The sequence below is a fragment of the Amia ocellicauda genome, chromosome 22, assembly GCF_036373705.1.
Source record: "Amia ocellicauda isolate fAmiCal2 chromosome 22, fAmiCal2.hap1, whole genome shotgun sequence".
In the NCBI taxonomy this organism is placed as follows: Eukaryota; Metazoa; Chordata; class Actinopteri; order Amiiformes; family Amiidae; genus Amia; species Amia ocellicauda.
The window spans coordinates 12,865,604-12,982,110 of record NC_089871.1 but is presented as its reverse complement, the minus strand read 5'-3'; the positions used below and the strand labels follow the sequence as shown (position 1 = coordinate 12,982,110).

Here is a 116,507-nt window from a genome sequence, read left to right as displayed (position 1 = left end):
GTACAGCTCATCGAAGGACACAACACAAGAAGATACCTCGGCGGAAACTTGCTCAGTGTATGTGAATTTGGTGGTAAGACCTTAGCAATCTCTGCAGCAAAAGAGCTGCAGGCATTCCTAAATACGCCATCCATCCATCAATATTCACTAACCACTTCGTCCAGTGCAGGGTCACTGTGGAGCCCAAGCCCAGACTGGCAGACACAGAGCACAAGGAAGGGTACACCCTGGATGGGACGCCTGGAAGTACGGTTGGCATGGGTGCTTGTGTCTGAGAAGCTTTTGGGACAGGAGCAAGAGGTTTGGGCTCTATCAGTCATTCAGTAATAAAACAGTCACACAAATTCAGGATGTTGTGAGGGTAGGAGGCAATGTGCTGAACAAAGCTTTATGGTCACTTCAGTCGACTGTTGCCACAGAGTTTCATGTCCTTTAATGACAGAGAGCCTCTTACTGGAAGCAACTCCTCTGGTCAGCTCTCTCAGTTCGTCTTTGCTACCAGGAGGCCTACTTTGTCAGCGCTCTGGGCCAATGGTCTGACAGCAAGACAGAATTTATAATTCCCAATCGTGCTTTGCCTGCAAGCCAATAAGGAAACAATGTCAGATTGCACGGGATGACAGGCTGAAATGTGTTTGCACGCTCTGCATCTTACAAATCTTGTTTTAAACCCAACCCACTCCCCCAACCCAACCCACTCACCCAACCCCTCCCTCGGAAATAAAAAGAGTAAAAATGGTCCCAAGGGACCCAAAAGTTACACTTGGTTCTATTTTAATGTTACCATAACCACAAATATTACTGCATTCTTGCCGTTTTTATTTGTTATTGTTTCTGTTATTTCTTGTAATTTATTGTGAATGTATCATTGTTACATCTTTGTATGTTTATTGGGATTTGTTTTTGTATTGGTCTGTATCCCCATTCATTCTGTCTCAATGTTCAAAGCTTTGGCAATACCACTAATGTAAGTCATGCCAATAAAGCATTTTTGAATTAGAATTTGAATTTAAATATTTTTTAAAAAAACCTGTCTGGATTCATTAGCTGATGAAGGGGTAACGCCCAGTGCAAGTGTGCTTGTGCATATTTTAAAATCCTGTTACAGCACTACAGCAGAGAGCTAAGCTGAGCTGACTGCTCCAGAAAATGTTGAGAAGAGTCAAAAAGGACTTTCCACATTCAGCCCCGGACACGCAACCACAGAGGAAATTAACTGTAACTGGATTTTAAAAGCATTTGAAATAGTGTTCTTCATTATTCATGTTCAGTAACTTTTGATTGATTGATTGATTGATTGATGTCTGTTTTTCTATCAATCTCCCAACAGAAGGTGCTTTTTGGTTGTTGTCCTTGCTGAAACTTATTTTAAGGCACTCACATGACATGATACAGATTATATATATATATATATATATATATACACTCACCTAAAGGATTATTAGGAACACCTGTTTAATTTCTCATTAATGCAATTATCTAACCAACCAATCACATGGCAGTTGCTTCAATGCATTTAGGGGTGTGGTCCTGGTCAAGACAATCTCCTGAACTCCAAACTGAATGTCTGAATGGGAAAGAAAGGTGATTTAAGCAATTTTGAGCGTGGCATGGTTGTTGGTGCCAGACGGGCCGGTCTGAGTATTTCACAATCTGCTCAGTTACTGGGATTTTCACGCACAACCATTTCTAGGGTTTACAAAGAATGGTGTGAAAAGGGAAAAACATCCAGTATGCGGCAGTCCTGTGGGCGAAAATGCCTTGTTGATGCTAGAGGTCAGAGGAGAATGGGCCGACTGATTCAAGCTGATAGAAGAGCAACTTTGACTGAAATAACCACTCGTTACAACCGAGGTATGCAGCAAAGCGTTTGTGAAGCCACAACACGTACAACCTTGAGGCGGATGGGCTACAACAGCAGAGGACCCCACCGGGTACCACTCATCTCCACTACAAATAGGAAAAAGAGGCTACAATTTGCACAAGCTCACCAAAATTGGACAGCTGAAGACTGGAAAAATGTTGCCTGGTCTGATGAGTCTCGATTTCTGTTGAGACATTCAGATGGTAGAGTCAGAATTTGGCGTAAACAGAATGAGAACATGGATCCATCATGCCTTGTTACCACTGTGCAGGCTGGTGGTGGTGGTGTAATGGTGTGGGGGATGTTTTCTTGGCACACTTTAGGCCCTTTAGTGCCAATTGGGCATCGTTTAAATGCCACGGCCTACCTGAGCATTGTTTCTGACCATGTCCATCCCTTTATGACCACCATGTACCCATCCTCTGATGGCTACTTCCAGCAGGATAATGCACCATGTCACAAAGGTCGAATCATTTCAAATTGGTTTCTTGAACATGACAATGAGTTCACTGTACTAAACTGGCCCCCACAGTCACCAGATCTCAACCCAATAGAGCATCTTTGGGATGTGGTGGAACAGGAGCTTCGTGCCCTGGATGTGCATCCCACAAATCTCCATCAACTGCAAGATGCTATCCTATCAATATGGGCCAACATTTCTAAAGAATGCTTTCAGCACCTTGTTGAATCAATGCCACGTAGAATGAAGGCAGTTCTGAAGGCGAAAGGGTGTCAAACACAGTATTAGTATGGTGTTCCTAATAATCCTTTAGGTGAGTGTATATATATATATATATATATATATATATATATATATATGGAAAAAATTAAGAGACCACTTGACATTGATTTCTTGATTTGGAGTGGTCTCTTAATTTTTTCCAGAGCTGTATATATACATATATATAGTGCACATATACACTATTTTTAGTTTGCTGCACAATTTTTCTTCTGTCCTTTTTCAAGAACGCTTCCATCCATCATGGTTCCAGACTTCCACTCCATCACAGCAGGATCTGCGCTGGCTCAGGAGTTGAGCCAGAGTGGGTTTTATGTGAATAATGTTTTTGAAAACAGCTCTCTGTAATCCAGCTTCAGTTGCTGGCCCTCCGATCTGCATGTTGTTCACGGCATGAGAGCTCCTGCAATTGACAGTCTTCCCCCTGTTCCTAAACAAAACCACATTTTGTTTCTACCGAATGAGGAGCGTACCAATGTTAACATGCTGTTTGGTTCCGCGGGGACTGGCCCAGTGTTCGGAATCTGCCCCCGCTCTCTCTCTCTCTCTCTCTCTCTCTCTCTCTCTGCTTGTCGTTTTGCTTTTTTAAGAACCAACTAGTTATTGAATTTAAGTTCCCATGGACATTTAAGGCCACTTCTGTGTCCCAAAGGGCAACACACAGCTCTCTCTTTCATATGATTACTACATACTTGAGTCTAACCCATAGATTACATCATTTTCATTGTTTTGAAATACACACACACACACACACACACACATACATACATATTTATATATAATATTACACCAGTAAATAACTGCATGGCTGCATTAAATGGGGGAAAGACAAAGGGTATTCATTGAAATTTTTCACCCTCCTGGAAACTGTAAGGAATTTATAAAGATGCTTTTCACTTTCTATGCAGTGTTAGAAGCATGCGTCTGATGCTTTGATCAATCCTGGGTTTGCATGCCCCAGCTTAAGAGCAAAAAACCATGAATCCGGAGGCAGCCTAGCAGTGAAGCTGTGGTCTTTCCTGGTAGTTATCGTGTATGAGGAATGACATCTATACAGAAACCAGATGAAGATACAGTTGGTGCCCATATGTATTGAGCACCCACCCCCCTGCCCCTCCAATTAATTCCAGTACAATTTCCTTGAGCAGCATGCAATAAGTGTCACAATTGATCCTATTGTCTTCACATAGGGGGCTCAGATTCTTGGTCCCCAGCCCGATTCATTTCCAGTCCTGGCTGAATCCAAAGCGGCTCCGTTGGGCCTCCTGAGAAGCGGGGAGCAACCAAAACCAGGTCCTGTCCATCTGAGCTGAGACAGACAGACTACTGCAATGCCATGGTCGGTGGGCACAGTGAGGTATGGCCACGTTCCTAGATCAGAGCTTTGAAACCAAAGTACATTCATCAGTCACGTTGTTGGAGTCTGTGTGACATCGTCGCATATTGCATCATTAGCAGGTTATGTTCTCTAATTTGGAAAATGTTCGGCATAAACTTGGAGGGGAAAACAGCGCTTTGTTTGGGATTGTGGCTTTCAGTCATGAGGCACCAATCTAAACGACCCCCTCCCTCCCTCCCCGTACTATGCCTTTTGCTCCAGAGGAATGCAGGGAGGTAAGACAAGGAGAGTTATACAAATTCAGGCCTCAACGCAGCCAGATCGAGTCTCCCTCACGGCACTGACCTCATCGAGAGTGTTTGTGTGTGTGTGTATGTGTGTGTATTTGTGTGTTTGTGGCGCGAGCGGGAGGGAGAATGGCAACTCCAGGAATAGACAGAAATCCCTTTGTCTAGGAACGATATGGAAACCCACGAGAGGCAGTAGGGGGTGGATGGTGCAGGGTGTGGGGGGCGTCCACGGGGCAGAGGGAGGTGTAGGCACATGCTGGGTGGCCAGGAAGAGGGGGTCCATCGTACACATGCTTGTGTTCAGATGAGCAAGTCTGGTTTTGCAACAAGCAGTGTCTGGCTTTGAAGTGGCAACTTAACTCCCTAACTGTGCATTTCTTTGTATCATAGTGACTTCACGTTCAAGGTCCATATGGTTGATCTGAGCCGTTTGCAAACTCCAAACCCAGTGGCTGGAAGGCTTTCCATTGGGACACCAGAGACTTGTGGGAAACAGAAACAGAGTGACCCATTTAGGATTTGTAATTGAAAAAGTTTTGATTTAATCCAGGCCCTGGTTTTTGTTCCGCCCTGATAGAATTAATTGGACCAACTTTTTGTAATCATTAGAGGACATTTAACCTGTTTGTCTGGCCTCGGCTTATTGAAAGCTGCGTATGTACTACTATCAGGAACAGGACCTGGGTTCTAGAGACTTCCCTTTTGGATAAACAGCGACTAAAAGAACAGAAAAAGTGGTGCTTTTGAAACCATTAAGTATGCATAAACCACAAAGACCAGAACACCATGTCACGTTTATTGAACTAGGTGTACCTGCCAGATGAGACTAAAAATCTAAGGATGAATGGCAGTTTGGAGAAACGTAAGGCACAGTGAGTAGGCAGTGTGGCGTTGTGGTTAGGCCTCATGGGCTGTGAGGCAGTGTGGCTGGGCCATGAGGGATTTAGAAGGAGGAGGTAGTGTGGTGAAGTGGTTAGTGCTACGGAAGTAATTTTTTTTTCCATAGTAAAATAAGAAAAAAGTGTAATAAAAACAAACAACAATAAAAGAAACATGTTGAATGGAGGCATTTCCCTGAGTCACTGTAAGTGTGGTATTCGCAATCCCAATGCGGTGCCAGGACCGAAAATTGATTAGTCAGAGACTTCAGATGCCCTTGGGTGGGGTGGGGTGGAAGTGGTAACTGCATCAGATTTCCTCATAAAAACCCTTTGAAGGGATTCCAAGCTCAAAGTGGAGTTTTCTTTCTTTGTCTTCTCTTTGTTTTTGTTTTAATGGCTTCAATCGCATCACCCATGTGGCAGGTGTATTTAGCTCTTGCACCTTTACATAAACTCAGGTTTCAATCCTGACTGCATATCTTCCTGTGTCTAGACTCAAGCCCCATTCATAATATAAGCGTTCCAGTCAGCTCGTGAGCCCCAGTGCGCTCTCGGGCTCAAGATGGAGTCCCATTCCTCTCATTCCATTGCAGTCGAGTCCAAATTCTTTGATTAAGTCAGGTTCAGCTGCAGGGTGTATCAAGTCGTTAAAATACTAGTGGGATCAAAGTCTTGCAATGGTATTGACTGTAGGAGCCAAGCTTGTCTTCCCCTACCCCTAGATCATCTCCAGATCTCCAGTATTTTGTCTGTGCTGCCTCCTCTCCTCTCCTCCTTCCTTCGAACCCAGCAATACTCGCTCCCTGTGCTGGTCGTATAGGTGACTTGGAATCCACAAAGGCTAAACGCTTGGCAAAAGTAGTCCCTGAGACCAATTGGTTCAATTAAGTAATTAGGAGTTCAGATGGAATAAAAACCAGAAGGTGATGCCAGGATGAGGAGTTTGTATCACTACCCTTAACGATTATAAACAGGAAGCTGAAATATGAGAGGTTAAAAAACAACAACAATGGAATTAATGTGCTCTGGGATTGACCGTTGATTTGCTCATGGACTCCCTTAGAGAATAAAATTGTTGTTTTAGAGGGACAAATTCATATCTCGGTTACACTATAAATGTTCATTGTGAAACGCACAAATTAGATTTGAAAAACAGGCACAACACACGCCCCCTGCATATAAGAAAATACTTTTGTTCTCTCTGTGTCTGTATTTCCTCTTAAATAAAATCCAGGACATGGAGGGAAAAAAAATAAAAATCATATACGTGCGCATACCATTGAGTGAAGTTCAGTGGAAGACTTCTGCCAATAGCACTGTAGTCTACTGCTCAGCTATGCGTATCTGACTGAATTTTACAGACAGACAGGAGACAATAAAGGATGGCTAAACTCTCTATATAAGCAATGTTTGGAAGTATTTGAGAAAGCACTGGGCCATGCAATAGGACTTAATGGCTTCCTTGAAAAAGATTCAGGAATTCCAGAATCCTTGTAACTGTTAAAAAAAAAAGGAAAAGAAGAAGTAATGTAATCGGATTCCAAGAAAGCTGAAAGAATGCTCCACTCGCTAACAGCTCTCTCGGCTAATGGTTTTCAGATGTGCTACGTCTTTCATTTTCAAAAGTACATCAAACATTCTGTCCCCAGGGATCCTAGAAACGGTTGGAATTTATTGCATACAGTCACACTGGAGTAAAACAAAAGATGTAACTGAAACCCTATTGAGATTCCCCCTTATTTTAGGAATGAACCTCCAAACATTTGATTTGATTAAAAAAAAAAATTGGTATTATTGTGCAGTCCAAAAAGATGTTTTTCATAACGCGTTTTGGTGTGAAATTTGTTCCATTGTTTCCTTCGGCTATTTATTTCTTGGGAAGTTCGGTGTACAATGAAACAAGGAATGACGTCTTTGTGTGTTTGTGTTTCTGTGAAGCAGGGCGTTCATGAATGTGATGGTTTTTAAGGTACACTGAGAGAACGCGTCTGGCCGTCCGAGAGCTGTACAACTTGGGATCATCCTTTTCAGAAGGTGCTTGTTTTTGTTTTTGTGTTGTTTTTTCTTGTTTTTAATCAGGCTTTCTTTTAAAAGATTCTTAAAATATCAAATAAAACCCTTAAATGGGAAAAATTTGCTCTCAATTCCCCAAAACTGTTATAAATGTAAATAAATAAATAAAACAATATAAACATTTTCAGACACTCATATATATATATATATAAAATCTATAATGTATATTTAGTTTGTCTTATTCATATTTACATCCCTCCATCCTAGCTGTTCACACTGTTTCATTTCTTTCACTCGATTTCAAGGTGAATGTCTCTACATTCCTGTAATGCTTTTTATTTTATTTTTTATTAAATCTCATTGGATATGGCCAGGTAGCACTGCTGTATACATCACTGAACAGAGCAATACATCAGTCTCTGGGCCTCAGCAAAGAGAGACGGGAAAGAACACAACTTTTTTTTTCTTTTTTTAAGGTTTTGATTTCATGTCTAATTGCCCCACTCAAATATGGATCCTTTTCAAGGTCAACCAGCATCTGTGGTCAGCTTGAATGATGGGAAGAGAAGCCAAGGAAAATATGCTGCACTTTTATAACCCCCCAAAGCAAAATGTATGTTACTCAGTGTTCCTTTACAGAGGACTATATTTTCACCAGTTCCACCTATTCAAAAGCACTCCTTGTTTATCCAAAAGGAGCCACAGACCTCCTGTAGCACTAATTCAGTAAATATGCCGCACGCAAGCTTTCCTCATAGAAATGACATCTGTGCCAGATTTGGAGAGGCTCTTGACTCGCACAGCAGCTCCCCTGTATGCTACAGAGAATGACTCATATCTGCGCGCCGTCACTCCCCAAAAATGAATCAATAAATATAACCCGATGCCTTTTACCACATTTCCACTGATACGAATCCATACGGGGCAACACGCAGACGTTCACACCATATAAAGCTGCAGCCGTAAAGAGAGGACTACTAGAAAGACTGAATTACATGTCCTTGAAATGTTTAAGATCCCTCGAAGCCGTAAATATGTCGCTCCGGTTAGTTCAGGTAATATTTCAGAAACACTGCCATGGCTGTTTGGCAACACTGTTTTTCACTGTGTTTAACCGCTTTGCTGCCGACACTTGCCGTTTCCTTCCGCATGTGTATCGGGACCTAGTGGAGAAGCGGTGCATAAATGGGTCTCTAGGCCACTCTTTGGCTTCTGATTTTCAGGTTCGTTTCAGAAAGGGAAGTGGAAGTGTTTGCATGCACAGCTAAATCGGAGGCGGAGCGATCTGATTGGGCCTCGCAGCACTGAGTGTAAGCTGATGCAATACCAAGACAGGCGAGGAATCATTCTAGGTGGAGGCGAGAAGCTGACAACCGTGGAGAAGCAATGGCAGCTTAGGCAAGCCAGCGAGACTTGCAAGAGTGCAGCTCATATTTCACTGCCCAGACTGGGAGTAAAGCTGCAGTCTCACCAGGACGTGTGAATTCATGAATTGAGTTCGGTCTCTGTAGTGGGAACGAGTCAGGGTTACGGGATGTTTACCGACGCTGGCAAGAGATGTTTTTACATGTTGTTAGTCTTTTTCTTTTTTGGGAGGGGGTTGCGTCCATGTTTTTAACAAAGGTTAGCGATTTTCAGATAAGGCTGAGGGTTAAGGTCAAGGGTCTAGCTAGGTTAGGGGTCTGGTCAGAGTTTGACTTATGTGGTGTTATGTTTAGGGCGGTTGTGTTGTGTTAGGGTCAGTGTTGGGGCTGGGGCCCTTAGCCAGCTTGGGTTGTGGTTTTGTAGCAGTTAGGATGAGGGCCAGATGACAAGAAATGTAAGGAAGTTGTTCTTTTAACTAATGAAAAGCCGCCAACAGTTGATTCAGGAAGAGTATGAAGATGGCAGATGGACTTGGCCCAGAGTGTTGAACTGGCTATGGGTGGCAAGGAGTCAGTGTGAAAAAAGACTAATACAAAAATATTTCACTTCCCTAGGACCAGGATGAGGAGTGCAGAGACTGGTCTCAATGATGTCTGCATTTATTTGCAGTCCATGTCTTAATGAATAACAAAATTATTTTCTTAACAGAGCAAAGTGAATAACATTTTCCCTTCGTAACCTTTTGTTACTTAAAATATCCCTCAAAATTTTACACGAGAGGGTTTATCGGCCTTGATCTTCCTTCTGCATCCCAGCTTTTCCATCTTACATCATCTGTTTTTGGATCATTCCACCCTTTGTCACATCCTAGCAACCCCAGCCTCAAACTGAGCCATTTTTTTCATCCTGTCCGCAAGCAAAAGTGGTCCCCCTCCCTGAATCTCCCCTGACACCAGCCTGTCAACACCCGAGAAGGAAAAAAAGACCACATAGGTAATAAATCTAGTCAGGGGGATAAATAAGGGGAAACGCTAATTCCCTTTATGTCATACCCAGACGCTCCAATTCCCAACACCCACCTTTCACATGAGAGAACTGGGAAACAGGATGTTGCCTCTCAGTGGATCTATCTTGGAGAAACACTGACTCCTTCAGTAATAATAAACCTCTCTCTGGTAGGACTCCTTGAGTAACAATGATCGCGGCCCACTGCGTTGCTTATTTAGACAGCTAGCCGTAGCGCAGTTTTAATTCCCTGTGATTTCCCTCGAAATTGCAAAGTTAATGCTGGACTTCGAGAGCCCAGAAATTAGATCTAATATGTATGGGGCAAGGATAACATCAGTAAACATTTGGAGATATTTCCAAAGCTAATAAACGGATATTTCGATAAAAAAGAAACACGCACGCATTAACAACCTGTGAAGCAAGGACGGCGTGGCAGGGAAGCCATACTCTCAGATAAATGCTGAGCTTATCTTCAGTGGCTGCCGTGCAGGAAATTAAAAAGCATTTTCTGTGGTGCTCATGGGTCCTATACTGTACATAGCTCGTCTGGGATGTGCGTTGACGGCATCTCATCTTATCCCAGGTCGGCACTGCCATGTGATTGCACAGAACACTGAGCTGTTTGCAACCATGTTTCCTTAAAAGCATCTGGAACACAATGGACACCAGATGAAGGCAGGCCTGCAGGACCAAATAAAGATGATATCAGTCTGAAAGAGCTACGGAAGCAGTTTACGAGCTTTGAATTGTAGCACAGCAGGAGTTTCATGGGCAAAAAAGGAATAACAAAAAGGCATGGACATCATTAGGGCAAAAGCCAGAATGTCTGTCTATCAAAACATCTTACCCGGACGCTTGTGAACTAACCGACCAGCAGAGCTCCCTCCTCCAGTTGTTTTGGTTGGCCTGACCAAGCGGGAACAAATGAATCCCCCTACGAGGAAAGAGATGCCAACCAACAGCTTCATTAGACAATGGGATGGGATGACAAAGACACTCATAAAGGCCAGGGGAACTGCAGTCCTTCCACAATCTGCTTCAGAGCAGCTAGTTTGACACCCCTCTTTGTTCCATAAAATGCAAGCTGGCTGCTTTATGTGCGCTGTAGTGGATGCAGGGGTTGTTTGCACTGAAGAGGATTTGGGTAATCTCCCATTGTTTGTTGTTCTTGAGATGAAGGACCACCCAGGACTTTCTCAATGAACCACAGTGTGGAGAGTAAGGCAGGTTGCTAGCAATGACACTGACACACTTTGGCTTTGGAGATAGCTGTTGGATAGAAACTTTCCTAGAGTTTATCGGGACTATTATCACACTCCTACCCCCCCAGCCCCACCCTGAACTCACAGAAAACTGCATCTCATTTCCATTCTTCAGAAAGCAGCGGTTGTGTGTGTGGTCACCAGACTTCAGAAGGTCATACTGAGCAGTTTGCAGCAGGCAGCCAGCTGTGTTTGTGTGAAGTGACCAGGCCAACACACTCACATATGTATAGGAATTGTGCATCATATACAGCAACACACCGGCCTAAATTCTACTATCGTACTGTAGTCAATGCATTGCCTTTTGCATTGGGTTGAAGAGGTATGAAGAAAGGCAAAAATATCTCCCGTATGCAGATGTTTACGAAATAAAATGAAAAAAGAGGGTTGTCCTTATACTATCCCATCTTTCCCACACAATCCAAACTCTCTCTCTCTTTCTCTCTCTCACACACACACAGCACTGTTTACCTTGCATTAACAAGTGTGATCTTGTCAGGTTCGAGGCTGCAGCTGGGTGTCACCTCAGTATAACTCCCAGGCTGCACCTTTGAAGTGGCTGCTGGGATGAGACACTGCCGGACAGGGGGCAGGGTTAGGGGAGGTGTGTGTGCAGGGGGTTAGCGGTCGGTGGTGAAGTCAGTGTCAGGGGTGGCCAGGTGCCCCAGCTGTTACCCAGCAAGACCTGGGGCTGGTGTGAACAGGATGCACTTGAGTCAATATTTGTCGCTGCTCGTGGTCAACAGCACTGCCCTTCCGTCACCCTGCTAGCCGAGACACCACCGTGTTGAACAGAATAACACCGATCAACCATGTGATTGTGATAATCCCGGACCACAATGATAGTAGATAGTAGAATCTGAAAGTATTACACTCTGGACATATATGTGATTCTGTATGAAATTGTATTGAAGAGCGACTTCTCAAAGAATCATCCAGAAGAGTAACAGATACAGTATAATATCGCAACCCAGATTTCCTTATTCTGGCGTGGATTTATAGAGGCTCAAGTGGACTGCTTTCCTTTTCAATTTGCAAGATGATTGTAGCAGTTGAAACTACAGTGCTTGAACACATTTCCTTTTTCATTCTCGCTCTAATTGTCCAAGGGAATCTAGTTGTATCGTCTACAGAACAGATTTGCTATTTTACTAGTAATGCAATAAAGCAGTATATTAACTAGTGACAAAGTGAACTTATCTGTATAAACCAAATAGCACTTTCATCCATAAAAACAATATACTAATTGAGTAGAATAATTTTATAATTAGGTGTCTCAAGTTTCCTCTCTCGGAAAATAAATGTTCTCATTCCTTAACTTTAAGCACTTTAAATAGAAATGCCAAAATATTAATGTAGAGAGATTATCTATGGTAACAAGAACTGGATGCTAATTTCTCAAAAAGATTTCTGCCATAACTTGAGTTCATTGAAATCATTTCTATAGAGTCTGAAGGGGTTCTGCATGACAACAGCATTGCCTTCCAGAGTTTAGCTTCTGCAGCTCCATCTAACTCTAATAAAGACGTTTTAAAATGTAATTTAAGGACACATTTCCAGCCAGATGTTCAAGGATTCTTTTATGCTAGGAAAAATAAACATGGACCCACGTGAAGCTAGTATGGGAGGATGTGTAATGCAAACCTGTGCTGTAAAACCCTGGGGCCCACGCACTGTTCTTTCTCTACCTTTGCGAGCCGATCGAAATATCACAGCTGAGGAAATCCTGTCTCAGCCGGGGAATTCATCGATCAGTTCAAAGCAAGATCAAAATCCAGGAGGGCAGCCACCCAATTCCTACCTCGGCTGGACCGGTCCACTCTGTCTGAATTTCTTTGTGTGCAGAACGTCTGTCTATATTACAGGGTTTTGTAGCAGACAGAACTGGGCGTTTGATTTACAACCCGTACGTTCTCAGCCCAGACTATAAACTCTTTATTGAGACCATTCAAGTTCCAAAAATAATGCTCCGGCAGGGGGTGAGCTGGCCCTGTGGATTAGCTGAAATAAAGAAGGGCTTTAGATTTTCAGATGAAGAATTTCCATGCGTCTCAGCGGTGTGCTGCCCCGGGAACAGTGTCAGACCCTCGCCCGTACACGGTCTGGGTGGGACTGTAACTTGAGGGGTGCCAGGGCTAAGTCTCTGATGGTGCTTTCCCCCAAAGGGTTCATTCAGTGTTAAATCCTGGACTGGATACCATCTGTGCTTTGGTCAAACAACAGGTCTGAAAACATTAGAGCAGCAGACAATGATTCCATGGCTTTGCAAGGTCCGAAAAGAGTCTTGCCAGTGTAGGCACACTCCGCTCTTGAAACAGCAACTTGAAAAATAAATAAATAAATAAATGGCTGGTCAAGCCTAATTTGCGTGGTATGTATTTTCTGGAACATGTAATGAGAACATGTCTTCTTCATGGGCAATCTGTACAAGCGTGACAGGAAATCACATGCTCATTCATGCTTAATCGCATTGGGATAACAGATATTTTTGTATAAAGTGTTAACACAAAGATAAGAATAACAAGGCTTCTTTCAGTACAAACTCAGATGGGAACACTGGAGAGAAAAAAAAAAAAAAACACACGCAAAAAAAACAACAGAAAACTGTTATTATTTCTGGCGCCAGACGACAAGTTCTCCAAAATGATGACGCTACGCAAAGCGAATGGCCAAATCCCAAAATGTGTTTCCACTTTGGACTCATCGCAATGCCATGACTTTCATCCTTCGGCTTTCCGCTTGTTTTAGCAGGCACCAGGCAACTGGTCAAATGTGAGGCAGCCAGAGGAGAATTTACAATCTTTTACAATGAAAGAAAGAAAGAATGGAAGAAAGGAAAAGAAAGTAAGAAGCGAGTGAGGGAATGCAAGGTTGTCCAACAGGAGCAAGATGGGCAGCAGGGGGGTGACACCTCTACACGGCAGCAAACGGACATGTTACAGCCAGTATGAGAGAGTCAAACATTTAATCAGAGTGGCTCAACCCCGCGCCTGGACAGCTGCAGGGTCCCCGGCTTTTCATTCCATCTGAGCTCGTAATAATTCAACCTAATTCAACTTAATGTAGCTTAATTGGACCGATTTAAGATTTCCTGTTTCTTAAGGTGTTGGTCAGTTTAAAGAGACCAATAAATGTCGGTGGATTACAGCTCCCTTCAGGCCCGTAACTGAGCACTCCTGTGGAGCAAAGACAGACAGACGACCAGATAGAGGGGGCGAGCGGCTCTTAGAAAAGCTCCTAACTGTGTTGAGTGTTTTCACTCTCCTTCCTTGTGAAAGTCAAACTGGGTTAGTTTAATTTGCCCAATAACTCTTTGTGCTTGTGTTTACCAGTTTCTGGGTAGTTCTGGGTTAATTTCTCCTTTCGCGAATGGCTTCAAGTTTGTATGTGCTATGAGTTCTCTTCCACAGGGGAAACTAACTGAGACTTAATTGACAACTGTGTCTGTCTGTAAGAGACACTACTACTATTATTACTACTACTACTACTACCGTGCTATCATATTACCCAAAAGACACTGATTTTGGCAGAATTCTACAAAGTCTTCCTAAGACCAAAACCAGCTGACTCATTTGAGTTTTTTTCCTTTTAAGAGGACCTGTTATCTACAGTTAGTATTTAAGCTGTCCACAATCCACACAATCCCACTGTCTTTGATTTAGGGCTGCTACCACCGCCCCCCACCCCCCTCCCCCAAGGCCCACTGTGAAACACTTTCTCGATTATATTTCAAAGCTTTTCCTCCCTCTCTCCCCTTATGCTAAGGATGTCATGCTATAAACTGAGGCTATAAATTGATATGGGCCTCAAACTGACTACATTCTAGTCTCTGCATTAGTAAATAAAAGACCTAGACAGGTAAATATTTTTAGATCACAGATTTCCCCTCCCTTTCTTTCCTTTTTACTCTTGAGTTTTGCTACACATCAGAGTGATGTAGTGTAAACCATGATCGACTTAATTTGCCTTGAGATTCCCATGCCAGTTGTACGCTTGGTCCCAGATCTAAAGAACGGTTTTATTAACACCCCAATGGGTTTAATACAGGGTTCACAGGAGCAATCGCCCACCACTTACAAGTCTGCATTGGCAACTGACCCGTAGTACTATAGTGAAGAAAAGAGACAGACAAATACAATTAACTTCATCAGGAGATAGGTCTGGTTTCCAAGACCTTTAGAGAAAGGAGCAACTACCTTTATCCCATTCTCCACTCCTGTAGTCTGAGATGACTTAATGATGCATTTGGCTTGACATGGGCCTGTTAATTCACGCCGTGAGCTGGACAGTGAGAGAAGGGTTACCCATTTCAGCTGTTCTTTCAGCTTTGAAACTTCCACTAATTCCTCAATCATTGAGGACTGGTCACACTGTTTCCTGTAAATGGGTCTCTGGGCAGTGAGATGCCACCCAGCATTTCCCACCCCCAGCACCAGCACATGGTAGGGGGGCGACAGCTGGATTGATGGTGGGGGGTGGCTTGGGGGGTGCCTTTTTAGATGAGACCTGTGAATCCAAATTGGTACATTGTATCACTGGCAACATGGACCCTACCAGCCCAATTTATTCACATTTTCTTCACTTGCATCTCCTCAACCAACCCTCCCTGCCTTCTCAAGTTGACCTGATGCAAATAAACAGAGATAAATCCCATGGTAATCCATTTTGAGAGATCCCACGATCAGACGCTTGACAGAACCAGAGCAACAGTTGAGAGATTACACTGCAGCTGTTTCTCGATGTGCGAGTTTGGTGTTGTGCAATTGGTGTTTGTTTCGGGGCCCTGCCCTCGCACTGCGGTGAAAGGAAGACAGAGACAACAACAAGAGGAACGACACCCAGGATGCCGTCAACACGTGTCTTGAATCAGGGAGGAAGGAAGAATGTCTGGGAGAGAGGATCCACCCCACCAGAAAATAAACTAAGAGAACACAACAAAAAATAAATACAAAAATGTTGATGAAAAAACAACAAAAACAACACCAACAAAACAAAACAAAAAGATCAGACGAGGAGATGGAAAGAACAGACATAACAAAAGAAAGCTAATGCGATGCCGTTTATTTTGAGGAGACCAAAATAGAATCCAGACTTGAATTGTTTTGATCAAAAGGCGGTAATGAATCACAGTTGAGTGCCAGTTTACCTTGTCTTAAGTTACACGTTCAATTGCCAAAACGAGGCAGTGCCCCCTATTGGCCTTTCTGGAGAACTGCGTCTACTGCCTGACCCCACTGGAGCGTTTGCTTGACTTGAGCGGCCTGTTCTCGGCAGGGTCTCCTAAACCGTCTCGACAGCGCATATCTCACAGACATTCCAGAGAAACGTGAACATCTGGCTGCATGTTTGTGAGAGAAGTGTTTTGGATCGGGGATCAATCGCTCCCTTCGGCATTCGCACTGCGGGTTGCATTTGGTTTGCGTTAAGGGACCAGCGTCCTCCTCCTGCCAAGGACTAACTCGCATCTTCTGTCTGAAAGCGCAGCTCCCGGCCTGCACCGCCCTGGCTGTAATCTCATGGCGTGAAAAGGTTGCACTAGCTCACTGTCTGTGATTGCACTGTAATTAGGCTTTAATTACCCTTAATTGGAACACGCATCCATTGTACACGCAATTAGACAATTCCCCTCATGGATATAACTGATACTCTGGCATTTTTTAACTAAAACCACTGCTGGATCTAGTACATGTGTGTTTGTGGTTGTTGTTTTTTAAAGAAATTAACAGTTCTGTCTGCAATGATTAAAAAAACTATTGCACAGCAGACATTGTAACTTGGTTCAGCTTCCCTGACACCTTGTATCGACTTCTCTGTAAAATACGTACAGGATAGAGGTTATGAACAAGAGGCAGTTCCACCAATATAGCCCCATATTTGGAGAGTCAGTTAACTGGTCAGTTTAGCACAGAGAGGGACTGCTATGCTCATGAGAATTCAGGGAGAGGGGGCTGCGGAGAGAAGATATGGAATATGGAAAATAATTTAACATACTTTCTATTCTGGGTATCCAGTTAATGTACTGCTATCAACGAAACGCGAGGCTTAACATGTGGCGCCCCCTCTGGTGGAATTTAAAGGTATTGCAAAAAAGGTGACCTCAATGGTTATGTTCTCACACATTCACAGGCAGTTTGTCTTCGCAGTTCAAGCTGTCATACCGTCAGTGTTAGTGTGTGTGTCTGTCTGTGTTTGTGTTTATGTGTGCAGGCTGGGGCTGAGTCGGGGGCTGCCAGGAGGAAGGCAATTATTTGGAGAATGGGACAAAAGAAAACAAGCGTCTAGGGCGTGGTGGACCCGGCCAGTACAATGAAGGACTTTACTGGGTGAAACGGCTTCTCCCCCTCCTAGGTTTTATGTTCAAAGAGGCAAACGTTTGCCGGGCTGAGGTCATCTAGCTTGGGAGTGCTGGATAAACAAAAGACCTCAAGAGACCGCTTTGTAGCCTTTCGGCGAGAGGCTTAGTGGAGTGGCTTGACACTGGTCTTAACCCTGCTCTCTCTCTCTCTCTCTCCCTCTTCCTCGTGCTGTGGTGCAGTTTGGGGGGTGGCTGAGGGTTGTGAGGGGCTCAGAGGGCCCTGGGGGGATCCCGTGGGAAAGCAGTGCGAGTTTCCGGAGAGCCTCGCCGCAAAACGTGCCTGGGCCCTGTCCGGAGCCGGAGTGATGTGAAATATTGGTTTCCTGTCCACATTCCCTACCTCCCCGGCTGTGTTGTTGTTGGCCCTGAGCGCAGTACCAGGCTGTGAGACTGCAGTCAGACAGGCTCCCCGAGGAGCCAGCAGACAGGCTGGGATATAGGTTAGCCTATAGACACTTGGCAGACTTAGGGAAACTAGTTTATATCATCTGCTCCCTCCCTCACCCATTTCCCCCATTACATATCCCATTTCTTACTCGTCTTGTATCCTATTGTGTACACTGTCTGTTTGGTTGCTGTTTTTTATTATCTTGTAATTTGACACTGGAGCAAAATGAAGAAAAAGAATGTGAGTTTCAGGTTTGATGTGCTTTAAGTCAGGGTTTCTGGGAGATTTCGAGAATATACACATCCAACTAAATCACTGGATCATGTTTTTCCAATACTGGGTTCTCCTCTCGCTTCCTACAAAGATGGGCCAGTGTGGAGTGAGTGTCTCCTGCTTTTAATTTCTCTCCCTCTGAGTCACCTAGCTGCTTCTGCCCCAGCAGAGGGCACTCTAAGCACATTTCTGCCCTTCTGAATCAGTCACAGCAGTGCCACACCCCTGCTGACCATCCCTACAAAACACTTCCATCCAAAACTGCTTCGGGAAATGTTTACTTGAGGAACTATGAAAGGGAGCACATTTACACTCTTTTACACTATCAGGCCTTGGATATTAGCAGTTGAATATCGTTATGGAAAATCGATTCTACTAATTCGCACCCTCACACTGAAGTGTAGGTCGGGTTCTTCAAGGGGCAGATTGTGACAAGAGGACAGCATTTCACCTGCTTGTTTACACACTCAGACACTAACAGACGCTACTGACGCAGCCCTTTGACCACAGCAGCGTCAATAATGTAGCGAATCTTATCACAGCTAGGATGAAATTGCACCTTATCTCCTCTAGAGTACTTTATTGTCTGTTCATTTACCTGCTTGATACTGTAACCATTTATTTTAAATACTCAAGGCCTTCATATCTTGCCTAGTGTTCCCATATACTTATCGATGGAAAAATAGAAGAGAAATCCGTTCACGCAATCCTCTCTCTCTGTCTCACTCTTTCTCTCCCCGTTTATTTTATTGGACCCATATGTCAATATAAACCGATGATCCATTACTCAGCTGAAATTCCAACGCTAACAGGTATTCTGAGTTGCACTGCGAGTGACATATTGTTCCAATAAAAGAGAATCTACACTGCTTCACTTTTTTTTTCCGTGAGAAACTCAACCTCACACCGAGAAATACGATCTGGCACTGGGGCAAGACAAACACTGGAGAGATTTTTGTTCCAGTAATTCTTGCTTAAAGAGATCGCTGCTAACAATGTCAAAGAAAAGACAGAATAGAGGTAAATCTTTCCCATGTACTTTGCCATTGTTCCTCCGCTCACGGGTCCCATTATCTGTTTAACAAGACACAGGCATGGTTGTGAAAGACAATTTGATTATGCTGGCCATTATGCTCATCGTTATCTTCCAGAACTCAGAGTGCTTGGCCGGCATGCCATCTTGTACTCGGTAATTTAATTTCCTTCGTTCCAGAGCTGTGATATACAAAACGAATACGCCTGTGGCCGGTGACTCGCACCTCTTCAGGCGATGACGAATCAAAAAGGAGACTGGGAAAATACATTTTACATCAGGAAGGGGAGAACACTTGGTGCTTTGAAATATGCCAGAAACATGAAACTCTACTGCTATTGCAAAGACATACATGCATCTTTATCAAGGTTTAATTTCACACCTCGGCATTTCTGAACATGACATTACTTTCCTCTTACTGAAGTTAATGCAAAGGAAGGATTGAACTTTCATTTAAATCAAGGTTATGTAAATCTGAAACTAATGATCTCAGGTAACAATGGAGGGGATTTCTAATGGGCAAAATAAGGCTCCTAAGAGAGCAGTCCAAAGGCATCTCGGGGGCGATGCTAAAATCTCCGACATTGATTCTGAGAGAGCGCTGACTTTGCGCCAATGTCAGGCACCCTGGGGCGCACCGCAGACGCCCCTCCCTTGAGAGTGCTGCCTACTCGCCTTGGCAGGCATCCACTTGGCAATGAACCCTGGAATAAGTTTCACAGACACCCAGCCAAGCCCACAATGAACTACTTCTCGTAGGATTTTTGCTGGGCTCATCTGTGTAGCTCCTCGAGGCCTCCAGGAGGAACGAGCACATTTGCAAACATGGTACCGTTTCTGTTGACCCACGGACCATCCGTCTGCGTCTTTGGCGACAATAACAAAATGGCCGTGCATTGATGTGTATATGTATATGTATATGTCAGAGAGCTATCAGGGGAATACAACTCCAGTCCAAGGGAGAGCAGAGGCAAAAGAATGGGGAACAGAAAACAAATGGTGAGATTGAAAATCATTGCATGAATAACCAGAGCTTTTTGCTCTAAGCTTACCTCTCTGTGGCGGATCGGTGCTGGCCCCTAGAAACATTGTTTATCTGAGGCGGGGATAATAGTCGTGCCATGCAACGTATATCAACAGCAAGGGTGCGACTTCACAACTTTACAGCATGAGGCAGTAACTTTAGTTTCTAACAGTGCTGTGACCTCTGAAACACACACACACACACACACACACACAGAAAATAAAAGTAAATGGAGCTCATGAATTTTGAAGCAAAGGCCAAGGTCCCCAGGAACTTTTGAAGTGTACTGATAGCAGCTCATTGGCTGGTGGGATTAAGAGCTGGGCAAAGGAAGGGTAGGGTGTTTCTGGTAACTGAAACCAACAGACACAAACCCAAAGCCAAAACTCCATTGAATAAACTTAAGCATTAGGTTTTGCAAGTTAGATGGTGTTTCCTTTCTTTTTTTATGTGTTACTTACACCACTTCTCCGCCTACAATTCCTCTCACTTTTTCTTATATTGTTTTTTAACTAGGCCATCCGTTCCGGGCCAACAGCAAAAGTCGGCACCAAAAAGAACCAAAAAAAGTGTAACAGATATGTTTGCTAGTTGGAAGAACATATGTTTTAAATCTTTCTGCAATGCAAATACCTTCCGTAAAACTCTTTCTGACACAAGACTCTGGTGTACCCCGACTGTAAAGTGCCCTTCGCCGTCCACTGATTAAAAGTTCGGATGCATCTTTTCTTTCTGATGAAGCTGTGTGAAAGCAGGGGGCGCAGTTTTAACATAATGGACAATCGTGACAGAAATGGGTCTTGCCAGAACAAAGTGAGATGAGACAAACAGTGAAACAGATCCACAGTTTGTTACTCACGGAGGGGGCAGAATGGTAACGGAACAAGGCCAAGTTGGTGCTGCAGCAGCTGTCCACCAGGGCCCGCTCTCTCCCACAGTTAATTAACATCTAGCAACTGTGGCACATGCCCTGGGTAAGGCGAAAGAAGTTGGAAAATAGTTGGATGTGGTAATACTAATATACTAAATACTAAACTAAAAAAAAAAAAAAATCTGAGATAGAGGCACAAAGATGGGCCTTCTCTAATAATAGAACACGTCATCACTACCTGTGATTTTAAAGGCCAATAACACCCCAGAAACAATAGATGGGAAACTGAACAGGCTCAGGACTGGTGTGTGTCAGTGAGAGCAGGGCGGAGGGGCTCGCTTTCCTTTTCCCGTTTGGAGAAACAGGTCGCGTTCGTGCTGCGCAGATTTCCGCACGTCTGCGCGGCTCCGCCAATGACATCGGCGGATTCTGCAGGCCTGCGCAGAACTGCGGATATCTGCGCTACACGGACGCCAACCAGCGACGGCGGCACAGACCCGGCTGTAGCGGCGCCTCCTCCTCAGAGTCGGAGCTCCACCGCGGCCGGAGCGGGACGGCAGTGCAGCCAGAGCCGGGTGAGTGATGCCTTCGCCGCCGCAGAGCCCAGAGACCGTTTTTATCGGTTGGTGTGCGTGTTTATTGCAGCCTGCGTACGCAAAGAAAGGCCCGTTTATTGGGGCTCAGTCGGGCGCAGGACGCAGGCTGGCATGGATGGAGCTGTTTATCTCCCATCCTCCAGATAACGCGTCTATATCGGGGCATTATCTGAAGAGACCAAGGTTAGGCACAATGTCTGATAAGAGGAAATAAAAACGCCATCGTCTGCTCTGGTGTAGGAGTTGGGAAGCAGGTGTGCGGCAGGTAATGGTCTGTTTTTAATAGTTATGCTACATTTTAAAAACGGGTTACTTACACTACAGTGCTTTGCTTTGCTCCCAAGTCCGAGTTGTCTTTTGTCGCGTCCCTATCTTCTCTTGTTATATTAAGGACATGTTTCGATAGACATGGCGGTGTGAGCTCCAGTGTTGGTCAGGCCTGGGGCAGATGGACACTGGACGTGCTTACAGGGTTACTGTTAGTTTCGGGGATGACAGGTGCTCTGTAATAAGGGTGACAAGGTCAGCCTATTGCACTAGCAAACATATACCCGTGTTACTGACTTTTAGCAGGTACTACCAAAAGTGACTGCCTGCACCTTGCTCCATCACGGATGCTGCCACGTACTGAAGTCTTCATTTTGAATGAAACGGTTATAACTGTTATAATCCGTGTAGTGTCTTTTTGCGCTCTTCTCCTGCTTGGTGCCCAGGATAGACAATGCAACTGTATATTGCAGATTCACTCAATGCTTGGCACTATAGATGTAGTCGTGTGCATTGTTTTTTTTTTTTTGCCTTGTAAGGAACAGGTTGCAGCACACCTGTAAGAGTACAGGTGCCTCAGCTCTGGACAAGAATCTTGTTATTTTTATCTATTTATTTATTTGTAATGTTGCACATGCACTTTGGCAGCAGATCGTGTGTGCAAGCCCAGCCTGTAGGTGGTGGTGTCACACTCTGAGTGGCGTGTGCTCTGCTAATGTTGATGGTCCATTTGAGACCACCTGGTCACTTGTCACCTGGCCGGCATGTACTGCACTGGACTGGTTTTCCCCAACTAATCAGGGTTGTTTTAATGCCTTGGCTCCTGGGGAATGGAGGAATCGTGCTTGGCAACCGTGCACAGCGCCTTTCTTTTCCCGCACTGCCAAGGGACACTGGCAGTGCGGATATGACGTACAGCGGGGAATGTAAGTCATGGAATGGGTAGCTAGTCGTTCTAGCGGAAGGCAGTCCCGCCCGCTGTAGGCCAGGAAATGGGAACTGAAGTGCTCTGCGCTCTCTTTGCAGGATGGAGGCGCTGTTGGATCAGTGGCTATGGCGGCAGGAGTACTGGCTGCCCCCTGGCATCACCTGGAAGGACATGGAGGCGAGGGAGGGCACGCGCTACCCGCTGCCCCGTGACCTCTTCCTGACCCTGCCTCTGGCTCTGGGCTTCATCGCTCTGCGCTTGGTGTTCGAGAGGTAAGATGGTGCTGCCGGCCTCCTCTACCAGGCACCTGCAATTCATTGTGGGATGTATTCAGAAAACCTTCACCACCACGTGGAGTCTGCAAATAAGAAAACAACACCAGAAGTTGTCAATTGTCATGTAAATCTCTTAGGATACTAACCCAGTGCCCTTAGTCAATTTACATTGGATAGTGTAATCTCAGTATTTATTTACATTTCTTGACCAATGCATGATCATTTAATATGTATAGATACAATACAGAGGGGTTTCAAAATACATGCAGGGTGATATGTTAGAGAGTGAAGTGTAGTATAAGATACTGCAGAGCACAGGAAAGAAGGGGAAAGACTTGAACAAGATCCCCCTGAACACAGTGTGTGTTGCACAATCGAGGGGTTTGATATGAACTGGGGCCTCTCAGAGATTGTCTGTCCTCGGCTTTAATAGGGAGGCCCAGGCTAGAGGGTTTAGAAAGAGAAAAACACACTGAGTAAGTGTGGACAGAGGTCAGAGCATTGGGGGTGCTGCTACACCTAATTCTAATGCGTTTCAATTGATTTTAATATCTGACAAAGTACTCATGTACATTTGACTCGCAGGTAGCCAATAAGAGACATTTTACACCCTGCTGTTAAGTCTCTGAACTGTTAGTTTTCTCTATTTGTTCAGATTCACTCTTTAGCTTCTGACCACTCTGCTCAGCAAAACATGGTATTGCCCTTGACTGGCTGAAAGCAAGGGCAATCGAATGAAAAAAAGATCAAAATAGAAAAAGAAACACAAGGTTAATTGAAAGCTATCCGCTGTGGATATCTGTTGTGCATTTGCATGTTTGTCTACTCATGAAAATTTTGAAGCATAAAGGTGTCAGGCACAGAGACTGCTTTTTACAAACAAGTGGCATTCAGTATGGGGTTTAGGAAGACCCAACAAGGAGGTTTCCATGTCAAGACACCACTTCATGACTTTATGTAAAACTTGCCATTGACATAAACGCAATGTCCTGTTTGTACTCGAAAAGACAGCTCCCAGCTGTTCCAGGGTGTGATGTGGGGACCCATGGGGGAAAGGAGCTATCTGTGCACACAAACAGCAGGCTGGCTGGCTGTCGGGCTGGCAGGGGCAGAATAGGTGGTGGCAGCTGTGTGTCTCTCAGTGTCGCCTGTAACTGGAAACCTGGAGCCACCTGAACCCACTCTGATCTTTCCGCCACACACCCCACCGGCCATTAACACGCACTGCACCCCATGTGGATTGAATTACACTCACAGAGAGACGGACTCCCATACTGCAGCTGTGCCACTGCTGCCATGTCCCCTTTGGTTGGCATCACAGGCTGGTGTGACACAGCTCAGCTCGGCACCAGCGGCTCCCCGTCACTCCACACTCCGAGATGAAGGAGACAACCACGCTGAGCAAACAGGCCTGGTGCTGTCTGATGTGCTCTCTCCTCTCTGTAGGCTAGTGGCGCTGCCTCTGAGCAGAGTGCTGGGAGTGCAGGACAAGGCCAGGGCTCAAGTGCCGCCCATCCCCGTGCTGGAGGCCTTTTTCATGCGGCGGAGTCAGCAGCCAGCGCAGGTCAGTACTGTGCCACAGACACGGGGGGAAGGGGCTGTCAAATAAGTAGCTCGTTATTAAAGTGATTTAAACTTTTTACAGTTATCTCATAATGACATTCTAGTTTTTTTACATAATGCATTCTACACAACTTTAAATGCCATTGATCCCTTTCAATGATTCTTGTGTGTCAGTAAATGGCCCCCCAAACAGGCTGTACAAGGACTGTTTGTGTTGTTGTGTGTATGTCTTTCAAATATCTTTTGATTTAAAAAAGTTGTTCCAGCTCTCCTCATTTTTGTGTCATATTTACACAGGATTTCCCCCCAAACTTCCACAAAAACCTATTCCTTTGCTTTCACATAGTCACAAAATCTGTTGTTACTGAATAAAAGTTTTTTTATTTTATTTTATAGTCTGTTGCAGTCTCGGAAACAGTGTTATTCTTGGCAGCTTCAAAATAGGAAAGGTGACATTGTTGGTTTAATGGCACGAGCCAATATTGCTTCTAGGACATTCATTGTTCAGGATTCATTGTTGAAATATGCAGTTATTTCCAACAGGCGAAAATGTGTTGGGTTTCCTGTATTGATTGTCCAGAGCTAAAATCTCACATGACATTCAGGTAACCAAAACAAACGCCTGGAGCAGCGAGAGGCCGGGTTTTAGTAAACGGATAGAACACGTGCTCCACACATGCTTTGCTGTGTATAATTGTCTCCCCCCCGGAGAGGAAATGTGAGGAACAGTGACATTTGTTGGGAACCAGTTAATTATAGGCTTCATCTGAAGAGTGTTTAAATAACCCCACAGAGCAGGAGGCAGCACCAGGAAGTGAAATATTTGAAATCAGGAGAGGGTGACACTTCGTTGACCTCGTTTGTGTTAGGACAATAGCCAGGGATATATTATAAATGCCTATTTAATTAAAGGTAGGCCTGGCTAACCTTTTCATGCAGGAAAGGTCAGTTAACATTTTCAGTTAGGAAGAAAGGTTGCTCTGGGGAAAAGAACAAGTTATTATTATTACATCACAATTTATGTGGCATCAGGACAGATTGTTTTAACAAAAAAAAACAAGTAACATAACTGAAGTCTGCATGCCTTTATAGTCTGAAGGGGAATTGTAATTCAACAGCCTAACCCTTATCTTGCAATTTCCAAAAATGCATATGGCGAGTAACTTTCCCCCTTGACAAAGTGAAAAGGATGGCCCACTCTGGCCTAGAGGATAAGCCCAGCATCCTCTCTGAACAGGATAAAGTAAAGAACCTCCCATCTCTCCTCTCACCATCCATTCTTCCTTTCTTAGAAGAGCTACCATATTATGACTATTAAGTGGGAGAATGAGTATCTGTATATTTATTTTAATTCATTGCACGGTATAGTGACAATGTTAAACCTGAATTCGAGGGTGGTGGGCTAGAAGTTCGTCTTTCGTGGCCTACAGTCCTTGGCTGTGCGCACTGAGGTTGTTGTTTTAATTTTGAATGGCAGTATGGTTTTGCCCTGAGAGTAACTGACAGCAGGTGTGGTGCATTGTGGGTAAAAGGTGAGAGCATGCAAGTGTGGACATGACTGTGACTTTGTGCGTGTGTGTATGTGTCGATGATCACTCCAGTGTGTGTGTGTGTGCGCCTGGCTGGCCGGGGAATGCGCCACCACATGCAAGCTCTTCCTCAATTCAGCTCATTTGCATACCTCACATTTTCATGAGAGGTTGAGAATAGAGAGGAAGACCGTGGTGTGTTTGTATTGTTGGTGGTTGGTGGTATTTATTCACCTTCAAAGATTTTAATCCCTGTGACTACTTATGCTCCTGTTAGTTTTGATAGTGTTTTTATGGTGACGTCTCCTCACACATCTAAAACATATCACAAATCCGAAGGGGAATCAGTTTGCTCAGCGTTGATGGGGGCATGGCCTCACTCTCATAGAATACAGACGTGTCAGCAAATGGAATGACAAATCAGGAAGAGACCAATTTCCCCTTGAGTCACAAAGAGGTTTCTGGAAGCCTGGCACAGGGACCCCTCCACCTCCCAGTCAAAATGGCCCCAGCTGTCTCCCAAAAGTCTGATCTCTCGACTGCTTAACTCATCTTTTCCAGGCCCTGGGAACATACACAGTAATTAGGTGTCGCAAAAACGGCCCGGGTAACTGGAGAAGCTCTTTTGTAAACGAGCCACAGGGTCTCAGACAGTTAGGGCCAGTGTGCATTACAGTGGGATCAGGGAATCGAAGGTGAATGTCAAGTGCAAGCGGTGAGATAAGTGCTGGATTAAGCCATTCTAGTAAGGGTAGATGGATGGGTTTTGTGATTAAGCAAGATTGTGAAGGTATAGGTGGCGATAACTTAAAATGCAAAGGAGCCCTGGCGGTTATATGACTCTAACTGCATATGTACTAGCTTGACTTTAGGCCTTTATTTTTTGTCAGGGGTAAACCGATACTGTGAGGTTGTTTTACACTTAAGTGGACTGTCGTTTGTCATGTTTGTTACTTGTTTTTTATTTTTTTCCTCTTGGTGTTTGATCTAATTTGCACAAGATGGTGTCATCATTACCCTTCGAGTGTAATGGATTTACCAGGCAGCCACAGTGTATTTAAAACAAACAAGGAGTAATGGCTTCATCCAATTCCTGGCTGTCGATGATAACCCCTCGGTAGACTTTCATTTGACGTTTTGGGGGAGATTTGCTAACCTCCTGCCCCCTGCATCCCTGTCACACCTGGTAATTCTTCAACCCCGGTCTCTCTATCTCCCACAGAGTGATCTTGTCAGCCTGGCTAAGCAGTGCGACCTCACTCAGCGGCAGGTCGAAGTCTGGTTCCGTCGCCGGAGAAACCAGAACAGGCCCAGCAGCACCAAGAAGTTCTGTGAGGCCTGGTGAGTGATCTTTCCCAGAATGCATTATTAATATGCTTTTAAACTCGGGCGGAGGGTCGGGCTCTGATCAATTAGGGTCTGCTACAGATGAGCCCCAGCTTTAACATTAATGACAGTTAAGGCCTAAATGACAGTGTAACAGCACCTTCCTTCAGATAGGTCAAAAATATAAAACATATGTATCTGTATATTCCACAGAAACTGATCCACTCCATGAAAAATACACCGATATATATAGTTACATGGTGTATATATAGATGGTGTATATATACCATGTAACTTTTTTACATTTATTTTTTTTATGTAATTTCCAGCTGGAGATTTGCCTTTTACCTCACTGCATTTGTGGCGGGCCTGGCTGTTCTGATCGATGTGAGTTTTTGGTTTTGGTTTTAATCTTTTCAGTCAGTCGTGTGTCTCGATTCCTTTCGCCAGTATGAGGACTGGGTGTTGATCATAGTAAAGTTGCAGGGGGTTGTCATTTTGGCATCTTTCTTCTCCTAATGGTGCTGGCACTTTCCGTGAATTAAGTTTTCAGACATGTAGTATAATATAATTAAATATATTTCATTTACACTGACATATTCTGCTTTGCGCAGTGGTTTATTCAGTTTATTCAGACATTTACAGGACCAGTCTCACTTTCCCCACCTAGTCGTTGTGCACAGGGAAACCGGATGTGGCCCAAACCCCTGTCTCTTGTCTTTCTTATAGAAATCCTGGTTTTGGGACCAGAGGGAATGTTGGATTGGGTATCCTCAGCAAGTGAGTTGTCTTTTCCTTGTATTATTTTTTCTTTGCTTTTGGAAGAACCTTATAACTACTTTATATACTAAGCACCTTGGAAAGAGTAAGGTGAATCTGTTTACCTGAAGATCCAGACTTGAAAAAAACAGGATTATATATAGATATATTCTAGGAAGGGTCTCATCATCCAGAGTTTTTCAATTCTGAATTCTGATACTTGTGTTTTTCAAGTATCAAAGACAAAGTTGTACAGGAAAAACACTTCCTAGGGACCAAGGAACAATGAGAGGAAATCCACAAAATTGTTTACTTTGTGCTTTTAACAACTAGACTGCTGAAGCTGAGAAAATACCCATCAAGGAAATGTAACAGACTTAAATACTGCATCTCCAGCCTGTCACATACAAATACAAATAAAATAGTGAGGAAATAAATACTCTCCGTGCAATCTCTCTGTCTAGGGCTTTGCTTGCTGGGAGTTCCCTTTTGAATTATTTTACTCTTTAATAAAGGTACAGGGTCATTTTGGTGTAAGTGGGTCTGGGAACTTGATTGAGTTTGAATACAGTTGATGTATTTTTCAGATTAGCCTTATTGATTTTTGCCTTTTTAATACACAGCCCTTATTCTTGAAATGTCGACAGAGGACCTCCAGGACAGGCTATGCTATAGAGACTATTCTATTCATGGCTTGGTGTGTTTGCTCTTGTGATTAATTAAATCGGCAGTTCCTCTGAGGCTGCTCCAAACAGGGGGATTATGTGTGGATTAGACTAACTATGTTGCACTGTAGATATCTCCTGTTTTGCTCGTGCTCTCTGAGGGAAACAGGGCATTTAGTCAGCAGAGGTGCTGATTTCAGGTCCGTGAGCGCAAGGGGCTCAAGTGATAGGTCAGTCCCAGGTTGGAAGCAGCCAATAAGAGCTTGCAGACCCAGAGACACGCTGTACCATTCACCAAGCTCAATTCCCTGCATGGGTTTATTTACAAACAGCACACAGGGTGGGGAATGGCAAGTGCAAGACAAACTGCACGAGAGTTTCTCCTGAGCAGGTTTTATTAGAGCCTCTGAGTGCCAATCTCCAATGACGATTCTCAAATAAAGACCCCATGTCTGCCGATATGAAAACCGGTTGGACAAAAGAATTGTGTGGATCCGCTGATGTGAAATGATTGCGCCCGTTTTGTTTTACGAGTGTGAAATTGATCTCGGGCAGCTATTGAATTCACAGCCCTGCCTGTAAAACTGTTCTCCTGAAATGAATTGGCAACAACTGGCATGGAATTTGGCATCACACTTGTGGTGAATTTGTTTCCTGTGAAGACCCTGTCACCACAAACAGTATATCCATAATCCCCAAATAACAATTAACAAATAAACAAAATGTACCTTTCTCTTTCTACAGCCCCTCCTGAATTGCCACTACTGGTACTACATGGCCGAGCTGGGATTCTACTGGTCTTTGCTCCTCTGCATCTCTGTGGATGTGAAACGCAAGGTGAGTCGTCTTCTCTATGGTCCTGGCCTTGTGCCTCGTATATGTGTGCCACAATATGCCAAAGCTGCCACATCCCCCTCCTGTGACTATGACTTTGTTTTAACTTCGACATACTTTTAAATATATAGTTTATAGCCACACTGAGACCAGGGTTGGACCCATAAAGACATACTGAAAAGCAAGACAATGGCAGAGAGAGATCATGTACACTGCTGGGCCTTTATTAATGTATATTTAAAACAGGTTGACAAATCACAGAGGTTTACAAAGACAGATTGCTTTAATGTGTAGTCCCCCTTAATAATTAACTTGAATTTATGGGGACGTCTCAGCTGAGTGACCTGACACATCACTCACAAGTTGCCTTATAAGGGGCATAATGGGAGTAAGATTAGATCTGCAGGAAGTCAGTGTTTTCTGGTGCCTTCCGTGTGAATGTGTCAGCCATTCTGCTCGAGTGTGTTATTTATTTTTGTCCACAACACAAAATGGGAGTCTTGTAAACAAACGCAGAGATATCATCAGTGGTCCGCAGAGGAGAGCAGAAGTGTCAGAAGGACATTTCCCTGTGATTTGAGAGGACCTATGGCAGGCAAATGCGCTCCCATTCACATTTGGCTATGAAAACTCACACCTGTGAGTAAAGCAAATGAGGCTCAGCCCAAATAAACAGCTTGGTCAGAGCTCCCTTTATGTGCGAATTTGTGATTTTTTTCATCCCATATATCCCCTCTTTAATGCAGCTCGTTGAGTGAGGAGGTTAGACTACTAAAACTGTACCTGTTTTCTGGCATTTCCTTCTGGCATGTCACCTTACTTGGGCATTGGCTTGGATGGGGGGTGCACCAACTGTTGGCCAAATGAACTCCACGTCCCACCCAAGTACTGCTACCCAGACCCAGCCCTGCTCACACGCTGAAATCTGGCCCAGGTCTGGCCCTCAGGGTGCTACAGGCTTCCAAAAACAACTGGAGCCACTCTGACAGGATTAATTGGTTTATCTCCCTTTGACTTTGGCGTCCTGCAGGGATCTGTAGTAATAAGACGCAGTGGGAGCCCTCGACAACACCAGCGATGGTTTGATTCCCCAGGGAAGCCCGCCCTGGTCCTGATCTCTCACACGGAAAATGTGCAGGTTCCCCGCAGAGCCCAGCTCACGAATGTGTTCAGTGTCTTGAGAACAGAGCCCCCCTTAACTGCTATTCTGTCTGTCTGCTCTGTGTTCCAGGATTTCAAAGAGCAGATCGTCCACCACATCGCCACCATCTTCCTGATGGGCTTCTCGTACTGCGCCAACTATGTCCGTGTGGGTGCGCTGGTCATGCTGGTCCATGACTCCTCCGACTTTCTGCTGGAGGTACAGCAACTGTCTGGTCTCCTCTGTCCCAGACCAAAGGGACGCATGTGACGTTCGTCCGGAACATTGAAGGCCGAGAATCTGTCCTTTTCTGAACTCCACCCTTTTTTGTAACGTAGTGACCAAACATTGCGCACACTTTTCTAAATGGTCTTACTTGTGCATTTGCATAACATTAATTAAGCTTTTGACTCCTGATACACATTGCTGTCCAGGTTTGTGTGCATCTGCTGTCCTCACCCCTGTTGTGTGGTTTCACTTTGCACCGATTGCTACATTAACTGAAGTAAAAAATACAATTTAACAAAGGCTGACAATCCCGCTGTACTCTCCTACATAGAAAAGAGCCCCTCTGGGACCATTTAGCAAATGTTTCTGTGTAAATCAGATCCAAAAGATAAGCATTTATGTGCAGATGTGAGAGGTTCCAGTTTTTGTTGTTGTTTTTTTTGGTTTTGGTTTCAAAGAGTAAACAAGCATGAAAGCCACATGACCCTGAAACGTGTAGAAGTTCAAAGCTGCTCTGATTTGATTAGCTTTGTCCTTGTGACCAGCTGGCAACTGAAATATGTGTGGTAAGAGGTGTGACTTTTCCAGAGGCTAATCGGGTCCCTGCCTTTGGGGAGCCTTTACCTGTAGGAACTGCCTGTGATAGCACACACACTCTCTCTCTCTCTCTCTCTCTCTCTCTCTCCAGTCAGCCAAAATGTTCAACTACGCTGGCTGGAGGAAGACCTGCGACGCCCTGTTTGTGTTTTTTTCTGTGGTCTTCCTGGTCACCCGGCTCATGGTGTTCCCCAGCAAGTGAGTATGTGTCTCCCCTTCACAATCCGTAACGCAGCGCCATCTTTTTTATTCAATGGCTGAGGTGAACGTACCCTCTCTTTTAAGAGCGGCTGTGAAGTGTGCCGTCATTTAGTTCTGATTTCTGAGAGAGGTTCGCCAAGCTTGGTCTCTGGGCTGTTTACTCCCACAACCTCAACTCTGACTTCCTATCTCCCAGAGTGATCCACACCACCCTCTTCCTGTCCATGGAGATCTTCCAGCCCTTCTTTGGCTATTACTTCTTCAACATCCTCCTGATGGTCCTGCAAGCGCTGCACATCTTCTGGGCCTGGCTCATCCTGCGCATGGTCTACAAGTTCATCTTCCTGGGCAAGGTGGGTAGCGACTTCAGTACTCTTGCTGCAGTGCAACATAATGGCTGATCTTCGTGTGGAGTGATGGGGAAACTCTCCGGTTGTGTGCGGTCAGGTGGAGCGAGACGAGCGCAGTGACGAGGAGGAGAGCGACTGCGCTGACGAAGGGGAGGATCAGGGGTCCGTGGGAGAACCTCAGTGGGAGAAGCGGAAGGACGTGCTCAACTCCCGGCTGACCGCACTGGCCAACAACTGTGTCCTGAACAACCTGACCAATCAGAGGAGCAGCCCTGCCAGCAGGATGCCCAAAGCCAGATAGCACTGGCGCCCTCAAGTGGTGGGAAGTCAGAATGCTTTAAGGAAATAAAAAGGGGATTTATCCATTTCAATTATTATTATTACTTAACCTATTAATATGTAGCCAAGAGGTGGTCAAATCATAATTTCAAAGCTAATATTTCCTTTTACTGATATAAAAATAAGTTTCTTTAAGTTGTGATGACAGCAAGATGTTAAAAGCAGGTGTTTTTGCCGCAGCACATCTCTAGGGTTGTATAAAGGAGAATCAAAAGGGAATCCTTGCTAAATATTTGTCTACATTTTCCCACCACAAACATTTTACTTTATAAAAGCACCATTTTCGTGTTTTAGTGGATATCTCTTACGGTTCTCAGTTTAGTGAAAAGTATGTGAAATTGAAAAGGCTCTATATGATGACAGCGTGGACACAGCCAGGTCTGCGAGAGTCTAAAGCAGTGCTTTCGTTAAATTGCATCCTTCAATCACAATGTAAGAATATTCTATGCAGTCAAAATATGTCGACCAAATCTCTAACAATGTTTTAAATTATAATTTCTTATTTTTAATAATCTATATATGCAAAATTAGCATAAGAAAAACTCAAGGCAGAACATGAGACAATTCAGTTGGAAAGTGAATTATTGTTGCACAGGTTGCAGTGCATTGTGCAGAACGTAAATGTTTCCCCAACTTTACAGCCTTTTTAATGAAAATATTGGACCAAACAAAAGTAGAATTACACAAAATAAACACGATACGATACTATTACAATGACAATCCTGCTTTTTCCAGCTCATCTAGATCTCTGGCCTTCATTATAAAATTTTTAATAGCAGGTCAATTAATAATGTAGGAATTGTATAAATTATTGAAAGTATTGCAGTGCAAATCCATTTCCAGGATAAATGAAGTTCAGTGACGAATGCCAAAAAAGAATGACAATGGTAGCTTAGTGCCTTTTCATTTTAATTGGACATTTAACACCTATTCTTTGCCTCGATGATTATTATAAGCAAAAACCTCAGAATCTAACAGGCCAGGTTACAAACAATTGTATCTAGTTTTTTACTTTTTTATAACCATTTAGAAAGTGGCATTTCAATTGATTTCTGAAACAAAAGTCATGCCACTGTACCTCAGCATTCAATGTAATTTAGTAATCATTATTCTGTGATCTTGCCTCAAGGTTGAGAGAGCTATTCCTGTATTAACTGCAGCTTAGAAGAGGGACAGTTTTGTTGGACCTACATTCTCCTCAAATGCACATATTGAACAATGTGTTTAAAAGCAAATAATGGCCTACTTGTATTCTTATGGGTTGTTTCATTGGCTAATACAAGACCTGTGGTGTATATAGTGCTTCCAGTAGGTATAGGATTTATTCATGACCTAGTTAGGAAATCTACCTTTTTCCAATTATAAATAAATATATAATTTATTTAAATTGGAGTACATTCATGTTTTTTAGCATCTGTACCCATCGATTAACTATAATTGTATAAGCTTTTGGATTCAGTTCTTTAATTGGTATTTGTACTATGGTTTATTCATGATACACTGGGTACCAGCTTTAGGAAAGCCAGTCCTTGTATTTCCCCTAGTGGAGATTCACCTGTGTGCGGCTGATGAAACACGGGTGCAAGATCAGAGCTCCCCCTAGTGGGAAGTCTAGGGAATTGTAATTGTGAGCTGTAAAGATGGATGGCGATTTTGCAGACTTTTCATTATTTTGAGATTTTGTTTGCAGTAGTGAATTGTGGGTAAACATGCCCTCCGTCTGAGATTTCAACCTCCATTTTCAGGAAAGAGTTGCAGTGCTGTGTGAGCTTTGCAGGCAAATGGGGAATCTAATCTCACAGCAAACCTGCTCTGGAAGAGAACACACTAATTTTACATTTAAAAAAAAGGTAAATGAAAATTCAAACGTAGATGGTTATTCCTGGTATTATTACATTGTTTGTTTTGGGAATGTATTTTCTTTATTTTGTATGTTTGTTTGTTTGTTGGGATAGACTCAAATTCTATTAATTTGCCTTGTCAGTATGTTCTAAATTAGCAATTGTAAAGGCGGGGTCAGGATTTGACCCTACTATCAGTGATGCATGGCATCAGCCAAGCATGGGTAGGGGGGGGGAATGATTGGCTCCCACTCCCTGTCTGCTGCTGGGGATCTTATGCAACCCAGAAGCAGAATATTTACGGAAGTGAATTATTCGATTTTATTGCACAGAGCTACATATGTATTTGGAGACTGAATGACTGTGTTAGAGTCAGGTTTGTGCTGATGATGTCACTGGATTTCAACCCTATTTCTTCAGTGGATCTTTGAGACTTGTGCCTGTTTATATGGGTAGACAAAAATCTAAAAACTCCACGGAATAAATATTTTTTCATTCATCTTACTTTTACATGAGAGTGGGGTGATGCACAGAACTAAAAATAATTATTATTTAGTAGAAATAAACCATTTCTATAGCTTTTAAATTTCACTAAAATAACTAAAAATGGCTAGATTTTTCCCCCATTAGTATTAAGACTGATAAAAGCATGGTCCTGACAATAGCACACGATTAGTCTACCTGTCTGCTGTGTAGCTGTGTCCAGTGTACACAGTCGAAAGCATGGATAACACATTCTGTTTATGCTTATTTCCTCATTATTATGAATAAATACATTTTATGTTTGTTTTGTTTTCTGTGGTGTTGTTATTTCGTGGGCAATATAACCGGCAAAAAACGTTTTTTTCGTTACAATCCCATGATAACTGTGTCCTTCAGTCCCTCTTATGTTCCGAATGGCTGGGCTTTTAAGAGCAGGTGACAGTTTGTCTGTTTTTTTTTTTCGCATATACTCAGCAAAAAAAGAAACATCCTCTCACTTTCAACTGCTTTTATTTTCAGCAAACTTAACATGTAAATATTTGTATGAACATAAAAAGATTCAACAACTAAGACTAAGTTTCACAGACATGTGACTAACAGAAATTGAATAATGTGTCCCTGAACAAAGGGGGGGGGTCAAAATCAAAAGTCACAGTCAGTATCTGATGTGGCCACCAGCTGCATTAAGTCTTGCAGTGCATCTCCTCCTCATGGACTGCACCAGATTGACCAGTTCTTGCTGAGAGATGTTACCCCACTCTTCCACCAAGGGACTTGCAAGTTCCCAGATATTTCTGGGGGGAATGACCCTAGCCCTCACCCTCCGATCCAACAGGTCCCAGACGTGCTCAATGGGATAAAGATCCGGGCTCTTCGCTGGCCATGGCAGAACACTGATATTCCTGTCTTGCAGGAAATCACGTCCAGCGAAGGTGGGTTTGTGCCCAGAGGCGACGTTGTTGCCGGTGATGTCTGGTAAGGACCTGCCAAGCCTACAAGGAGGCCTACAAGCCCTCAGTCCAGCCTCTCTCAGCCTATTGCGGACAGTCTGATTGCGGAGTACTGATGGAGGGATTGTGCGTTCCTGGTGTCACTCGGGCAGTTATTGTTTCTGTCCTGTACCTGTCCCGCAGGTGTGATATTCTGATGTACTGATCCTGTGCAGGTGTTGTTACACGTGGTCTGCCACTGCGAGGACGATCAGCTGTCCTTTTGCTGTCTCCCTGTAGCGCTGTCTTAGGCGTCTCACAGTACGCACATTGCAATTTATTGCCCTGGCCACATCTGCAGTCCTCATGCCTCCTGTCAGCAAGCCTAAGGCACGCTCATGCAGATGAGCAGGGACCCTGGGCATCTTTCTTTTGGTGTTTTTCAGAGTCAGTAGTCTCTTTAGTGTCCTAAGTTTTTAAAACTGCAACCTTAATTGCCTACTGTCTGTAAGCTGTCTTAACGACCGTTCCAGAGGCGCATGTTCATTAATTGTTTATGGTTCATTGAACAAGCATGGAAAATATTATTTAAACCCTTTGCAATAAAGATCTGTAAAGTTATTTGGATTTTTACAAAATTATCTTTAAAATACAGTGTCCTGAAAATATTTTTTTGCTGAGTATATATACATGGATAGGAACTGAAGATCCCTGAGTTGCAGATGTAGTACCCTCACCGCCTGATGAGGGTGAAAATAATTATATTAAATAATGACAGTACACAGGAATGCTGCTGCTTCATCAGAGTCTCTGTAATGTCTATGCAGCGCGGCCCCTCCCCCTTCAGGTGAACGATCAGAAAACAAAAAAAGGAAACGCAATCGAGTCATCAGCTGCTCCAATAAACTAGGCCAGAAACATCGATCATCACACATTAACAAGTGTAATGCCTACTATAAAGTACAATCAAATACGCTCACTTTTAGTCACAGAAAGTTAATACTCTCTGGTCTGTTCACGCATATTTCATATTAGTTTAAAATACTTTGTTCACGCTTCTGTACCCACCACACTCTCCCCTTCAACAATAAATGTTGTCCCGACATTACTCTTCTTACAATTTTTCCACTCTATTTCAGGGTCTTTTCAGCATGCATATAAATATACTGGCTGATACTGTGAAACTGGGTGAGCCCATGGTGTAAAGTTCTGCATTTCATGTGGTGTCGGGTGAAATGATATTGTGTTTGGATTCTCTACACTATAGCATGCTGGGGTACCTAGGTAGTCATATGTGAATGTTTTCGGTGATCTCCTTTCTCTCCTAGGCAATCTGTACCCCTGTTCTCCTTCACTGTTACTCTCATTTGGGGCTGCATGAGCATCTGACACGTCATCAGGTTGCCTTACAGGTTGTTCCTCGTCCATTGTATCTACTCCCTGTTGAGGTAAGCCTTCACTTTCCGATTGTACTGTTGTTTCGTAATCATTCGTCCTTACCTCTGGGTCAATTTCTTTTCTCTCTTGTCCAGGTTTGCTGGGCTGGTCAACAGGTAAGTATGTGTTATCTAACTCGCTGTTTTTTTCCACAGGTTGCTGATGCTGAACAGCAGGTAAGTAGTAGTAATCATAGCCTTCATCCTCCCCTTCTTCTGGACTGGACTCATCTCCGCCTGCTAGCCTTGGTTCGTTCACTGTTCTCTTTGTCAATAAGGCAATAAGAGATTACGGTGAAGAACACGGGATCTTCCCTTTCCGGTTTCACTTCATAAATCGGACCCTCTTCTCCTACTTGACGTACTACCGTGTGTACAACATCTTCCCAGTGGTTGCGGAGCTTCCCAGTCCCACCTCTTGGTGTCAAGTTTCGCACTAGGACACGATCTCCAGGACACAAAATGGAACTCCTCACCTTCCCATCATAATTCTTCTTATTCCTCTCTGCTGACTTCTTCGCTGTCTGTTTGGCAATTTTAAAAGCTTCTTGCATTTCTTGTTTCCATCTCTTTACATACTCTTTATGGTCCGTAGTTCCGGTTTCGGAGGTCAAGTCAAACAGCAGATCCACAGGTAACCTTGGGGACCTTCCAAACTAAGTAAAATGGTGAAAATCCTGTTACTTCACAACGTGTGCTGTTGTATGCAAAGGTACGTTTATTTAGTGATTCTTTCCAGTTGCTTTTCTGCTTTTCAGTCAACGTCTTCAACATCTGAAGCAACGTTCGGTTGAAATGTTCAATGTGCCCATTCCCTTGGGGGTGATACGGCATTGTCCTTGATCCAACAACTCCACAACTCTTCTTCAACTGAGCAACCAGCTGGTTTTCAAATCCGCTCCTTGGTCATGATGAATTCTTTGCGGGAACCCAAACTTCGGAGTGTAGTCATTAAATAACTTGTCAACCACCGTTTTAGCTGATTTTGAGCTAGTTGCGTAGGCTTGTGCAAATCGTGTGAAATGGTCTACTACGATTAAGATATAATCATACCCTCCTTTACATTTATCCAGGTGTAAGAAGTCAATGTAGACCAGCTCGAACGGGTGAGTAGTGACAATATTTTGGAGTGGTGCTCTGGTCTCCTTACATGGTTTCTTTTGTTTCAGGCAAGCATAACTTTTGGTCACATAATTATCAACTTCATAGTGCATTCGTGGCCAATAGAATCTTTCTCTGATCAAGGACATTGTCCGATCTATGCCTTGATGCCCCATGTGGTCATGTAATTCTCTCAACACATGTTGCTTGTACTTCGCTGGTAAGATCAGCTGTGTTCGGGTGTTCGTCTGTCTATGGAGGATGCCATCGTCTCACAAGAAATGTTTGTCCCAACTGTGCAGTAAGCATTTACTTTGTGCACTCAAGGTCTTAAACAGATGTCCCGTTGACTTTTTGTCGTACAGCTTAAACTGTAAAACGGGTCCAATGTGGTCATCATTTCGCTGTGCTTGTCTGATCTCATCCACAGGCAATGGCTCACATAAATGCTCGGATATAAGGGTATCATCAAGAGAAATCATTGCAGTCCAGGAGAGGTTAGAATGTGGTGCCTCTACCGATTGGATGGTCGCTTTCACACAGTCAGATGGTAATTCTTCGGTGCATCTTTTCATTATTGTCTCAATGTTTAAGGGCATTCTGGATAGGCTGTCTGCATCCACATTTTCTTTGCCTGGCCTGTATTTGATGTCAAAATGTCTCCGTTTATCTCAGCAGGTCGTACAAGGGACTCGCGATTCTGGAGAAATCTTTTATATACTGTCGATAGTAACTCAACAGGCCCATGGGCTGGGTCCATCTTATTCCCTTCCGCAGACACAATCCTCCCAAGGTACCGCACCTCACGCTGGAATAGTTCACATTTACTAGGCTTTAGCTTTATTCCATACTGCCTCAATCTTTGCAAAACTTTTCTCACATCCTCCACGTGATTTTCAAAGGTTTTGCTGAAAACTAATGTGTCATCCAAATAGGGAAGGCAGATATTGTCTCTTAGATCGTCCAGACACTCCTCCATGCAGCGTTGAAAAGCTGAAGGAGCATTCATCAGGCCGAAGGGTATTCTGATCCACTCGTATAAACCCCACGGTGTCACAAAGGCTGTTAATGATCTGCTCTCCTTGGCCATGAAGCCCTGATGATATGCTTTTCCTTGGTCAAGAAGTGAAAACCAGGAGTTCCCTCCCAAACTATCCATTATGTCTTGTATACGGGGGATGGCCTGTCGATCAGGATGAGTTTTACGATTCAATTCCCTGTAATCGATACACAGGCGTAAGCTCCCATCTTTTTACAGGTGAGGCATATGGTGAGTTTGATTTCTGCACCCATCCTTGAGATCATGCAGGTAGTTTTTCATTTCTTGGTAGAGGGGTTTAGGCACTGACCGGTAAGTGCGTGCAACAGGAGTAGCGTCTTTCAATGAAATGGCTAGTTGTAGTCTCTCTATGCAACCTATGTCACTTTCAGATTCAGAAAATGAAGCTGCTTCCTCTTTTAACATCTTCTGGGCCATTTGCTTTTCAGACTCGCTGAGATGGCTCAAGTCAACTGGCGGAACCCATGCGATGTCGGAGGTATGGCTGATTTCACTTTTTATTTGATTGAAACCTTACAGAGGATAAGCTAGGATCCACAAACGCAGCAGTTGGGTACACGGCCTGTAATGGTTGCACTGTTCCTATGACCGTCTTGCCCGCTAACATCAGGTCATGATCTGTAAGGTTCTGTACACTGACAATTATGTGTGGAGAAGTATGTTTCCGCAAGGTCACAATCGTCTCACAGAACTCCAACCCCTCCGTCCACTGTGGATTAACGTCAGGCTCAAAGATAAGCACCATCTCTTCCTTTGGTCGGTGAGACTGCACTCTGCATTCTATTTGTACTGATGTGTGATTGGGCACGATAACATTTTCCTTTGTTGTTTTGACTGTATATTCACATGGTGCCTCAGCATGGATTTGTTTGATGAAAGCTTGAACTGTTCCTGTTGCTACACTAGGACAGGCTGTTCTTAGGAATCCACTTGTGATTGGCTGCGTTATTCCCTTGTTGTTCACCATTTGCTCGATCACATTATATCCGATGATAGGATGACGAAGCTGACTACCCCTCATCACCAACACAGGAATGACAAGTTCATCGGTTTCCACTTCATTTGATGCCAAACCAAAAGCCACTTCCAACCACCCTGTATAAGGTATGTCCTGTCCATCAGGCGCATCAATTACCTCTGCAACATCTCTCAGTCTGATATTCGGTAAGTGCTCATTTTTCCACAGTTCATCCACTATACACACTTGAGATCCTGTATCCCATAATGCATCAACAAGCTGGCCTTGGATGTAACACTGTACCAGACACTGTTTTCCTACAAAGGCGGCACGTGTCGACTTGTCGGTTTCCCATTTCTTTCTGTGCATTGCAGAATTTGTGTGTACTCTTGGTGTCTGGTTACATTGGTTCATATGGACTGTCCAGTGATTAGCTTGACATGCTTTGGAACAATACAGTGTTTGTTTACAGGCAGCGCATTGTCGCAGTCTAAGATCAGAACCTGTGATACCACACTGTGCGCAGCTTTGTGGGGACATCGTTGCATAACTGGTCACTCCTCGTCCCGCAGTCGTGACCCTGTCCCGTTTAACGACTGGTCTCTGTACATCGTTGGCCCTCTTGCTCTACAACCAGCCAGAAAATGATCACTACTGCCACACCTATAGCAGTGAGTACAGTACACATCCAACCCACTCTGCTGACATACCAGACATTTCCTCACACGAGTTGAGGGAAGATGGTAGCGTTGGAACCATTGTTGCCATTGGAACACTTCCCCTCTCCTGTCATACGGCTGCACATAACCTTGAGGTGGGTATGCAGACTGGAGCGGTGGCCTGAGAGTTTGATCTCTCACAAGGGTAGAGCACTGTGTGGGCATGACCTGAGGTTGTCGAATAGACTCTTTAATTTGAGAAACCTCTGTACTGAGGTCCTTTAGAAACGCCATCTCTGATCACATTTCCTTTAACTCACAAAAAATATCAGGCTCACGTTTCTCTGTACTTTTCTGACATGGCATCTTTTTCTTTTCGACAGCAACTTCACTGACCTGTACTGTATGCAGCTTGGGGTGCTGCTGTTGAGCTTGAAGCTTCTTTTTGCTTTGACGCTCTGTTTCATTGGCACAAGCAATATTGAGTTTATCAAAGAGAGTTTCATCACTCACATCAATTGTAGTCAAGTAGGGTTGCAGGTCACTCCTGATACTGTCATTTTGCAGGCCAGTAAGGACAGTGTGAAGAAACATGCTCTGAACTAAATTCGGGTCATATTTCAAACTGGATTCCGCTTCCTGAGATGCGAACAGGATCTTTTGTCTCAAATCAAAACACCTAACGAGGAAACTTTGTGGGGTCTCTTTATTACTTTGCGCTTCGGAGGTAAGCAGTTTGTACAATTCAGTCGCACCTCTTTCTTGAAAATGCGCTCTCAGAATACGTCTCAGCACAGGTAGGGTCAAATTTAGTTTTCCCTCCAGGTAACTGCGCAGCTGCATGCCTTTGTTCACGCTTCTGTACCCACCACACAGACACTTAACATGCAGACTGAAAGAAATACTACAGTAGACAACATGCAGTTTATTTACACCTTTTAGCTTGAAGAGCAGTGACAAATGGAAGACAAGGGAGGAGAGAGTTTGGCGGGGGAAACTTTCTCCTCCTTTTTAATTTAAAAAAAAAAAATTCAAATTCCCCAAACACAGAAATTAAAGTTGTTCTGTTCATCACAATTAGCCTTCATCTCCAGCCAGGAGAGACGGGGTATCCACAGCTGCTGATGCAAAAGAGAACAGGACCTGTTGTGTGTCTGTACTAAAGCACACAAGGAGGTTCGGTCATTCACTCAGAGTAACCCAGAGGCAGTCAGGGCTTCGACAAGAAATCTGCTGCATATCTGGAACCCTGACCACTATAGACCACCTGGCCCTTCCCCCTCAAGTGGACTTAAATGCCGTCATGTGATTCTCATGGAGCCCCCAGTCAGACGGAGACTCGGATGGTCACACAGCCCCTTATGGGCAGGGGGCAGGGCAGGGCGTCTTCGATCTCCATGCAGGTGTCGGTGTAGGGGTCCAGCAGCACCATGTTGGGCAGGGCCTGGTTGCCCCTCCTCTCCGCCAGCAGGTAGACTTGCCCGTTGACGGCCGCGCAGCCCGTGTAGAACTTCCTCTCCAGACACACCTCGTCCAGCACCGTCCACTCGTCCGTCTCCACGTCCAGCCGCAGCGCCTGGCCTCCGAACAGGTAGAGGGCGCCATTGAGCACAGCGGCCAGGAGGTCATACCTGTAGGGGAGAGAGGAGAGGGTGAGCGAAAGATAGACACTTGGAACAGTTCGACCTAAAAACTGGTCTGGTAAGTGCCGTCTGAATGTGTTCGTTTGCCAGGTTTGTGGTTTCTTAGGTTCCCTGCACTCTGCAGCTGCTGTCAATGTCTATAACCCAAGACCCTTGCAGGACTTACTTCAGTGAGGTCTTCAAAAAGGCCCTTATTCCACCTTATTTTCTGAAAAAGTTGTGAATATTAATAGGCTAGGCCCTGTTATGGGGAAATAAACCTGGCTGAAATGTTTAAGCCGGGCCATCAACTGCAATCACATCATAGCTGGTGCTGTTTCTGGCCTCATGATTGCTACAATGGTATTTTATATTTTTTTATTTATAATTTTTCCTCTGTTTTGTATTCCTCGCCAGGGTCTTGACATTAAGGATGTTATGAAAATGTCTTTTTACACAACAGCCCTTTTCTATGCCAATATGAATCTTCTGTATCTGAAATAAAATGCCTGCCCTTCCCTCCCAAGCACAGAAACAGACTAGCATGCATCTGGAAGTGACTGAACCTGAGGGTTTGTGGGTGTGGGTGGCGTACCGTGGCAGGGGGGAGTAGGAGACCACGTCCCACTGGTCTCTGTGTGCGCTGTACCTCTGGATGCCGCTGTACACGTCTCCGTTTTCATCCAGGCCACAGGCCACGTAGATGCAGGCACCCGTGCTGACTGCCGCTGCCCGCTCCACCGCCCTCACCATCGGGCTGGCGCTCTCCCAGTTCTCTGCGCCCATCACCAGCCTCTCCACATCGGCCACGGGCCCCGTGTCCATGCTGCCTCCCAGGACGAAAAGCTCCCCCTCCAGGCCCACCGCGCAGTGACTGTGCCGGGATTTCAGCATGGGGGGCCCGTCCAGCCAGCGGCTCTCTGCGCACCGGAACACACGCACCCAGTCCACACTGTACCACACCCACTCGTCCAGGAAATACCCCCCTGTCACCACCACGCTTCCCCCTGCAGGACGGGAGGAACAAACGCAGTTTAGTTACAATCCCTGTGTACTAGAACTGTGCTATAGGATAATATGAATCAGTTCCGAGCATATTTAATAATAGACTTATATTAAAAGACGTAAATTGTATCAAACAAAAAGACTGGAAGGGCCCAGGTTACCTAACCATGGTTCAGACTGATCTAGATGCCATTACCTACAGCGCCCACAGCGTACTGGGTGAGGTTCTTGCGCTGCAGGGGGGCGCAGGGCTGCCACACGCCACTGCGGGGATGAAACTGGTACAGGACCTGCTTGTTGCAGTCATGGGGCCCACCCAGCACAAACAATGTCTCTCGAGCCCTGGTTCGAGGCTGGGGCCTTGGCACAGTCCAGCTAGGAGGGGGCTTGGTGTCCAGTTTGCAGATGAGCCGGGCCCGGGGGTCGGAGCCCTTGAGGGTGCTGAGCAGCTCAGTGATGTAGGTCAGAGTCAGGCACTCGAGCCGCACCAGCCCAGCCAACTCCAGGAAGTCAGCCTCACGGTCGGGGTCGAAGGTCGCCCAGCGCAGGAGCACCTCTAGTGCCAGGTCCTCCCGTGGCAGGAAAAGGTCGTCGCTGGACAGCAGCTCGGTGAGGCTCTCTTTGGACAGATACAGGAAGTCCTCCTCGCAGGCCAAGGCGGGCAGATGGGTGAGAACTACCCCGCGGGCTGCCCGGTACAGCTCCAGACACCCCCGCTGCCAGGCGTAGGCCATCATGCCCAGACAGTTGCTCAGGTGGAGCTCCCTCTCCAGGAACTTGCAGCACAGCAGCCTGACTCGCTCCAGCTGCAGGAAGTCGGCCGCCTCCAGGATCCTCAGCACATTCTGCCTGTTCAAGGCCAGCTTGGAGGTCTGCACGAATGCCATCAGCGTGCGGAACTCTTCCAGAACCACCCCCTGGATCTCAATGTGGCGCTCCGTGCTCTCTCGGCCTCCCCCGTAGAAAAGGGCCCGGAAATAGGGGCTCAGGCCGGCCAGCTGCTGACGGTTCACGTGGAAGTCCTCAGAGCCCACCCGCAGCACTGCATCAGGCGCTGCGTCTCTGTCCTGCTCTTCCGCGGCACGCAAACCTGTGGAGCTCATATCCCGTGTGCAACTCATGTACAGTGGCCGAGCTGCGGCTTTAGGCCTCCTGCTCCTGCGGTCTGCAGGCCATCGTCCCTCAGCCCCCCTCTCCTCTCACATTCTGCTCTCCAAAGTATTTATATCCGCCTGATCCTGCTGGCAGGCCTCGAAGGGGAGCCTGTTTATTTGATAAACAGTCTAAATATAACCCCTGCTAGACACACAGACTTCTGGCCTGCGAGATGAGCTGCTCTTTATTCAGGCCCCTGTATTATAGGCACCCTGGTTCAGCTTTTAACATTATTTAGATATCAGTATTGAATTTGCTAAACTCAACAAACAAAATGCATTACAAATCACTTAATTCAGCAGGTTCTGAGAAAAACATTGAGTATTTCTGAAGAAGCGGCATATCACGCATATCTGATGAGCAGAGTGCCAATGATTAAGTGCAAATCTGATAATACTGTATTCAGCCTTAAGAGCCGTAAGACTATAAACAGAACCAGGATCCATCACATATTTCATGGTCAACATTTTTTACCCTCTTCCTTTCTCACTGTTGTATATTTTGGCTTTGCATAAAGGGTTTATTTGAACTTGTCTCACTGTATATATAGCTCTGGAAAAAAATTAAGAGACCACTCCAAGTTCAGAAATCAATGTTAAGTGGTCTCAATTTTTTCCAGAGCTGTATATATCTCATTAATTCCGAGGCAGACTGCAGATACAAAGTTGGGGCCTTCGGTCACTACAAAGTCATCGGCAGAGTAGTGAAGTATGTGGCACTGAACTGGCTGGCATGGGTAGTGGTGACCTAAAGGGTCTAAAAGCATTGTGCTGGGCATGGTGCCCATCAGAAATGGGTCACAGCATGTGAAAAGATGCCCCTGTGCACACAAGCCAAGCTAGTCATATGGACACACCTGTGCAGATAACAACAAGCACAGAAATAAGCCTGCAAGGTACAAAACTGCCAGGCTGGAAAAGCAAGAGACAATTCAAATTATTCAATGGTGAAACAGCTTTACTTGTTTCGGTCAGGCTATATTTACACAATGCAGGGCAACATTAAGTATAACTTAGAAGAAAGAACAAAAGAAGGGAAAATAATCCCTTTATAAAAAGGTCTGAAAAGAACAGAATCATAACCATCTTTAATAGTAATCACTGAAACAGAAAAAAAAGATTAAGAAAAATTACTATTTATTAAACAGTTCCAATTTATCTTAGAACATTAAAACAGACGTAAAACAAAAAAAAAGTTACCTTCTAACCAAATCCTGCTTGTCTTCCAATATAAAAAAGCACAGGGCCTGTTCATTTTTAATCTTAGCATTTTCAAATTAGGGAGTCATTAAATCCACAGACTGCTGCAAACAGTCTATGTACAGACATACCAACTGAAATCACTTGGAGGTGAAAAAAAATACAACTAAGTGCGTACAGAGGATTGTACATTCTTTTCTACACTTTTCATCCAAAAAAAAAAAAAGGGGATGCAACATTTATTTACATATTTCTATGTGAGCTCCCGCCTTTCATTTCCCATCCCATCGCCATGTAGATTTTACTTCCGTTCAAAAAATGTAAGAATACCAACTGAAATACCAATTCAAGAAGAGCAAAGCTGTAGACTGAATGAGAAGTGTAAAGCGAGTCACAAATGAACACAACTTCTCCACTAGAGTCTGGTACACAAACTGGGAACTTTGCTGGCCATGTGTGTACATATACATACACATACATGACACAAACATGTGATTAAATAAAACATCCAACTTTGGGATCCATTCTCCATCCAGAATCAAGACAGAAGATCCATACAAAGCTTGACAGTGAAAATTCTCAGAAACATCTACAGGACTGAGGGCAGCAATGCGATGGTGGTGGTGGGGTGAGGGGAGCTCCGTCCACATGTGTTGCACAATGAAGAGACAGCAGTGCGCTCCTCTAGCCATCCTGCTGCTGGATGAAGGGGTTGGGGATGGCCTCCATGCCGTCCTGGGGACAGATGAGCACCACAGACGTGCCCCGGCACACCACCAACCCCAACTGCCTGGTGTCCTCCGTCAGCTTGTACTGATCGTCGGGGTCTGCGGAGCACAGGGAGCAAGGCAAAGACATCTGAGCATCACCAGCCTCTCCAGTACGTTTTAAATCACTTCTTAATGCACCCATCTCAGAGGTTGATGCAGAAAGTGATACTTACCTCGCATGTACTCAATGGTGCCATCCAACACCAGGTTCAGGAGAGGGTCAAAGCCTTTCAGGATGCCACTGGCTGTGAATGAGGAAAACAAACAGCATGCAGCTTGAGGTTGGTCCAATTAAGGTTGCAGACACTTCAGTGAATCTAGTTGCAAGTTAAATTTGAGTTCATGTATAAAAGATGACATCAGTCTGCTTGGAAGCATGGTGTGTGCTTTAGTAAGATTTTATTTTTCTCCACCAAACGATTGTTTAGCCTCAAACTGCTTTGCCGAAAGACAGGCCATGTGCATCATCAATTGTATTCAACAAATACACGGTTATTGGGGGGGGTTTCTTACCTTCCCGTCCGCCCTGAAATTTGACTCGGATTGTCTTATCGATGTACTTCGACAAGTCAAAGATGCTCTCCTTCTTCTTCTTCTCTTTATCCTGAAACATGTGAGCAGACAATTGCGGTTACAATTCATCTTTGACCTACAGAAGACTCTTTTATTCAGTATTGTTTCTTTTTGTAAGGTCTATTTGATCAATCATTTTATCATTTAGTCCAGCGATAATCAATAAAGGTGGACCCAGAGCAAACGATGCGATTGATTTCGTCTCGAACACCTATTATCACAATTAAAACATTAAATGCGTTAGTGATTTTAAATACAGACTGGCGTCCAATAATGTTGCAATTAAATAGAAAGTAATACTGTACAATAAGATACCGATTCCGCACCCCCCCGTGATACATATTAACCAAAAAAACAAGTTTAACGTGAATTCCAAGGATTGAAACGAGCTCTTTAAATCATCTTACTGACGAAATGGGAAAATCTGCAGGGCAAAATTAACAAAACCGTAGCAAATTTAATGTAATTGTACGGAAAACCATGCAGCAGAACTCGGCACTCACCGCCATCTTTGAACTATCTAAGCTCCTCCCTTCGACTTTTCAACTTTGACCTCTCCTTTAGGGATGGCGCAAGTCTTCAAACCCACTTTTAATATGTGTTTTGCTTGCGGCTCTACATCGGTAACACTTGCACACCTACGAGTGTGAAAATACCAATGCAACAACACTTTGTAGATAACAAACCATTTTACAGCGAGGACCAAAAGCGCCAACTATCTAATTACACTCCCCCTGCTTATAATAACATTAGACGATTCCGTCCGCCGTGACAAAAAATGTTTGACGGAAAAAGCGACCAATGAAACCGCTGAAAAGACCCAGTGGGCGGGGAGAAGGACGTTTTCTTCGTCCCTGATTGATTGATGGCATTATGAACCACCAATGATAGCGCTGATCCGAGGGCTGAAAGTAAGCGAGCCAATCAGAGCCAGATACAGTAGAATGTGGGCGGGAGTTGCCAGAACAGCTGACGGCGGACGGGAGTGTGTTAGCAGGACATAATAACACTGCACAGGCGTCATGAGGGACGAGATAGCTCTAGTTTTGGGGGCTATACTGGTCAAACAGGTAAGATACTCAAGGGCTTTGATTACCGGACAGCGCCGAGCTCCGGTCTTCACCTTGACTCGGGTGTTAATGATGTAAACGAGTCGGAAAATGTCGCTGAAGGGGGGCACAGTAACAGGAGCCTCGCAGCCAGTAGATATTCGGGCCTATAAACTGAACCCATAAACCCCGGTCTGAAAGACGGGAGAAGCGGTGTTTCCTTTCTTTGTCCCCTGCTTGTCTTGTGTCCGTCAATCATATCCCCGGAGGAGATCGTGTTCATGCACTTCAGTTGGGCTGCAGTTCACCCTTGGATTCACAGCCATGTGTGATGCTCTCGTCTGCAGCTTGTGTGTGAGAGAGAGAGAGAGAGAGAGAGAGAAAAGGCTTGTGATATCCTGGGTATTCGCTCTTGTTCCACATATTAGATTTAAAGTCGTGGTTAATAAACTTTCATCAACTAATGCACTGTAGTATTTCCTGCATTAGTCAATCAGCCCAGTGAGAAACCAGCTTGTACTCGACCCTTTGGTAATTGCAGGTAATTGCAATAGACCCCTTGGATCCTTATGAAGAAGACAACATGGAGATGCCAGAATAGATGCTTAATTGACCGATTCCCTATACAGATGCAAAGCCACTAGATGTTATCATTGGTTTAAGTGCCTGATAGTATCTGCTCTTTGGGATGTATCTAATATAACTGCAAACGGAACGCCGCATTCATCGGTATTATTATTTCATCAAGACTAGTTATTTTAATGTGACACCTCTTTGGCAATTACATTTGTCTGTGTGATCGAGGGTTTGAAATCATGTCTGGGGCGACATCTCTGATGTAAAACGTGGACTGGGGGCTCATAGATCCTGGAGGAAAAGCAAACCGGTTTGAGCAATGTGAAATGGTTGATGCATGTTACCCAGAGTGGGAGGGCACAGTCCTTAATTCATTGCAATTGTTTTTGAACAGATATACATTAATATTCTCTTATTTTATTTTGTAGAGGAAGTTAACATAACAAGCACTATCCACCTGAGGAAATGCATCTTAAATCCCACAGAATACACTTCACTTTATTTCCCCCACTCTGTAGCATCCTTTTATGAAAATTTCAAGGGAGGATGTGCTAGACCAGTGGTTTCAAACCAGTCCTGGAGGACCCCCTGCCCTGCTGTTTTTTGTTCCAACCCTTAATTTAATAGTCTATTGCTTTGTTAGTTCAATTAAGCACTCAATTAAGCAATTAAGACCTCAGTTGGATGAAAAAGCAGTAGGGTGTACTCCAGGACTGGTTTGTAAACCACTGTGCTAGACAGAAGTTGTGTTATTGCAGTAGCAGTCTCTAAGATGTATTGAAGAGGGAAATGGAAAATCATAAGTTGACACATGTTGCTGTTGTTGGGCTAGGTGCTGGGGGAGTATGGCATGGCTCATTTCAGCGACAAGGAAAAGAGCCAGGGCAAGGACTACTGCATCTTCTTCAACTCCCAGTGGGCACGCCTACCTCAGGACCTCAACAAAGCGGTAAGTGTTGGGCACTGCTGGTCCATACCTTCATGGTCGACCACATTCCTCTGGTAGTGCCTTGGATTGGTTCAAAATGAGAGCTGAATGTTTTTCCATGCAGGCTTTCATGTTACAGGTAGAAAAAGAAAGGGGTGAAAAAAACAGTTCTGTTGCTATAAATAATTTGACAGATGGGTAGGCATGAATGTAGATCAGATCTCTGCTGTAGAAGGAAAATATGTTAACAGTTGCAAAAGGGACAATGAGGCCAGTATAGCAGTTCTGGGCACAGGCTCTGGTTTAACATTACCTCCATGATATGGTGACTAACATTGAACTCATGAACCGGGGAGATGAACCCCTAGACTTCATGCTGGTGGTCTGTTAATTCTTTCTGTCCTGTTCCTCGGTGGCCAGAACAGTTTAGACAGATAGTGACAGTACTGTAAGGAAGGGAAGCCCCTTGTTTCACTTAATGGCACACAGCCTCTGAACCACAACATGAGAGCTGCAGGGTCTAGTGCACAAATGTTTGCCCGGATCCTGGTTGGTTTAGATCGGTTTCTTGTTTAAAAAATAAAAGTGCAGCAGTAGCTCAAGTTCAGTACCTGTCCGTGGGTGTCTTTGCTTGGTGGAAAGTTGACAGACTTCTTAACATACTGTCCTGGAATGGCAAAATCCCAGAAGACTTTTGGATTAAAGCAGCACAGTGCTTGTACTCCCTGAAAAGAGCATCCCATCTGTCGAGTGTGTCTGTGAGCATCCGTGAGGACTGTCTGTTTCAGCAGCTCCCCCGGCCCCAGTGCCCACCCACCAGTGCCTGGAGTACAAGCTGTCGCATCGGCTGTGTGAAAAATCATTGCCACTGCAATTGTTGTTTTTGGACATTGCTTTCTCTCAATTGGTCCTGTACTCTGTTTCAACATCTCCCTCTCTGTCTGTAATTTCAGTCCCGGCTCCAGATTCATGACCTGACCGCCTCGGTGCTGTGCTCCCCCTCGGAGGTTCCCGAGGGGGGCTTCACAAACCGCATCCTCATGGTGCTCAGGGGGAACTGCACCTTCTACGAGAAGGTCAGGCTGGCCCAGATCAACGGGGCCCGGGGCCTGCTCATCGTCAGCAGGGACCGGCTGGTGAGGCTCCTGCAGGCCGCTGCTCGCACCCTCAACTCGTACCGCATGTGTAATTAGTTTGCTGGGACTGACTGCAGCCCCCCTAATGCCTGTTGATGTGTTGCAGACCCCCCCTGTAGGGAACAGGAGCCAGTATGAGGAGATCGACATCCCTGTGGCACTGCTGAGCTACACGGACATGCTGGACATCAGCAAGGTAAGCTGGGCGAGCTGTTGCTGGGCCTGACCGGGCACTGAGTTTCCCTGGAGTGAAGGGCAGGTCTACAATAGTTTGCTTGTTTCCGCAGACCTTTGGGAAGGGTGGAGAAGTTGCCCTGTATGCCCCCAACGAGCCAGTCCTGGACTACAACATGGTGATCATCTTCCTCATGGCGGTGGGCACCGTGGCAATCGGAGGCTACTGGGCTGGCAGCCGGGACATCAAGAAGTAAGTTGTGGGCTGGAAGGGCAATTATGATATGACTGCCACTGTTTGCCGGTGAAAGAACTGAATCCCATCCACAATAACTAGCGTGAATGTGGCGTTATAAATGATCTGTTGTGCTGTGGGGTTTTTATTCCGTATTGTGCAATCTGGGGATGTGTGCACGTGTTCCTGAGGGGGTCGTGGAACGGAGTTTGTGTCCTCATACATTTCCGGCTGCTTCGTTAGCAACTCGTGGTTTTGGCAGCAGGTGAACACTGCATTGAGACAATGCTGAACTGTAATCTGACAGATCTTGATCTGGCACAGGACGGATAATGGTTCATTTGTCAACATAATTAACCACAAAATATAAAAAAATGGTTTGCTTCATCTCTAGCCTATATCTTCCCACTTTTATCTTGCTAGTGCATTCTGATTTTGCATTTCGAGTGAGCGGTTTGACCATAGCGAGACGTTTTGCTTTCAGCCGGTTTGAGAAAATGAAATCCGTTTGTCCCCGTGCTGATCCCAGGCGCTTCCCTCTCTCCGTGTCCGTGGGCAGCTCTGATCCCTGCGTGTGTTTCCCGCAGGCGCTACATGAAGCACAAGCGGGATGACAGTACGGAGAAGCAGGACGAGGAGACGGTGGATGTGACCCCCATCATGATCGGCGTGTTCGTGGTCATGTGCTGCTCCATGCTGGTGCTCCTCTACTACTTCTACGATCAACTAGGTAACGGCCAGCAGAAGATTATATTTGAAAGTAGTCAGGTTCTAGCCTTCCAGGTCCTCCGGTAGTAAGGTTAGGTGAACTGAGCACTGAGTGATGTCCCCGTCTGTCCACAGTGTACATGATCATCGGGATATTCTGCATGGCGGCCTCCATTGGTCTCTACAGCTGTCTGTCGCCCTTTGTACGGAGGATCCCCTTTGGGAAGTGTAGGTGGGTGGCTGATCAGTCTTGCCTTGCTTGTCGTGTTTATTACCTTCTCTCCTTGTAATTAGTTCAGTTAGAAAGCTAAACGAATGTCCTTCAATCTCTTAACACTCACACACTCTCTCTCCCTCCCCCCCCCCATCTTTGTTTCCTATTTCTCTCTCTCTCTTCCCCCAGAATCCCTGAAAATAACCTGCCCTACTGCCACAAGAGGCCCCAGGTGCGAATGCTGTTGCTGAGTGTGTTCTGTGTGGGGGTCAGTCTTACCTGGGGTGTCTTTCGGAACGAAGACCAGTAAGTACAGGGGGGGTGAGCAAAAATCGAAGCTGCGGTTTTATCTATAGCGGGGCTAAGGCAGGCTTAGGCCCAGATCACATCCGAACTCTGACACACCCACCAATTGCAAATTACATGCCCACCCCTGGATGTGATGCAGTTGGCGGGTGAGTCAAAGTTTTGATGTAATCCAGTCCTTTAAAATTGTTCTTTGTGAATTGTGACTCCTGTTTTTTATGCCGGGCTTGCACCTATCTGTGAACTGATGAATCTGAAATCACTTGGGGGTGCTGTCTGCAGGGGGAGAGCTACCATACATGAACGCTGAGTTTTTTCCACAGGTGGGCCTGGGTGCTGCAGGACACACTGGGAATAGCCTTCTGTCTGTACATGCTCAAAACCATCAGGTTACCCACTTTCAAGGTGTGTATTTCACTGGGTATTTCCTTGGGACTAAAGACCTGCTCCCTTGCTTCCTAGAGAAGGCTGCCTTAAACTGTAACTGTTTGTATGCTGAAGAAGGTGCTGGTGAAAGCATAGCCCTCGATTCCTCACACTCTCCCCTCTCTCTGCCCGCAGGCCTGCACTTTGTTGCTGGTGGTGCTGTTCGTCTATGATGTCTTCTTTGTATTTATTACTCCGTTTTTCACATCGGTACGTGCCCCAAGCTTTTATGCATAGATTAGAGAGATTAGAACGCTGGACAGTATATTGAAGATATATTTGTATATATGCAAGTATTACAGAATTTTTTTTTCTGTATAGGTGAAATATCCAAATATGGATCCACTCCAAAACCCATGATGACAGATTTGTGAACTGAATTAAATTATATATATATATATATATATATATATATATATATATATGTCCATATTTTGATTACAAAGGTATCGTAAAAGCGTTTTCACCTTTCTTTTCAACCCACAGAGTGGCGAGAGTATCATGGTTGAGGTCGCGGCTGGTCCGTCAGATTCCTCCACTCATGAAAAGGTAAGAGCGCATTGGGGAGGTGAAAATGATAAACTCGTAACCTCTCTCCAAATTCTGGAATGCATTTACTGGAATATATATTGAACTAAAATCTAACCATATGTATCATCAGATTTGTATTTATTTATCCCCCCCCAGAGAAACTATTTTATTTCTAGTTCTAAGAAGGTCATTGTGGCATTCTTAAGCTTTGTGTGACAACTCAGTACGTACTGGAGAAGTCTGGAGTCGTGATCTGGAGATTGGGCCTACGGGCATCGCGATAGAAAGGGGACCGTTTCTGTCCATGGTTTGCGTGATGATGATTTTCTCGGCCTGACACGGGCACCAGTGTTGTATTCCTCATTCCCTCCTTTCCTTGTGATGCTGACAATACTGTGCCATGTGCTTCCGCAGCTGCCCATGGTGCTGAAAGTCCCACGGCTAAACTCCTCCCCTCTGGCTCTGTGTGACCGTCCGTTCTCCCTCTTGGGGTTTGGGGACATCCTAGTGCCAGGTACCATTGCCAATTCGCATGGCTTTTACACAGTCTTGACACTTTTGGATGACCAGTGTGGCGGAGGCTCCTGTGCTGTAAACTGATGCGGTTTTCCTCTGCTATTCTCCAGTTGCTAATTTTCTCCTCGCTCTACTTCTCCACAAGGGCAGCTGGTGGTCTACTGTCACAGGTTTGACATCCAGATGCAGTCCTCCAGGATCTATTTCGTGGCCTGCACCATAGGTAGGCCTGTCCCATCCTGCATACTCAAAACCCTCAGGATGTCATGTTTCAGAAAGTAATATTTTTTTTTGTGTCCTCTCCCCCTCTCTTCACAGCCTATGGCATTGGTCTGCTCATCACTTTTGTGGCCCTGGCTATGATGGAGATGGGGCAGCCAGCCCTGTTATACCTGGTGCCTTGCACTCTGCTCACGAGCCTGGCGGTGGCACTGTGGCGCCGAGAGCTGCCCATGTTCTGGACGGGAAGTGGCTTTGCGGTGAATACCAGTTTGATATGAGTGCCTTCGGAAATTGCTAATGTTATTAACAATAACTAAAATTAAAGTTGAGTAAAACCAAACACACATGATCCACTCTCCCCTTCAGTATTGCCAAGCTTTGCATTTCTCTTTTCATTTTCTTTGGGTGTCTCCATGGTGTATTTCTGCTTTAATTGTTTCCCCTTGATTTATGCCTTCCATGCACTCCAGTACTTTGGAAAGAAAGTGCTGTTTGAACCCAGGGAAGGAGCCCTGAGTCTGCCACCCCTGAGAGTTAATAAGAGAAATCGTTATTAAAGAGAAGTCCATTTTGACTAGCTCTGCTTCTGTTATTCATGACAAATTGCACGGGGACACAGCTTTTTTTTTTTATGTGCCCTTGTAAGGAAACGATCTCCCTTTATCAACTTTATTTGGTCCTTCAAGAGTTTGTAAATACTAGATGTTGCTTGGCACTGTACTGTCTAAGCTGCTATACAAACATTTATTTCTTTAATTAGAAAATGGGACACTGTTTTCTTGTCTGCTGTCCTCTGTTTATTCACTCTTTGAAATAGTATTTTCCCATTGTAGATCACATCTCCACTCTATATTTGTGTATCTGTGTTCTGTTTATGCCTCCAATCTTTTTAAATTCATTGCTTGCTGGGGTGAATGCTGCCATCTTTCCCTTGCATATGTCTCAATTATTTTGTTTTTTCTCCGTAGAAGGATGTCCAGCCTCCCTTAGTCATCGCGCCCATCAACTGCACTCAATCTCCAGAACCATCCACCAATCCCAAGCTACAGGCCGCCGAAGCCACCAATCAGAGTGAGGACCCGCCTCCCCAGGAGGAGGTACCACTCAAAGAGGAGGCCAGCCAATTGGAATAGAGGATGATTGTGTCCCGATGCCAATTACTTTTCCTTTCTTTCATTTCATTTTGTTTTCTTTTTTTTTTTTTTTCGGTTTATGACTGGAAATCATATACTGGAAGACTAGTGTGGTAGTATCACTTCTGTGGACTGTATTCATGGACTATACTCTTGGCGATGAGCGTAGAGGGCACTCGACCTCTGCCCCTGATTGATGTTGCAAATCATTAACATTGGAAATCATTTTAGCTTGGAAGAGATCTGTTCTCCGGGACTGTAACACACAAGCACAAAGGCAGCAGTTCTGTGACCTCCATATATTTGAGCTTGGATTCATATGGCGCTGGTAGAGAACGGCAAACGTCTCCACACATTCTCCTGACTTCTCCCTTTCCCCCTTGTACATGGATCTCAACAGGAGTGGTGGCCTAGCACTAACCCTTGAAGACCGAAGTGTACATTTCACTTGTGGAATCTGCATTTCTGTGAACTAGGGAAGTGGGAGCAAGTCAAAAGAGTGTGTTCCATGGGTCAAAATGACTTGTTTTTGTTTAGTTTCCTTGTTTATTTATTTATTTTTGCTTCGTAGATTGAATTAATTGAAATGGGCTAAACTGTATATGTACAGCTCCATACTGTATGTAATATGGCACCATTGCAATGTTCAAACACTATATTACTATGAACACTAAGTACCCAACTTTAAGTATTTGTTCCGTTTTGTGTGTCTTGATTCTTAAACCAGGTCAAAGGGAAGGTTTTATTTTTTGCTCGGTTAGTACGAACATGGAGGAAATTATCTGAGAAGGCATTTTATCAATGCCGTTGTCAATCCATGCCTTACAACGGCAGTGTAAAAGCCAAGGAGTTACCCGATTTGAGATTTATTTATATATATTTTTTGATCCTATAATTAATTGTGTGTGTCAATTGGACATTGCAACTAAAAAGCTAGGCAAATAAACAAGGGCTTCACCATTTGTCACCTTTAGGTGGCAAATTCTCTTGGGTGATGCCTTTTATTTTTATAGCAAGCCAGTCCAGGAATAGCCTCGGTTTTCTGGTACAGGAACTTGTGGTGCTTCAGAGTTTTAGGCATTAAAACAAACAAACAAGTGAATGACACTATTTCATTTAATATCTTAGTTACCATTTACCAAAGTGATGCTGATTAAGACTTTATTCCTCTGGGTTATACAATCAGTGTGTTCCCTGCAGAGCTTTGTATAAAATGTTACAGATGGTAGTTCAGCCTAGACAGAGTATTATAATCATGAGAATGTAATGGCAGAATTATCATGTCTCTCTCTTTTATATAAATGAGAAAATCCAGCCTTATTTATGCCCATATAATGATTAGAGATTGAATGTGTGTATTTGCATATAATGTTATGGAAACTGGAGTAATTAGAAAGTGTTCCTTGATTTGTTGTATTGGTGCATTTGAGTTCAGGATAGTTGAGCCATATTTGTTCTTAACATTTTGAAATCTCTCCCCCAAGAGACCAGTAGAAGCAGATTTGGGAATATTATAATTGTTCAGTGGTCCTTTTTTTATTTTCTTATTCTCTCCTCTCGTGTGGGTGGTGTTAACAATGGGCAGGGATTTTAACTACTACAAAAAAAATCAAACAAAAAAACAAAACAAAAAAAACATTATTGTAAGGGAAAATGCAAATCCGTGTATGTTGGGTTGGAGGCCCATGTAGAGGCGTTGCGCACGGGACTGATCCATGGACATCTCTGTAGGTGTCTCTGCCCGAGAGAGCCAAGAGGCTTTTTATACCTCAATTGAGGATCAACGTACAATAAAGAAATGTAACTGAATTGCGTTGTGGAGTGGACTTCCTTGAAGCGCCTTACTTCTTCACCGTTTTTTATCCATTCAAATATGTTGTTTTTTTCCCCCTTGAGTGTAGGGCTGATAACCTAGTTCAAATTTCTATATAAATAAATGCTGTAAAGTGAATGATAAAAAGAAGAAAATGATATCTATATGGGCATCTCATGTAACTTTTTTCAACATGTTTTTATTAAATTTTTTAGTAGTAATAGTTTAAATTAAAATTCTTCTTGTGTATCCCAGTGTACCTTAATCTGAACATTTTTTGGGTCCTTCAGGCAGCACTGTCAGACACCCCAATCTGTTGATCCGAGTGTGTTCGGGGATACTTTGCTACCTACAAGGGTTTATAGGCTGGTTATCTAAGAGCACCATAGCTTCATAGATCCTCTGTGCTGCATCAAATTGAAGTACATCCTGTTTCTGCAGTAGTGAGGTTTCAAAGGGCCTCCCTGTCCACAGACAAAGAGCCAGTTGTGGTTTTAACTGCATGTGCCTGGAATCACTCTTCAGGGAGAGGATTGAAAAGTGCCTTTGTTCTGATCTTGTGCCCAGCATTTAAATAACTGTCCTCAAGGACTGTTTTCCCAGCAGAAATTGCACAAATAGGTAATTTTGTTTTCACAATTGGTGTAACAAGGTTTGGACTGTTTGTTTTCTCCGGACATGTGGAGCGGTCGAGAAGCTGAGGAGGTGGAGATGATGGGACGCTTCTCCATAAAAATAAAAAGGGAAACAAATCGGCATGTGAGAGTGTGTGTCATAATTTTTAATGAATAGAAATTGGAAGATTTATCTCTAAACATGTTCTGACGTAAAGGAGAGCAAGACTTCATAACTGCATTCCCTTTACTTAATGCAAATGTGTTTACTCCAGACAAGGGGATTTAGCATGGCAATTATTTTAAGGCAGGCAAAAGCTAAGTCAACTAATAACCCTGTCAGGAACACCCATTATGTTTTTGCTCTCCTGCGCTCCCGTCTGAAAACCATTAACTTGTAATTCCCTGGTTGGAGAAACGTTCCGGTATATTTTTTACCTTTTTAAAATGTTCTTAAAGGAGCAGAAAAAAAAGACAAAACTAAATGAACGTGAAGGAGACTGGAAATGTGAGTAGGACCGTGGTTAGACACTGAGAAACCAAAGATCTTTACAAACGAGGTACTATCTGAGGAGAGGGGAGAATAGTCTGAATTACACTGTGTCCCATTGTTTCGGAACTGGTGAGTTACAGGAAATGAAGAGAACAAGGGGATGTGGAAATGGACCTCCCGTAACAGTGACTGGAACTGATTCTGGTCAAATGCAATTTATTACAAGTCAAGAATGTAGAGCAGAGTTTACATGTGCATTGGGTACAGCACCTGGGTGACCACCCCATCCAACAGAGTAGCTAATGGTGACCATACAGGGTGACAATGGAGCTCTCGCCCCCTCTTCTACATTCCAGCGTAACAGGTTCCCACACCCATACCTCTCCCCAAAGGTGAACAGATCACCCCTCCGCCCTCCTCAAAACATGTTAAAGAGGCTGGCTCCTCAGCAATCTGTCAGACCTCAGCTATCTTTATCGATGACCCAGGACAGTGACCCAACTTTGTCCACTTTCTGTGAATCAGCACACCATATAATAGCATTTAAGGAGAGTGGACTTGTCCCACACTGAGGAGTATTACCAGGGTGGAATTGACCCAGTTTCAGACAGGGTGTAAAAACCATCGAATGCACTGACCCTGAGACACTGCATGGTATTAGTGATGGTGCCTCATTGCTTTAGTCAAGCAAGTGTGTGTGTGTGTGTGTTTTGGGTGAGGCTTTAACCACACACTTTGCAGGAGACCCCAGTCTCCCTACTAACAAACACCTCTGGACAGCTTGAGTGCTGGTTTGTAAAAACATGCAAGCCTTCCTTGTTTGTGAATGATTACAATTGCAGTGATTTAATTGCCAGTGGAAAAAAAAGAAATACTGTTTTGTCAGCATTGTAATCCACACCATCTATAGCAGGGGTGTCAGACTCCAGTCCTGACGAGCAACAGTGTCTGCTAGGTTTTGTTCCAGCCCAACTCTTGGCTCTTTAATCGGTCTAATTAAACAATTAACTGCATGAATTGAACACTTTTCTCCACACTCCGAAATGTTCTATGGGTTCAATGTTTTGCATAATCAACAAACCGTAATTGTAAAAAAATAAAATATTAAAGTATTAGATAAGCCTACCTTAGTAAATACTGACATCAAATAAGTAATTGGGAGCTCCTGTTGGAACTAAAACCAGCAGACACTATGGCCCCCCAAGACTGGAGTCTGACACCCCTGGGTTATAGAAATAGATCAGGCATATTGATCAGGCAAGTGCTGAAAGCCGTGGTGCAAGATGCCCTTTAGTTATTGCTTCAGGATTACCTGACTATATTCAACAAGTACAAGAAACCTAAAACCACAAGAAAGGCCTTCTGAAACTCACTCTGAGCTGCAAACAAAGGCGTTTCACATTAAACGCCCTCTGTATAGCTCAGGAAAAGCTGCTAATGGTTTTCTGGAAGCTTTTAGGACAATCCTAGATTCAGTCACTGTATACCAATTACTTACAGCATTTTTGTTGCCATTATTATTGTTTAACTTGAGACACTTTGTTATATAACTTTTTTTTACAATTTACAATTCTGTTTGTGAAGTGATTTACTTCATACATAAATAATATGTTGATACACCTGTACTGCAGTCAGTATAAAAGGGGGTCAGAGTCGCAGGTAGTCGATATTATCTACAATGGGTTCAGGGACAGTGCCTGAGGGGGGTCCTGGGATGGGGGGGTGGTGTAATGTCACCTGTGCGCTTTTCCCGGCCACACCCCCCCTCTGCAGGAGGCCCAAAACCTCCCAGCCCTGAGATGCTCCCTCTTTATACAGAGAAGCCTTTACACCGCAGGACGAGTCCCGTCGTGAGGGTTTCAGTCTCCCAGGAACAGGTGAGAGGTCTGGAAATAGGATAGTCTAGGAAATACTGTGTGATTAATACAAACGCATTCACTGATGATAAGAATAATTATGCAAGTTGGTGAAAATGCAATTTAGAAATGCAAACCGCTGTTCGAGAAAAGTTCTTGCAAAAAAATGTTTTTTTGCCAATGCCCAATGATATTTATGTTAAGTAAATATTTATATTTTTAAACTGCTTATTTGACTTGTATGTACTTATTTGTTCGGGGGCGGTAAAGAAGTTATAGGCCTAATGCATTGATAAGGAAATATTTGTGGGGGGTAAAGTTATAATGCATTGATAAGTAAATACTTGTTTGTTGGAGGGGGTAAACAAGTATTAATGTATTGATAAGGGAATAGTTGTTGGGGTTGGGGTAAAAAATTAATTGATTAGGAAATACTTATTTGTTGGGTGGGTTAAACATTTCCTTTCAAATGTGTCTTTATTAGAAACGCTGCAAGCTGTAGAGTTATCAACTACAGTGTGATGTGACTAAACACTATGCATTAAGATTGAATTCTGTGGATATTTGGTTGTGTGTATTGTGCCATTAACCAGACTGCATTTCATTTTTTTAACATATACAAATCAAACTTCATAAAAAAGTAGCCTATGTTAATCAGGCACATATGCTATAAACTGAATGTGTAACAGAGATTGTTGTCACCTGACACGCGAGACCACGGGTCGCTCAGATCCAGGGCAGCTCTGACGTCATGGCTCCTGGGCTTGACATCAACACGGAGCCATTGTCCACGGCGGGTTCACTTGTTCACTGGCCCTCAGAGGGAACCCAGTCAACCAGAAAAGAGTCACTCATGTCAGCCAACACTGCAATAAGCCTGTCTGTTCAGAGTCGCTCATCCTGCAACCCGCACCGGCGACGGGGAGCACAGTGGCGGATGTCACCGGAGTCAGAAATGTCCTCTAATTACTACAGCACCGAAGGGGGATTGTTAATCACTGACCTTTTTCCCCCAGTTTTATCAGTGTGTGTTTAATACCTTATATGTGTGTATTCTTATCAGAAGCTGAAGTGATGTCAAATTAATGCTCATGTGTTCTTATTTTGGCAAGTAGGCTGTTTGTTTCAGTTTAGTGACTTTATTTGTGATACACTTTATTTCTAATAGCCAGTGATAGTGAATGTAGGTGTTGTGTATTTTTTTTAACAGTGACAGTGATAGAGCATCAGACCTGTATGGATCTGAAGAAGGACCTGGACAAACAGGCCATAATGGGCCCCCCACTCAGCCACTTCTACGACTCTTCCTGCTGCAAGGCCCTGACTGCGGCTTTGCTCCTGGTCTTCCTCACCATTGGGGTCTTCATCAGCATCCTGATTGGTCAGTCAAGCAGGGCCCTCATCTTTCCTCAGCCAATAGCAGGACAGGAACTCTGAGTCAACTGTCATGAGCCAGGAATCAAGTCAACGTTTTATCAATACATTTTTATGCCATTCATATTATTCTTATTATTATTAAGCTTTAAACCATTTGCTAAATGCAGACATAAACTTATGTATTATTTTTTTAAATATATATCCATTAGCTTGACATGTATGACGCATACATAGGATGGGTAAATTGGAATGTATGTATTTTTTAAAATCATGCATGTGAATTGTGCATGTGAGGCATTTAGTGTCTTCAGGATTCATGTAGTCTGCGTTACAGACTGAGGTTTCTGAGTGTTTTTGTTGCAGTGTACCTTGTTAAAGAAGAGCACAGTTACGTGGAGACTGTGGAACTGAGAGGCCTCAAGTATGACACCAGCTTACAAGACGAGACCTCCGCATACCCCACTGTGCTCTCGTCCGCCCTGAGGAGCATGGTGAGAGAGCTCATGACCGCTGCATCCCAAACGCCACTTCTGCACTTTATTTTCACGAGCGATGTTTGAAGAAATATATTTTTAAAGTGGTTTGAAATATTTGATCCTGTGGCTTTTCATTTTTAATGTCAAATCTCCAATAAACATTGCAAACAGCACAGAGCATTATAACATAGACAATTCTTAACAGGAAGACAAAAAGTTTTTGTTTGTTTTGCTCACAGATGAGACGTACCTTCATGGCTTCATCAATCGCGCACACTTTCAAGGACAGTAATATTTTAAACTTTGGGTAAGTGGATTTGTTTTACAAAGATCATTTTTCGCTGCGTATGAGGACAAGGGTCTCTGAAAATGGAAGTAAATGAGCTGCCCATTGCGGAAACGCAAATCTGAAAAAAAAAGAAAATGTCAGATGAAAGTAAAAACGTATCCTCCAGGAGTTGAAGACCTCTTCTGTATAACTGCTGTTTGTCTGCCACAGGAACAACAATGGCAGTGTGATGGCGACCTTTCAGGTGACCTTCAAAGTAGAGAGGGTGCGTGGGTTGTCGGACGCGGTTGTTCAGGATGTCCTGCACCTGGGGCTGGACTCCATGCTTCAAGGGCGCCCCGTAAAGGTGTCCGATTTTGGGGAGATCACTTCCATCATCCTAAGAGGTATCACACTAATGAATCCCACTCTCCGAAATGGACTTAAGTTGTCCAGTGATCTGACCACAGTGAAAATATACATCCCCGGCACCCCATTTAATTTTAATTATTTTTCTCAGTACCTCAAATATTTTGAAGGACACTTAAGGATCTTTTTTGTTTTATTCAGTTTTAAATAATTTTGCTTTTGTTTTCAATTCACAGGAGCAACTGGGAAATCCTTTTTGAACACAGGAGAAAGAGCAGGTGAGACTTGATATGTTGTTTTGGTCTCAGATCCTGTCCATTTGTACAGGCCGATTGTGCCTTGTTTTTTAAGGTGGTATTTAAGCATGTCTCCCCTGTGTCTCACGGTCCACAGACCACTGTCCAGCCAACGCCTTTACCTGTCAGAACGGGGATTGCATTACGAAGGTCAACCCTGAGTGTGACTTCACGCCTGACTGCGCAGACACTTCCGACGAGGCCCAATGTGGTAAGTGTGTCTTCCTGAGTTATTACGCATATCTGTGTGCATGTCAGTGTCACACTCTGGCAACTGATCAGCTCTTGCACCTTCCAGCTTGTGGTACCCAACCGGCCCATTCCACTCGGGTGGTGGGGGGCGTGGAGGCCAAGCGCGGCGAGCTCCCCTGGCAGGTCAGTCTGAGGCTGAAGGGTGTTCACACCTGCGGGGCATCCATCGTCAACAAGAGGTGGATTGTTAGCGCCGCTCACTGCTTCGAGAGGTAAAGAACCGGTTGCGGTACAATTTGCGCAAACATCCCATTTACTCGGCCGTCCCACCATCTTATTTGATTTGTCTCTGCTTGCATACATCGGCTTTCCAGTCTCCTGCTGCCTTGTGGGTAACCATTTGGCCAAGCTGTCTGTTCCTGTCATCACTAACTGTTGGGTATCCATTACCACTGGGTCCTGTTTCTCTGATCAAGATCTCCCATCGCTTCAGATTTGGACAATTTTCTCAGGTGTCTCGTGTCTCTATCATGCCTTGCAGAAGTAAAGACCCACGGGATTGGAAGGCCCTTGTGGGGGCGAATATGGTGTTTGGAGGAGAGCCTCAGTCCAGGTTGATCAACATCAAATCCCTGATAGTCACTCCAGACTATGACCAGCTGACCAGCGACAACGACGTGGCGGTGCTGGAGCTGGAGACGCCCCTGACCTTCAGCCCCTACATCCAGCCCATCTGCCTGCCCGCCCCTTCCCATGTCTTCTTCCCAAAGCAGCGTTGCATAGTGTCGGGCTGGGGGCAGCTCAGCCAGTACAGCAGTGAGTGGGTCTTTCTCAACCCAATGTTTAAAACCCAATGGACTGTTTCTCCAAGGCAGAGGGGTAGTCTGACTGTGTGTCTGTGCAGGTAAGATGCCCAACTTCCTCCAGAAGGCTGTGGTGGAGATCATTGACACAGACACCTGCAATGCTGACGCTTCCTACAAAGGGGCTGTCACTGACAACATGATGTGCGCCGGCTACCTGACGGGCAAAACGGACTCCTGCCAGGTAAGGTGGGCAAGGTGTCTAGGTGACATTGGACCTGCTTTATGTTTTTGAGATCTACAAGCAGCCTTCAGGAGGAAAACAAGTCCAACAGAAAAATCTTGTTTTTAGTCTTGTACAATGCACTGAGGTCTTTTAAGCACTGATTTACAATTGTAGCTACTATTACTCTACTGTTTTTGTGTGTGTGTGTCTGTGTGGAGTGTAGGGAGATTCTGGAGGGCCACTGGTTTGCGAGGAGGCCCCAGGCCGGTTCTTTCTGGCTGGGATAGTGAGCTGGGGAGTGGGTTGTGCCCAGATCAACATGCCCGGCGTCTATTCTCGAGTTACTCGTCTACGAAAATGGATCCTCATCTATACCAACCCTGGGCCCACTTATATTGCTGGACCAACTACCACCACCACCACTACTACTGCCTCCACAGCTGTCAAGACAGTCCCGAAACCCCGTCCCATAGCAGGTAATGCCCCAACAATGATACCCCAACAATGAGACCATACAGGTTCCTTTAATTCACTGGGCCATACAGTAGAGGGCAAGATATGTAAAATACACTGAATTTTCTAAAAATAAAACACTGAGATATGGTTAAATATAATTTATTTGTGTTAAACTATCTCCTCACGCAAGCTCTCAGTTCTGAGAAATGTTTTTCTGTGTTTGTAATATCTGATCTCTGTTTTCTTATCAGCTGCAAATTGTACTAACAAGTACAAATGTGCGAAAGGCGTGTGTATTAGCAAAGTCAACGCCGAGTGTGATGGAGTTATGGATTGCATCAATAAAGCTGACGAGAGGAACTGTGGTAAGAGAATAGATAAGCTAAATAACACTGATACTCAAACTCCGGCCCGCCAATTTGATCTGGCCCGCCAATCAGTGTTCTTAAAAAAATATGAAGTATTATTAATATGAAATCAAAAGTTGCAGACAAACCTTTTAATTTAATGTTTCTTAAAATATCATACATTTACTAAAACAGTACATTTTCTGTAGTTGTGTACTGTGTGGCTGCATTAAAAATGATTTCCAATTTGTTGTTTGGCATACCTCACGATCCAGTCACGTGTGTAGTTGCTGTCTGTTTACGTAGCAATGGCAAGTAGCAGCAAACACTGAAAGATTGACAGTGAAAACAGGATGAGTTTGCTTTAATTTTACTGTCTGACCCACTGTGTTTGATTTGCCAATCTACAATTTCAGTAGTCAAGGTCACTAATTATATGAGGCGCCACTAAGCATGTCTCCGCATGCTACCTTCCACACCGCTTTCCCGTTTGGTAGCACAGCCAGAAGAGAAAAGAATTCGCTTTTGAAAGGTTCTCATCTGGCTTCCACGCCGTTTGTGCTCCCATCTCTGTACAGACTGTGGGGACAGGCCAGTGATTGGCTCGCAGAGGATCGTTGGGGGTGTGTCCGCGCGGAAGGGGGAGTGGCCGTGGATGGCCAGCCTGCAGTTCCAACGCACTCACCGCTGCGGGGCGACGCTCATTCACAGCAAGTGGCTCCTCACCGCTGCCCACTGCTTCAGCAAGTACAGTACCACCTCTCCGTCAATCCGTTGGTGCGCCTACTTAATTTAGCACCGGACTTCGCCCTAGCAGTTCTGCCCTTTGACCCCAGATGTGTTGGATGTTTTGCAGTCAGCTGAGCCCAAACAGCTGGACGGCCAGCCTAGGCTCCCTGTTGTACCTGGGGAAAGAGGTGATTGTGATCCCCGTGCGACGCATTATCCTGCACCCCAACTACAACATCACCGACATGAACTTCGACGTGGCACTCCTGGAGCTGGCGGTGCCTGCCCCGCGCACCCCCACCATACGGCCGGCCTGCCTGCCCTCGCCAGCACACAGCTTCCCCGAGCGGGCAGAGTGTTTCATCACAGGGTGGGGCACGCTGAAGGAGGGGGGTGAGTTGTCAGCCTTTCTGCCCCACATTGGGAGACTCCAAATGTTAGATGCTCCTCTACATTTCACTTTTCTCTGATTGCACACAGGGCCACCGGCCAGCACCCTCCAGAAAGCGATGGTCAGAATCATCAGCCAGTCAGAGTGCCGGCAATCCTACGCCAATGGGCTGACCAGCAGCATGATGTGTGCCGGCTTCATGGAGGGTGGCCCAGACACCTGCACGGTATGAGTGCCAGTCAGTTCTGCAGTTTGGATGGACTGAATGCTCTTATTCTCCTGGCATGTTTCTCAGTGATCTCCTGTCCCATTGCAGGGCGACTCCGGTGGACCCCTGTCCTGCCAGGAGCCGTCGGGCCGCTGGTTCGTGGCCGGGGTCACCAGCTGGGGCAGAGGCTGTGGCCGCCATTGCTTCCCCGGAGTGTACGTGCGAGTCACCGAGGTCAGAGAGTGGCTCTCCACATACCTGCCTTTCTAGAGGGCTCCAGTCTAGCATTCACGGCCAAACCCTGACCCCTCGTTCCTCAGACACGAGGAAACAATTCCCACTGTGTCTGAAGCTGGCATATGACTGCACCCTGGCAGAACGTCCACAGCACAACCCTCAGTACAAAGACAGCATGATGCCCTTGAAATGTGGTAGATTGCTACTTCACACTGCTACTGAAGGCAACAGTCTACCGTCTCCCCACTACACAATACAGAAGGCTGCTTTTATGTGGGTCCTGTGTTGGGCTTCAATTGCTTTTTATTTTATTTTATTTTGAGGTTGTGCCATGATACTGAGCCCAGTTCAAAAGGTGGAGACATTATATCTTAAGAAAATCATAGATGTTGAAGGCGCAAGGAAAACCTACCTTTTCTGCCATATTCTTTTAAGGTGAGCAAGATCACGTAACGGCTTTCTTGTGTATTCGTGCCTAGTTACATATTTCTTTAAAACCTGGTAATGAGACAGATCAACTGAAATGTTTTAGCCAGCACCACTTCTCGTTTGTACTTGTTAATTTTGGTTCAGATGGGCTGGGAGGGACACACAAAAAATATAAATGCTATACATGATTAAGAAGTTTATCACCGAAACATCCAGACACCCAACACTTTGAATCTTGTGGCTTTGGCTAATTCATCTGTGGCATTTCTGCTAGTCCTGTTGTCTACCTGATATTCCTGGATTAAAGAGAACTGTAACATACTGTTCAAATATTAGCATACAGTAAGCTGTGGACAATTCTAGAGCAGCACAGTGTGAAGTCGGGTAAAATAACACCTAACCACAGTATATTTCTGTGGCACTAAAGTTACTGCCCTGCCCCCCCATCATCCTCATGCTATAAACACTGATGAACTGATACATTTCACAGTGAATATTGCAAAAGAAGTGAGGGAAAACTGTTTTTATTTGCTTACATTTATACTGTACAAGCTCCTGTCCGCCAAGCCAACCTGTGCTAAATGTCAGTCAACTGTCACACATTAGAAATGTTTTTTGTACACTTAAATCAGGTGTGGGGGCAAAATGTTGCTCAGTTAATGTAGCTGTGAAAATACTCAAGGAAATTGTTTGCATTGTCTCCATGATAATGATTTGCAATAAGACACCGGACTGCACTCTAAACCAGTGGTCCCCAACCCTGGCCCCGGAGGCCCCCCTACCCTGCTGGTTTTTGTTCCAACCGAGCTCTCATTTACTTATTTGGACCCTTTCCTAAATCAAAGCCTTTTAATTATTTTAAACAGTAGGGGTTTTATAGTAAAGTATACAATTGTATAAATAACTTATTAAAGAACCAACTATTTTATTCCACAATTTAAAAAGTCAAATCTAAGCAAATTGTAACTCCAATTAAGAAATTAAATTAAGCTCAGTTTGGAACAAAAACAGCAGGTTAGGGGGTCCACCAGGGCCAGGGTTGGGAAACCCTGTTCTAAACTGTTGAATGATTTTTAAAGAAAGTTATAATTTTACTATATTCTGCATGTAATACTATATGATAAATATGTATATTTTGTTAGCAATTCTCCATTAAATATGGAAATGTGAATCAGGCTTAAATTACAATGGGGTAGTTCTTGTCAGTGATGTCAGTTGGGTCGACAGTCAGTTTCCATTCACAGAAGAGGAGCAATATAACAGTTTAAGGGGGCATTATATATTAGGCCAGCAGTGGATACATTATTTTGTGGATCCTAAATTATTGTTTTTGCTTCTGTTAGTTTAATGTATCATTCTTCTTCAGAATACCTAGTCAATGACTAGTGTAAATATCATTACCTCATCACATTTCAAATCTGGAAATTACAAAAGCAAATTTTGATAAAGCACTACAGACCCATACACAGTGGACATTATTTCTGAATGCAATTTGCTGAAGTTTCTGGTATACTCCATAGGTGTCCTTTATTGGTTTAGTAAAATGTCAACATGTCTAAATTTATTTCAACAGTTATATCCCTGATAGCATGCTGTGGAGGCCAAACAGGCCATAATATATCGGGTTGCATGCAAACTACATAACCACTCAATAGTTTTAGAACACCCCCATTTTTCCAGTTTTTATTGACATTTAAGCAGTTCAAGTCCAGTGAATAACCTGAAATGGTACAAAGGTAAGTGGTAAACTGCCAGAGGTTATAAAAAAAAAAAAAAAAAAAGTTTAATTACCAAAAACTGAAGAATAATGTATATACTTTGTTATATACACCCTCTTAAGCATTATTTGGCAGTGTTACATACAGCTCCTGTGCATAGAAGTTACACTGTATTCCTACAATGTGCACATCATTTGAAAGCTTATTGTCTTGCCCACCAGAGCGTTTAATTCTCAAACACATCCAATTTACAGTTTCCGTGTCACCCGCCGTCATTCAGAGCCTGGGGGGTGTCTCATTCAGACAGTCACAGATCACTCAGTTTTAATCAGATTATTTTTGCAAATAGGCTTGTTTTGTTCAGAACAACCTAAAGATTAACTATATATTATTTGATGTTCTATCAAACACAGATCCAATTATCAGATCCAATTATGTAAAATCGTTGTGTATTAGTACACTGTAAACAGTTTTACATCTTGACATTTTGAGCTCTCTACGGGTGTGTGTTGCTTCTACCAAAACTTGGATGGTCTTGTTTTGATCAGTAGACTGTCTGGTTCCAGAATATGTTGTAATTGTCAATAGTCTGAGATTTTGTAATCCTACTCAGACCGCGTATCTCCCCCCTAATTTAAGAATACGGGGGGGTATAAAAAACTATTTTTCACATCATTAGAAAGCTGAGTTTCAGCTTTCATGGGCTACCAAACACTTAGCAAATAACACAACAGTGAAGAGTACACGAGATTAAAGAGAAGCACACGGATTTGGTGCCCTTTCAAAGGTACCAGAGGGGTTTCAGCTTAAGGGGTTACATTTTGTTAAACAAAACGATTCCATTAATTATTTTTAACCTCCAATTGTTTATTTGTTCTATGCTTTAATTTCTGAGTACATTGAGACATTAAACTGCATAATTTCAATAAAAACCGGAAAGATTGAGGTGTTGACTTTTGACCGTTAGTGTATATTGCATCACAACTTCACATTGATAGTATATCTTGGTTTGTGTGTGTACCATATCGATGTGACTCAACTGGGTAAGTGTTTGTGCAGCAATACACATTCCTTACCATGAAATGAACAATATCTGTAAGTCATCTTTGTGGGTGCAACAACAGTCACAGCCTTACATACACTGTTCTCACTGATTGAGCACACATTCACTCCCTGCCTATGCATTTCCTTCCCCTTCTTTTTTCTCGGTCCATGCATTTTGGCTGATGTTTTTCCATCCACTACCTAAAGTTCCTAAACAAGTAAGCTTTAGGCCTTGAAATGTATTGGCACAGGTTGTGTGCAATGCAGATATTGAGATTTCTTGAGCCAATGATTGACCATATTGCATGTAAGATGTATTAATAAAATATACAGTAATTAAAACAAAAACAAAGTATAAAAAAAAAAGATTTGAAAATAATCAACAGGCAAATACAGACTCATTCATGTTACAATCTCCTTTATTGTGTACTTCACCAGATCGTCTACCCAACCAATAATCATCCTGCTATCATTCTCTTTACTCACACCGGCTGCATCTTAACCCACACACTCCCTATGATAACGTCCCTCTCTGGCTAGTGTTGTGTGAGCCGAGGACGAGCACACACCAACACACCGATGAACTTTAAGTGCACAAAGGAAACACATCTGGGATGGATCCTGGCGTCTCTGCCAGGAAGAGCACAGCCGAAACAAAGCTGCCACTGTGGCAGTAACAATGCTCTCGGCTAAAATGACGGAAATTAAAGACGGTTTGCTCCCGTCGAGGTGGTGCGTGTGGGTTAACGATGATGAGGGTTTATTTTTCTCTCCAATTCTATTTTGTTCTCTGTGTCTAGATGTCTGGGTTGGATGCGTTTCTAGGAAGAAAAAGGGAGATCCTTGTGTGTATTTAAGGTCAAAGTACTGAAAACAGTGAGCTCTTTGAACGAGTCCCCGAGTATCGAGATCGTTCTACACGACTGCAAAGATAAAGACGTTTTTTCACAGGGAAGCACTGTAATCAAGACACAGCCTTGGGCTTGGGGAGAGGGACAGGGTAGGTGGCATTTTGTTCAGAGAAGTGCTACAGGACACGGACATGATTTGCAACAAGCTTAGTCGATGGAAAACGATCCATAACAAAGGGACAAATATTATGTAGGGGTCAGGAGAAAACATTGGTTTTCTTCCCTTCTTTTCCATTTTGTCCACCCCCGCCCACATATAGGGACAAAACGAAGGAAAACAATATCCTGGTAATGACTGAAAGGCTAAAAAATTGTTTGCTTTCACAGTTGAAAATCCTGAGGCAATTCAGTCCAGGCTGATGGATTTGAGTCTGTGGGTGAAACTGCTTGGCAGGCCCTGCTCACAGCCCAGCTCTGCCTTTCATCGCCACGGGCCGGAGCACCTCTGAGACAGGGGGTGGGCACCGGCAGTTAGATGCGCGCTCTCTCCCTCTGCAGTCTGGAGTTGTAGGCCTTGGAGACAGTGTTCCACGTGTCCATATAGCGGTCCATACACATCGCAATGCATTTCTGCAAAAGACAGACCGGCATCAGGTCAGAGGACACAGCAGGGCTCTCAAAAGCTCAAGTGGACATAATGCCGTTCAAAGTATACTTATGTTCAGACATCTTTCACATCAGCAGTGACAAATGAGGACGAATGTATCACTTATTTATTGTATTTCAAAATACAAAACACACTTTGTGCCAGTCAGGGTCCCCACTAAACTCAAGAATGTTTCATGAGGAATTTGAGGAACAAAGTGAGACCAAAGCCATCAGCACTTGTTTCTCAAGTCGCCCTTCCTCCGTGAAGCCCCTGCGAGACTGTGTTTGTTACCTGTTCAGAGTTGTCCAGTGTGCCCCCTGGTTTGCCAATGCATTTCTTAAAGCACTTGTCAGTCATCCTCTGTAACAGACAAGGAGGAGAAATGGTGTTTTCAATGACTGCCAGCTACCTTGACAGGTTAAAGAGATTTCAGCACAAAACACACGACTATAGGCTACTGTGTAAATTATTGTATAGATAGAGCAATAAAACATAAAGCACTGACAGACAATACAAACAACGAATGGGTCTTCTAGTTTTTATTAGACTGCCAGTGAAGTGCAGTTTGTTTCATTACAATTAACAATACTACATCAAATCGTCCAGTATATAGGTAACTGTGTATTTGATCGTACATATATTGCTAATGTATATAACGTTAAGCATATCAAAACGATGTATATGCTGTAAATTACAACCCATATGCAATTTCTATTAAATATAGCTAATTCAAACGTATAACTAGAAACAGCAGCTCAATTGAAACTGTAATAAATATAGCCATTCCAACAAATAACAGTGTATGCGGCGAGATCTATGAATTGTGCACGAAAAGTTTCGTGTTTGGCTCTACCGGGCCGCACGAAGCCCCGGGTTGTGGTTTTACCTGCAGCAGCTCCTGCGCGTTGGCCACGGCGATCTGCACTTTCACCTGCTCCATGATCATGCCGGTGTCCATCTTCCCGGACCCAGCGGCCCCGGAGGAGAAATCAGACCCAAAACTGTCCATGATGCACTAAAATCTCTCAATGTGGAGAACCGAAGCCGGTCAAAAGCCTGAAAGTCACACACGTGAAGCCCCGGCCGCGCAGACGCCCTGTGCCCTTGAAAACACCGGACGTGCACTGTGCGCAACTTCCGGGCGCTAGGGACGTCGGGAATTGTTGTTCTGCTTTTTGTGTAAATTATTATTCAAATTTGTTGGGATAATTAGTTCATTAACGAGAAAACGGTGATCTTTATTTTCTGCTGCAGTTTAACAGCTGCATTAGGAAGCCCAGTAAGAGATATTCCAATGTTATTATTTATTAATCTATTAACCTGTGTATTATTTTTATTATTATTTGAAAACTCCAAAACAACTAGTAAAGTGACAGGAAAAGAGAGGGTGACTGATAGAAATACAAATTACACAAGGAACAGCCTTCTAACATCAGCCAAAATGTCGTATTTAAGATATAATTATATGGATCAATTTTAATATAATATTTTAGAGTGGATTTATTTTACCATTGGTTACTACCCTGCTTCCCACCCTTACAGTGTATTGAGCGTAAAATTAAAAGACACATGTGACTTTGCTAAAAGCTTTATTGAAAGGACAGAAAAAGTATAATAGCCATCAAGGTTTATTAATACAGATCAAGGTAAACATTACAATGTTCAAATCATTAGCATTTTTATCGTTTCTGAGATTTCACTTAATTTTCTGTATATCTGAGTTATTTTATTGTTTGTGGTATCAGTTTCACCTTTTCACTGGTATTTGCGATGCGTAATACAGATGGTGCAAATAGTAAGTGGTATTCCTTATAGGATGATTGACATAAGTACAGGAATATCAATCTTGTTTTGTTTAAACCTAAAAGTGAGAAAACTGCATGAGATGTTTTCTTATTATGTATTATGTATAACATTTTTATTACAGGTAACACAATGTGTTACAACTCAGGGAGTTACTTGTATCCATTGTGGTTTCAAGAATGCAGTAATCATTTTCACTTGTCTTATTCACCCTTGTTTTTTTTTAGTAGAACTGCTGCAAACGTTTACAAAAGGGGATACACTGCGTACTGAGCAATTCCACAGTGATTCCCATATTCTCTGGCCAGTTGAATGTATCCGTTATCACCCCAGTTATGACCCCAGCTGCAAACGGGAAACAAATAAAGAAACCAATCAGATAAATCCATCTGGCATAAACCAATCATTTCACTACAAATTATATTTGGGTTTGACATTATGCCTAGCTACATGGAGCTTTTGTTTCAGCACATATGCACAATATTGCTTGGTAACAAATAATCTAGACATATATACACACACACATATGAACTGTCACAATAACAACTGAAAATTACTGATGGCTCAACAGCTGCTTGTCTACTGGGAATGAATTGCTCACCTGTTCTTTAAGATCCAGTATTTATTGGGACGCTTGTTTCCAGAATGGGTAAAGGATATCCCATAACCCACTGCTAAGACTGCATGGTTGCTTGACTTTGAACATTTACGGTCAAAGTAAATACCTTCAGGATGAAAGGACAACTGTTATGATATACAGTTATAGCATATACAACTCAAATCTGTTTTTTCTCTTACAATAACAATCCACCAATGTTTTTTTTACATATTTAAAAAATGATAAACATTTGAAGAGCTGACAATATTATGATACTACCTTTGGGTACTAAGGTACTTGTAACTTACTTTGAAGCTATAATAACAAAAGGAACAGAATTTATATTTTTAACATGCTGTACTCAGTGCACCGTGTATGATGTAATTCTGTCATGTGTTAGAGAGTAATAATCTTGACATTTCACAGCTCTCTGGTATCTCCCAGATAAACCTAATTGACCCAAAGGACAATTCAGTGCTTGTACTAATGATATCAGATGCAATGTATTTTTACACAATGCATTGTGATTGTTAATTTGTTTGTTTTACTACAGCTGTAGTGACTGGAGAAATGCATTCCCCTTCCCTAATATCCTTACAGACTCATAACCTTTTGAGAGTTTCCTTATGCTTCTTCCTTTATATACTTTGTGTCTGTCTTTTGTTTATTATATGTCTGTATTTTTTAAGTTCTAATATATATAGTGAGTATTTATGTGATAGTTTGTCTGACAGTTATTATATTATTATAAACACATACCTTGAACTACAGCAGCTGGTATGGCAAATTAAATGTCACTCTGGCTAACAATTTGCATGTTTTAGATTTTCCAATTTCCCATGATCTATCACTGGTATTGAAAACACTTAATGAATTACATTAAATAGTAGAGATTCTCATGGTATGGTTTGCTAGACCTGTATCTCAGCTGGATATAATATAGGAAACATGGGTTACATTATTCATACACGCACCAGAACGGTAGTAATGGAAGGTCCTTCGGCTGGCATCGAGAGCCACAGAAATGGGCCCAATGGCCACCAGTGCATCTCTCAGAGCTCTCTCGTTGCCTCTAGGCACCATCTTATAACCTTTGCAGGTAGTAGCTTTTTTTCCTATTTTGGTTTTGCATCTCTTGTTGTCCTTACAAAAAACAGAAAAAAAAACAAGTTTAAAAAAATGCAGCGAATACCTGGATACTGAAGTTTCATATGCTTCCAGGCTTCGAACTCTGCTTTAGACAATAAAAGGGCAAATGTAAGACTTCTTACCTTTGCAGTGTAAGGGTAGCTTTTATTCAAGGCGATCCCCTTGTTGTCCCTGACAAAATCAAAGGCTCGACACATGTACCCCCCTTTGCAGCCATGGTTTCCATACTTAACATTCTTGGTGCAGTCCACCAGGTTCTGCTCGCTCAGAGACACCAGCTTGCCTGTCTTCTTGAAATATTGTCCCTCCAGGGCCCCCGTAGCAGAAAAAGCCCAACAGGAGCCGCAGGAACCCTGATGTCAGAGAAAACCCAACGCTAATCAACAAGCATATACATTACTTAACGTGCAAATTATATTTATAGAAGTGACAGTGAGCACATGCATCAATGGATGTCAAAAATAAACATTAAAAAAACTGCTGTCCATAATGTATATGTGTATATATATATATATATATATATATATATATATATAATTTATTGATACAACATGATAACAACTTCAGTCTCATAGCATCACAGAAGGGTATGGCGTTTTCAGACAATCGGTTGTTGTTTTCACTTCCAGTTGATTTGATGTGAAAACTCCGTGTGCATTTACCTGGTTTTTCACTCCAGTTACGTATCCCTTGTTTCTCCAGTCTAGCTCCCTCGGAGGGCACTGGGAGGAGCCAGTCCAGTTGGAGACAGGGGTGTCCTCCAGGGCATCGTCAGGGCTGAACCCCGTCATCATCTCGGTGACCTCCTGCTGAGTCTGATGACCAAGAGTTTGATATGAGTGAACAACGTTCCCACAAGATCAACCAGAAACTCTAAGAGAGCTGAGCTGTAGTTAGGCATTAAGGCATGATCTGCTACACAAATGTATCAACTGAGGTTTTGGCACCAGATCTGTGTGATATCGCAGCTTTACCAGATCCCCGAAGTGGTTCATCCCCAGAGTGTAGCTGTGTTTCCCCTGGGAGTGCTCCAGGTTGTGCTGCTCGATGAAACGCAGGTTCTCCTCCCAAACCTGCCTCCTGTAGCCCTCAGAGTCCTCCTGAGGAAAAGAGACAATGCACAAACTACTAGTTGCTTATATTACTTTAACAAAAATCTGTGATTTTCAAAGCAACCTGCATATATCACAGATATACAGACACATATATATATTGTTTCTTCTAATTTGACAAAAACAGTAATTTCTAATGTTTATAGCTGACAATAGCTAGTTATGGATATGTATTTTAAATGGAGAAAAGGTGAAGCACTGTTTGCAGCTTTTAAAGTATCACATTTTTGTAATTTTATTTGAGGTTTTCTATTTGATTCTAAATTTAATTGAACAACGGTTCTTCCATATAATGCAACGGCCCCAGAAAACTGTGAAAGTTACCCAGTATTTTACTGATCTTATATTGTGCTTCAGTAGCATATTGTTAGAATTCCTCAGGGTACCTTCTAAGGCATTATTACCTCAGTGTACTGCTTGCCATGCAGAGTCTTCCAGTCTTCCCAGGCGCTGTCCAGAGACGGATCCCCTGGCTGGGCTGAGGACACGGCCACACCGCACACCAACAGCAATGTCAGAGCCGCCTGCATTATGTGAACCTGGGCCAGAGATCAGGCACCTGTAAATGTACAAAGGTAGATGTACAGTACCGCACTGCTATGCATATTGAAAGCATGGTCAAATCGCAGGACAGGAATAGGTTATTTTATGTGTAATTCCTGTGTTCCAAAGTTCCAAAGAGATTCATAGAACATTAAAATATGGAGAATACACTGCCTGAACTAAAATAATGTAGACATCCTGTTTGGATTTGGTTTTCAGTGCCGCAGATAATACAGCAGTTTCTTACCTGTGTCTGTGTTTGTTGCAGACTCAGTGCTCAGAGCTCAGAGACACCTCTCCGAGACTGGAAACTGGCACCTTTTATAGCTGCTGGTCCCAGATGCTCAATGGTTATGATTGGTCTGTGGCCCTGTGACTTTGAATTAATTCCTCTTTTGGAAGGGAAGGCACAAGTATAAGAAAACCACAAGACCTAGCCTAATAGAATATTTAGAATGTATTATCAATATTATTATTATTATTAATTATTATTTGTGTTAATAATCCCCAGAATTGAGCTATGTTTCCACAGATTAACTCATTAATGCCTGGGATCTTCTCTGTGCAAGGAGACATAGTTACACAGCTTGTAAACAGCTTAATTTTAATTTACTACTAGTTCTTTCCATTTTAACCACACACATTTATTTTCATTCCTTTGTGAGTGTATGCTGGTTATTTCTTATCTTCTGAAAGAGAAATATTAAAAGAATGTCAAACTGATACACAAATACGCTGTAGCCAACCTTGGCTGCACATTGAAATGGTGAGGGCTCTGCAATTAATGTAAAAATTGTATTAATATACAGCTGCAACCGTTCAGTTTGTTAAAAACAAATCTAATAAATTGTGCTGAAATTCTCAGAGTGTTGGTGTTTTGTTGCAGATAGAGTTAATGTTATTTTCCCACAGCTTTAATAATAGTGGTGACGAATTTTCCATTTTAATCCAAACCTGTTAAGAGTGGGTTTGACTAGTAAAACAGGAAAGGGTCAATTTTAATACCACTGCGCTAAGCCACAAACTACAAATTCTCACACCACTAACCAAGGTGTATGGACAATTCTGTGAAAAATAGTTGTGGGTGACTATTTCAGCTGTTACTTCTCAAAAGAACCACAAATTTAAATATGAGAACACGAGAAGCAGAAACTGTGCAGCACTGTGGCACCGTCGGTCGCCCTGCTGTCTCACTGCTCCGATTTGGGCATTGGATGTCAGTCTGTGTGGAGTTTGCATGTTCTCCCTGGGGGTAAATGGGTTTTTGCTGGGAGCTCTGGTTTCCTCCCATATCTCAAATACATGCTGTGTTGGTTGGTTGTCATATATAGTTACTAGAAGACCCTGCAGCACTGTTGGTAATATGTAGGGATCGCAGAAAAAGCTCAGAGAAAAAGAAGAGTGCGCCCTTCTCTGTACGCCCCCCTTTTTCCCCAGTTCCCCTTCACCTGAATAATGCATTAGTAACATTTTTCTCACTTGTATTACAAACATTAAAACAAAACAAACATACCAATTGTTGTTTTTCTAATATTTTCTTACAAATCAATTACTAGCCCTGTACTTTCTTTAAACTCATACGTCCATGTTTCAGTCAAGGAATTCTCAGACCATCACATCTATATTGCTCTGTAGTCATGTGAGAGTGGTGTGTGTCTTAGTGCTGCCCTTCAAAGGGCTGGCATCCCGTCCAGGGTGCACCCTGCTTGTGTCCTGTGCCTACTAGGCTGTGGCTCACCATGACCCGATACTGGATGAAGCAGTTAATGAAATGGATAGATGACAGAAATACAGCTCATTTGGCCTGATATAAAATTACCTGATCTGTCTAAATAAAGAGCTGATATAAAATGCGCATACAAATAATGTATAGTTAGTGTTGTAAAATAATTTCATTAAATTCCACTCTGTGAAGATCCTGCACTTGCAGGGTGATTGTGTGTTGAAATACCTGCCTTGTTTCCAATAAATGTTTAATTGAGAAAAAAAGAATTTTATAGAATGTGGAATACATGGTAGATTTTCCTGAACGCGATATAAAAATATCTCTCCCACTAAATGTTGTTGTCTGTATCTAAGAATTGTTTTTCTAAAATATCACAATGTGACATGTTATGGTGGCCATAGTAAACCATTACTAACCTTTATCAAAAAACAATTGAAACAAAATAGTGTCTTGGGAGATTTTGTTTAAAATCTTTGCTATAAATGATTAATCATATCTTATAAATGTTAATGTAAATTATTAATGGTTCCTAACTGTTTTATAAACTATTTACCAATCATTTATTAATCATGGCATTATATCAAGTGTTACCATCTTAATTTAGAATAACGGCATTGCTGAAAAAAGTTTCCTGTCTGCAATGGAAAGAGGTCATTTGGGAGACTGTGATTGTTGTTTTCCAATACACAGGCATCCAAGGATTTAATGGAATAAACAACGCATGTGACTTTGCTAAAAGCTTTATTGCAAAGGACAGAAAAAGTCATAGCCAGCAAGGTGGTGTTCAAATCTTTGTCATTATAGTTCTGATTTTTGTAGCTCTGCTGGCTGTTGATCTGATAGATAGTGTATGTGGTACACAGAACAGACAGAAGAAAATCTATTTCACTTTTGAAAAATAAAATGTATGACTGAGACCATCAATGACAGTATTGATAAGCACTTGTATAAATCGCTAACAGAGAGAAAACTGCAGGGGGTGAGTTAGGAACTGACACATTACATTCCTTTAGGAAAACATGTTCATAATTATAGTTAATTCAATGTTTTATGGTGAAGGGAGATCAGAACAGAGTGAAAATTGAGTCTTCATCACTCTTGGCTTTCACACAATGGGATACAGGGGTTTCTTAGCAACTCCACATTGGTTCCCATATGCCCTGGCTAGTTGCATGTATCCCTTGTCGCCCCAGCATGTCCCCCAGCTGCAAATGTAAAACACAGAAAATAAACATAAATGCTTTCTTGTCAAGAAATAACATTTTCCATTTCCATAGAATTCATAATGTATGGCCAACCTTCTACTTTCTTTGCTGTGTTGCATGTGTTGTGGTTGAAATCGGCACCCAGACTTTAAAAAAAAGCTTTAATCTGTTACAGGCCATACAAAAGTGCAGTTTGTTGGTGCAAACTCTTATATGCACATCTTTTTATTTTTTCCAGGCCTGTACAGCAGTCTGTACAGACCCTGAAGTCCCTGCTCCTGCCATTACTATGTCCCACTTCAGCACAACCAGCAAACACACAGCCTCAAGTAAATAATAACAGTTATAATAAATAATAAATGATAAAGTCCCTGGCCAGGCACTCATCTTTAGACTGCCACCACCTCACTGAGGAGGTCACACTGTGTACCGACTGTAATGCAGAGAACCCCAAAACATGTGCTTTTTCACTCAAGCCAGGCCCCTTCACTTTCAGTCAGCCTCCAGCAGTAACCTGTGAATGCACAACAGGGAGTAGTCATGTGCAAATGAACCACTCACCTGTTCTTCAAGATCCAGTACTTATTGGGATGGCGGTTTCCTGACTGGAAAAAGGAGATCCCGTATCCCACTGCTAAGACTGCATGGGAAGTGTTGTGGGAGCATTTGGGGTCGTAGTAAATACCTTGAGGATCGAAGGAAACCGGTGTTATGTTACTACAATTCAATTTCCATAGAACATCATTGAACTGTTGATTTCACAGCAGTGCTGCAACTGTCCACAACAGGGAGAGTTTAGCAAATCTGTCATCATTAGCACAGAGCTCAATTAATCTTAACCCACACAGCTCTGATCAGCAGTTACACCTTTTATAAGCCACTGATTCACACACTCACCAGAACGGTACAGGTGAAAGGTCTTTTGGCTGGCATCAACAGACACAGCGATGGGCCCGATGACAGCTAGGGCATCTCTCAGGGTTGTTTCGTTATTTCTAGGCAGGAATGTATAGCCCTTGCAAGTGGCAGCTTTCTGTGCCCTTCTGTACTGGCATTTCTTATTGTCCTTACAGAAGAAAATAAATAATGATCATGCACGGCAACGGTCACTGAGACTGACACGTCACTTCTGTTTCCATTATTTATAAAGAATTAGTAGGGAAGCTTATAATCACCACAGCCCTGGATAAGGGCGTCTGCTAAGAAATAATAATTTTTCATTTTGTTAATACACTACCAAAAGTGATTTCTTGAGATTCTTGCCAGAAGAAGAATTTTCTTGTAACACAAAAACATATCTATTTCGACCAGCTCACACAAGTTAAAACATCTTGTGTTTTCTTGGTGTAAGAAACTGAATTTAATTACAGCAGTCATTTCTTACAGCAGGTAAAATCTAACTTAACCTTAAATAAAGCTGTAAAACAGTACAGTTCCAGGTGATATTATTAATGTATTATTATTATTATTATTATTATTATTATTATTATTATTATTATTATTTATTTATTTATTTTTAGCAGATGACCTTACCAAGGGCGACTTAAAGCTTAAACTAAATATACACATTTCAAGAATCATCATACAGTAACAGCAGTACAATAGCAGTACAATAAACAATAAGAGCTAGTTTACTGCAGTAAATATGTCAGTCCTAGCAGATACAAATCGAATATCTATTTCAAAATGTATAATTATATATATATATATATATATATATATATATATATATATATATATATATATATATATATATATATAATATAAAATTATATTATAATTTTAATATAATGTTTATAAAATAATAACAAGGGGTTAAAAATAAAAAGGAAAGCATGCTTAAAGAAGTCAGTACAAACAGTACAAACATTAAAAATATTGTACACTTTTAAAACGCAACAAAGATCACAGGTAAATTAACGTGAGAAAAATAAACTATATTTAAAGTTTGCTTATACACTGATGATTGATGTGCATTTTGGTTCAAGTTCAAATTGCAGTTTCTGTACTTGTGCCTTCAATCAACAGTCGGTGGTGGTCACTTGGTTACACGTTTGATGAAAACCTGGTTAATGTGAGTGTATATTATGTATATGACCCATGCACTTTCAGTGAAAGCATCGGAAATATAAGAAATGAAACATTGCAGTCAGAGGATTGTTTCCACTCATGCGCATCATTCAAAACACCAGCGACAATTCACAGAGACGGGTTTCATTTTATTGTCTTATATTTGGAAAAATAACTAACAGAGATGGCAGACCAACGATCAGCGATTAGGAGTGTCACTGAATCTCTACACAACTGGATCCCTCAAACTGCGGGCAATATTTCTCTGCCAAAAAATCAAGACGACTTTAGTGTGATTGCAGACCTTATTGGGGGTCAGTAACTTCCAACGCATGTTGAATTAGCTGTCAAAAACGGGAAACACTAACAGATCATTAGATATCACACAGGTCATTGCTATTCATTTCGGTATTTCGTGAAAGTATTTTTTATATAATGTTGTTTTATTGTTGCGAGTTAACTAATTGTATGTACAAATTGTTATTTAAATTAAAAGTTAACAATGACATAATTGAATCATCATGCATGCCACTTATTTCAAATGAATAGTATTAATGCTGGAGTAACAGGTTTGTTCTTTGCTCTAGAGAGGAAGACAAGCAAGATTCTGCCCAAATCTCTTTTCTGCAGGAACATCTGCTCCAACTGGCTTGAAAAAGAGTGTGATGCTGCTCCAGTTTGTACATTATCTACCGTTTATTTTGATGGATCAATAAATGCAATCTTCAATTTAATACAACATCCCATTGGTGTTTTTTTGTGTGTTTGTTTTGCATCCTTTGTTCCTTTGATTTTAGTCTTTTGCACTTAGTTAAGAAAGTCTTCTAAAAATAAAGTTTTAAGAAAGCACTGTTTTTCAGGAAAAAAAGTAATTTAAATAATTTCTGAATACAATAAATGATGTCTTGTTGCAAAAACTTTCTCTCTTGATAGAAGAAACCAATCCCTTGTTTCAAGAAATCAGGTAACTCGTTTCATTGGAATTATTTCTGGACACAAGTAAATTCTGGCTGGAATTGACATGACCATGGGATGAGAATACATTTCCAAGCCAAGAAAAATTTACCAAGAAAAAAAATCTTGTAGTAAGAAATCACTTTTGGCAGTGTATGAGATAGCATTGCGTTATTTCACAATAATATTGGGTTAATATGAGATTGTATTTTGCGTTATTAGCAATAATGATTGCGTCAACACGAGATGTCCCAGCATCAACAGCTACATACTATATATATCAAAATGTCAGTTGATTTGTACTGATTCATCTGAACTGGAAAACCTCTGCTATTTGTATTACTGAAAGACTGGGGTGTAAGATTTTAGTGAACCATGGATCTGGGGTTAGCAAGCTTGTATACAGTTATGAACAGATAGAGAGAGAGTGAACAGTTTCACTATAGGCCATTTCATCTACATATGTAGCTGCATTTGTAAATGGCATTCAAAGGAAATGAAGATCTGGATTTTGACATAAATGGATGAATACGAATATCATCATTTATATATATATATGATGGGCAGCTATGTGGAGAATGCTTATAGTGTCCATGTCCCCCCACTCCTGTAAACACTCACATAACCACCTATTAAAAATCTTGAAGAAAACTGTGCCTTAGCGCTGTTCCAACAGACACTTAAACACTATGTAGAGTTGCATTATGAATATTTGCAAGATAATGCACCAAGTCTTCAATATGAACACCTGGAATCTTTTCTTGTTCTTTGGAGACTGAGTGGGTGTTCAAAAATATGATTATAGTTTATTAAACTGAAACACTGTTATTTGACATTTAATTAAAGATTAGCAACTATCTGCAACTGTAACACTAATTGGTACAAAATAACGCAATATTATCTTGTATTAATGCTATAATAAATTGTTTCAATCTTATCTCATATTAACGCAATAACTGAATTAATGCAATATTATCTTGCATTAACGCAATAACTGTGAAATGATGTAATATTATGTTATAATTCCAATCATTATTATGAAATAATATTATCTCATATATATTACAATATCACAATATATCTTACTTTCTATGTGGTGCTAATAAACTTCTCTAAGAAAGACACATCAAAGCTAAAAAAGCTAATTAATTCATTTCTAGGTTTTCGCAATTGGCAGTCTCGGAGAAGAGCTTACTTTTCCAGTGTAAGGGTAGCTCTTCTCTGAGGCAATCCCCTTGTTGTCCCTGATGTATTTGAAAGCTCGGAAGCTGTTCCCCCCTTTGCATCCATGGTTTCCATACTTATTGTTCTTGGTGCAGTCCACCAGGTTCTGCTCACTCAGAGACACCAGCTTGCCTGTCTTCTTGAAGTATTGTCCCTCCAAGGCCCCCGTAGCAGAAAAGGCCCAGCAGGAGCCGCAGGAACCCTGGTGGACAGGAAAGAGTGCAGCACATCTAAGAAACAGAACAGTCTAGGCCAGTGGTGTCCAACCCTGGTCCTGGAGAGCCCCAATCCACCCTACACCGATTATTAAATACAGGGAACACATGTGAGTTATTAATCAATAAAGCAAGTCAACCAAGGGAATGCTTCACTCAGGACGCTGCAGGTATTCACATAATTGCTTCAATAGTACTGAAGGACTGAGTTTATCACCTGCTTCACTGATCAGAATGAAATACTTCCAGTCGTTTATAAATTGGTGCTACAAGGCTGACCTCTAAAACCTGCTGGACAGGGGCTCTCCAGGACCAGGATTGTACACCCCTGGTCTAGGCCAAGTCTAATCATTGCAAAATGGGATTACATATGCAAACTGAATGTATGACCATAACGAAGTTGTGTAGCAAACAAGAAACAAATGATACAACAAAATGATTTGAAAATAACTTCCAGACCAGCTGACCAAACACAGGTTCTGCAGAATCCTTGCGGTCTCTTATGAAATCCACAAGACAGACACACTTCGCTAGATAAGAACTTGTACGTGCAGTCTCGTGGGAGTCTAGAATCTCACAGAAACCTCGAGGGCGTATGGAGGAATGTTTAGTCAGCCAGTGTTCAGAATTCTGTACGTACAAACCTGGCTTTTCACTCCGGTTACGTATCCCTTGTTTCTCCAGTCTAGCTCCCTCGGAGGGCGCTGGGAGGAGCCAATCCAGTTGGAGACAGGGGTGTCCTCCAGGGCATCATCAGGGCTGAACCCTGTCATCATCTCGGTGACCTCCTGCTGAGTCTGATGACCAAGAGTTTGACATGAGTGAATAACGTTCCCACAAGATCAACCAGAAACTCTGTCTAAGAGAACTGAGAAATGAGAGCTGAGCTGTAGTTAGGCATTAAGGCATGATCTGCTACACAAATGTATCAACTGAGGTTTTGGCACCAGATCTGTGTGATATCGCAGCTTTACCAGATCCCCGAAGTGGTTCATCCCCAGAGTGTAGCTGTGCTTCCCCTGGGAGTGCTCCAGGTTGTGCTGCTCGATGAAACGCAGGTTCTCCTCCCAAATCTGCCTCCTGTAGCCCTCAGAGTCCTACATGTCGACACAGATTAAGATGCATGTCACTAAAATCTGGGGTGTATTAAACAGACACAAGCTGAACAGAACTGCTTAAATTATCTGTCAATGTAGAATCTTGGTTTCCTTCCTCCCTTTAAACACGTTTTTTAAACAGTATTTGATGTGAAGACAACATGAAGGAGGTGTTGCAATGGCACAGAAAGTGTGAAAGTTGCCCAGTGAGTTTTTAAAAATGTATGTAACAGTAGCATACACAGATACCAGTTTCTTGGTTTCTATGGCATTATTACCTCAGTGTACTGCTTGCCATGCAGAGTCTTCCAGTCTGCCCAGGTGCTGTCCAGAGACGGATCCCCTGGCTGGGATGAGGACACGGCCACACCGCACACCAACAGCAATGTCAGAGCCGCCTGCATTGTGTGAACCTGAGGCAGAGATCAGAGAACCGGAGGAGAGAACTCTTGTCTGAAAATGTACAATGGTTGATTTGCATGTACGCTCTTACAATAAATGGTGCAATATAGAACCAAAAAGGGTTCCATGACTCACTTTATATATGTCCCTCAAAAAGGTTACATATTGATGCATTATCTGAAGCTCTGGTAGGAACCCTAGAGGTTCCACAGCATTGACCAAATGGTTCAAAATGGCACCATGTACAGTACTACTTGTGAAACACACTTTTCCCCCTTAAAAGCTGAATTATAAAATATATTAGTTTGATTTTACACCACTTTAAATGTTTTTTTTTTTTTGTTATTGTTATTATTATTGTACATACAACAGTATATATATATAGCTTATATTTATAACAGTGTATAGTATAAAACAGCTTTAACTCATAGGAACTATTGAAATGAGTGACTGTAAAATGGAAATTGAGAAACACACAAGGTGCAGAATAAAGGACATACAACAGCATATGGAAAGTCAGATTTGTATGGTTCCCAATTTGAGGATGACAAATTTAATCAATGAAAATCAAATATTCATGAAAATAATAGACTTATTGTTTTCATAAATATTTGATTTTCATTAATTAAATTTAGTCAAAGTGATGATGAGTGAAAACAATTATACATATTGTAACATTTGCTGTGCAGAACAAGTTCAAAGCCAAAGAACTCTCTGATTTAGGAACCAAACCACTAATTTATTGCAGTGTCTGCTCAACTTGCTCTTACAAGAACATGTACTGTACACTGAGAAAAACACAGACAGACAGGAAAGACAGGGGGGCTGTGCCAGGCTCTTTCTGACACATCCAGGGTGAGACTGACAAAGTGCACACCATAGGGGTGAGGGACTCACGGGACAACTCAGACAGGTAATAACATCCACACAGCCATTTACAAGTTAACCAACCCCCCTCCCCCCCAGTCCAGGCCACTAGGGTCTGTTTCCCTGTGGAGGGCTGCTCCCAGAATCAGCGTGATGGACAGTCGCCGGCGATGAAATGTGCATGACGAAAAGATGCGATTCTGATTAAGCAGCAATCCACAAGAAATCTTGTCACTTTAATACAACTTACGACCCATTTAAAATGTCTGCTAATTAGTTCACTAAATTGGAACCATTTATGAGAAAAAGTTAATTTTCTTCATTCATGGAACCTTTTTCTCATAAATGGTTCCAAATTTGGTAGTAAGAACCAAAAGGTGCTAAATAGAACCCAAAATAACCTGTGTACAGTGTACAGTACAGCATAGCTATGCATATTGAAAGCATGGTCAAACTACAGGACGGCACAGTGCAAAATTATTCCTAAAAAGTGTTCAGAACACTTTAGTGAATGCTTTCAGAATTAGTTTGGAAATATGCCAAAAACATAAACATAAGTACAGCAGGTCTTGCTGAAGGAGTCCCTTACCTGTGTCTGTGTTCCAACAAACTCAGCACAGAGACACCTCTCAGAAATGGAAATCTGCCCCCTTTTTAGCTGCTGGTCTAAGATGGTCAGTAGCTTTCATTGGTCTACACTGATGCTGATGCTGATGCTGTCTAACCGATACTTAGTTGTGGTTGAGGAGGTTTCAAATTGGATGACTGGAACCAACACACATTTCTTTTGAAAAATGACAGCCAACACCCAGTACTAAAAAAAAAAAAATCCAGTTGCAATCTTCAGTTCTGAATGAAAAACCTGAAAACTGTATTAAAAGAAAAACAAAGAAATCTAAATTTGTTAGTGAAACAGTTCTAGAAGTAGAAAAAACTTGTGTTCTTGATTTATTTCTTATTGTTCTTCCTCATTCCTGATTCTCATATCATTTTTCAGTTAAAAAAAGTTCCTCCTAACTCACCATTTTTAAGTTATATAGTGACTATCAAACCCAACAAACTGCCATTCACACAAACATGAGAATCACTAACCATGCTTTTTCTCTTCTGATATTTATTTTTGAAGTTCTGACAATCTATATTTCTGGCGCTAACCACAAAGCGCACATAAAAATAAATTTCCATATTTCTGCAGCTGAAGAAAAGATATGTAGAATTATGGATGTAGAATTATTCACATATGAGTTGAAACAAATACATATACAGTTAGATCCATAAATATTTGGACAGTGACACAACTGTCATAATTTTGGCTCTGTACGCCACCACAATGGATTTGAAAGGAAACAATCAAGATGTGCTTTAAGTGTAGACTTTCATCTTTAATTTGAGGGTAGTTACATCCAAATTGGGTGAACGGTGTAGGAATTATACCCCCCATTCCCCCAATTTTAGGGGCTCAAAAGTATTTGGACAAACTAACATAATCATGAATTCAATTGTGAGTTTCAATACTTGGCTGTAAATCCTTTGCAGTCAATGACTGCCTGAAGTCTGGAACCCATAGACATCAGCAGATGCTGGGTTTCTTCCCTGGTGATGCTCTGCCAGGCCTGCACTGCAGCTGCCTTTAGTTCCTGCTTGGCTAACTGCTAATTTCCGTTTCTGGATTAGACCGAGGAGGATCCGGACAATGATTCCCCCCAGTCAGAAGGTAAGGGGTGTGAGTTAGTAGACATACAAAAGCGGCTGAGTCTTCTTCCTCCAACTTTTTAAAATAAAAGCATTTTATGTGAAGACACAGTTTTGCAATGGCCCAGAAAGTTGCGGGAAAGTCCCAGGAGCTGTCCAGTGCTGGATCCCCTCGCTGGGTCCCACTTTATAATAATGTGCTGTAATTCCTCATAATTAAATATATAAATACCATAGGATTTAAACATCAATACCTCATGAACATCATCTGAGTTCTGATGTTGAGCACATTAACCCTAACCCTGTTATACATGTGATTAACATCAGAACTCAGATGAAGTGCATGACATATTCATGTGTTTATCCTGTGGTATTCATATATTAATTCATGAGGAATTACAGCAGCTTATTATAAAGTGTCAACCCTGGCTAGGCTGAGGACACGGCCACACCGCACACCGACAGTAATCTCAGAGCCGCCTGCATGGTGTGAACCTGGGGCAGAGATCAGGCACCTGCAAAACACTCAGACTCCTTAACACCAACAGGAATAAAATACATGTTGAAAATACAGTATAAACTTGGTTACTTGTGTCTGTGTACGCAGCAAACTCAGCACAGAGACACCTCTCAGAGATGGAAACCTGCCCCCTTTTATAGCTGCTGCTCTAAGATGCAGCTGTGTATCTGTGGAGCAGAAATGAAACTGGAAAACAAATTAAGTAGTAAATTAAGCCTTGAAAGTTGATGCTAACAATTCCTACAGGTGTCCCAAATTTTGTTGATTACTTACAAACCCTCTGTCTGTATAAAAGCAGTGTTGGAACAGACTGTGTTACTACACCCTCTTAAGCATTATTTGGACAGTATTGTACTGCAGGAAGTAGTATATTGCTATCATAATGAGTGAGAAAAAGGCAATTAAACAAAGGAAGACAGACAGACCATTATAACCCTTAAAAGTGTAAGTCTTTCCTTTAGAGAAATTGCAAGGAAAGCCAAGGTGTCAGTGAATAGAATTTCCAACACCACCAAAGACACTTGGAAACTGGAGGAAACTCTAACAGGAAGAGGTCTGGCAGACCCAAAGCCACAACAGAATCAGAAGACATGTTTCTGAGAGTCAACAGCTTGCGTGAGAGGCGGCTCACAGGACAACAGCTGCAAGCACAGCTTAACACTGGTTGAAGTAAGCAAATCTCAGTTTCAACTGTGAAGAGAAGACTGAGCTGCAGGTTTGACAGTGAGTGGCATGTTAAGATGTTAAAATAAGAGGCTTGCCTTGGCCATGAAGCACCGCCAGTGGACTACTGAAGACTGGAAGAAGGTCTTATGGTCCAGTGACTCAAAATTTGAAATCTTCGGTTCATCACGTAGGGTGACACTGAAATCCAGAGAGAGAGGCACCTCCAATCAAAAGGTTTTCATTACAAGCAGCTGCAAGGAAGAGGTTCAAGAGGCGATCTCAAGAACAGTCTTAGAGAAGTTACAAACTACAGGCACTTTTATGCAGAGCAGGCAGGAAGGAAAGATAACAGGACCCACATGTGTGTCCTGTGATGAGTGGAAGTTTGGTTTCTGCCTGACAACTGCTCAGGAAGACCCATATATAGTTAATCTGTGAGAATTAAGGCATATGTAATGTTTAATATAAGGGGGGTTTGTACGATGTATCAAGCCCAAATTGCTGGTGAAAACTGGTTCTTATCAGACTCTGTTCCTCCAAGTATCAGAGTTAACTTTAGCACAGTACAGAGAGACAGTGAAACAGTGACCTTGTTTACACAGACACACAGGGAAAGAAATGCAGTTCTTCAGTCCCTCCTGTCGGTACAGTGAATGAAATGAGAAAGAAAGAAAGAAGAAAGTCCCCCCTCATGCTATGTATTGTTTATCTCTATCCCTGTAGTCATAGGGTGTATATCAGTAAGGCTATGTGTACACAGTTACCTGATATGGTCGGCAAAGTGTAAGCAGGTGCTGGATTGGTGGTGATTAAAGGCCATCATATAATAAAAGTATTTTATGTGAAGTATTTGCTGTATTTTATGTGGGAAATGTGTGTTTCAGGGTTATAATAGGGTGTGGTCATATCTGTATTTCTGACAGTCTGATATAACTGTCCGGATTCTTGATGCAGAGAAAATTAGACATTTGAAATAAACATCGACAGAAAGCAGAAACTCTACAAGAGACAAAGAGCAGAAGAACATGAAAACAATGCTCCAACTAATTGGAGGTCTTTGACTTGTGCCGATCCCAGCTGCACCTAGTATTGTCCATGCTATATTTCCATCCAGGTTTTGAGCAAGGAATCTGGAAGAGTCTGTAATGCATCAGCAAGCGGTCTATGTGCCAGGGCAACAGGTGCAATGCCACTGAGGTGCAGTCACCAGACCGTGCAGGGTGCACCCGGGTCTCCATTGTGTCATTCACCGGACAACACAATATTTTTTTGTAGGGAACATCAGTCGGCCGAACCTATGTATGGGCAATGAAGTCGTAGTAGACACCTGTTTAGCCTCCTTGGTATCCTGTGGATAAAGCACAGCCTAATCAGCAGAGTACCCTGTATACAAAAAAAATAAAAGTAAATGTGTGCATGTAAACCATGAAGTGTAGGTTTCAAATGCTTGTCCTAAACAGAAACACATACCTATATTGATTATCAGTATAAATGTGAAAGCAACTGGTACACCCCAGTCAAACCAGTCCCTCCTTTAGTGCCGTGATATGCTCTTTGTCCACACTACTACCCATAGTAGCGCTCACCATTATTCCAGCCCTCTGACAGTTTGTTAATGTTCACGTCCTTTGTCTCTTCCCCCATAAAACCTGTGTGCTGAAAGCGGCAGCACTCTTCAGCTTCCCAAGCTTCTGCTTTCTGCAACTTCCTCAAACCTCCAAACCTTCCCTATTCCTTGCTAAACAGTTGTCTAAGTTATGTATCAATATATGTCATACATATATCATACCGTTGTATTATATAATTATTCTATTATATCTAATGATTCCCAAGTACTTCAGGAAAGTAAGACAGGTGTCCGCCTGTGTGGCTCATAGGTCTTCATCTTTTCAGCTTCCTCCTATTGAAGTCCAGTATACACTGGTACGTGTTACTGAAACCAGATTGAACTGATTAATAGTTAATCTCTTACCCACTCAATGTATTTAGGGATTTTTTGTTATGACTGGGGACATCAAACTCTTCATCATGGAAATGAAAGGCAAAGTTGAATTACAACATTTTAATTTCCTGAAGCACTTGGTTATTGCTTTATCCCATATCTAAGAAACCTTCACTGAGTAATTGCGGGATCCTCAGATTCCCGTTTCTCTCTCTCTCTGTCGCTGTGTCTCTCTCTCTGTCTCTCAAATTCAAATTCAAATTCAAATTCAAGGTGCTTTATTGGCATGACCAGAAATAAGTATTGCCAAAGCAACGGTAACATAACAAACATTTTTAAAACATATACATGTACATTTCCATACATAAATAAACATAAGTATGTTAAACAATTAACCGATTGATTTAAATTAATAAAATTAAACAATAATTCAGAGAAACATATAATTAATATTGATAATAATAATTGGGTGTAGCATAGGTGTCATAGCCTGTGTCCAAGGGTGTCCCCTGTGTGAGTGGACTGAGTGTCCACTGTGTCCCTCAGGCTGTGGCAGGCAGCTGTATACTGTCTCCTCTCCTAGAAGGACTGGCACTTTCCCTGAGTCTGGCAGGTCTGGAAATCTCTTATAGAGATCTGCTATTTTGGGGAAAAATTTTGCTCGTAAATGTTCATATTTTTCACACTGTAGATTAAAGTGCAGCTCTGTCTCAACTTCTCTGCGCTGGCAGTGGGGGCACAGCCTGTCCTCTCTGGGCAGCCAGGTCTGCCTGTGCCGGCCTGTCTCGATGGCCAGGCTGTCCTCACTGAGCCTGTATTTGGTCAGGATCTTTTTGTGTTTTTCGTTCATTATTAATTTAAGGTATTCTGCTAATGTGTCGTGTCTTTTTAGGGCCCTACAGCACTGCAGTTTACTTTGTGCTTTTGTGTGTGTTCCCCAGTGGGTGATGTAGTTTTCTTTGTGCTGTGTGACAATGTGGTCGACTCTGATTGTGTGTGTTTGTGTGTTGCTGTCCTGAGGCTGGCCGGTGTTGGTGTGTGTGTGCAGTGAGCCTGCGGACCCGCTGGCTGAGGGGGCTCCTCTCTGGGTTCAGCTCTTGGCATTGCTGGGTCCTGTGGTGGTAGAAGTGTGGGTTTCTGTTTTTTAGATGGAGCCAGAATTGAATTGCTCCTTTTTGTATATTGATTAATAATGGATATTGGCCTAATTCTGCCCTGCATGCATTGTTCTGTGTTTTCCTTTGCACCTGTAGAATATGTTTGCAGAACTCTGCATGCAGGGTTTCTACAGGGTGTTTGTCCCACTGAGCGAACTCCCGCCCTGTGAGGGGACCCCACACCTCACTGCCACAGAGAGCAATGGTCTGGATTACAGATTCAAATTTTTACCTGCACCCCGCTTCCTGGTCTCAGTATTTAAGCTGGGAGAGATGCTTCAGTAGGGAGAGTATACAGCATGAGCCTGTGATGTGACCAGTAGCAGGACCGAGGAAGGAGAAGCAAAGCCAGCACAGGAGAGGGGAGCTGTGGGAAATATTGTGGTGACAGATTAACTCTTTATTTCCAGGTGGATTACAAACCATGCAAACGGAGATCCCGAACCCTGAGACGGCGACGATACACCCCAAGGACTTGGCGGCAGAGTACTGACGGCATGAGCTTCGAGCAGCTAAGTCGTTTTTTTGTTTTGTTTTTGAATTGACTGTGTATGCGGGACTGGCCTTTATTTCCAACTTTGTCTGCGTTATGGCAAGGATGCATAGATCTCTTGGTTATTCCCTCCCTCCGGTATTCTCCGTATTGAGCTGTATTTGGAGAAAGAAAGTGTTAGTGTGGATTATATTTTATAGTTGAGGCAAGAAATTAACATTGAACCTTGATTGCTCTCCTATTACCTGAGGTGTCTCTGCCCTTGGGCAATTCAGGGAGATCCTCTGTAGACCGAGTAAGAATACGGAGTTCTCTCTTTAACCATCTGTGTTTATTCCTAGCCTGCTGGTTGGCCAACGGGGCGCTGTCAGGCTGCAGGGAAGAGAAACCACGAGAAGTTAATTCCACTTACCTGTGCGGCCTGAGTATTGATCGCATCTGTGAAAGGAAGAGGGGAAAAGTTATTGGTGTCTTTGTGTGTGTGCAGTATAATTTTATGGAAATAGTAGTTTTATAAGATTTTTTCTTTGTTATATTTTTGGGTAGGGTTTTTAGTGTTTTAACACCCAGGGATTAAAGGTGGTTTTAGCTAGGTTTTATATAGTGATTTTATTTTATAATTTTCTATACAATTTATCCAGGACAGTCTTCATTCCCTGTCTGGAATTATTAAATATTGTTATTCCTTACGTGTACATGTGGGAGTGTCTTGGTTCTGTCGAGCCTGCCTGGGGAGAGAATTGGTGTGGGTAGTGTAACAAAGGAGGTGGCGTGGTCATGGAGCATAGTCGCCCCTAAGTACCAACTAGGGTGTGACACGCTTTTGGTGTAGCATCGGCAGGACCCCAGACACCTCACATGGACAGGGAGGTCTTGCAAGCTCCAGAGCTAGTTCCCCCAGGGATAAGCAACAGATTGAATTGAACGAGCAACAGAAGGCAGATTTTTTTTTTTTTTTTTGTATGGTGCCCTTGAAGGTCTTGCAAAGAGGGAGATCTCTTTGGAGGCAGGGGAAAGGGCCACTAGCCAGCACATTTAGATAGTCTTTATATTTTGTGTGGTTCAAAGGCTGGGCTGTGGGCACAATTCTTCCAGACCAAACAGCATAAAGGAGAGACTCTGGGGGGCCTTCACTTTACAGTTGCGTGAATTATTTTCCAGGAGGAGCCACGGGGGTCAGCACAGGAGGAGGTTACGCTGTGGGACCAGTACATCGCAGGGTTTTTGTCGGGGTCCCTGAAGCAGGAGCTCCTGCCGTGAACCAGGGATGTCCTTCAACCTTCAAACAGCCTTGGAGACAGAAGGTTGGGGAGAGACCGAGGAAGTGACCACACAAGCAGTGGTCTCATTCCCTAATGAACGGAAGCCCTCCATCAGTCCAACCTCCTGGAGGGCGGCCTTGAGGGCCGCATTGCGGGAGGATTTGAAAACGCAGGTACAGGAGTTGGGCCATTTGAAAGAGGAATTGGGTCGACCTGGCCCTGCAGTACAGCAGAGGGTGGCAGACCGAGGCGGTGCAAAGGCACTGTACATAATGAATACCTTGTTATAAAAATCACATTACATTTTATTGAACTTATAATTATATTGAATATAATAGTAGATGATTGTTGCAGGGGGTGCAGGGCAGTGTGGGTGTGTGTAATTTTAGGGGTGTGGGAGGTTTCTTTTATTTAAATTATTGGTTTGGTTTATTTTATTTTTCTTTCATTTATTAGTTTTCACTGGATTGTATCTTTTATTTCTTGTATTTTACTTTCAATGAGCATGTTTTGTCACTATGCACATTCCACACTGTGGCATGCACACCTCTCCTCATTGGACGATCCCCTCCTGAGCAACAGTCTCCAACCAATCACCTCCCTGCTCCAGAATATGAACTTGACTTAAAGATAGCCAGCCTGCATTGTGGAGCAGCACAGACTGCAGCAGCGTTGGTGGCAAGACTGGTACTGGGCCTGGGACGTTGTGCCTACGGGAGGGAGACAGGCTGGGAGAAAGGAGAGCTGAGGGACGTGCATCATAAGTTCAGCTGGTGGTGTATATTTCTACTTACCCAGCTCGATCTGTGTAGCAGCCCCTCTGAGTCTCCGTTTCTCTCTCCCTCTCCTTGGTGCCCCCGTTGTGGACCTACATCGTGGCAGGGACCCACTCCACTGGCCCGGGAGAGACTTTTTGGGACACCGACAGTGGAACTCGAGGACTTGTGACAGCCCGAGCGCAGGAAACACCAGTAAACCCTTTGTTCTTTTTCTGGACTAGGGTAGATTAGACCCCTGTTTTTATATAAACCACTCATAGGGATAGGATTAGTTTAGAGTTTAGTGGGTTTTAATGAGGTTTTTGTCATTGAGTGGTTTTGTGGACCTATTTTTCCTGTCCCTTTTAGTTGTGTACAATATTGCCCATTCATTAAAGGCTGTTTTAAGGGGGGTTTCAAACCTGTAACTAGCAGAGCCTGGACTTCGTGCCTCATCCCTCTGGATTGTTGACTGTGTATATAATCTGATAACTGTGAACTGGTACCTGTGCTGTGTGTATCTGGGATTGTCTGCCAGACCTGTGTGGGGAGAGTGAGAGAGGGGTTTAGTGAGTCCCTCCCCCCTCACTTTAAAGTAAACTGGGAGTGGCGTAGTTGTGGTTGCCTCTCGCTGCCAGTGCCACACAAGTTGCATATTCAACAGCAGAAGTGAATTATAAAAATGTTTCCCTGAACATTTCCTATTTTTTAAAGGTGTATTTTTAAAACACAATAAACAAGCAAAAGTGGGGTATTTTACAAGGTGGCGAACTGTGATGGAAACCCATAATTTTTGGAGTGCTAGCGCTGGGAATGCAGCCTTTCCCATGGTGCAATGCAACCTGACATTTTGCATCAGTTCCTTAATGCACTTGACAAATAAACATTACAGCATCTTTTGGCTTCAGCACTTGTGGGGTTAACCATCCTGTGTTGAGGCTCAAGTTCCTCCTAACTGTAGCACCATTAGTCATAACTCTAGTATAGTGACCATTTCCTTTGTGACACACTCTGAAATTCACACACACTCGACTGAGATATCACTGTGATATCACACGACTGTTGTGCTCAGAGTACTCTGAATTGCTTAAAACATAGCATTTTAAAAATATAATACTGTGCAATCTATAATGCATTTATCAATGTATTTAAAACAGTTTACAAATGAGAGGAGGCCATTCGATCCATCATGCTCATTTGGTGTCCATTAGTATCTAAGTGATCCAAGGATCCCATCCAGTCTATTTTGAAATGTTCCCCAATTTTCCGCTTCAGCCACATCGCTGTGGAGTTTGTTCCAGATTGTTCCTGTTTTCCATCTTGAATGCCTTGAAGCCCAATTTCCATTTGTGTCCCCGGGTGCGTGTGTCCCTGCTGATCTGGAAAAGCTCCTCTGGTTTGATGTAGTCGATGCCTTTCATGATGTTGAAGACTTGGATCAAGTCCCCACGTAGTCTCCTCTGTTCCAGGGTGAAAAGGTTCAGTTCCTCAGTCTCTCAGTAGGACATTCCCTTCAGACCTGGAATAAGTCTGGTTGCTCTCCTCTGAACTGCCTCTAGAGCAGCGATATCTTTCTTGAAGTGTGGAGCCCAGAACTGTCCACAGTATCCAGATGAGCTCTAACTAGTGCATTGTACAGTCTGAACATTACTTCTACACTTTTGACAATATACCCTAGCATTGAGTTTGCATTTTTTATTGCTTCCCCACATTGTTTGGATGGAGAAAGTGAGGAGTCCACGTAGACTCTAGGTCTTTCTCATGTGTTACTTCATCTAGTTCTGTTCCTCCCATAACGTAATTATAGTGGATATTTGTATTACTTGCATGTAATACCTTGCACTTGTCCACATTGAATTTCATCTTCCAGGTGTCGGCCCACAACTGAATATTATCACAAGTCATTTGAATAACCGAGATTATATCGCTTTTTGGAAATCTAAGTAATATCATATAATATGCTTTCACGTGATCTACAGCTGCAGTTGCAGTTTTAAAAATTCCAATAAATTAGTAAGACATGATCTAAACCCATGTTGACTATCTCCAAGAATTGGTTTTCATTCAGATGTTCCTCTATTTTCTATCTAATAATTTGTCCAACATTTTATTTGTAATGCAGGTGAGACTAATTGGTCTGTAATTTCCTGACTCAGTTTTGTCCCCTTTCTTGTGGATAGGTATGCCATTCGCAGTTTTCCAATCATTTGGCATGTCCCCTGTTCTAAGTGTCATTTGGCATAGCTTATAATAGGAAATATACCATCTGGCCCAGGTGATTTGTTGGTTTTTAATTCTGCTAGTCCCTTTAGTACCTCCTCCTCAATTATACTGATCTCTCTTAGGATTTGACTGGACTGATTGTTAACTTGTGTCATGTTATCTGTTTTTTCTTTTGGAAAAACCTCTGTGAAATACTCATTTAGAACATTTGCCACATCTTGTTCGTTTTCAAAGATACTTCCATTGTTGCCCTTTATCTGTTTCACTTCCTCCTTTATTGACCTCTTGCTGTTGTAGTATTGATAAAAGCTCTTTGCATTAGTTTTAGCTCCAAGAGCTTTGTTTCTTTCCATTTCCCTCTTTGCTTTCCTGATCCCTTTCTTAACATCTCTTTGTATGTAACATGGATTGTAGTGTAAATGTGTGTGTATATATATATATATATAAAGAAGAGTCCAAATAATTGAGAGAGCGAGAGATGCATGGTCAATCAAAAGGAATTTAATATGAGCACCTGCATGGAAGAGGTCCAAGAGGCAATCTCAAGAACAATATTAGAATAATTACAAAGCATTGGAACATTTATACAGACCAAAGACAAAAAGATAACAGACCCACATGTCTGTCCCATGGTGAGTGGAAGTTTGATTTCTGCCTAACAACTGGTAAGCAACACGCATATATGATTAAACTGGGGTGAAATTAAGGCATACGAAATGTTTAATATAAGGGGGTCTTGTACGATGCATCAAGCCCAAATTGCTGGTAAACACTGGTTCTTATCAGGCCCTGTTCTTCTGGGTATCAGGGTTGAACTATAACACAGTACAGTAGCACAGTAAGACCTTATTCACAGACACAGGAAAAAAACATGCAGCATATATTTACATTGATGAATCAATAGGTTAAATAAATAAAGATAGATCAACAATATTTACAAATATTAATGAGTGCGATCTAAGGTTTGGGCACATGTTGCTAAAAATGCAATTCCTCATGCAATAAATATTTTTCATACAGCTTCTGATATTTATATTTGAAATTCTGACAGTTAGAATATTTCTGGCAGCTCTCTGCTGGGTGATATCTTTATATATGATCTTTAAATTCCGAATTCCCACACAAAAGTCAAATAGATGATGACAAACTCACTAACCACAAAGTACACATGAAAACACATTGCACACATCCCTATTTCTGCAGCTGAAGGACAAATATCTGATTGTAGAATTATTCATGAGTCAAAACAAAGACATACGTTTTAGAAATGTGTTTTATTTTATTTTTGTATTTAGTCATTTAGGGGAAACTCCTTAAAATTCTATTTAAAATGGTCAACACATTGTCAACATTATGTATTATATTAATGCATTTAACACATTAAGAAGACAGTCATATTTTGATCATTTTAATTATACATTTTCAATTCGTTATTGGACACTATGTCTCACACTATGTCTTCCATTATTGTACAAATTGCTTGAATGTTATTATTAGTAGTAGTATCACCTGGATACATACAATAAAACTCAATATGTAGTTCACATGTGTAATTTATGTTATGAAATCACTCTGTGGTCTTAAAACACATTCATGTCAAGATTATTTTCAGTTATGACATTGGGCCCAGTAACTAACTTTGCTTCCTCTTAATGAGCTATTGTAATTCAAATATAACCATATAAAATAAAATAAAAATACATTCAATTATTTTTATGTTAGTAACTGTATGTGAGACAACAAAAATACAAATCGTCAAAGCAATGGTATGAGGGGCCGTACAAGCCATTATTCATTCTGGGTTGTATATATATATACAGTTGCAACCTTCAGGTCTGAGCGAAAACCTTTTATTTAATTAAAACTGGACTGTATTGAAAGGAAAAAATAATTCAAAATGTGAAAAAACTTGTGTCCTTGATTTATTTCTTATTGTTCTTCCTCATTCCTGTTTCTCAATTTTTTTTCAGTTGAACAAAGACCCCTGCATTGTAGTCCTGTTGTCTGTAGTCCTTCTATGTTTAATTTAATCTCAGTAGTAATGGCCATTTTGATGAGTGGAAGTTCGGTTTGTTCCTGACAACTGGTCAGGAAGACTCATATTTGGTTATGGGGTAAAATTAAGGCATACATAATGTTTAATATAAGCGGGGCTTGTATGATGTATCAAGCCCAGATTGCTGGTGAAAACTGGTTCTTCTCAGACCCTGTTCATCTAGGTATCAGGGTTGAACTATAGTACAGTACTGTAGCAAGTAAGACCATGAGACAGTGACCTTGTTTTTACACAGATACACAGGGAAAGACAGGCAGGTCTTCAATAGCCTCAAGCTACCTTGTAGGCCTGACTTCTTTCAGCTCGTGAGATGAGTGCGGTTGCTGTTCAGACACACTGTCACATGAGCCTCTGCTACCTACATCTCAACACTTGCAGAGCAGGCTTCTGCAGGGAGTGCCACCTCTACAGCAGAGTGCCTGCTATTGCATCTACATTGAGAGTCGTGTAAAAGCTTAGTGAATAAATTGTGAAAACCCTCTTTAAAAAAGTGTTAGCATACAGTAGCTTGACTTTCATCACAAATATCATCACACCAAGTTGAACTGTGCCTCGTGTAGAAGCTTTGAATGTTTTCTAAAAGCTGCACAGGGGTTAAAAGATGTCTAGAAAAGACAAGATGGTGATTGAGGCTTTATAATGGCTGAGCCCTAGTTCCTGCTAACTTCATCACCATTAGCAATAACTATCATAGTGATTATCACACTCAGCTTCCTTTCTGGCACAAACTGCCATTCACACACGTCTGATCATCATTAACCATTCGTTTTCTGATTTTTATCTTCAATGTTCTGACAATTAATAGAATGACCACTAACCACAAAGTGCACCTAAAAACACATTGTACACAATCCTGTTTCTGCAGCTGATGATGGTCAGTAGTTTCCATTGGTCTACACTGATGCTGATGCCGATGCTGTCCAACTGTTTCCTGAGTTGTTTGAAGTGGTTTCAAAGTGGATGATTGAAATCAAGACACATTTCTTAAAAAAAAAAAAAATACATGCATGCTGCACCCATGCTTCAATGTTGTAAGCGTAGCTACAGTAAAAAAAAAAAAAAAGATCCAGTTGCAATCTTCAGTTATTACAACTGAACTGTATTGAAAGGAAAACAAATAAATCACAATTTGTTATTGCAACAGTTCTAGAAGCAGAAAAAAAGTGTCTTACTGTTCTTCCTCATTCCTGTTCCTCATATATTTTTCTGTTTAACAAAGACCCATGGAAATTGTAATCCTGCAGCCAGTTTTTCTGTTTGTTTTTTAGGCTTTTTACAATTGTATATACAGGGAAAGTATTGCCTTTGTGTTCTGGAAAACAGTTACAAACCTTTTATAATGTATGATTTATCATTTATCAAAGAAATATTGAAACAAAGTGTTTTGGGAGCTGTCAAAACAATATTTTGTTTCAAATCTTTATTATAAATGATTAATCATACCTTATAAAGGTTTTTTGAGATTATCAATGGTTCCTAACTGTTTTATAAACTATTTACCAATAATGAATTAATGGTAGTGTAATATAAAGTGTTACCATACTGGCTTTGCTAAAAATATATATATATATATATTTTTTTTTTTCTTTTCCAATACAAAGGCATCAGAGGATTTATAGGAAAAAACATGTGACTTTGCAAAACCTTTATTGCAAGGACAGAAAAACTGGAACTGACACATTACATTCCTTTAGGAAAACATGTTCATAATTATAGTTAATTCAATGTTTTATGGTGAAGGGAGGTCAGAACAGAGTGAAAATTGAGTCTTCATCACTCTTGGCTTTCACACAATGGGATACAGGGGTGTCTTAGCAACTCCACATTGGTTCCCATAGGCTAGTTGCATGTATCCCTCGTGGCCCCAGCGTGTCCCCCAGCTGCAAATGTAAAACACACAAAAAAATTTAATGATCAGAAAAACTAAGACATAAATGCCTTTTTTTCAAGAAATAACATTTTCCATTTGCATAGAATTCATAGTGTATGGCCAGCCTTCTACTTTGATTTCTGTGTTGCATGTGTTCAGTTCACAGAGTTGTGTTGTGGTTAAAATCAGCACCCAGACTTTTTAAAAATATATTTAATCATCTGTTACAAGTCATACAAAAGAGCAGTTTGTCGGTGGAAACACTTATATGCATATACTTTTATTTTGTCCAGGCCTATACAGCAGTTTGTACAGACCCTGAAGACCCTGTTCCTAGCATTACTATTTTAGGGTCTCATTTTGACTTCAGCTCAAACAACAAATACACAGCCTCACATAAATAACAGTTATAATAAATAATAAATGATAAAGTCCCTGGCCAGGCACTCATCTTTAGACTGCCCCCACCTCACTGATGGTAGGTCTCACTGTGTACCGACTATAATACAGAGAACCCCAAAACATGTGCTTTTTCACTCAAGCCGGATGTTTGCTAAAAGCTACACAGGTTGAGCATAAAAGATGGTGATTGAGACTTTATAATGGTTGAGCCCTTGAACCTTGTGTTCCTCCTAACTTTATCACCATTAGCAATAAAAAGTGTGATAGTGACTATCACACACAGCTTCCTTCGTGGCACAGCCATTCACACGGCTGAGAATCACTATTCTTTTTCACTTTTACTTTTTCACTTCTGATGTTCTGACAATTAATAGAATATTTCTAGCGCTAACCACAAAGTGCAAATTTTTAGTAATTTGGGGAAACTCCTTAAAATTCAGTTTAAAATAGATTGGTGTAGCCTACAGTCAACAAATTGACAACATTATGTATTATATTAATGCATTTCACACATTTTCAATTTGTTCTCACACAGTTCTCTCAAACAGTCTACACTAAATTATTCTTACTATTTGGTGTTGATATACTCAACATACTTCAGGCCTGCTTATTTAATGTATGAATAAAATATGAATTCAGTTAATTTGGATATATTATACATGTTTCAAAGCATTTTTTACCCACATTTGCAGAGATTGTTAGTCGTGGTTTGGAATTATATGATTTACAACAATTTACAAACCTATGGAGGTTTTTCAAATGGCAGTAGTTCAGTATACTGTCCACCAGTGATCCCTGCAAATGTGGATAAAAAATGCATTGAAACATGTATAATATATATATAATATATCTGTCTCTCTATGCGTGTGCATTTGTTACAGCATTTCATTTGTGACCTTTGTTTATTGCAATGTTATATTTGGTCATTAAGACAGGCCCAATCCATTAGCTGAAACCTTGCACTCCTGCGCCTGCATATAAGGCGTATATTTCTTTGCTCGGGCTATCTTTTTTTTTTTTTTCTGTGGTTCTTTGGTTTCACAGAAAGGTTTCCTGGTGTTAAATGAATACAGCCTTTAATTTTTAGATCAAAACTGGTATGCTTAATATGTGCAGGATTGTGCTTCCTGCAATGGATTACTTTGTGACAAAAGTCAATGAGAACTTGACTGAGGTCAGTCGTCATTCACAGAGTCTGAACCAAAACTAGCTTTTAGAAGAAGTATACAGCAAAACATCTGAAGTGCAAATTCTACTGCAAGCTCCTTCCTGTACATTTTGTAACTCAAAATGCATGTCCCCACTTCTGGAACAAAAGCTACGCTACTGATCAGGACAAATGGAAACCACATTTCATGCCTCTATTTCTGGATTAGGCAGATTAGACGATTCTCTCCAGTCGGATGGTATGGGGTGTGGGTAAGGGTAGGCGTACAAAATGCACATACAGGAAAACACAGTGCGAAAGAGGTTATACATTCATTTTAAGCTTAATTCCTGGAAAACAAAAAACACTTGAAACATAAGTACAGCAGTCCTTGCTATAGGAGTCCCTTACCTGTGTCTGTGTCCTCTGTGACACATGGTGGACATACTTTTTGTGCAGTTACTTATTGTTAGTGTACTATTGGAGTAATATACAACAAAGACGTGCATTGACAGAGCAGTTGGTTGATAAGGGGAGAAGTGATGGGTTTATCTCTGGTCTGCTGCTCAGTATTTCTTAAAGTTCAAGGAAAAACTTCTGGACTCAACTTCGTTTGTTGTGGTCCACATTTTTTTTTTCCTAAAGTCTGATATTATTTTCCTTTAAACTTAGTCGGGGAAATGATTGATACACACTGACAGAAGCAATAGACAATGGCGTATAATTCTATACATTTCATTTTGAACTTTATCTTCCATCCAGGTTGTAAACAGTGCTTTAATTTCTGATTCATCCCAGTTGCTACCTCTTAAATCAGACATTTTTAATTGTACTACAGGTGTGCTTATCAACACTAGGCTGGCTCTGTTTGACACTGACTCTATTATAATTATTCTATTATTTATTTCTTAGCAGATGCCCTTGTCCAGGGCGACTTACAAAAACTCTAGGGGAGTGGATTGACTTGAGTCACACACTGATGTGTTTAGGTCGGCCCATCGTGTGTACATATACAGATTGGCCAGCCCTGGGTCGGGATTTAGGACTTCAGGTTGCATCAAAAAGCTTGGGGCCAGCTTAAACCTTTTAAACAGAGTCAGTGAAAGAGGCCAATAAAGAGGACATTCTGGAAGCTTGCTTGTACTATTGAAATACACATACATGAATGGATGCAATGGAGTAAAAGACACACGTGACTTTGCTAAAAGCTTTATTGAAAGGACAGAAAAAGTCACAGCAGCAGGAATATTGTTACAGGTACAGTCAATCCATTCACTGCGATGTTCATATCACATCACTGTTCATATTACTGTCTTGCTTCAGCTGTGAACCACCCACACAGAACAAATATACATATTCAATTTATATGGCAGAAATCTGTGATCCTTATCTTTTTCATCTGATAAAATAGGCTCCTTTTTTGAACATTTAAAATACGCTGTATGTATTTGAAATATATTTTAGCCTTTAATGAATATAGTAATTTAATATGTTCAAAATATATTCTAGAAATTAACCATTTGTTGTATTTTATAGGTTGAAAATATATATCTATGGATTACCTACATCCTGTGTAATTTAAATATACCATAAAAGGGCATATGGAAAATATAGGTATCACTAATTCCTACCATTTCAAATATATCTATTTTTTCCATATGGGCATTTATAACACACATGGACAGATTACAGTTTTAGGTTGACTGGGACCATCAAGCAACAGATGTGCTAGTTGTGGTTTATGCTCTTTTGAAATATAGCTAATAGATAGAAAACTGCAGGATTGTTCTTAAATTATTAAAAGGAAACAGGTACCATAAGTAACTAAAACAAAGCGAAAAATGATCAAAAGTGGGGTAATATTGTCTCGTACTATAGCATTTCAATGCTTAGTATCTTTAACTGGAGTATTGGAATGGTGAATGTTAGAAGATGCTCCTTTGGTCATACATATTGAGTGACAGTTTACAGTGTTTTTGGAGTAAGTCTATTTGAAGCAGTTTTAAGGACCATGACAAAATTGTGTCTTCATCACCCTTAGCTTTAAATTTTAGTTACTTTTGCACAAGATGGATTTCACACAGTGGGATAGACTGCTGCGCTAGCAACTCCGCAAAGGTTTCCTCGTCTCCCTTCTCTGGCCAGATACATGTACCCCTTCTCACCCCAGCCTTGGCCCCAGCTGCAGATGTGAAACAAAAACTGTTCAGATCAATGTTGAGCTTGCATAAAATATTCTTCTCACAGGACAGAAGGTATAGATATCATATGACATCCTACTCCTCAGTCATCTTCATTTATTGAAAGTAAAGCAGAGGATCATCCTCAGCTACATGGCTGGGTCTGGTTCCAATGTCTTCTGTGCAAAACCTGGTGCCATTGAACAAACTGTGATCCAGCACAGGTTAGCAACAATATGTGTAGCCGCAGTGCATTGCAAATCTCCCTACATGTGCTGTAATTCATGTCAATCCAATAGGTACTGTCTGACTGAGCCACAGTACTAACCCCTGTGTAGAAAGCAACACTACAATATATCACTCACACTGGCAGGATATCTAGCTCATTTGATGCTTTGAACCTGATATGTTTCTGTGTGCTTGTTATAATTAAAATCCTGGGGATGTTTCCTCCTCAAAAAAACTGTGCCGGCCGTCACCTGTGCTCACCTGTGGGGAAGTTTGATAGAATGAGCACTCACCTGTTCTTCAGGATCCAGTATTTACTGGTTCCATTGCTGTGAGCTGGTACAGAGGAGACTCCATAACCTACTGCTAAGACTGCATGATTGGGGTCATTAGAGCATTCAGGGTCATTGTAAATACCTTTAGAGTGGAAGAAAACAGGTGTTATGCTGGAGCACAGGCACATCATCAGCATTCGATGAACTCTGACAGTGTTAAATGAACCCAGAATGTTTCAATTGAACCTTAGGCTGACATGAACCATCAAGCAACAAATGTTCTAGTTGTTGTGTATGCTCTTTTGAAATATAGCTAATAGACTGAAAACTGCAGGATTCTTCTTAAATGAAAAATAATGATTTCACTGTCAAGACAATTCAGATTTTTCCTTTATCTTAATAATGCACTCTGCAGTTTATGTATTACAAGTGCAGTCTGCAGTTGACCCAACACTCATCACTAACAGACAAATCAGCCTGTATCTATCGAAGGTGGGTAAGTTTATATAGCAGGCCCATAACTGTTCACACAAGTGAGCATGTTACCAAATTTCCTCTCACAAGAACATCACGTTAAGCCATATCAGTCTATAACAGCAAATGACCTACAGCTCTGATCAGCAGATAGCCATCTTAGAATATATTAATTGTCCTGTGTTTGCCGTTTTCAAAATACTCTTCCTAAATCCATCTGAGCAAAGACAGGGAAAGTTCGACTAGCATTCAACTAGTCCTATCAGTTAAAAATGTATTTCAAATGGAAATATTCTACAATCCCTTAGCTCTGACCTTTGATAATAAATGGGAAAGCAAAAGTGACATTGTTCATACACTCACCTTTTTTGTAAAATCTGAAAGTTCTTGGATGCATATTAACAGCCACAGAGATGGGCCCGACACTAGCCAGTATATCTGTCAAAGCTCTCTCACTTTCTGATGGCACAAATGTATAGCCGGTGCAGCTGGCAGCTTTTTGTGCATTGGTATATCGGCAATTTCCATCCTAATACAAAACAGAATATATAAGCACAGAGGTCACTAACACGGATATGAAGGCAGAAGGGTCTGGATCTATCCTTTATCACGGGTCATAAAGCACTGTTTCTGTCATCAAAGCTAAACAGACCAAGGGGACTGAAATTCACAGATGTTTCCAGGCCTTTGGTTCTACTTGATAGAATAAAGAAGCAACAATGACACTTACCGTCGCATTGTAAGGGTAAGTTCTCTCCGAGGCAATCCCATGGAGACTGATGTATTTAAATGCTTCATGCATATATCCTTTATTGCAGCCTTTGCTTTTATACCCAGGGCCCTTGACACAGTCCACCAGGTTCTGCTCACTCAAGGCCACCAGCCTTCTGGTCTTTTTGAAGTGCAGTCCCTCCAAGGCTCCTGCAGCAGAGAACGCCCAGCAGGAGTGACATTTACCCTGGCAGACAGAACACGAGAGAAATATCACAACACTATTCTCAGCAACTCATATTGGACTTTCTTTTTAGAGGTGATGAAGTCTCAAAGGGGATTGGATGAGAGATTAAATCACTCGTGTTGTGTTTTTCATTTCCAATTAATGTAATGTCCAAATTCTGGTTGCACATACCTGATCTTTCACAGGAGTTACGTATCCCTTGGTGCGCCAGTCTAATGAAGGTGGAGGTGTCCCCGTGGAGCGAGTCCAGTTGGAGACGGCAGTGTCATCCAGGGCACTGTCAGCTCTGAACCCCGCCATCCCAGTGAACTCCTCATGGGTCTGATGGGGAAAAATTGGAAATGATTGACCGTATTCAGTGTCCACCAGAAAAACATTTAAACTTAATATTTGGATTTTCATGAATTGAAAAAAGAGAGAAACCTATGGAAATAGATTGTGTGTATTCATGTATTCGTCTGAAAAATAAAAGACTCAGATAGAGTACAGTGAACAGTGCAGAGCTGTGTGATATCGCAGCTTTACCAGATCCCCGAAGTGGTTCATCCCCAGAGTGTAGCTGTGTTTCCCCTGGGAGTGCTCCAGGTTGTGCTGCTCGATGAAACGCAGGTTCTCCTCCCAAACCTGCCTCCTGTAGCCCTCAGAGTCCTCCTGAGAACAAGAAAAAACTGTAAATGTCTAGCATGCTCTATTCTATGCAATTGGGTCCAGATGTATATTAAAACTAAGTAACAGGATCTGTAAACTGACAGATGACGTCCTCCCCTTAGAGACAAGATGCCAAAACATATATATCATATAGAACATACAGAATCCTTGTTACAATCCTATAATAGTTTCTTTTTTCCTCAGCATTGAAACTTATCAGTTATATTTTATGCAACAGTAGTGGTCAAAGGATTCCACACTTGTGAGAGTGTTGGTTTCTAAGGCATTATTACCTCAGTGTACTGCTTGCCATGCAGAGTCTTCCAGTCTGCCCAGGCGCTGTCCAGAGACGGATCCCCTGGCTGGGATGAGGACACGGCCACACCGCACACCAACAGCAATGTCAGAGCCGCCTGCATTGTGTGAACCTGGGCCAGAGATCAGGCACCTGCAAAACACCCAGTCTGAACATTCACAATGGTAGAGTTGCATGTACAGTACAGCACTCAGGTCAAACTGCAGGACAGCACAGTGCAAAACTATTTGTGAAAAAAAACAGTGTTAAGAACAGTTGAAACACATAATTAATTTGGAAATATTATGAAAACATAAACCTAAGTATAGCAGTTCTTGCTGAAGGAGTCCCTTACCTGTGTCTGTGAACACAGCAAACTCAGTGAAGTCGACACACAGACACCTCTCAGAGATGGAAACCTGCGCGCTTTATAGCTGCTGGTCTAAGATGGTCAATAGTTTCCATTGGTATACACTGATGCTGCCTGTTGATGAGTTGTGGTTGAGGTGGTTTCAAAATTGATGATTGAAATCAAGACACATTTCCTTACAGAAATGACTCCCAGCACCCACACTTCAATGTCGTATATATATATATATATATATATATATATATATATATATATATATATATATATATATATATCCAGTTGCAACCTTAATTTCTGAACACAAACCTTTTATCTTATTACAACTGAACTGTATGGAAAGGAAAACCAAGAAATCAATATGTGTTAGTGAAACAGTTCTAGAAGAAGAAAAAAGTTTGTTCTTTATTTCTTTCTTATTGTTCTTCTTCATTCCTGTTTCTAATATAAAACAAAAAATCCTTAACTGTAGTGCTGTTGTCCTGTAGTCCTGCTATTTTCAATGTAATCTTGGTGGTAATGGCCATTTCTACACATCTCTGACCCTCTCGATTTGTGGGTGTGCACAGTCCAACCGCAGCACTCTTGTCTTCTTTCAGCTCGTGAGATGAGTGCGGTTGCTGTTCAGACACACTGTCACAAGAGCCTCTGCTACCTACATCTCAACACTTGCAGAGTGGGCTTCTGCAGGGAGTGCCACCTTTACAGCAGAGTGCCTGCTATTGCATCTACATTGAGAGTCGTGTAAAAGCTGCAAAGTTTTCTGAAAGCTGCACAGGGGTGGATTGCGGTTAAAAGATTGTGAGACTTTATAATCGTTGAGCCCTTGAGGCTCGAGTTCTTCATAACTTCATCACCATTAGCAATAACTATCATAGTGATTATCACACTCAGCTTCTTTTGTGGCACAAACTGCCATTCACACACGTCTGATCATCACTAACCATTCGTTTTCTGAAAATGATCTTCGAAGCTCTGACAATTAATTGAAAATTTCTGTTGACAACCACAAAGCGCACATAAAAACATATTGTACACAACCCTATGTCTGCAGCTGAAGAAAAAATATTAGAATGTAGAATTGTTCACCTATGATTCTCAAAACAAAGACCTATATTTTGGGAATGTTTCTTGTTTTTTGTATTTAGTAAAGAAATTGAAGAAGAAGAAGGTCATGCTCCACCTCTGGAGGGCAGCGCAAGGAAGTTAGGGGTGTGAGGGAAACCTGAGCACCTCAAAGTAAAATATGAAAGGCTGCCAGGCCAAATACAACTTGTCACAAGATCCACGGGCTGTGAATTTGATTGATTTTCAATTGAAGTATCCATGAAAGTAGTGCATTGGAGAAATGGAGGACCAGAAAGGGGTTAACCTGGGACAGGACCAAAATATGGAACAAAGAAGCAGGTGTTTGTTTGCATCTAACGCAAGTAGGGTTAACATCAGGATTGATTTTGGATTGTGTTTGGACAAATTGTTCAAATGAGGCAAAATTTGTATCCATCCATCTTCAAAACCACCTCTCCTGGTGAGGGTTGCAGGGAAGCCAGAGCTGATCCCTTCAGGCATAGGGCACAAGGCAGAAATACACCCAGGATGGGACACCAGGTCATCACTGGGCAACACACACAAACATAGCAATTTAGCATGGCCAATTAACCTAACCCACATGTCTTTGGACAGTGGGAGGAAACCAGAGTGCCCAGAGGAAACCCACACAGAGAGGGAGAACATGAATACGGGGCATCTTATTATTCCAAATGAATGATTAAATTAATTAAGGGCATGAAAAAAGATTTAGGAATAAAAATTGGAATGCATTAAAAGAGGTACAAAAATGTTGGGAGAGTAATTCATTTAAAATAATGATTCTACAGTGAGATGGGTAAAAACGAACCAGCAGTTGAAGTTGTGCTCAGTGCGTTCGAGTAGAGGGTTAAAGAGCTAAACAGCTTATTATATGAGTGAGTGACAGTAATCCCAAGATATGTAAACCTATCCTGAGAAACTGTAAAGGGAAAATTGATAAAGTTATCCTTTCTGTCAGCTGCGTTAATTGGAAAAAGTTCAGATTTGTCAAAATGTATTTTTGTAACTTGAGATATTACTGAATGATTCTAAAGTGGAAAGTACGTGTGGGAGAGAGGAGGCAGGATCAGAAATATTCAATAGGAGGTCATCAGCATATAGCGAGACCTTCAGAATACGTCCCTCCCTAACCACCCTCAATAGAGAGGTTTGATCGCAATTGCAAATAAAAGTGGAGAGAAAAGGCACCTCTGTCTGGTTCCACGGTGGAGGGGGAGTAATCTGATTGAATGTTGTTGGTGCATATTGAGGCAGGAGGAGATACTAGTGATGGGAGAAACTGAACCATTTGAAGCTATTGTACCGAAAAAAGTTCACTGCTTCGAAGCACTCGATACATGCTCTTTATAGTGACATCTGCTGGTAAATACATGGTTTTGCGACTGTATTGTCCTCCAGACGAGGTACTATACAAATGAACCAGTGTTAATTTTGACAGCTATATTAGATTTAGTTTTAGTCTTAATTTTTTGACAAAAATTCAACAGTTACATTTCATATATCTAAGGATGTGGTAGTGTAATGATCCAAGTGATCAGGGCTGGCCCTAGCATTTTGGGGGCCATAGGCGAGATTTGATTGTGGTGGCCCCCACCCCACTGCAAAACATTTTAGTGGTGCCCATCTTTAAAGCAGAGTTAAAATGTTTAGGTACAACTAAGAGAGACACAAACATTTAACTAGTGCAGAACATGTATTGCACTTTAACATACACTGAAATAGATTTAGTAATGCATACAAATTTAAATAGTAACACCCACACCATAAATACTCAGTACTGAAAATACTATATTACAGAGTGCACATTAAAACACAAAATTAATTAAAAAATACAATACTATCAAACATCATTAGCTGACAAATGGCACTACTGTAGTGGTTAACTATTATCCTCATTTGGATGGTAACTGGCAGTAGGCGAGCTGTCAAAGTGATGTGACCCTCCACCACAAAACCAGTCACATCACTAACATTTTCAAAAATTAGATTATTAGTTCATCTGATTGAGCTGGATTATTGCTTTATATATAATAGTTCATTCAGGCCTGGTGCCATGGAGGGCAAAAGGGGGGCAATTCCCCCTCAGTTGGAATATTGTGCCCACTCACTTTCTTTTTTGATCCGGTTATTAATTGTCCATGTAGAAATGTCTTACGGTAAACTGTCGCTCCCTCGGACCACGTCCCCGGACCGCACTTCGCCAATCAACTTTGTCCTGACCCAATAGTTCCAGGACATAAAGGCAGCTGGTCTGGTACCCCCTTTGCCCTCTGGTATGACCACCACTCAGAGGTTATTTGTTGACATTTGACATTTGTTTATTGCAATGTTATATTTGGTCATTAAGACAAGCCCAGTCCATTACCTGAAACCTCAAGGGCGTATGGAGGAATGTTCAGTCAGCCAGTGTTCTGAATTCTGTACATACAAACCTGGCTTTTCACTCTGGTTACGTAAACCTTGGTTCTCCAGTCTAGCTCACTCAGAGGACGCTGGGAGGATCCAGTCCAGTTGTGTCCTGGGGTGTCCTGCAGGGCATCGTCAGGGCTGAACCCCGTCATCATCTCGGTGACCTCCTGCTGAGTCTGATGATCAAGAGTTTGACATGAGTGAATAACGTTCCCACAAGATCAACCAGAAACACTGTCTAAGAGAACTGAGAAATGAGAGGAGGCCATATAACCCATCATGCTCATGCGGTGTTCATTCATAACGAAGTGATCCAAGGATCCTATCCAGTCTATTTTTGAATGTTCCCAAATTGTCGGCTTCAACCACATCGCTGGGGAGTTTGTTCAGATTGTAACAACTCTCTGTGTGAAGAAGTGTCTCCTGTTTTCTGTCTTGAATGCCTTGAACAATTTCCATTTGTGTCCCCGGGTGCGTGTGTCCCTGTTGATCTGGAAAAGCTCCTCTGGTTTGATGTGGTCGATGCCTTTCATGATTTTGAATCAAGTCCCCATGTAGTCTCCTGTGTTCCAGGGTGAAAAGGTTCAGTTCCTCAGTCTCTCAGTAGGACATTCCCTTCAGACCTGGAATAAGTCTGGTTGCTCTCCTCTGAACTGCCTCTAGAGCAGCGATATCTTTCTTGAAGTGTGGAGCCCAGAACTGTACACAGTATCCAGATGAGCTCTAACTAGTGCATTGTACAGTCTGAACATCACTGCCCTTGTTCTCAATTCTACACTTTTGACAATATACCCTAGCATTGTGTTTGCCTTTTTTATTGCTTCCCCACATTGTTTGGCTGGAGAAAGTGAGGAGTCCACGTAGACTCATAGGTCTTTCTCATGTGTTACTTCTTCCAGTTATATTCCTCCCATAGTGTAATTAAAGTGGACATTTTTGTTACCTGCATGGCTCCCAGCCAGGAGGGAGTTGCAGTAGTCCAGGAGGGAGAGGACCAGGGACTGGACGAGACGTATAGAGAGAGAACAGGAGGGGGCCCAGGACGCAGCCTTGGGGTACGCCTGTGAGGAGAGGTTGGGGAGTGGATGAGGAACCTTGCTATGTTAATTGGTAGGTCCGGTCATTGAGGTAGGAGGAGAACTAGGCGATAGCAGTTCCAGAGATTCCAAGGTCAGCGAGGCAGGATTGGAGGATGGAGTGATCGACAGTGTCAAATGCTGCAGAGAGGTCAAGGAGGATGAGGACTGAGGAGAGGGAGGCCGCTCGAGCACAGCTGAGGGAGTCAGTGACTGCCAGGAGAGCCGTCTCAGTGGAGTGAGCTGTGCGCAAGCCGGATTGCAGAGGATCAAGGAGTGAGTGATGGGAAAGAAATGCAAAGAGCTGGTGGTGGAACGCATGCTTGAGCGTCTTTGAGAGGAAGGGGAGTATTGACACATGGTGGTAGTTCTGAAGAGAGGTAGGATCAAGGGTAGGTTTCTTGAGGAGTGGGATCACAGCAGCTTGTTTGAAAGCAGATGGGTAACAGCCAGAGAGGAGTGAGGAGTTGAGGAGGGAGCAGATGAAGGGGAGAAGATCAGGAGCAGTCGCTTGGAGGAGGTGAGTGGGGAGAGGGTCCAGGGCACACGTTGTGGGTTTGTGACCTAGGAGGAGAGAGGAAAGTTCAGAGTTAGAAAGAGGTGAGAATGAAGAAAAGGAAGCTCGATTCAAACAGTGATTGGAAATAAGACTTCTTAGCTGAGGTGAGTGAGGAGGAGAATGTGGACAGTAGAGAGAGGTATAGGTTGAGGGCAGCTGGGAGTTTGGACCTCTTCCTGAGCAAAGGATGGAGGAGATCCAGGACTGTGGAGAGGAAGGGCGGACAGGACGAGATGTGAGGGGGACAGAGGGAATCAAGGGAGGAGGTGAGAAAGGAGAACAAAGATCTCAACCATGTCTATTTCTGCTTCTGCAGTCATGAACAGTTTACATTACATCAGGCACTACCAAAAGGGTTAACCAATACGCTAATTAGCTTACCATAATATGTGATGAAAATAATAATAATAATAATAATAATAATAATAATAATAATAATAATAATATCTCTACCTGCATAGTTTGTTAAGCTTACGGATTGGAGAAACCTTAAAAACCTATCAAAAGTCCTACCAATTCTTTTGCAATATTGTATGTTTACCAGTACATTAAATAAACTTACATTTAAAATACTTAGAATACTAAGAATACCCTATACATGTAGTTAAAAGCATTAAATACCAATGTTCATCTGCAGGGGCAAAAGCAATTGCACTGCAGTACACCGAGCGGGTAATACCCCCTCCCGCCCGCAGGTGGCGCCCGCACGTCAGGACTGGGCCGAGGCAGGGAAGCGCATTGCGGGCGGGTTGCTCTTCATGATCCGTGTAAGCGATGGAGGTGGCGTCTCCATTGAGTAAAACGGACCATTATTTTGCGTTTTCAGGTAAGACCTGTTAGCATTCAAACACGAGAAGCAACGTAATCTTACAGTGTGTTAAATAACAACAACACGTTGTATTTTATTTTGTTTTCGGTGTTGTATAAACGGTTTAAGTCATGTTAATAATGTTAGTAATGTGCTCTACTCGGTAATATTATGATGTTATTCCAATGGGAAGTGTAGTAACTAGTGTAGAAACTAAACTGTTGTAAAGTGACGTTTACTGCATTGCTCTCGGGAAATGGCCATGATACCATGAAGCAATGGAAATGGCTCCTGTATTACATTATCGCCAGTGCAACACAGATTATTATTTGGCATTTTCAGGATTGCCGACAATAAAGACTGTAATTGAAGCTCAGAGTTTCAGCTGCTGTGTTGCAATGCAGGGTTGTGATACAGTGAACATTAGAAAGGGTGAAAACTTGTCCTTCTGTCCAGACTCAGTGCTGGTAAGTTATTGTCCTTTCTGGTTTGCTGACACAATGCCATGTTTCCTTTGTCTCAGTGTCTAAGATCTTTATACTGCTTTGACTCTTGCTTCCCCTGGGCAAAGCTGGCATCTTACTGGTGGAGATCCTGGCCTTACTTTGCAAAGGAATGGTGACTCCAGTGGTTTAGGAGTATTTTGTGAAAAGGACGATTATGATGCATAAAACATATTGTTGTATGACTCTAACCTACTTGTCTGTGTACGACTTCCTTCTTCAGAGCCATAAGAAAGCCGGTGCCCTGTGGAGAGATGCCGAATTAAGCAGGACACGTTTGTGACGGAGATGGTGAGACAATAGGGGCTGCTGGGATATTGGGAGAATAAGCAGGGAGGGAGAAACGGGGGATGGAGGGCCAGGTTGTATTCCTGATGCTGTGGGTCTTGCATTTCTCCATCATGCCATAAACGGCCTCTTTTAAACGTTCGGTGCTAAAACGTTCGGTGCTATCTGGGTATTGTCCCTTTAAAAAGAGAGGAAAGAAACAATTTGGAGCCTAACTATGGAGATTGTGACATCGTCTGCAGTGAGAAATCTCGGATGCAGGAGCAAGTTTCTACTTTTGAGAGAACCCCAAGGCAGGTCTTTTAGGTTGTTCTCCCCAAGCACCAAGTCTCATTTATGGTGGAAAAATGCACCCATTCTCATTGCAGAAAGTTTAATTCACTCTGGAAAATTACTCGGGGAAGACCAGCGAAATGAACATGACTTCGGAGGAGCTCTACAGGCAGTTGGACAAACTGATAAAGGAGAAGGCAGACAACCAAAGAATATATGACTGGGTGGAGGTAAGGACCTTGACAACTCGATCTTGTGAAAATTACCTTTTGATCCATAGTATTTAGAGGGGAAAGCTTATTCCCTATGTAATCTCTTTTGGTTTATCCCATATTTATTTAGGCCAACCTGGACGAGCAGCAGATCTCCTCCGCGGTGTTCGTCAGGGCAGTGATGACGTCGGTGTGTCAGTCTGCCATCAGCTGTGAGTGCAGCGCTAGGACTGACTGTAGGAAAGGAGCCATCGAGATGAATTCTGGGATTTTAAGCTGTTATACAACACGCCTGAACTGTCGTAGGAAAATCATTGTTTTTAAAAATATAACGGCAGTGTTTCTTAAGTATTTGGTTTGGAGAAGGAAAATATTGTCCCTTATCTTCCTCTCCCATTCTCCCCTCTGCCCCTACACCCTTGAGTCTGAACAGACAAACTATCCAGTCCATTGATTTCGAAGCTCTTGCCCTGTTAGCTGTCATTCAGTCCTCCTTTCCAAAGGAGAGGTGCATTATGGGAATTAGAAATAACCTGGCATGCCGTCCGGCTCACTGCAGAGACTGATATTCACCGTTTCTCCCCCACAGCTGAGAATCCGTACAAAGTGGACATGAATCAGAGAGTCCCGCTCCTGCAGAAGTACCTCACGGATGAGCAGAAGGAGCTGCAGGGCCTCTATGCTCTTCAGGCCTTGATGGTGAAGATGGAGCAGCCAGCGAGTGAGTGTGGGCCCTGGGGTCAGGCTTAGCATTAGTGCCGTCTCTGTATTCCTCTCTAGAGGCCTCCTGTATCTGTTTAAGGTGGACAAAGCCCTTCTAGGTAGCAACCTGTTCCATATTGTAGAAGTTAGAATAGAAGAAACAAATAGGGGTAGGAAGGCTCGGCAAACGTGTAATCGAGAACTCCTTTTTATTTCCCCCCCCACCACACACCTCTTTCCTCTGTCCCTCAAGATCTCTTGCGGACGTTCTTTGACACGCTGTACGATGAAGACATCATTAAGGAGGAGGCCTTCTACAAATGGGAGACCAGTCCAGACCCGGCGGAGCAGCAGGGCAGGGACACGGCGCTCAAGTCCGTCACCGCCTTCTTCACCTGGCTCCGCGAGGATGAGGAGGAGGACTGACGCGGCTGGCGATAGCAATGGAACATTTTGATTCCTGTTTGGAATACGCCCATCTGTCTTTTTTTTTTTTCTCTCTCCTACAATTAACATGGGTGCCCTCAAAAACGTGAAAGAATATAAAGAAATTGAAAAAGAAGCAGCACAGATCCTAGATATTATTAGAGTGAATTCTGCTGAGGCCAAGTGGAAATTTATTTCAGGACAGTTGTGTGTGTATATATATATATATATATTGTTTGTTTTCCTTATTTTATTATTTTTCAAAAATAAAATAAATGAAGTAATGCCATGTAGTGTTTTATTTTGTACCTGTACAAATATACAATGCAATAAACAAATGTTGCACAAGAAGTGCTATCAACAGATGCACACACACACACAGATGGATATTTTATACATGTTTCAATGCATTTTGTATTCACATTTGCAGGGATCACCGGTATACTGAACACTTCAAATTGACTACGCCACCTCTGATTTAAGAGTGAGGAGCT

The 116,507-nt window shown here is 42.6% G+C and overlaps 10 protein-coding genes across 14 annotated transcripts; 4 read left to right on the top strand and 6 right to left on the bottom strand.

Annotated features, from left to right (window-relative positions):
• Window positions 1-21,162: 21,162 nt before the first annotated feature.
• Window positions 21,163-34,930, top strand: cers4a (ceramide synthase 4a). 2 transcript variants are annotated; one of them, XM_066695774.1, is made up of 11 exons: window positions 21,163-21,280; window positions 22,595-22,768; window positions 24,218-24,335; window positions 27,086-27,204; window positions 27,519-27,576; window positions 27,919-27,969; window positions 29,358-29,450; window positions 30,679-30,807; window positions 31,505-31,611; window positions 31,811-31,967; window positions 32,062-34,930. In XM_066695774.1, exons 2-11 carry the CDS (start codon window positions 22,596-22,598, stop codon window positions 32,263-32,265), a joined length of 1,209 nt encoding a protein of 402 aa, XP_066551871.1. In that variant the 5' UTR covers window positions 21,163-21,280; window position 22,595; the 3' UTR covers window positions 32,266-34,930. The 2 variants fall into 2 exon arrangements, with proteins under 2 accessions (XP_066551871.1, XP_066551872.1); XM_066695775.1 differs by lacking the exon at window positions 21,163-21,280 and adding an exon at window positions 21,458-21,566.
• Window positions 34,931-41,492: 6,562 nt separating this feature from the next.
• Window positions 41,493-45,521, bottom strand: LOC136718117 (kelch-like protein 25). The gene is made up of 3 exons (XM_066695746.1): window positions 43,594-45,521; window positions 42,988-43,399; window positions 41,493-42,401 (listed from the first exon to the last, which is right to left on the bottom strand). The coding sequence occupies exons 1-3, from the start codon at window positions 44,516-44,518 to the stop codon at window positions 42,098-42,100; spliced, it is 1,641 nt and encodes a 546-aa protein (XP_066551843.1). The 5' UTR covers window positions 44,519-45,521; the 3' UTR covers window positions 41,493-42,097.
• A 150-nt stretch (window positions 45,522-45,671) lies between these two features.
• lsm7 (LSM7 homolog, U6 small nuclear RNA and mRNA degradation associated) lies at window positions 45,672-47,733 on the bottom strand. Its single transcript, XM_066695747.1, has 4 exons — window positions 47,598-47,733; window positions 47,035-47,125; window positions 46,695-46,766; window positions 45,672-46,578 (listed from the first exon to the last, which is right to left on the bottom strand). Exons 1-4 carry the CDS (start codon window positions 47,601-47,603, stop codon window positions 46,436-46,438), a joined length of 312 nt encoding a protein of 103 aa, XP_066551844.1. The 5' UTR covers window positions 47,604-47,733; the 3' UTR covers window positions 45,672-46,435.
• A 329-nt stretch (window positions 47,734-48,062) lies between these two features.
• On the top strand, window positions 48,063-57,057 carry sppl2 (signal peptide peptidase-like 2). 3 transcript variants are annotated; one of them, XM_066695655.1, is made up of 15 exons: window positions 48,063-48,164; window positions 49,552-49,668; window positions 50,601-50,783; window positions 50,890-50,979; window positions 51,071-51,210; window positions 51,780-51,922; window positions 52,036-52,132; window positions 52,304-52,420; window positions 52,744-52,825; window positions 52,982-53,056; window positions 53,333-53,395; window positions 53,792-53,891; window positions 54,039-54,116; window positions 54,212-54,372; window positions 55,087-57,057. In XM_066695655.1, the coding sequence occupies exons 1-15, from the start codon at window positions 48,117-48,119 to the stop codon at window positions 55,246-55,248; spliced, it is 1,656 nt and encodes a 551-aa protein (XP_066551752.1). In that variant the 5' UTR covers window positions 48,063-48,116; the 3' UTR covers window positions 55,249-57,057. The 3 variants fall into 3 exon arrangements, with proteins under 3 accessions (XP_066551752.1, XP_066551751.1, XP_066551753.1); XM_066695654.1 differs by having other exon boundaries at window positions 55,084-57,057; XM_066695656.1 differs by having other exon boundaries at window positions 54,212-54,439; window positions 55,084-55,221.
• A 4,186-nt stretch (window positions 57,058-61,243) lies between these two features.
• On the top strand, window positions 61,244-69,475 carry tmprss9 (transmembrane serine protease 9). The gene is made up of 15 exons (XM_066695620.1): window positions 61,244-61,405; window positions 61,765-61,892; window positions 62,117-62,184; window positions 62,377-62,552; window positions 62,751-62,792; window positions 62,908-63,021; window positions 63,109-63,274; window positions 63,544-63,818; window positions 63,907-64,049; window positions 64,255-64,507; window positions 64,739-64,852; window positions 65,413-65,581; window positions 65,691-65,956; window positions 66,044-66,180; window positions 66,271-69,475. Exons 1-15 carry the CDS (start codon window positions 61,261-61,263, stop codon window positions 66,430-66,432), a joined length of 2,358 nt encoding a protein of 785 aa, XP_066551717.1. The 5' UTR covers window positions 61,244-61,260; the 3' UTR covers window positions 66,433-69,475.
• A 516-nt stretch (window positions 69,476-69,991) lies between these two features.
• On the bottom strand, window positions 69,992-72,221 carry timm13 (translocase of inner mitochondrial membrane 13 homolog (yeast)). The gene is made up of 3 exons (XM_066695621.1): window positions 71,977-72,221; window positions 71,382-71,450; window positions 69,992-71,071 (listed from the first exon to the last, which is right to left on the bottom strand). Exons 1-3 carry the CDS (start codon window positions 72,097-72,099, stop codon window positions 70,973-70,975), a joined length of 291 nt encoding a protein of 96 aa, XP_066551718.1. The 5' UTR covers window positions 72,100-72,221; the 3' UTR covers window positions 69,992-70,972.
• A 441-nt stretch (window positions 72,222-72,662) lies between these two features.
• On the bottom strand, window positions 72,663-76,565 carry LOC136717813 (cathepsin S). The gene is made up of 8 exons (XM_066695339.1): window positions 76,543-76,565; window positions 76,157-76,291; window positions 75,615-75,740; window positions 75,303-75,455; window positions 74,763-74,993; window positions 74,466-74,634; window positions 73,495-73,618; window positions 72,663-73,238 (listed from the first exon to the last, which is right to left on the bottom strand). The coding sequence occupies exons 2-8, from the start codon at window positions 76,280-76,282 to the stop codon at window positions 73,139-73,141; spliced, it is 1,029 nt and encodes a 342-aa protein (XP_066551436.1). The 5' UTR covers window positions 76,283-76,291; window positions 76,543-76,565; the 3' UTR covers window positions 72,663-73,138.
• Window positions 76,566-78,745: 2,180 nt separating this feature from the next.
• LOC136717815 (cathepsin S) lies at window positions 78,746-87,377 on the bottom strand. The gene is made up of 8 exons (XM_066695341.1): window positions 86,645-87,377; window positions 85,065-85,199; window positions 84,664-84,786; window positions 84,334-84,486; window positions 83,446-83,676; window positions 80,124-80,292; window positions 79,788-79,911; window positions 78,746-79,226 (listed from the first exon to the last, which is right to left on the bottom strand). The coding sequence occupies exons 2-8, from the start codon at window positions 85,188-85,190 to the stop codon at window positions 79,127-79,129; spliced, it is 1,026 nt and encodes a 341-aa protein (XP_066551438.1). The 5' UTR covers window positions 85,191-85,199; window positions 86,645-87,377; the 3' UTR covers window positions 78,746-79,126.
• Window positions 87,378-103,436: 16,059 nt separating this feature from the next.
• Window positions 103,437-107,758, bottom strand: LOC136717814 (procathepsin L). The gene is made up of 8 exons (XM_066695340.1): window positions 107,657-107,758; window positions 107,300-107,454; window positions 106,884-107,009; window positions 106,530-106,679; window positions 106,131-106,358; window positions 105,764-105,929; window positions 104,945-105,068; window positions 103,437-104,425 (listed from the first exon to the last, which is right to left on the bottom strand). Exons 2-8 carry the CDS (start codon window positions 107,423-107,425, stop codon window positions 104,320-104,322), a joined length of 1,026 nt encoding a protein of 341 aa, XP_066551437.1. The 5' UTR covers window positions 107,426-107,454; window positions 107,657-107,758; the 3' UTR covers window positions 103,437-104,319.
• A 5,760-nt stretch (window positions 107,759-113,518) lies between these two features.
• Window positions 113,519-116,295, top strand: LOC136718323 (eukaryotic translation initiation factor 4 gamma 1). Of its 2 annotated transcripts, none has more exons than XM_066696009.1 (6): window positions 113,519-113,627; window positions 114,336-114,403; window positions 114,769-114,903; window positions 115,016-115,097; window positions 115,475-115,606; window positions 115,841-116,295. In XM_066696009.1, the coding sequence occupies exons 3-6, from the start codon at window positions 114,814-114,816 to the stop codon at window positions 116,011-116,013; spliced, it is 477 nt and encodes a 158-aa protein (XP_066552106.1). In that variant the 5' UTR covers window positions 113,519-113,627; window positions 114,336-114,403; window positions 114,769-114,813; the 3' UTR covers window positions 116,014-116,295. The 2 variants fall into 2 exon arrangements, with proteins under 2 accessions (XP_066552106.1, XP_066552107.1); XM_066696010.1 differs by lacking the exon at window positions 113,519-113,627 and adding an exon at window positions 113,695-114,076.
• Window positions 116,296-116,507: the final 212 nt, after the last annotated feature.

Bases quoted from the DNA above. Each gene is read 5' to 3' on its own strand.
- cers4a (XM_066695774.1), top strand. From the start codon at position 22,596: ATGGAGGCGCTGTTGGATCAGTGGCTATGGCGGCAGGAGTACTGGCTG. The intron at 22,769-24,217 runs GTAAGATGGTGC...TCCTCTCTGTAG, and splicing joins CTGCGCTTGGTGTTCGAGAG to GCTAGTGGCGCTGCCTCTGA. The intron at 27,970-29,357 runs GTGAGTTGTCTT...CTCTTTCTACAG, and splicing joins GGATTGGGTATCCTCAGCAA to CCCCTCCTGAATTGCCACTA.
- LOC136718117 (XM_066695746.1), bottom strand. From the start codon at position 44,518: ATGAGTTGCACACGGGATATGAGCTCCACAGGTTTGCGTGCCGCGGAA. The intron at 43,400-43,593 runs GTAATGGCATCT...CCCGTCCTGCAG, and splicing joins GTACGCTGTGGGCGCTGTAG to GGGGAAGCGTGGTGGTGACA. The intron at 42,402-42,987 runs GTACGCCACCCA...TCTCCCCTACAG, and splicing joins TCCTACTCCCCCCTGCCACG to GTATGACCTCCTGGCCGCTG.
- lsm7 (XM_066695747.1), bottom strand. The intron at 46,767-47,034 runs GTAAGAAACCCC...CCTCATTCACAG, and splicing joins ATTTCAGGGCGGACGGGAAG to CCAGTGGCATCCTGAAAGGC. The intron at 46,579-46,694 runs GTAAGTATCACT...TGTGCTCCGCAG, and splicing joins CACCATTGAGTACATGCGAG to ACCCCGACGATCAGTACAAG.
- sppl2 (XM_066695654.1), top strand. From the start codon at position 48,117: ATGAGGGACGAGATAGCTCTAGTTTTGGGGGCTATACTGGTCAAACAG. The intron at 50,784-50,889 runs GTGAGGCTCCTG...GATGTGTTGCAG, and splicing joins TCGTCAGCAGGGACCGGCTG to ACCCCCCCTGTAGGGAACAG. The intron at 51,923-52,035 runs GTAACGGCCAGC...GTCTGTCCACAG, and splicing joins CTACTTCTACGATCAACTAG to TGTACATGATCATCGGGATA.
- tmprss9 (XM_066695620.1), top strand. From the start codon at position 61,261: ATGGATCTGAAGAAGGACCTGGACAAACAGGCCATAATGGGCCCCCCA. The intron at 64,050-64,254 runs GTAAGGTGGGCA...TGTGGAGTGTAG, and splicing joins GCAAAACGGACTCCTGCCAG to GGAGATTCTGGAGGGCCACT. The intron at 64,853-65,412 runs GTAAGAGAATAG...ATCTCTGTACAG, and splicing joins AGCTGACGAGAGGAACTGTG to ACTGTGGGGACAGGCCAGTG.
- timm13 (XM_066695621.1), bottom strand. From the start codon at position 72,099: ATGGACAGTTTTGGGTCTGATTTCTCCTCCGGGGCCGCTGGGTCCGGG. The intron at 71,451-71,976 runs GTAAAACCACAA...TGTCTGTTACAG, and splicing joins ACGCGCAGGAGCTGCTGCAG to AGGATGACTGACAAGTGCTT. The intron at 71,072-71,381 runs GTAACAAACACA...TGTCTTTTGCAG, and splicing joins CACTGGACAACTCTGAACAG to AAATGCATTGCGATGTGTAT.
- LOC136717813 (XM_066695339.1), bottom strand. From the start codon at position 76,282: ATGCAGGCGGCTCTGACATTGCTGTTGGTGTGCGGTGTGGCCGTGTCC. The intron at 75,741-76,156 runs GTAATAATGCCT...TCTTTTCCTCAG, and splicing joins ATGGCAAGCAGTACACTGAG to GAGGACTCTGAGGGCTACAG. The intron at 75,456-75,614 runs GTAAAGCTGCGA...CTTGGTCATCAG, and splicing joins TGAACCACTTCGGGGATCTG to ACTCAGCAGGAGGTCACCGA.
- LOC136717815 (XM_066695341.1), bottom strand. From the start codon at position 85,190: ATGCAGGCGGCTCTGACATTGCTGTTGGTGTGCGGTGTGGCCGTGTCC. The intron at 83,677-84,333 runs GTTTGTACGTAC...CCTGTCCACCAG, and splicing joins TAACCGGAGTGAAAAGCCAG to GGTTCCTGCGGCTCCTGCTG. The intron at 79,227-79,787 runs GTGAGTGGTTCA...TTACATTTGCAG, and splicing joins TACTGGATCTTGAAGAACAG to CTGGGGGACATGCTGGGGCG.
- LOC136717814 (XM_066695340.1), bottom strand. From the start codon at position 107,425: ATGCAGGCGGCTCTGACATTGCTGTTGGTGTGCGGTGTGGCCGTGTCC. The intron at 107,010-107,299 runs GTAATAATGCCT...TCTTGTTCTCAG, and splicing joins ATGGCAAGCAGTACACTGAG to GAGGACTCTGAGGGCTACAG. The intron at 105,930-106,130 runs GTAAGTGTCATT...GTTTTGTATTAG, and splicing joins CTTACCCTTACAATGCGACG to GATGGAAATTGCCGATATAC.
- LOC136718323 (XM_066696009.1), top strand. From the start codon at position 114,814: ATGAACATGACTTCGGAGGAGCTCTACAGGCAGTTGGACAAACTGATA. The intron at 114,904-115,015 runs GTAAGGACCTTG...ATATTTATTTAG, and splicing joins GAATATATGACTGGGTGGAG to GCCAACCTGGACGAGCAGCA. The intron at 115,607-115,840 runs GTGAGTGTGGGC...CTGTCCCTCAAG, and splicing joins GAAGATGGAGCAGCCAGCGA to ATCTCTTGCGGACGTTCTTT.